The sequence below is a fragment of the Fundulus heteroclitus genome, chromosome 15 (genome assembly GCF_011125445.2).
Source record: "Fundulus heteroclitus isolate FHET01 chromosome 15, MU-UCD_Fhet_4.1, whole genome shotgun sequence".
Taxonomy (NCBI): Eukaryota; Metazoa; Chordata; class Actinopteri; order Cyprinodontiformes; family Fundulidae; genus Fundulus; species Fundulus heteroclitus.
In genome coordinates, this window is record NC_046375.1 from 27905521 (window position 1) to 28049699 (window position 144179).

Consider the following 144179-nt stretch of genomic DNA (forward strand, 5'->3'; position numbering starts at 1 on the left):
TGCTTCATGCATGTTGAGCTTGAAAAAGGAAAGACGTCCACATCTCTGTGCCAGCTATCCCAGACATCTCCCTGGCCGAGGACACAGACGGAACGCAGCGGAGCCAGTTCTCTGAGCAGAAAGGTTGAAGATGAGCAGATGGTGACTTGGAAAGCACAGCACGCCAGATCGTCACTTTGCAGGCAAGGATTCACGAGTCTTCACGAATATGGGTGAAGGAAAGAAGACTGGCCAGAGCATGGTGCTGGTCAGCGACGGCCTGAGATTGTGTTCCTGCTCCTGTGTGTCTGCAGATGGAGGCTGCAGGCTGTATGTCCAGAATGGGCTGACAGCTCATGGGAAATGAGTGGAAGACAAACAGGAAATAGGAGAGAAGATTTGTGGCAATGCACAACTTCATCATTCGTGGCCTCTGGAACACAATGAATGGCAGCGCCTTCCAAACAGAAAAGTCACCATTTATTCATGTTTCCCATCAGAGCCAAATATTAAACTGAATTAAGGCTAATAAAACCAAACAACATCTACTGTGAATAGTAAAAGATGAAGAAAAGCAGACTCTGCATTCAATATTCCTACATTTAATGAATAACTAGTAAGCCCAACAGTAACATTATATTTATCAGACGCATCCAGGCCATTTATCAGTTTAATGGCCGTATATACATGGTGAACATAAGGTCATTTCTCGGACAGACTCGCGTGATCTGGCAGCTTTGCAGCACAGAGTCAGTCGAGTCAGGAAGAAGGCCTAATTTCAGGAGTTGTGCTTACAAGCATGCACTGATTATTCATCAATAATCAGTGGATGTCTATCAAATGTCCAACACAGAGACAGGCAGAAAAGATTTAGAAAGGATCAACTGGTGACAATAAATGATCAACCTGGCCAGTCTGACTGATGATGTGCAGCACTCTCTAGTTCTGCACATCATCAGTCTGGGACTGCTCCAGACGAATCCGTTCAGGGAAAGGAGGGATATTCAGCAGAACTCTATGAGCTGATTGGGTGAAGCGGCATCTAGTGCCCGCCCACCAAAGGTTGGTTTTAGCCAATCGCAGTATCAAATTATTATGTCGTAAGCAGGCACAAACATCTTTGCCGTCCAAAGATGCATAAGCCACTTCTTGCTGTTCTTCTTTCAGAGAAGAAATCCTGGATTCTGACAAAACATGGCAGCAGCAGCTACGAGTGCGTCCTCCTGCGCTGCCATGTTCATTTTGGCAGCTTTTGCTTTCACCATAGCTGTATTTCCCTCCCTAAACCACAATACTACAATGTGATTGGCTGACCCATTCTGGCTCGGTTCTTGGACGGTTAGACGGGAAGCGGGACCAGATGGATTCTGGTGTGTTTGTGAACGCACAAACACCGCAAGATTTCAGCTTGCAGGCAAGGTTAGTATATTATAGCATCGACATATACTTTTAATTTCTTTTAAATCCTACATATTAAATTTGAAAAATGTGAAATTCTCCTAATTTGGCCGATCATAAAGAAACATTCAAGCATGTGACAACAAAGCGGACGTTCTGAAGTGCGTATTCGGTATGAGAAGTTTAACAATCCTGGGCCCCTCTGATGCCGGGTTCAGTTCATTTATACCTTGGGCCGGTTCTGATGACACTCGTTCTGAACAAATGAATAACAGTCTGAGGTGGCTGGTCATCAATCCCGTTTCCCTTTGGCATTGTGACAAAGTGCCCAAATTCTGAAGATAAGGTTGTAAACTGGTGTGGAGATAAAACGCTTTATTACAATAACACAAAAGCCAAGAGTCGGTACCAATCAGAGACCCGAGTGGTGCTGAGAGAGAAGAGCAGTCTGCACTGCGGGAGTGTAATTAGCAATAGAAAGATTTACAGAACAGTGGTAACTAGCACACTTTATTTACAAATCCTGAGAACTCCTCGTTAGAGCAAAGGCAGAATGTGTGGAGGAAAAAGTGGGCCTTTCTGGCAACAGCATGGCGCATATCAATACTGGGCCCCGTCAGCGTGGGCCATGTAGGCCAAGCACAGCCTTGAGGCAGCAGCAAGACAGGGCGCAGAGTGCACACACTGTCAGAGGTGGAGGGTGAGGAAGACAGACGCATGATGTAGGGGGTGGGGGGGGGACTGCAGAGAGAACAGGAAGACGACTTTTACTAAACACGTCATATTCATCTGTACCGTCTGCTGCACATAGCATTTCTACAACAGTTCTCTTTCAGCCGTCACCAGGACATTTCTTTCACATCTATTGGAGTACACGGTAATCTACTTCATTTGCAGATGTTCCTTTCCTTCAATCGGTCCTATAAGATATTATCAGTTTTAACCTACGTCATTCTGGCCTGGATCATGCGCCACCCGGCCTACGAAAAGGGCTTGTCCAGTTCACTTGGATCCACTTTCAATTTGTCCTAAATAATGACTGCGACCACCTAATGTTAAGGAATGTGAGTGTGAGGCCACGCAATGAGCGGAGGAGGAGGGTCTGGGCTGCACAGAGAGATTTAAAGCCACTGGATGGGCAGCTCTGAGTTCAGGAGGCCGGCGAGAAAAGCCTCGAGGGAGGGGGGTTGACAGGGTGAGGGCAAAGGTCAAAAGGGCTCCTATTGGACACACTCCCTCCCTCTGTGGAGGAGCTGTCCTGTGGAGGCAGTCTGGGATCCAATCGAGTAGTGGATTGCAGCTAAAGATGATACAAACTGACGTGATTCAGTGAAACAAGTGGAATTCCCATGCCCGGAAGACGCTCAGGCTTCAACCTTGAATCGTTTTAAATGGCAGCTTTAACACCGTTGAACATTTCAAATCACACTAATCTGTTTCAGTTCAAATCAATTTAAAGTCCATTTAAGCAGATTCCAGAGAAATGGCAGCAGTGACCTCACCTTTCTTCTGCTAGCCGGAGCTGTTGCTGAGCATTGCTGATCAGCTAGCTGAAAGACGGCTGTTACAGTATTATGTACAAAACATGCAAGTTTGTTTGTTTGTTTGGAACAGGGTTGTCAATAGATGCTCATTTGCATAAAAATCGATACCAACTAACACGTCACATTTGCCCACAGTCACACTTTTTAGACATAATGCAAACCTCTTTAGCCTACAATGAAAACAAAAGCTACTGGAGGCTAATGTGGCTAATAGTAATGCAGGTTCTGGAGGAGTCAGACAATTGGAGCAGAAAAAAAGCAGAAACCTGTAGCATCCTATCCTGCTGCTGTATTGGATGAAGGAAAATGACTACCATGAAGCCAAAGTAGAGCGAATAAGAAGCTAACCATACATGAGCATTGCTAGCGGCTAGTTTTGCCAGAAGCGTTCCCCATTGTGGTTTCAGGTCTCTTTCGGTTCACCAGCTTTGCTACCTCAGACCTATTTACCCAGTGTTGTTTCAATGCTGTTACCTTAAAGTGCTGACATGTTGATTGTGATGGTTAATGTTGATGTGCATAAGGTTTCTAACCAACTGTGAATTGATTATACATTGCTACCTCTTAATTAATCCAAACTTTTTATTTTCACTTGTTTTCTTTTCATGTTCTATTTAGTAGTGAGTAGTGTTTTCTAGTATTTTATTAAGCAGAATAATTACTGTAACAGGGAATTATCAGTTTAATAAATAAAAAATCGTAGGTGTTTGAGATTATTTTGAGTTAGAAATTGAATGGTCTGAGAGATACCGAATTAGCTTGTTGAGGTGGCGGAGTTGCGTGCAGCAAGAAAAACTGTGCGCCACAAAGAAGAGGAGAGGAGTTTACAAACCTATTGATTTTATAACCTTAATTTATCATAATAAATTGTTTTAAGATGTTTTTAGGCGAGAAAGTACACCTCCAAACTTCATCTGTGCAGTCAGTTCATCAGAATTAAGAGCCAACTTTAATTCTGCTCGAGCTTGTCTGTGATTTCTCGCTGGCTAGATCTGTTCATCGTGGCTGAAAAGTCACTATAAAAGCTTTATCCTGAGGCCGGATGAGTGGCAGGAGGACATGGAAACAGCTACTCAGTCTGCATGTGGTGTCTTTTTGCTGCCACTCACTGGACCGGAGTGGTACTGCAGTTTTCCTCACAACCTCACCAGACGATGATTGATTGTTGTAAATGGTAATGAGTTTGAAATTTTAATATAGCGATAACCCTAGTTTGGAAATGATGGTGATTTGCTAAAACGCAGCCATGGTGCACTAAAGCACCAGAGTGAACAACTGTGCATTCCATTATTAAATAATTAATAATTATGATGTTTTTATAATCAATATTAAATAAGTTAGATTATTTTAGCAGCAATAGGAATAACTGTTGCATATATTAAATAAAAGCCATTGCTTCACATTGCAGAATTTTGTGTTAAATGTTTGTGGAAACAGAGTGAGTCATATTTTTAGTCACGGTTAGCATACAGTGGGACTCTCATAGGGGCCTGTGCTTAATCTGGAGCAGAATGTCAGGAAACACAGGAGGCAGAGAGAGGCAGACTGTGACCAGAACAGAGGGAATCCTTCAGGTGCCTGCAGCCACTCTGATACTCACGCAGACACATTTCCTTTCATACGAGGTCACTGGTCATAAGACCGAGTCGACTGCAGAAGCTCCCAACCAGCGCACACAGTTCAGAGTTTACACAGAACAAAGCCTGCAAAGGAAAAGGAGGTTCTAATAGCACAGTTAGAGCTAATAAAGATTAAGCTGCTGGGTCATACTGTGTGTTAGTGTGTGACAGCCTGTCTGCATCTACAGACCAACTCATTAAAACATTGATCAGAGGACTGCTGAGGGCTTTCACTACACAACAAGAGATTTTTCAAGCACTGCCTGCCCTCCTTTTTCTCGGCTTCTGGAAATTTGATATTCACGGCGCGTCTCGCTCTTCGGCACATATCATGAGAAGTGGGAACGGCAGCTCTGCAGGCGCATTGGTTGAGCAATGCTTGCACGTATGCCTGCTCTCTTTAACGGCGCCCTCCCCTCTCCTCGGCATCTTTGCCATTTCCACTTGCTCTGTACAGCAGGGATCGCCACACAAACACGGGGCAAACTACAGCTGGGGTGTCGCTGCAACATTAACAGATCACAGCCTGTAAAACAAACCGAGGCAGGAGGGTAGACTGACCTGTGGCAAAATTAGGTTCTCATTTTGAGGCCATCTAAAAGAGATCCAGATGTTTGCGTAGGATAGCCACTGAGGTCTAGAGAGGAAGTTCACAGGTGGAAGTAACAGCACAGAGATTTCATCACCTTAATGTGGAGAACAATGTCCTGAAAGGTTCTCAAATATGTAGAACTCAAATTGAAGAATGGACCGATAAACACTTCCTGGTCAGTGCTTTTCCTTTTTTAAGGTTTCCAGAAAGCCCCCACCCCCATTTTTTTAATTAAGCCTGCCTCAGACTAAGCGGACACTGCTGTGGAATTAAAAATTGATCATAAAGACTCCAGTTACAGCTGCAGATGAAAAAGGCAGCGTGTGACACATATATGGTAGAGGGGTTTTATTCTAACACTGGACTGTGAGGAGGTGAAAGACTTCATTGAGTTCGTCATAAACACCGCAGCTTCATTGCATGCAGAAAGATCCTGTGAAGAACTAAGGGAAGAAAAAAAAAGCAGATTTGTTCAACTGCACCCATTCTGATAGGAAGTTTGGTAGAGATGCAGCAATCCTGCTTTTTCTGATCCGATACCTGTGCTGAGCATATCGGCCAATACCCGATACCGATGCGATACTACTGCTGAACATTGTTTAAAAAGAAGACGTGCTCTCCGGCGCAGTGCTTTTGGAGGTGCTTGTTTAAGTTTGTAGTGTTGAAATGACCAACTTTATGACCACCCCTTGCAATTTTCACCCTGCAGATATACCATGCTGCAGTCAGACAGACAAACAGAGTAGCAGGCTTGGCTCGGTCCGGTGCTTGCTCAATGGTGCTCTGTGTTTGCACCGGCGCTGCCAACATATAAATACAAAAAGAAATGACGGGATCAGAATGCTGGATCGGCATCAATCATCCGATATCCGATCCAGCTAATTAGTCAATATCGGAGCTGATATCAGATCTGGGTATGGGATCGGTGCAACTCTAAAATTCAGGACGATTAACAAGACCTCCTCAGAGAAATGAAGAGCAACAGCCGAGGCTCTTTGTAAAGTATCCTCACTGAAACACACTGAATGCAGCTCAACTCCACAGACGTGTTTGCACCAGCGGCATTTTTATGCATTGTTGGGTTAGCTGTGCACACGCGTGTATCATAGCCACACTTCTGGTCCTCATTAACATAAATGTTGAATGGTAGAGCGTTGCAGTTTCAAAGCTAACCTGCATCAGCAGGGATTCAGGTTTTTTGGATGTCCCTAACCCTCTCTTTCACTTTTAAGAAGGTTTTAGTCTGCTGTAAACCTCTGCAGAACTCTCCTATAGCACTAACAATGACCCTCAGGGACCACCGAGTGGGGAGCCTTCTGTTTGGCTTCCTAGGCTGCCCTCCTCTCTTCTTCTCTTTGAAGGGCAACGATGCAGGAGAAGAGCCAAGGGACCCAACACCACGTGCCAACACGGGCCTCTCTCTTCAGATGAGCATCAGAAGAAAAGGCAGCTTTAGCAAAAACCTGCTTAACAGTGGCCTCACTATGAGCAACCGCATCATACGAAAGGCTGGCGCTTTCATAAACCAAACCAAGAGAGACACACTTCCTGTTACCCATTCCCAAAAGGGCCTCTTTCTCACCATGGAGATAAACCAGGGCACGCTAACACACTAGCAACATTTGAACCAGGGCTACCTGAAACATCCAGCCTGAAGACATGTTCACTTTCAGTGTTATGATGCAATAAGATGTATTTTTGGTTTTGGGTAAAATACTGCAATTATGATAAAACACCAGGGCTGTTTCATTTTCAGATGCCTATTACAGGAAGTGCTTTTATTTTGTAAAACCAGACATCTTGATTTTTTTGTGAAACGCTTGTAGCTTGACTCTGGATGTGCTGTTTGTTTATTTTCTGCACTGACCTGAATTCAGAATGAGCCTGGACATATCTTGTGCTTTAATGCTTTCATTTTGATATTTAAATCATTCAGTTGTGGTTTATTACATTATTGTTGCCCCCACAGCCCCTCTTTTGCCCCTGTTCTGAGGTGGGTCTAAGGGCAACTCATTATGGTGCTGTCTCTTTAAATCTAAAGGAGGCACTCCTACCCCCACCCCCTTCAGCCACTTTTGGTAGTATGGTGGAGGAAAAAGCCTACAGGCCAAATGGAAAAAGTGAATTATAAATGAACAGATTTGGTGAGAAAATCCTTTTCCAACTTGTGGTTCAAAACCAAAACTAAATCAATACCCTAGGTCACTCTATAGCCTGGGATCAGCTTAGTTGTGTATTTGAACACGCCGCTGCATGATGAAGACTGCTCCATTGGCATTTGATACCTAGCACAAGAGATAACACACCCAATGTTCATAGTTCAAAACTGAACCACCAGGATTTGTTGGAACTGTAACTTTAATGCAAGGTTCCCTCCCTTTCCTTTCATCCTTTTTCAAACTGCAGAAAGACGACTCCTTAAGGAACGGATTAACCAGACACTATCTGCATGGCCACTGCAAATCCGTAGGTCTTTGTACTTTTTCTCAAGTACTTTGAAATTACTTTGTGAGGAGAATCAACAAGTGGTCCTGATTGGTCGGCAGTCAGACGAAGTGGTGCGTGTGAAAAATAGGATGATGCACAAGCTTTTTGAGCGGCCAACCTGTTTGTTAATGAGCTGACATTGCTGGGTTTAATACTCAGAACACGAGAGACATCATTGTTGCACAAAGCTTATCCAACTGCTACTAGGGCTGAACGATTTTGGAAAATAATGTAATTGCGATTTTTTTTCTAAATATTGCGATTTAATACGATTTTTTTTCCAGTTTAATTTACCATGTCTTTTTAAACATATACAAACAACAAATCAATTTGTTTCCTCGCCGTGCGGATTAGTTGCTAAACGATCTACAGCATCTAAATTCAGAAATGATTGCGTTCTGCAATTTTGACTTTTCTCTGCAATAACCACAAGCAACAAAAATTACCTCTAAATAAAGATGTTTGTAAACAAGGACTATTTAAAACAAGTAATTTTAACGTTTGTATTGATCAGAATATTATTCAAGAGAACAGCTTTTAGTTGATTTGGACATCAATCCTTGTTGAACATAAAGTGCAAAGTGCAACCAACAAGTAAGTCTATGTAATAAACTGATTGACCTGTACTTAATGCTATGTATGGTTATATAAACTCTAAAACAAGTAATACAACTAAATTATCTCACCGCTGCAACTCTCTTCCCTTCGATGTGGAGGCAAACCCACTTTAAACATTCTCGTCTGATTCACTAATTGTTACATAGCCAAAAATTGCTGACCTCTGCGATTGGGAAATTGCGTTTTTTAAAATTGCGATTATACTGAAAATGCGATTAATTGTTCAGCCCTAACTGCTACCTGCACCGCGTGTCATTGGGTCTATTGCGCTGGAACACAACAAGAGTGATGGAGGAGAGTTTTTAAGTTTTTTTTTGCAGCATAAGATAAGAAATATTGAGGTTTAGGGTTTTACAGTATGAGCAGTGCATTTAAAATGAGCAGAACACACTTGAGATGTTGCACTTGTCATCGGCAGCCGTCCCACCTGACTCCATGAGAACGGAGGCACCGGTAAGCGAGAGAAGACTGCAGCATCGCCGTCTCTGTAGTCTTCCATGTGGCACGATCATGTACCTGCAGAGGAGCTGCACGCAGCTTTACAACCATCAATCTGATTTAATGAGCCAAAGCAGCAGCAGCAAGGACAACAAGGCAGCCGCTGTATGCTCACAAACACGAGGAGCGCTCCTAAAGATGAGCTGGTGTGGGGAGAACACCACCAGCGGTTTGGAAAAAGGATTAAGTCATTTATGTCTTTTTTTCTCCTAGGTGGGACCGTAAAGCAGGATTTGTGCGACAGTGAGAGAAGATGAAAACTGGTACTTAGAGAAGGCAGCATTGTTTGCTTGTTTTTTTGGCTGGAGCATTACAAATAGGGGCTGCATAAAGAAAGAAATGGGTTGAATTTGAGATAGCATTAGCTTTAATCAATACCTCACACGGCTCAGATGTTGACATGACCTTTGATACGATTTAGCTGTGATGCTTTTGTTTTTGTCAAGTGAAAAGAGGGCAATTCAGAGGGCATTTTAATTAATTTGTGCTGTATGAAAAGGTTTCTTTTAAAAGAACCCAGAAACATGACATGAACAGTATAATACTGAAACCCTCCGGACCTTGATAGTAATGGTGGTTTTTCCATCTCTTAACCCCATTTTAAAGGCTATGGTTGGCATGAAATTCATTAGCTGAATAGCTGAGTGCCATAGGACATGTTTAAGTCTCAAAGCTGCAGGTAAAAAGCATTGATAAAAAAAAAAAAAAAACACACTAAATGTGAGATAATCCAGTGCAATGATTTCTAATGAAACTGCTCTGTGTCTAATATACCACCTCAGGCTAGATGTCTTGCAGTAATTAAAGGCTTTTCCCGGTTTCCGTCAGTAATCCATTCAGGGACAAAGCCTCCTCCTAAATTCTGCTGTGATATACACCGACGTGCATGAACGGCAGAGGGAAGACTTCAGTGGCTGTTTACCTATTAGAGCTCTCCGCTGTGGCAGCCCTGATTGTGTCTCTGAAACCAGACACCACACACCAGGAATCCTGGGGATCCTAAGTGACGCCAAACAGAGCAGCGCTACTTTACCAGATCCATATTTCTATTAGTTGTAAACTAAGTACAGGCAACACAGGTAGAAATTAGAAAAGGGTAACTGAACCCAAATAAACAACAGGTAGCAAGGTAGCAATCTGCTGGTGACTGGAATTGGCTGTTTTTCAACAGAACTAGCCAGCTAGACTGATTGTCTGATAAGGACAAGGTGGGACTAACAGGGTCAGCGTCATCAGTTAACTACGGATATGACAGAGAAAACTCCAACCGACACGCTCGTTTTTTTTTATTTGAAGTCCGTGAAACATGTCATACCATCGAGCAAACTCTCCAGTGAACACTTTTTTGCTGCTGTTGTCTAAAAATAAAAATCACAGGCTACATGGTGAACTCACGTGCATCTTCTTAATCTTCCAAGGCACCAGGCTACAAAAATCTCCGTATGCGTCTTGGTTGTTATGGTAGCAGAAAACTGCTGCTGCACTATGGGTAATTCTGCCGCTGAGAGTGACCTATCATAAAGTCCCGCCTCCCGCGCGCTGTGATTGGTCTGGTCTGTTTTGGGCCAGGCGGAATGGAGCCTTACCAGACTGACTTATGCTCTGTGTAATTCAGTCTGGCTGGCCAGGCTAGATTCTCAGCATGATCAGTCCTGATCAGTGACCAACCAATCAGAGATAAAAAAAAAATAAAAAAATAAAAGAAAAAACAACTAAATAGATTTTCTACAATCGTTCAGCAAGGCTGGAAGAAAGAAAGACTTGAGCAGGTAGGAGTTGAAAATCTAGAGTAGTCAACCTCGCTTTATCCTTTAAACCCGTCTATCATGGAACATGGAAATATTGGCAGCCTTTTGAAAATCCTAGGGTTAAATAGAGGATCATTAACCATTCATTCATTTATATATATATATATATATATATATATATATATATATATATATATATATATATATATATATATATATATATATATATATATATATATATATATATATAGATATATATATATATGTGTGTGTGTGTGTGTCCTAGCAGTGCTAATGCCTAGCATAAACTGCAAATCACAGTTTTCAAAGCCCCAGTGTGTTAGATTTTCATACTAGCGCACCATCTAGTGGTGCACTAAATTAATAACAAACGACTTGGCCGTAATAGCTACTACGGAAGCCTTGGAGTATAATAAAGTGTGACAATGTAAACATGTCCTCCATGTTTTAGCTACTGCTAATATCTAATAGCTACGTCACCGTGTGAAATAGTTTTTGGCATCGTTGTCAAGTCTGCTTGTTTTTTTTCTAAAGCCGCTTGTAAATTCCATGCGTCTCAGTTTCTGAATGTGCAGTCGCTTCTTTGGGGTCTAAAGTAAGCGACTAATAATAGCTACGCCAATATAGACATTTCTCCTGGTTATTACTTCTTTTTCTTTTCTTGCTTACTTTCTCTTGCCTCTCGCTGGGCACTCCTCCATATTGACAAAAAACGGCAAATAGCATGATCTACGGTCGTCTTTGCTTGTTTTCAACTCCTCCACCGCCAATAACGCGTCTTCATATAGAAGACAGATAGGGAAAACACATATGGACTGACAGTTTGTCGCCTTTCAGCTTCTGAAATCAGAAATAGCGAGGCAACATGGTGCCTCTAGGTGGGTACACCGACACGTATGTATTTATAAACTACTAATACTAAGCTATGATAACATTTTAATTTTTGATGTGAGGTTATTAGACTTTGCCAGAATATGTATCTCTAAAAGCAATGCTTGATTTTTGCTAATTAAAAGCCAAATTGGTTAAACACTGTGAAATTAGTGTGAAATTGTGTGTGTGAAATTAGTGAAAGCTAATGTTGCTGTTACTGCTCTCACACACAGTGTGAAGTCACCTCTGAGAAACTGGAGGGCTAGGAAAACATATTCTGAATACTTTCCCTGAAGAGAAATCGGAATCGGCCAAGAGTGTTACAGGCCGGTCAAACAACGTTTCCAAAAAATCTGGAGATAGGAAATCAAACCTAAAATTCAAAGAGTAATCAGTTTTGGAGACAATGGCCTTCTGTCTAATCTGGCCTCTCAGTCAGGATATTTTCCCGTTAATAGACTCAGTAGGAATTCCTTCACATAACATGAAGGATTATTCTAAAGAGGGAGCTAAATCCTTCCAGCTTGCTCCCCCCCCATTCAAGTCCACCGATCATACAGTTCCACTCGCTCTGTTTATACACACTTAATAAACATTTAGATGCACGAGTAAGGAACCGGAGCAGCAGGCCTCGCTCTGTCTCAAGGTCCAAAACTGATCGCCAACATCTGGACCAGGCCCGTCAGAACCGAGCGTGGAAAAATCAATGCTGGCAATCCTGAAAGGCTTGCAGACCCCTCAGCAGCAGCTCTTAGTGGGGAAGTCTGCATGAAAGTGAAGCTGCTTGGGTACAACGGTAAAAACTGCTCAGGAGTTAGACTTCCACAACAAAAGGTTTTCTTTATCTCCTCTCTCCAGGAATGTCCTTGTATGCAACAGTCTGCCACAACAGCAGGACCGGCCGGCGAACACTTACAAGGGAGGGGGAGTGAGGGTGGGAGCAGGAAGTGTGGCATCAAATTACACAGGCCTGATGGGTGGGAGTGTTCGGTGCTCAGGTCAGGGAAGGACAGGGAGCCTAAGGCCTGGGGATGTAGCCAGAGCCACATGGTGGTGGCTAAAAACAGGGGTTAGCTGTCAGCGACCTGCCACACCTGCTCAGGTATCACCCCAACGCTCACCGGTCGACTAAACTCAATACAAAGACACAAGCATGAAGGGTGTGGTCTGCTTTTCAATGAAGAAAGAATGTTTAGGGGGGAAAAAAGAGAGAGATCTGTGTCTGCTTCAATATGTTCCAGATGCTGATGATGGATTTTATTACTGAGAATAGATTCATAACAGGAACATCAACTGTGCCGGAGGAGGACGAAACCGTGAGAGCGTGGAGAAAACAAGCCACAGAGACAGCTGAAGCTATTAAAACTCAACGGAGTCGTAGCTAAATGTTCCACACAAAGGAACGTTAAGTCACTCAACAGATTCAGAGGTGTTTGAACTTGACGCAGGACGACCTACGTGAAATCTTTACCATGCTCTATAACTATGGTCGAAATGCTCCACTAGATATATTTTCATGGTATGTGTCGGTTTTTAAAGAAATCTGGCGAAAGGCTTCAGGGACTGACTGCTTAATTATTACCCTTTTTGCTCAAGATTATGTCACCTACTATAATAAGGTACACTCAGATGTCAATGGATGGATCCTGGATTTAAGGGTGAGATATTTTCTCAGTGTTCGTGTTAAGCAGGTTGGCCCTTTGTCATCAGTTTTCCACCTAGTAACAGATTTTTTTTTTTAAGCTTTCACTCCTCAACGTAATTTGATAAGTCAGGCTTGATAAGGTAAAAATCATTCTAATGGGAATGTTTTATAATAGCTTAGCTCTATTCTGTTTTGAAGAATAGAGCGGCAAAAGAGAAACAAATCCTTGTTTAACACATCCATACACCGATAGATGCAAACAGGCCCAAATTAGAACCGACACTCTAACCCACTCTGTTCTAAATCCTTTAATCCTCAATGGAGGTAAATCCTTAGTGAAGGTTGCAATGCAGTGGGTTGATTTTTTTTTCTTGGTGGGGGGGGGGGGGGGGGTCTTAAGCTTAACTCTTGTTTCTCCAACTGGGGAACTAACCAGGTTGGAAATACAGCTAACGCAACCCAGTGTCGTCTTGAGCTGTAAACAGAATAAGGAAGAAAACAAAGCGAGGCAGTGATGGGTGTTGATGCAAGGAAGTGATCTTGTTTTGATGGTGGGGGGATTAAGGTACCCAAAGTGTGCTGATAGGGATTTAATACAGAGGAGGTTATGTGTGGAACATAAGGGGGATGCCTGAATGACAAACTGCACACTGGTGCATTTTTTTTTTTTATTCTATGACATTTCTACAAATGGGTAAAATCAAGGCCTGTTATATAAAAACAAGACCATGGCGCACAAAGGACTCCCTTTTAATCAGACCATGCCAACCGTTGCTGTGGGCTCCGCGTTAATGTCCTGCCTCAACAGCTCAGCTCTGCACATCTGGATGCTGATCCAGCCTCCTGCATCCTTTTGTATCCGTGCGCTCCTGGTCGGCCTTTATTTTTATATATATAACACAACCGTGTTCAGACTGAATAAAGACACGCTGTCCGCATTCCACAGGTTGCCGTAAGCACAATCAAAGCTACCAACAAAGCCAAAGGATGGAAGTTGCTCCCGAAGAGTCCATGTGTGTGTGCCGCTGGCTGCCAGCAGAAACATGTCCTCCGCCACCCCCCAACACACCGCTATGGAGCAGGGGGGAGAAAACAAAGCAGCGCAGAGGGGAGGGGAGGGGAGGGGAGGAGGGAGCGGAGGACACCCACCGCCGCCGATGCCGCTGCTGGCAGCAACAGCGGTTCACGTCGCCACGACGTGTCAACACCCGAACTACACCTTCCTGCCGTTTTGCATTGCATTCAACACCCGCTATGTTTCCTTTAGAGGCAAAGCTGTGATAGAGCGCGCGAGGGTCCAAACAGCAGCAACAAGCTCGTTCCACGCGCGTGCGCCCCTCAAAGAAAGCGCGAGTGAGTTTTTTTTTCCTAATAAAAAAGGAAGAAAAATGACTGACTAACCTGCTGGGGTTGCTCCAAATATCCGCACCACCGGTACCTTCTTCACTGCACTCTCCCTGAAGTCAGAGTAACACACGTCCAGGCCCTTAATGGGACTTGCGAGATAATAGTCCGCGGTGACTATCCGCACGGCAAACATGACTGCCGCGTCCGTCAAAGAGAGCGGCAGAGAAGAAAGAAAAGCTTAAAAAAGAACTATTGTAGGGAGTCCATAAGATTCCGGGACCGTGTTGGCCACTCGAAGCCAGGCAAACGGGGTGCTGTCACGGCGGCAGAGCGACGAGAAAGCCCTAGTTGTGTCTCGTGAAAAAAAAAAAAAACAGCCACAAAGATCCCCGTGTCTTCCGCGCGCCCAGACTGTGGCCGCCGTAAAAGGTTCGCCTGCTGCCGCGAAGCCTAAGCGTTGTGGCCGAGGGCTGCCGCTGCCCCTGGCGCCGCTGCCCGGTCCTCTCCGGCTGGTGGCCCCATGCTGGAGTCTGCGCTGACTTCGTGGTTCTAGCTCTCGCTTGTGTTTTGAGCCAAGGAAGACGCTTCCCAAGCTTCCGGTATGTAGCGCTATCTTCCCAAATCGCGTCTCGGAGCTAATCCCTGCCAGTGCTCCTCAGTCAGACAGCCCCCCGCTTGTGCTCCCCTTTCTTCCATAACAGGCTACAGGACGTAGCTGAGAAACTAACAAAGTTGGAAACAACGCTACGGTACATCCGGTGCCTGTTCAAAATAAAGCAACATATAGGAGTCGCAAGCAGAGGATTACAGAGAACGCATTATTTGGAAGATTTATGGTCTTCAGCGCCCCCGCCTTTTAGAGGACCTGGTTTGAAAAAAATAAAATAAAAAATTCAGCAGACCTAGAAGATCTGTCAATAATATAATCGGTACAATTTATTTCTACTAGAGACCTGGAAATGAAATTATGTTACAACTTTAACGGAAGTAGCAATAACTGAAGAATTTCAAAGTTGAGTTGAAAAAGGATGTCTCCCCAAGGTGCACCACGGCACCATCTTAAAAGACTTCTTAGTTCAGTCGAGTCAGCTGAACTGAGGTTTATTCTTCGCGCCATAAAATGATCTGGTTTTATTGCAAATATGCAAACATGATTAAAATTCTACATTTACAAGGACACAGTAAGCGAAGTCGGTCCAACTCACGGTATAACCGCAGGATCTCTGATTTTGATCCAGTGATGCCTCTGTTTGCAGAGGCATCACTGGATCAAGTTTGCAGAGGACAAGGATGAGTCTGCATACTGGACAGAGGATGTCCAGCTGGCTACATTTTGCACTATAAACTGCTTGGAGGCTCAAAGTTGGAATCCAACACCAAGGAGACTGTCAGTTAGGCTTCACCCCTCAACAGCAAACTTTCTATAGCTGTCCACTTTTTGAGGTGGACAGCTATGGAAGAAATATAGTGTCATTATAATCAGACTTTTTTTTTATTTTATTTAGAAATTGAGATTACAAGTTACAAGTTCCAATAAGCAGATTGCACGTTGCCTTTGCACATGTGCAAACAAACAATCCTCGCTGTCACTGTAATATGTGTGGGGTGCATACGGCTCACAGGCTTGTTTTGAGGCTTTAAGTCTTAATATATGTGCCGTACACTGACCAGTGCACTTTGTGCCATGTTCAATTGCTCTTTTGGGTTCAACCCAAAGACGGAAAGAAGAAATGCGGTTGTAAACCTCTGTTCGCTCTTCACAATTTCCCAACAGAAAAAAAAAAGATCCAGACGGACATAAAAGATGGACTGAAATTGCAAGTTTTTTTGCTCACGTTTATTTAGTTTACTCTTCATCTTTATGTAGGAAACCGGGGAGGCTGTTAGGCTCAGGGCGGATCCCCAGATTACTTTTAGTTGCTTTTTTTTGAAGTGCTCTGTACTGATCAGCTTCAATATTCCTGCTAGTTAAAAGTATTCCCACAGCACGATTCTCCCACTATGTTTCACGGTGGGGTTTCAATTTTTTTTCAAAATGACATGCAACGTTAGTTTTTAGCCACTTACAGTGTTTTTCATCTGCATTTCTAATTTCAGCGCTCAGTTTTATAACCAAACTGTGCTTTCAATGGTATTGAATGGAATTACACAAAGGTGGACTCTGTTTTGGAATTAGGTTACCGAAGGCCGCTGGATGTTAATTAGAGCCTCAGAGTTAAAGTGCGCTGAATAAAAATGCACATCACGTTTTTCAGATTTTTATCTTTTAAAAAGAAAAAAAGAAAAAGCATATAACCCTTTTCTTCTGCTTCAGATTTGTGCACTACATTAGACGGGTTCATCATGTAAAATCTGAGCCAAATAGATCAAAATCTGTGGAAATACTTTTATATGAGAGAATTCCTGACGATAGAAGCGACTTGGGTCAGAACTAATGTTTCTGATCCTCCATCCCATATTTTTATCTTGTAATTTACATGTATGAGCCTGGATGTCTCTAAAGGCCGCCTGCCTGGCAGTGCTACCTTTCTGCCTCTTCAGATTTCCACTCAGACTAATGTGACAGCCTGGAAGTGGCAGGGAGCAGAGCGGGACGTGCTGGGCCTCCTGCGCTCTCCTCTCCACTGCAGGAGCCATCATCCTCTCCAAACAGCTGGTTCGGTCCGGTTCATCCTAGGGACATCACGTTTAATGACATCCCAGCCATGAAAAATGCCTCATCAGCATCTTCACATTGATGGAGAGGGAATCTTAGCCTGAGAGAGAGCAGGCTGACCTTGAGTGAGAGCCCGACTTTCCTAATGAGCCAATCAGCAAGCATCTGCTCAGGTTTGCCGGCAGCCAGCCTGAGGGCTTAGAGCGCATCTGAGGGACAAATTTACCATCAAACTAATCTAAAAAATATGATATATGCCACGGTTAATGCAGTGTTTGGTGGAAGCTTTTATCTAAAGTGCTTCGCAGTACACCAAGTGCAGCTGATCTCAGAGTGGATGGTCCCAGAGGGAGAAGAGCCATTTTCTGCACAGATAGGTCCTCCTCTGATTTAAAGACCATGTCACAGTGATGGTGATGCAGACGAATCCAGGATGTAAAGGGACAAAGTTCTGACTCCTTTTCATAGTTTTGTCCTGAAAGGAAAACTGAAGATCTACTGATAGGATGCAAGTTCTTCAGCATCGTTTGATGTAATGCAGGCATTCTGTATTTAAACAGTAATAACTAAATAAAAGGTGATTAGATCAATAAAACATTTGGAGAAGTTTCTTTTCTTTTGCTCTGAAACAAAAGTAACATGATACTTGTGAATTGAACTTATTGGTTGTCCTGATTCCACAGAAACTAACTAATGTACATGTACCTCTTCATCACTCTGGAACAGAGATTCACAACAGAAACAGCATTTGTAAAATGGTTCGTTTGCTGTGAAAACAGGTGCAGAACTAGCCAGAGTGTTCAGTTTGCTTCTGATGTGTGTAAAGATTCATGTTGCCACCAGTGCAGAGCTCACTCAGTGTTAACAGCAGGTGGGTGTAAATGGCTGAGAATGAGGCATGGGCCAGTCTGAGATTGGCCCTCAGGACCACCTTGAGTAGAATTATCACTCTTTCATAATTCTTTACACAATAACAAGACACGACTTTGTGTTAGGAAAATATGACACAGTCTGAAAACCTGCAAGTGCAAGGATGGACAGCAGGGGACAGGCAAATATATTTAGTCTGATGAAACAACTTTCTGATTGCTTCGAATGTCTGGAAGAAACACATTTTTGGAGTAGAAAAGCTTAGGGGTATACTCACTGTTGTTGCCAGCGGTTTAGACATTAAGGCCTGTGTATCAACTTATTTTGAGGAAACAGCAAATTGATGCTATTATACATATACACTGTAGTGCTATACATTGTATCACAGTGTCATATCTTCAGTGTAGTCCCATCTTGTGAGGGGTGTACTCCCTTTTGTGACATACTCTAAGGGTCAACACATGTCGCAGTGAGGAACCAGAGGTGACTAAAAAACGAAAAAGAAAGAAACAACACAAAAGGAGACACGAGTCTCATTGAACAGTGCCCTACAAAAGGATGCATACACTTTATATTTTCAACTTTATGCCATTATAGGACCACACATGTGTATTTTATTGTGATTTTATGAGAAAGACCAACACAAAGCAGTGCATGACAGTGATGTGGAATGAGAGTAATACAAGATATCCACATTTTTTATTTATCTTCAGCCCCTTTTGCTATGATTCCATCATGATGACCAAGAAACCCAGCAAATAGGTCAGGGAGACAATTAGAGCAGGGCTAGGTTCTAAAACAAGATCCCAGGCTTTAAACGCCCTACAGAACTCTGTTCAGCCCATCATCTGAACATGGAAAGAGGATGAACCAACTGCAGACCTACAAACACACGGACGCCCACCTAAACTGACAGACCAAGTAAGGAAAGCATTATTTATAGAAGCAGCCAAGAAGCTCTTTGGATGAACTACGGGAGTCCCCAGCTCGGATGGAGAACCTGTTGTCAGGACGACTCAGGAACGTCCAGGTGATCAACTTCGGGGACTGTCTGGTCTGTTCTGAAGGAGTCATTGCGCCTCGCTGCAGTTTTGAGATTTGCACTTCACAAATATGAGTTTTATGGAAGAGTGAGGAGAGAAAAAGCCATTATTGAACAAAAGCAATGAGAAGTCCCATCAGTAGTCACCATGTAGTCTACAGCAAGTCAAGTGTAGGGCAGGGCTAGCAAGTGTAAGAGGATGCAGATGAGACGGAAAATGTAACTTTTTGACCCACCTGCACGACCTTATGTGTGACAGAACAATAGTACTGCACGTCAGACTGAACACACCATAAAACCCGGTGGTGGTTGCATCATGCTATGGGGATGCTTTTCTTAAGCAGGGACAGGGAAGCTGATCGCAGTTGATGAAGGTGGATGGAGCTAAACTAAGGGGAATCCTGCAAGAAAACCTGCTGGAGGCTGCAAAAGACCGGGGCAAAACGGTACCTTCCAGCAGGACCCTAATCCTGAACATAGAGCCAGAACTACAATGGTTTCCATCAAAGCACATTCAAGCATTAGAATGGTGGTCTAAGTGCAGACGTGAAGCCAACTGAGGATCTATATTGTTGTAAGCTGTAAGTGTAAGGGAAAAGATGGAAAGGGGGTCCAGTCCTTAAATGGGGAAAAGGCCTGTGTCTGGTAGCTTTGGCCGCACAAGATAAGACTGAGTGGAGTGGCCTGCAACACAATAACAAAGGCTGGATTTATTGGTTCTGGCTGCACTCCTGTTTACAGAAAAACGACCTGGTGCTGATAACACACACACACACACACACACACACACACACACACACACACACACACACACACACACACACACACACACACACACACACACACACACAGACCCCCCCACACACACACACACACACAAAGCTGGCTTATCAGGTTGCTGCTGTGGAACATCTGGACCGGATGTGTGAGCTGTGGCTGGTCTACAGGTCCGTTACCATGCTGATGCATTTCCAAACCATTCATTTTTTTTGTTCGTTCTCAAAATAAAATCCTCACCAACTTAGCTTCTGTTGATTCTTTTATTACAAAGGCATGGTAAAACAAAACAACACATTTTAATCGCCCCCAGAGTGTTTTCATTGATAGATACTGCCACCTACTGGTAAATCATCCCAAATATTTACAGAGTGTGAAATAAAGCTGATATGATCTATTAAAATGTACCATCTATCATGACAGAATTGAAAAAAATTTAAACATGCAGATAAAGTCTAAATTATGTCAATTTTTAACAGTAGAAAATAATTGAGGAGCTTTAGTTCCAGTAAAGGCGTGTTTTGCATTTTTAAAGCGGACATACCTCCTGTGAGGTATGAGCGCACTAGGGACAGAGAGCAATCATCCAATGTTTCATAAACTAAAGAAATAAAAATTATTACAGAAATATATGTGTAAATAAACGAAGTTGTTTTTACATGTTAGTCTAGCGTGCAGTTACAGAACTTCTTACCAAAAGAGGTTGTAAACTAAACAGATTTGGGTTCAAAGCTTCTCCGCTGCCCCCTGGTGGTCAAAAGCATTACTTCTAAACAACAATCAATGATTATAATAGATAATAATATCTTACATTGTTACATGTTTCTTAGTCAGTTTTTATCTGTTCTAAGAGTAAAGTTTGAGTAATAAAATACGAAGAATAGTGAAACAACCACACATCTACTAATGTGGAAACAGAAGAACAAAAGGCAAAGACTTAAACTGAATGGAACAGTCTTTGTTAATGTTGTTTTATTCTGTGCATTGAGCTTCTGGGAAGTAAACCTGCGTTCCAATAGTCCCTTTTTGCATCATGACAAAGGGCGAACAGTGAGGGTGAGGCCAGTGCCTCTCTGAGGGACGATGTAGCGCTCCTCTCTGAGCAGACGCAGAAGCAGGTCTTGGGTGTCGCTGGGCCAGTGGTAGATCCTGGTGTTCTGGAGCCAGCTGGGCACATGTTTCTAACAGGAAGAGAGGGAGCAGAACAGGTCAGTACACCAAGTGATCCGTGACCTGGTCCCCTTTATCTCAGCTCTTTCACTTTTTCATCTCAATGCTCATGTGTTTAGTTTGTCTCCGTTACTTTCAGACAGTTAAGAAGAGCCAAAAACATGAAAATGCCACATGACCCAGACCAAAGACAGAAAAGACCATACATGCTGTTATCTGCTAATATTCAACATCCATTTTTTTGTTCCCTTACTTATTTGCTTTACTAAATGATGGAAGAAGAGATGGGTACTGGTCTGACTCTGTAGTCCTGACATGTCACAGAGACCGCAGAGAAAATCTGAATACTTTTGAAAGTAGAAATGGCTTATAGTCTGAGAGAATAATTCTAACAAGAGAATATGCCCAGTCAGTATCTTACCTGCAGTACAGCAGACACGACAGCCCACTGCCATGCTGATCCTACTCTGTTTTAAAAACTATTTTATAAACCTCAAAATCATCATGTTTGGAGTAAACTGTCAATTAGCTGGTTCTTTTTTTCCCTCTGAATTGCTTTGAGAGGATGTTTCGGGATACCGTTGAGGAGATGCAGGCTGAGCACAGATTAATGGTGGTTGTTTAAGCAGCAGCGTTTAAAAAGGGCGTTAAATATAATGTTGTCTGTGTTATCTCAGGTTAGATGGTGCTACAATTTTTAGAACCGTGACCATGCAGCAGCAAGGTCCCGGGTTTGAATCCTAGGCTGGGGTCTGTGCATCGGTCCTCCCTGTGCATCGGTGGGTTCTCTCTGGTGAGAACCCCTCCAACCAACTATTGAGAAAGTGAAGTGTGTTTATCGACACCATAGCGGAGGTAAAGCCAGTAAGATGGGAGTAAGTTGGAGAATGTTGTTTACCCCAGGTGCAGACTGTTTCAATGGCCTTTTTAATGCCATATATGGCAAAGGTCCAAACTGGTTGCAGCTGCAGAAGGGAGAGGATTCAGGCATTAAAGCAGCAAGAAAAGAAGCAGACGAGACTGGACGAAGAGTGGCCTTGACCAGAGGAGGGGGAGATCAAAAATGCTGGATGTGGGCAGGACTCTGTGCTGTCCACCTTCAGGGCTTAGATGATTGCAAACAGAAATACTATATAGCATTGTAAAAGATCAGTCACAATTCCTTCTGGCTCGAGACCCCAGCTACTGGTGGAAGTGAAGAAGGTCCTTGTATCGATACTATTCAACTCTTTTAATACATTTTGATTAACTTAGAATTCTGTCTCTGTGATTTATTCATGTCACTATGTGCCCTTAATTTCCAGAATAAACAAACACACAGTTAGGAGAAAAATTTCCCTAACACAACATTTAAAGGCTAAGCAGGCGTAGACTCTGGTTCAGATCCTGGCCTTTGTGGCCAAAGAGTTTGCGTGTAGTGTTCTCCCTGTACATGTAGGAGTTTTCTCTGGGTATTTGGTATACCTGGTCAATTGTTAAATCTAAATTGCTCTTAGGTGTGTATAAGATTGTTTGTCCTATTTGCTTTTCTGTTCCATGTTGAATGGGCAACCTATCCAGGATGTACCTTGGACCGTTGAAAACTATCCCCACTTGACACAAAAGATTTTTGCAGGTATCAAAAGTGGAACGGAGCTCAGGAGATGTTTAGCAGTCAGAAGACGTGATGGGAAGATTTGTTTGATTATATCTCCATTAGATTTATGTGAAAGTGTCGCAGAACCTCCAGTTTGTTACCTTAGTTGCACCAGGAAACAACACAGGAACCAGTCTGAAGTTCAGGCAGCCTTGTTGGATGTATTCGTTTTGAATCTGTGCCAGAGCAAAGGAGAGACAGTGATACAACAGAGGTATAATAAAAGGTTCACTATTGGCTAAAACACATCTACTGCTTGGTTTTTATTTGGCACATTGGGAGCATTATTGTTCAGCATGTTTTGAGCCAGCCATAAGACGCCGATGTTCACAACAAACTTTATTGTCTGGGCTCTGACAACGTGCTCAGCCAACTGACCTGGGTGTGAATGTACTTGGTGTGGAGGCCGTGCTCGTCGTCTCCGCCTCCCTCCACATCCTCCTTGTACTTGGGGCTGATGACCACAATGATGAGGACTGATTTCTGTAAAACACCACTGCTCTGTCAGCTTTTGGAAAATACGTTGTTGCCAAAATGTGGACAGGTCATCAATCAGGCTCACGTCATTCAGGTAACGATCCATCCATTTGTTGATGCCCATTCTCCGGATCGGATTGTCGAACATATCGATCTGTAGAGTTTCATGCATGGTGAGTGGGTAGAACGTGTGTGTGGATCAAACACTAACGGGAAGGTTTGGATACCTACTGCTGGTTTGAACCCCTGACCGATCAGAAATCCCACAAATTTTATCATTTCATCCGCTGTGTCCACTGAATATGTGATGAAAACATTCCCTGGAATTGAGAGGTGAGCGAAACACTTTTAAGCAGGAGAATGAGACGTTACATGATGCCACTGCTCTATCAGGATGTGACTTACTGCTCTCCTCAGGCAAGCTGATGGTCTTCCTGAACTCCCCGGTGAACGCTCCTGGGCCTGCAACAGCTGAGCAGCCCACACTGACCTCACGCATCACATCAGCAGGAGGCGGATTATTAAAACAAGGCCTGTTCTCTGGAGCATTTCTGTAGAGAGAAAAAGGACTAACTCATTCAGGACAACATGCAGAAAGTGTTATATAAACCAATGCTAAGAAAATTCAAGTCGGACTAACTGTAAATGGTGGCGTGGAGCGTAAGGACAGTGATTGTCCTGCGGATAGGGTGCGGGGTTGTAAAACGGTCCCTCCACTGGAGCGGGGCCTGCAGAGAAGGATGGCAGATCAAACATGAATGTCCTCTATAGGCAGTGTCGACTTCTGCCTCACAGGATGCTCATTTTCAGACACACAAAACTCCTCATCAGAGATGTACACATTTCTGAGAGCTGACTCACGATCTGTACAGAGTCTGGAGAGCATTATGTGCAGTAACCTTGAATTCAGTTTTGTTTTGGAGAAACTAAAGTTAGAGCAACAGGGCACTGAATTAAATACATGACAGACCATGTAGATTTGTCTCAAAGTAGGTTTTAGGGTTTCATGACACATTCTCTGATTAACATTATCAACAACCAACCTCGACCCAAAACCAGCCACACAGCTCCAATTCCCTTGAGCCCCATAGACCTCTCCATCTGCCATCTGACCACAGCTTTACTTTTACTGAGTCAGTGAGGGATTTGTACAAGTGTGGTTGTCCTTTCCGTATCTATATATCTATATGTATGAGGAGCTGCCAAAAGCTCACCCCTGTACTAAAACAAAAGTGTTGCTTTCTCATCAAAGTCAAACTTCCTCCAGAACAAGATGATTTTGGATGAGCAGAAGATGCTCATGGATGGACGGGCGGGCTGTTCTCCACCTTCTGCTCAGCCCCTCTCAGCTAATTAGTGGAGCAGCATCACCTGACTCTAATCACCTGCATGTCATTCTACCTGCACCATTGCCTATATATACCTGCCTCTCACAGCCAGTCAGAGCCGATTATCTCCTTGCCTTGTGTGAGCTGCAGTCCAGTGGTGTGTGCACCGCCTGCTCTGTCCTGTGTGTGTGGACTCTCTGCTCGCCCCTACCCTGACCAGCCAGACCGACTGACTAACCATTCTGTTACCATAACACTCAAGATGGCAACTGCAGAGGAGCGATGTTTTACTGAAATCCTTTATTATGTGCTGAATGAGTGGGATATATCTTTAAAAACTCAACAACTGGCGGCTCTAAGAGCTACAATAGAGTGTTTGTAAAAATGAGCCAACGTTACATGTCAGATTGCGCATTGTTTTGAAAATGCATTAATAGAAAACAGTTAAACAACATAAATTGTTTTTTCCTTTTGTTTATTTGGTTTGGTTGGAGTTTGCCTTTGTTTTCTGGGCTTGTCTTCACCTGCAGTGGATGGACCTCATCCTGGCATGTCACTCTCAGGTGCGCAGACAAAACAGTCCCCAGGAATTTGCACACATTTCATTGGTTCTGGGTATGGCTCAAACTAAGAGGCAGATTGAAGAGGGGTGATACTGGCCGGAGCAGATTTTTCTGTTGATATAGATTTTCAAGTAATTATTGCAAGGTGTTAAAGAAATTTTCAGTTTGTATTAGTTTATACATGTATTTTTTAGTTTGCTCTTTGTCTAGTGTAAATAGTATTGTATTTTCCCGTTTCATTCGTATTTAAGCTGTTTATTGTTTGTTGTTGGTTGTTAGTGGTTCTTTTTGGATACACTGCTGGCTACAAAATAATAATAATAAAAAAAACAAGAACCTTCTACAGATGTCACTTTGCTTTGTTTTTTTGACTCCCGTTTGGGTCCCACTTCCATGGCTGCTCGACCAGCACAGGACCGTGTTGCTTGGTAGCCTCGTGAGACCATCCTGATCTCGCGAGCTTTCAAGGTTTCACTCGCAGATCAGTCTGGCTACTCTCCGTTAAAGAAAATTTGGAGCCGTTCACCAAACGAACGTCCAATCAGCGTTGGCTTTGAGGCGGGTTGAGGTGTGACGCAACGAGAAGCGCGACAGTTCAGTCTAAACAACATGGCGGCTTCAGCCGATGAAACTAGCGTTAGCGTGGCTATCGAGCAAGTTTTATCAGAATTACAGAGTATTTCTTTGCTGAGCTAACGAGCCTTTACCTGCAGCAGCAAGAGTAGCTTGGCTTGTGGTTGTGTTTTCGTTGTCGCTCTGTTACGAGCGACGACGAATCTGATTGGTTTATTTGGCCCGTCTATCACCAACATAGGCCAATCAGCTAACCAGTATTTTCGCCCCTTCCCAAAATTACTTCAACGGAAGGTTTCCAGATGGATATGCGGAGCAAATCTATCTGGCGGAGTCAGGTAAGTTGCTTGGAGCTTGCGTTACATCTGTAGTGATTGGTTCTACCCTGTTTGCGTTGATCATGTTAGCACCCACTTTTAAACCGGGCTCTACCAGCCACCTTCTAGACTATGTTTTGTTTACGCCGTACGTCAGTCTGGCTGGCCGGGCTAGCTTGCCCTGCCCTTGCTGGATACCTCATCAGATTCTGATTCTGGTCAACCTTCATCCACCTGCACTGGCTGTCATTCATGCTGTCAGCAGCGATTCAGGCCATCTTTGACTCTTTCAAGCCGTCTTCACTCTTTTGTTGACTTATTTTGGTTCCAATAACCCCTTCAAGCGCGTCATTGTGTCTGGGCAAGTTATGGTGTTCTCTGTCTGGTGGACAAATAGATGGATGCAACATTACATTTGTCAAATTTGAGCAGCAATTGGGATATTTGTTGCTATTCTGGGTTAATGACCAGCAATTAGGTGACATATACATTTTAGTTTGAAATACACTGCTTTTTGTCAAACTTAAATATTTCACATCATCAAAGATGTTTTTATTTTTTTCCTTCTGACAGACCGAAACAAAATAACCAGAGTAACAGAGAACTAAACACAGATTTCAAATAATGTTTTTTTCCCTAATAAACACACTTCCCAAACTATCCAACCCATCCTGGTTGTGAAATTAAAAAGGCATTAACTGTGATTAGCCACATATTTTGGTTCAATTTGAAGATCCATACCCAGGGTATATTTCTGCCATCCATGCTCAGGTGAACAGAACCTGTCTAAATACATGAAGCAGGTATAAAAATCTAACAAGTGTCATCATCGGTATTTATCAGCTAGGAGCGTGTTCCAAAACTGTCTCTAAGTGGAGGTCGTTGTCTACAATGACAGGGATGTCTCCCAGTAATTACTGGCACAGCAAAATCACAGCAAGAGCACGTCAACGACCCTACCTTTGTGTAGATGTGTTGAATCTTTGCTTAATTAGTTTGTTTTTCTTGATATGGAAATTTTGAGGCTAACTTGATGACATGGATTATTATGCAAGGCACTGTATTTGTTGGCTTTTCTCAATGAAACCTACACTTGACCTACTTACTAACCAAAAATAGCGACAATTCAACATAGTGGATTGAATACACAAACAAAAAGTGTTAACGCAAAGTTTCTCAGTAAATAGGAACACAATTTCAAACATGTTTACCCTGACTGTTAGAATGGCCATCGTGTGACATATGCAGCAGTTCCACTGACCTGGCATGCATCGTGCTTGGTATTGTGGCACATTGGGCTCAGCCCAGGACGTGTTTGATTTGAGCGGGTCTGGTAGCTCCAAGGATTGTAGTTCTTCAGAATATTGACACTGGAACCTGTCTGAACAACCTGTGAGGCCCATACTGGGATTATTCCTGGGGTTCTGTGCGTAGAAAGGCTGTTGCGGTCTATGCTGGGGCATAACATGATCGCCAGGTGAAGGCTGAGTAGGAGCTCTTCCTTCATAATGGTGCAAGCCCTCGGGGAACCTCCTGAGGCCCGCCCTAACACACTTCCTTATCACAGCCATGGTTCTCAGCTTTTATGCTGCCCTCATCATGACATCCACACTGGCTACAAGAAGGGGACAAGGCCACGCTGGCAACTGTCATCCTCTCATCAGTCTCAATGGGAATGCTCCGATGAGCGCAAGGACCTGAAAGAACAAACCGACAGCGAAAAAAAGCTTTCAGGTTACAGGGAACTACTTTTTGATCGACAACAAAGATCTGCTGGCACAGTAAGACTGAAGAGGACAGTTTTGTCTACCTTTGTGAGTCTCCATTTTCTTTATACCACTGTAGGAGAGAACAGAACAGTATTTCAGGACTCTGAGAGAACGGAACGATTTAGAGAAATGAACACAACATTTTGCATGTAAGAACAGCCATGACAAGCACTGCAGTCCCAGAGTCACGATCAACATGTCGAAACTGCCGCTGCTACTGAAAATACCTATCCTATAATAATAAGCATGACTCTGAACATGAAAAACCTTTCTCAGCTGTTCTTTTACGCAGTCGTTAATCTTTGTCACTGAAAAGAGTGAAACAACAACTCTACCTGTTCAGGCTGGCTGGACTGCAACATGATCACACAGAAACTGGTACAAAGGTCAGACTTACTGAGTTGAACATAAGCCAGGTGTGTTCCAAAAAAACAAAATCTCACGAGTTTCCCGTGTGTTCGGGACTACAAAACAAGAAAAAAGAAAAGAACAGAGCCAAATAGTATCGTACTCACCTTTACTTCAGTCTCCCTATTCCACAGCTACTGCGCAGACCTGTTCGAGGCAAACAGGAAACATTCCCCCTTCCTGGTTTATGCAAAGTCTTGAAGCCTCGTGACTCGTTTATGCAAATAGCTCTGAGCAAAAATCCAGTACTGCCCATCAGGTTGCTTCTTCAGCAAAAACAGGCTCACTGCAGGCTAGTCAGGTTTAATTGTTAGTCAAAGAAATTCAACCTGATTTTTAAACTGGGAAGAACAATTTATAAGCAAGACACGAAATCCCACAATTTTGTTGTTTTATTAAGCTTTAAACAAAAAAATGCACAACATAATCTAACTGCTTTATTAAAAAAGCTCACCAGCCAGCTCACAGTTCACCCCTAATAATTGACCAGCTTTGACAGCTTTTCTTTAAAAAGAGTGATGAGTGGCACTCCTCAATACTCCTGTCAAACTAGACAGTATCGGGCTCAGAAAATATCACATCACCTTCCTGAAGTTTGCTGTCAGACTTGTTCCTCTCCTGCCACATATGCTTGCATTTTGAAAAGTACTTGTTAGGAAGTCTAAACTAAGGTGTCAAGGTCGCGTTTAAATATTTTTTGTAATAAAGGATTAACTGACCGATTAATAATGAAATACATTTTTGAGTGGACCGAAGGGGTCAGATAATTATCAGAAAGTTCAATCAGATAATAAGTGTTGGTTTGAAGTTTCATTTACAAGCATGCAGCAACCTCAGGTGATGAAATGATCTAGAAAAGGTAGTGTGAGATTAAAAGATATTACTAAATCATTGTTGCAGTATTTAAATCACAGTTGTGACGCAGGAGAGCTGTGTTGCTTATGTGTTGATATTTTCTGATATAATCAAACCAAATATGGCAAGCTAGCACCTGTGATGATCAGATTACATGCTACAGCAAGGAATGCAAAAGAAAATGATGTGGTAGTGTTTTTATTTTCAGTGGCTTCGTGTTCTTGCTGCTGAATCAAAAGGCTGATACACAATACTGTGACAAGGGTAAACGATCACCGCATAAGCCAGACTGCCATGGAACCTTTGGACTTGGTGATAATTTCCACCATATTAGCCTTGCAGCTCTCTCATACCATGTATGATGCATATGCACTAATAATACACAATCAACGGTGACTCAAATATTGCCAAAATTGACCAAGAAAATAACATAAATGAATCTCATGTTATGTATTCACATGCTTCAGTGATTTTTGGATACTGGATGCTTGAGATTGAAATTGAAAGTTACTGATGAATAATTTTCTGACCACTTGGGAGGTCTCGTGGTGCCTTGAAATTCCATATCCAGATAGTAAGTTGATCTTTTAACAAGAAAAAAGAAGCAAACCCTCATGGAGAATTAACAATATAATTCATGACACAGTATAACTTTGTGTATTCCACAGCATTGATCCTTATATACGTGCACTATTCAGAATTTATATAAATGCACTATTCAGAATGGGAATGCATCAAAAGTGACAAATGCACAAAAGCGTCACAGACTTTGGTGTTTCACAAAATCCCCTTCATTTCCTCATGTTTAGATTCATGTACAACATATTTTTCAATCCACTGGCACTGCGGTACACGGCAAGATAAGAAATTGTGTGACAGCAGCTTTAGTTTCCACATCAGGGATGTCTGGGCTTTTCTGGACTGGACATATTTTCAAACAGTTAAATTGGTCCTGTCTCCAAGCATGATGTATATATATATATATATATATATATATATATATATATATATATATATATATATATATATATATATATATATATATATATATATTTTTTTTTTTTGTGGGGTTCTTAATTCAGCTGACCTGTAGTGTGCAGCAACAGTTGAGGGAGAAGCGGCACTGCGTTATCCAATAATAAATGCAGATAGATATCTCTTTATTCGCTGCAACACTTTCTCTATTTCCTTATTGTAAGGACTTTAAAACACATAAGACCAAACTGTAGGTTTAAGATTTTAAAACCTACAGCCTTGATACTGGGAGGTGGCCCATGGCTAATGTGTAACTGAATAAAAACGCCTTTGGATGAATAGTCGTATGATTTCACAGGTATGTAATCTGGAAAACATTAACTGGCGGACTGAAACTAACAAGTTTTATCCAGCAAGGAGATGGGCAGTCTCCAGTTCCTTTTATTATGTTCAGTGACCCATGGAAGAGGCTGAATGAACTACTAAGAACACACAGGCTAATGTTAGTAGCCGCACAACAAGATGTTAATATTAGAAATTTGTTTATTATACTAACAATTGCAAACTTCAACCACACTCAAAATACAGCTAAGTTAAATGTCTTTTGTCACACACTGAGGTCTGGTTAAAGAAATTAATTTTTTTTTAGATTAATAATCAAGGCCTTCAAAAATAAAATAATCTAATGTATATATAATTGGGTACTTATGTAGACCAAGGATGGGTTATACAAAGCCGGGGAAAAAAGTACAGTACACCCCTTTGAATTTGCAGGTTTTACATATTTGACAGATGTTGCTCTTCTGACATCACCTTTATTTAAAAAATGAAGAGGTGGCATTTGTTGTTAGATTTCGTACACATTGGGTTATCTTTTAAGATTTCCAAAATCTCCCAAAGACAAGATCATGTATGCCTTAAAAAAACACTAGAATTGTCTAGTGTACTTTCTTTTGAACAATTATTTCCAATTATTCAAGAGTTCAACTTTCTCAGAGAGTGACTAAGAGCAATGGATGAAATCTCTTGTTGGTGTCATGGTGGTTGCTCAGTCCGAGGGATTGAGTCTAAGAAGGCCAACATCCGATTGAATCATGTTCTTTTCTATTCTGTCTGTTTAACACCGGTTAACACTACATTCACAGGGTTGCTGGATGGTGAAGCCCTATGATTTACAACTGAGAAAACTTTCATAGTGGTGTGGTTGAGGACAGTACTCAGCTCAAGGGCCTTCGCCTTGCAAGTCATAGCCTGAACCAGCTCTTGGCGGAAGCGACGGCTGACCATGCAGTAGAGCAGAAAGTTGGTGGTTGAGTTGAGGTTCTGTAGCATGTTAGCCAGGTCCCCGGCTACATTGATGGGAATGCTGTAGTCATCCCTGTTGAAGTTTTCATCATTGTACCTGGTCCTCAGGATGCAGTATGTGACAAAGCGAGGCAGACTAAGTATGACAAAGGCCACAGAAACAGTTCCCAGAAGGAGAATGGTTCTCTTCAGTGTACCTCTGGTGTTCCTTCCATACATGAAACGGCGTTCCTCCTTAGTAAAGAGGTTGCTGGCCCGGGACAGATGGTACCCAATGAGGTAGTTAAAGATGATGACCAACACAATGGGGATTCCCCCAGAGAGGAAGGTAGCTATCCACACGATAACGGTAGAATAGGCATGATTTCGATATCGACACTGATGTAGCGTCATGTTCTCTCCATCCACGGTTAAGTTTACAGGCGTAACAATGTTGATCCAACTCATTGGTACAGACACCAGGTGGGACAGCAGCACAATAGCTGTGCAGATCATTTTAGTAACCCAGGATTGAGAAAGAGTCTGTTTGGAAGCTGTGCTCCTGAGGACCAGGTAGCGCTCAATGGTGAACACCACCACAATCCAGGAGGAGCTGTAGAGAGAACCGTACTGCAGGAATCCAAGAATACCACACCACGGGTAATAGTGCCAGAAGGGTTGCAGGATCCAGAAGGTCAGAGTCAGGTCCAGAAGTATAACCCACACCAGGTAGAAGGTGTCCACAATGGCCAGACAGCTCAGGTAAACGACGGCAGTGTTGGACATCCCACATTTACGAAAACAGATCATGTAGAATGTGAAGAGGTTTGCTGGAAGGAAACACAAAAACAAAAAGTCCTGTGATTTGTTTCAGCTCAATAAATGTCCTTTATTGTATTGCTGTGAATTTGTTTTTCGACTGGAATTCAAAAGCAGTTCTTCTAGAGAAACCAGCTGCCTTCATGTGTTGATAGCCATATTATCTTTATTTGAGCAAATTCTTTCACATTTTTCAGGTGATCTGTTTCACGTTTTATTTTTTTTGGAAATAATAGTTATCCATCCATCCATCCATCCATCCATCCATCCATCCATTTTCTTACTCTCTTTATCCCTCATGGGGTCGCAAAGGGTGCTGGTGCCTATCTCCAGGATTTCAATGGGCAAAAGGCAGAGTAATAAAAGTTATATACCCATCCATTTAAATTTACAGTACAAGATAATGTGGAGTGCAGCATGTTATTTAAGTTGGTAATTGCTTTTTGTTTAGCTGATCATGAAAGGTGGTCCAAGCAATAGGGTTGCAGCATTGAGCAGATTGTTAAACAAATCCCATTCAGATGGGGCAAGTTAGCAAGGGGTGGAGTGCAGCTGGATTTCAGAGCTTCCAGAGCCAACCCAGACAGATGTATCCAGGACGTGGGTTACAAATCACTTCTGTTAAGGCACTCCTAAACCAGAGGGAACAAAAGAAGCATCTTGCCTGTGCCGAGGAGAAAAAGGAGTGGACTGTTGTTCAGTGGTCCAAAACAACGGGTGAAAGTAAGTGGAAGCTAGCTGGGCTCCTTAGAACTTCAGCAGAACCACAGGCATGTTGTCTACATGCTATGCAAGATTAATGCGGTAGTTCATGGAAAAGGAGCCCCAATCATATACACACTATTGAGTGCAGATACCGCACACGACTTGGACGCACTTTTCAGCTGGTTGACATTTCTGCATTAAAATCCATTCATTATGTACCCAGTAAAAAACAACATTTTGAATTTTAAGTACCTTTAAGCCATAATCACCAGAATATGGGCTACAATTTATGAAGACAAACCTGGGATACCCACGATGCAAAGCAACGGGTAGTAGATTTTCTGCACGGTAACAAACACAGAGGCGCTGGCTGCTTCCATGATTCATGTAATACCTGCAATAAAACCATTACAAATATACTTATGGCACGTAATCCTGTGGTTGAAATAGATATTAAATTCCCCGGTCAAAGTTTTAAGATTTATCAGATCTTTGAAACAGTTACTTTTATACAGCCTTTTACTAAGCCATAAACAAATACATTTAATACGGTTATTTATTAAACAGACATGTTTAGCTGGTGACTAAAACCTGCTGAAAAAATGCAACTTTCTTGTGCTAATTTCATCTACCTGTGACTAATGAGGAGGAAGCAGTGCACATTTCCATAGAAAGGGGGTTTGTTGCTCTACCAGGGAACTTGTTCACATGGCTTTGTCACACAATACCAGCAGAAAAACAACCATTAATATCTTTATCGTTGCTCTTTTTGCTTCCTCCTTACTGTTTATAGTTCCTTCCAAATCATCTGAGCTAAAGCTGGCTAATCAAACACAAAATAATATTTCTAACTTTGATCTAGAATTGTTTTAAATCAGTCAGACCTGCCGGACCGCAGACGGTGCTCCTTCAAGCTATGCAGATGCCATAAAGGGGACTTGTACACAGGTGCATTCAGGCTGATTATGGCTCCATATGGACAAGGCTTTGCTAAACAGAAGGAGGGATCTAACAGACCGAAAGACCCAGTAGGAGGGATTCATTCCCTTTATAGCTCAATGAAAGAATATGTTCCCAAATGGATCCCCAACCGATGCTGATTGCGTGAAAAGAGACAAAATGCTGGAGTCAACCATGCGTTTATGGCGCATAATCTATTTGATCATGTGCGTTTCATGTGGCTTGGTGCTGAAACATCACCCAGATACTCTCCACAGAGCGGCTGGCAAGCTAGCCATATTTTCCCCAGGATGCAGACTTGTCTGTCCATCATCCACCTGACCATTGAAACCAAAACAAAAACAGTAAAATCAGAAACTATCAAAAGCTTAGTTCAGCACCATGGACCACGGTTCACATAATCCTCAAAAGTGCCATGATGTTACATGCTGGATCAGATATGCACATTTTACAGTTTTATATTCAGGGAGAATATTAAAATATCAAATGTCTGGACTTTTCAGGATCAAAGGACCATTTAAAGATTCATGCCACCAGACGTCATGGGGTTAAATTAGTTGTGGCTTTGCAAATCTGAGCCAAAGAAAGTAGAAGCAGTCTGATCGTATAGTCCTAGAAATACTGATGAGGGCTGTGGATGACGTTAGGTCACTGTAAACAGTGACAAAACGACCACAGGAATATGCCTGCTGCTGTTGATCCAACTTTTAATTGTATCACATTAAATCACCAATTATTTCTAGTTAAGCTAATAATCAGAGCAACCAGGAGAGGGTTGGACAGGTAGAGAAAGACAGAAGCCAGTTGGAAACACACCCTTTTGCCACTCTTGCTCAGATGATTTGTTTAATGAGAGAACAACTGTCCCGTTGCTTGGGAAACTTTGACTATGGGATCAATGCTGGCACAAGGTGTAAAGAGTGCACTGATAGCCCATTAGACAAGGTCAAACAGTGCAGGACAAACAAAGGAAAGGAATCGCACTGATGCCTGGATGGGTGGCAAATAAGGGAAAATTCCCATTCTGAGGAATCAAAGGAAGCTTTTCCACAACACCTAGAGCAGAGCTTTAACAGAGAAGGCACAGAGATTCACATCAATTTCTTCTAATTTCTTTTTCCAGCAACAAAACCGACAGAAATCCTCGAGTAATAAGAAAATCTGCAATTATAACTGAGTGAAATGTTGGCCAAAGCCAAGCCATCATTTATCACCAATCTCTTCTGTGCATGGTTTTATATTAAGATAAAAAAAATAGAAATCACTTTTTTGGTTCACAAAGCTGCTGTCACTATTCCCTTTGTTTGTTGGAATATATAAAAATCATGGCCTACACATGAGAACACCGGATTTGACCTTTCACACACATTTAACGTATCCTTGGTGTGCTTCTAGATAACCGCTTATTCCACATCAATTGCGTCCTCAAGCCTCCTGAGCATGAATGGTTTTATGAGCTCTTAAGTGATATACTTAGAGGAACTCTCATCTGAATGCTTGCCATTACACCTCTCTTTAGAATAAAGGATTTTATTTTATTAATTGAAACAGATTGTAAAACCATTTTAAATTATCCATGGTAAGGTAACTTTGAAGAATGATTCCTTAGTGAAACTCTGAAGTGAGCTTGTCTTTTTAGTCAATGTTTACATGTTGGAAACCGTCTAGCAGCTTCAGTCAGGATACAGTTTTCTCTAAAATCATTGATTTTTCAAATTCATGTTTTATCACTCTCTCTCAGAGTTTAAGCAGTTTGTTAGGAAAAAAAACCTGATTTTGTTGCTGTTATTGGCTCAGTGTGGCATGTTCTTTAAACTTTGCTTCTGATTGGTTGAGCAGCACCTCGCTGTGCCCCAGACGGTTCCCAGTGTAGGTTTGCACCAGGGAGCTGACTGAGCAGACCCAGACACAATATCAAACCTAACAACAAACCCAGCTGGGTCAGTATCAAACTGGATCAGTTTGCCAGATTGGGCTGCTGTTAATTTTCATGTGCATTTTATTGTATGTTGCTTCTGGCGAGTTGTTGTGTGAAGGCAAAGAGTTATATATTTACCACTGCTGGAGGCTGGTGCCTATCTCCAGGGGCTATTTGGCGTGAGGCAGGCACAACCTGGACAGGTTGCCAGTGTCATACCTAAAGACCAATGAACCTAACAGTGATGTTTTCTGACTGTGTGGCCAGTGCTATATTGGACAGTTTAGAAAACACAAAAGGGGGCTGGGGGCCAGACATGTAGGAAGTGGCCCAGTCAATAACTGAACCCAGAATAGCTGCATAAAGGACTCGTCTCTGTATATAGGCTGTATAAGTCAGTGCTGCATCTGAAAACATCTTCTGGCTAAGGACTCTTCAGCCAAAATGGAAGTGCATCACTGGTCACCATGATAAGTGGTGTCCGAATAGTGCACTGAGTAGAGAATGAGAGTATATCATAGCTTCTTTAGCATTACAGGGTCCCTTACAGGAGCTACAGAGCTATAAGGAAACCCACAATCCTTTGAGGGACATGATCTATAAGCACAGCCCACCACACGGAAATTAACGAAAATGTCGGGAGAAGAGACCATGTAAGTAGTTACATTTTTTCATATATTATAGAATTTGTTGATCATCCATGTTGATCAGAGGCCTTTGCTCATCTCCGCCCTTGTCGACAGCAATAAGATCCGATAGATGCTGTAACAGTGTAACAGCAACATTTTACATCAAAGGAACCCATAAAATCCCCAGCTGTGATGAAATATAATGTATAAACGAATTAGCTTAAATTTAAACTGATTATTTATGCCGTATACATGATTTATTTAGCATATAATGTGCATACACCCTTTTCTGTTGAAAATAAAACCTAATTATAAAAGTAAAACAATTAAAATAGGTAATGCAAAAATAATTGCCAGTGTGTCAACTCTGTGTAAGAAGACAATAAGAAGAAATTGGACTGGTTATTGTTAGAAATAGAAAGTCTGTATGAGTTTACGTGCCTTCATATGTTTCGCTTTGTGTAATGGAGAGCTTCAGCTGTTTGTTACATTTGTCTAACTTGTGTGTTTTGTAGTTCTTTTCTGGAAGGCTGTAGGCCTGGATTTGACTTGCATCAACCATGTGTGTTTCTGTCACATAATGAAGTTAATGGCTGTCCAAAATCAGCAGAGTAGTTCAAAGCTCCTTTCATACCCACGATAGAGTTCTGACTGTTGACCTCATGAAAGGTCACGGAAGAGGCGCTAGGAGCTATAATTAGATGTTTTCAGATGCAGCCCAGGGGTTTACATGCTACAGCTTGGGAAGTCACAGGTATTGACATCATAGCTTTGTAAGCTTCTGATGAGTTGAAAGAAGCCACACCTGTGGATGTGTTATAGTGCAACACCTCAAACACTCTGCTTACCTGTGTGATATCACACAAAGGTCTAAATACAATTAAAAATTCAAAAATATTTGATTAATCCTAAAGGGAAATTAAATGCTGGTGTAACTCATGTTACAGAGGTTTCTTCAATGAGTATTGTAGATGGTGATGGGTGCAGGTAGGAAGGTTCTCCTGTACCGGTCTGTCTTACAGCGGTTCTGGAGAAGCCTCTGACTGAAGACGCTCTGTTTTAATTCAGTTGCTCTGATGCTGCTACCCCAACAGATGATGGCAGAGCACATCACACTCTGCACAACAGACTTCTAGAAGATCTGCACTACTTCCTCAGGAAGTAGTCTGCTCTGTCCCTTCTTGTAAACAGCTTCATAGTTGTGTCTCCAGTCCAGTTTGTTGTCCAGGTGAACACCAAGATATTTATTCTCCTCCTATTCCTGTTTCTCCTGAAATTTACAACCATCTCCTTTGTTTTATCCACATTCAGAATGAGATGATTGTTTCCACACCATGCCACAAAGCGGTCCACCAGCTCCCTGTACTCAGCTTTCTGTCCATCTATGATGCATCCAACGACTGCAAAATCATCTGAGTATTTCTGCAGATGACAGGAGTCTGTCTTGTATTGGAAGTCTGAGGTGTAAAGAGTGAAAAGGAATGGTGAAAGTACAGTACAATCTCACAAACCCAGTCAGGATATTAGGAAGATATTTGTGGACCTTTACAGGTCTGTTTCTCCTTGAAAACAATTTCTGAAGTTGGCACACTCTTCTGCTCAAACAGTTACATGCAAGAATAGCCAGCATGGGAACAGTACCCCTGAATGGAAGGAAGGACTGCGAGATGAAAGGCTTTCTGTGTGAAATGTGTTTATCAACCTCAGAACAAAAGCAACAGACTTTGTGAAGGTGTTGGCTAATGCTGGTAAAAATGTCATAATCAATAAAATGTGTCCTGTACCAAGATGGGCTGAAAGGCCTTAATCCGAGAGGAAGACGCCATTATTGTAAAAGTAACAAAAAAAGACAGATTAGAGTTCACAAACGCAGTCAGGGACGTTCATTTTTGGAGACATGTCCTGTGGTCTGATGAATCTAAAATAAAAGTGATAGGGCCACCAGGATCATTGTTACATTTAGAGCAAAAACGGGGGAGCCTGAGTCTAGTACCCATCCCAACTGTGAAGTACAAGGGTGGTGATATCATGTTGTGGGGGAGTTTTGCTGCAGATGGGACTAGTGCACCTCATAGCTTAGATGGGAGCAGGGGCAAATATTGAATCAACTACTGCAGACTGGGAGCCAGAAAGTTAAAGCTTGGGCACATATGGGTTTTTCACATGGGCAATGGCTTTAAGCACATCAACAAATTAGTTACATAGTGGTTTAAGAGGATTTGGTGACAGACCTGGAAAGAAGTGTGTAAGAAGGTCAAACCTGACCCAGTTCTGTCAGGAGGAATGGGCCAAATCTCCACCAAACCAATATGAGAAGCATGTGAAAGGACAGCCAACATGTTTGACCAGAGTCAAAGTTTCAAAGGCAATTGTATACTGAAAATTACGGAAACTTCTGAATTTGAAGATTCGCTAAAAACCTTTCTCCGTCTCTGTTCTGGCATTTAAATAATAGAAATTATGGTGGTCATTCTAACTGAACTAAAACACAAAAAGTTTGATTTCTGATTTCATATCAAACGGCGAGGAAAACATCCCTCCACGTTCTTTTTCAGTGAAGGTAAACGGCTGGTTCCCGCTGTAATCCCAGCCCACCAATCGTCCAGTCATAAATGAGTCCCACAAAGAGTGTAAAATGTTTATTGGTCTTTTCCCGAATTCCAAACGCCAAAAAATCACTGAATTAACAAAACATGAAATGTTAAAAAATGGAAATGTCAGATACAAAGGAGCGAGGTTAGCCACACTTAAAAACCCTTCAGCTGTACAAATGAAAAACGAGGAGAATCCAGCGATGGTCAAAACCGCGTGTGATGAGACCAGGTGGTCTCTGGGCTGAATCCCACCTGCTTCCGCATACAGACGTCTTCACGCGGTACCTGAATCGGTCCCTCGAGCTTTTCCGACTAAAGAATTGTTACAGAACTGAACTGTTTCAGGATAGAAAAGACGAAGGAACTCAGTAGGTGAACTGGTTCTGGATCAGCTGCAGTAATGGGTGGAGGCTGTACATGAGAGAAGCTGAGGAGCCATGGGCCTCTTCTTGAACCAGCTCTTTCCCAGCTGCACCAAAAGAATAACAAACGCTTGCGGGGAAACAAAATACTCAAATGAGTGAGAAGAACAGGTGTGAATTTTTCTCTGCTTGTCTTTGATTCACACGCGCGGTCTAAGCGGAGAAAAAGAAGCAGCGTGACCGTGCTGCGAGGAAGCTTTTGGGGAAGGGCGGGAACGAAACGGATCTCTTTAAGGAGTGCATCGAGCTCGCTTAAAGAAGCTCGTACAAAACAACCGAAAAAAAAAAAAATTCAAAATAGGGATGAAGCCATGTTCCAAGAGCATTTTTTTTTCCAAGCAGAAAAAAAGACGAAAAAAATATATAGTGAGGCGTCCGCTTTGATCTTAAAAAATAACACTGGATCTTCTGTCTGACCCATGCACTGTTTGGTGCCAGCTCAGCTGCTTGCCATTCCTCTCTCTGGTATTCTCATATTTTTTTTTTTTTGTGCAGGAGAAAATAAAATCTGGAACAGAGAAAGACAAACTAAAACAAGATTTTCTTATTTACACAGAATACAGGTTATTTGAGCGCTCCCCACCAACCCCCAGTCTGTGAGCTTTCACCTGCAGAGTTCAGACACCTGGTAGGTCAGAGGTCAGAGAGTCAGGGTTTTTCTTTAGGAAGGTGGATCTGAAATGCTCGTGATGAGCTGAGGAAGCTGAACAGATCCCTAAAACAAAAAAAGCCTGGCTGCTCCACAGTTCTTTTTCTTCTTTAAATACAGCCCTTCTGGGGCCAGTTCTGCCCCAGCCCGAGTCAACCCGAGCCCTGGAGGGTCGCAGGGTTGGGGAGAGAGGGGGTGGTTTTTGGAGCGGGCCGGTGTTTAGAGATTATCCCCAGGCTGGTACTGAGGCTCGGTCGCTGTGAAGTAGTCCTCCAAGAAGGCCTGCAGGTACTCGAAGGTGGGCCTCTCCTCCGCGTCCTTCTTCCAGCACTGCAGCATCAGCTCGTGCAGCGAGATGGGGCAGTCCTGGGGGGACGGCATCCTGTAGCCCCGCTCCACCTGCTCCAGAACCTCGCGGTTGTTCATGCCTGGGAAACAAAACAGGAGGAGAGCAGGAGGTGAATAAGGGCACCCACAGGCTCCTGAACAGATCCATAGCAGTCCCTTTAAGGCTGTCCGGCATGACTGTTATCATGTCTCCAGGGTGATCTGAATGTGTGTATAAATACCCAGTGAGGAGTAAAATACACCCCCACACGGCCACGCATTTAAACCTTCAAATTAGGTGTTTAGAGAAGCAGTGTTGGAAGAAAAAAGGAGGAAATGTGAATCTGTGGTGTCGCAGAAATCAAAACTAAAGAGAAAACTGGAGGCTTTTGTTTTTAACGGACTACTGTAATACAGTGACTTGTCTAGGCATATCTATTTAACATTTCCATTCTGTTATTATGACACACCTAAAGACTTCAGTGTATTTTACTGGGATTTTAGGTGGTAGATCAACATGGGCAATGGCTTTAAGCACATCAACAAATTAGTTACATAGTAGTTTACGAGGATTTGGTGACAGACCTGGAAAGAAGTTTGTAAGGACAGCCAACATGTTTGACCAGAGTCAAAGTTTCAAAGGCAATTGTATACTGAAAAGTACAGAAACTTCTGAATTTGAAGATTCGATAAAAACCTGACGCATGTCTTTCAACAATTTTGTCAAATAAAAGTCTGAAAACGTCTTTTTTCAGCCTCCCAGAGTTCAAATCTGTTGAAGCCAAAAAAGCTGAGGCTCTGTCACACATTCATGTCTTTTTAAGGCAGTAATAGGCTTTTTAACATTCCCAAAGCACAATGCCGCCCCCACCATGTTTGACAGTGTGGATGATTTGGTCAGGTTGATGTTCATTTTTGTCTCAGCCTGGTACCTGCTTTGGTCTAGTGGCACACTGCAAACTAAGTTTCTTGTGACTAGTTTTTCCAATGATGGCTTTGTTCTTGACACTCTTCTATAAAGTCCAGATTTGTGCATTGTCTGACTACTAGTTGTCCTGTTGCTATAGTTTCCCATCTGAGCAGTGGATCTCTGTAGCTCACCCAGAGCAGTAGGGCTTTTCCAGAGGTTCAAATGTTTCCTAACCTAATTCTGCCTTAAACTAATGAGGACAATTGGTTGAATTGGATGTTATGAAGAGGTTTTAGTGTAAAAGGGGCTGAGTACAAATGCACACCCAATTTTTGAAATCCTACTTGTAAAAACCTTCAACAACCAAGTATTATTTTCCTTCAACTTCACTATTACCCCCTAGTTTGTGTTGACCTCTCATATAAAATACGGTAGTTGTAATGTGACAAGATGTGGAAAAAAATTCAAGGCAAGGTAATTGTGTGAAAAGAACTGACTGTATCCGTTTTTGCATCCTGGTTTAGTATGCCGATGAAATATTTTAAATGCACAGACAACTTTTTAGAACAAAAATAGTTGTGTTGTTGCTATGGTTACCTGTTCAGGTTACCAGCTCTGAGTTCTGATTAGCAGAAATACCTTAAATTCAGTGAAGATTCACAGCAAGTCCCACCAAGGAGCAACACAACATACCCAAAGACTCTAGTCTGTTTTCGTAACAAAAACAGTTCCCTTAGAGATCCAGGAATGGAGCTACATCCGAGTTGCGCTTGTTCTAGCTGTAAAATAGCCCGTGCGGTCAGCTAATTGTTGTAGGGCTCACTACCATTAGCATACTAGCCGCTAACTATGTATAGCTCTCCGTTTTATGTGTTCTGACTCAGGGGTTCTTCTTGTTGTCCTTCTGACTGGAAACTCAAAGGGATCAACCCATTGCTCTGCGCTCATAGATGGAGTCCCTGGAGAATTGGACCTTAAAGGACGAGCAGGTTTCCAGGGAATGATGCCTGCTGTGTCTGGATGTTTTAGCCCGGATCATCAGAGCCTTTTAATGAGCCAGTAGCTGAGGAGCTGCTTGTGTTAACCCGCCTCACCTCTGCCTGAAGGCACAGTCAGTCCAACAACATTATCTGGCCAAACATGAGGCCCACCCTCGCGGAGACGTCTTCCTCTCTCTGTTTCTTTTGGAAATGAAGCTGTGGCACGGGCCGCAGGCAGCAATTAACTGTTATCGCCCTGTCTTCCTCAGGCAGTGAGACAAAGGTTATCCAAGTTGGAAAGGAGCTTTTATTCCCATAAACAGCAGGGAGGGGCGGATGGAGGAGTGTGTGCTTTAGTAACAGCTCTGCGCTCCGTACAGCACAGGCTTTCTCCTTATCAGGCTACTTAGTCAACACGGATCAGTGAAGGCGGCGTGCTGAGCCGAACCCTCTCACCTGGGTAAGGCACGCGGCCCTTGGTGACCAGCTCCGTCAACAAGATGCCGAACGACCACACGTCTGACTTGATGGTGAACCTGCCGTACAGCGCAGCCTCTGGGGCCGTCCACTTGATGGGAAACTTTGCTCCTAAAAAAATGAGAGCAGCAGATTATATACAGAGTAGTAAACACCAAAAGCAAAGTCTCTTGTTTTCAGACAGAATCATCTGAACCTCACACAAACCGACGTACGCTAGGATAAGCAGTTTTAGAAAGACCATTTAACCTAACAGTCATCATTTTAGACTGGGACGAAGCTGGAGTACCTGGAGAGAACCTGCAGTTACATAGAGATAACATACAAACTCCAAGCCCTCCAAGAAAGACCCCAGGCCAGAAATGAAACCCAAGACCGTCTTGTTACAAGGCAACAGTGCTACCAACTGTACCACCGTACATCCCACCAAAATGTACAGACAGAGCAAAAATGGAAAGAGAAATGGGAAAACCTTTCAGCCTCCTGCAGGGGTCAGACAAATTTCCAACCAATAAATTCAGATATCAGTTTTGAAATAGCTATTTTTAAGGTCAGAAATTGTTTTCAAATACTGAAATGAGAATTATAATATTTTTCCCTAATACTCAATTTTCCTTGGTCTTTTCCAGACTTGCAAAACGATAAAATCAAATTCCAGACATTCAACACTGCGTGGGACATTTGCTCCTGATGTACAGTGCTGCTAGAAGTATCCCAAAGTCTCACAGCTGTACTTGTAGTAAAAGGTGATTCTATGAGCCGTTGACGTTAGAAGGATGACCACAAATGCATGCCACACTTTTCAGATTTTTACTTATAAAACCACTTAAAAAGCCATGTATTGTTTTTCATCTACTAAACTAATGCACCACTTTGTGTTTCTCTATCACCAAAAACACAGAAACTCTGTAAAACTCTATGAACCGAAGCAATGGTGGAAATAAAAGTGGGCCAAATGTCCTCGGCGGTGATGACACAGACTGATGTCATCAGTCTGTGTCATCACACTAGCTGGTGCATCATGTGCTGCAGTCAGTCAATGGCAGATTTTCCATTTGGGCCTTTTCTCTGTTTGCCAAACTATGAAGATATGGAATCCGCTGTGTTTTTGCACACTTGACATCCGACTGAAACGGATTGACTTTCATATTTTCTACATTTCCGACCCTCCCATGATCGCAGACAATCACGTCAGGCTGAACGCCAGCTTGCAGCATCTGTCAGCTGCAGAGGAGGCCTGAGTGTTCAGGATGAAGAACACGTGTGCTGCAAAATGATTTCATTTGTTTAAGGTTCTGCTGGGAAAGCAGCCAACTAAGCAGCAGGGACAGGACTGTTTCTATTTTGCACCGCTTGTTTCAGATCCTTCTGTTATGACCGCTGAAACTGCTGCGACTTCTGCTCGTAGCAACACTGTTTGTTTTGCTTCATGTCTCTCCGTGTTCAGAGGAAAGACGCTTGGAACCAAGGTTCTCTGATCTTCATATTTCCTTTAGGTGAATGTGGGGCTGCTCTGTGTCCAGGTAGCCAAGCCCAGTTTGATTCCCAGTGACAAAAGCTACAGCTTAGTTCCTTACTTTGGAAAACGGTTCATCCTAAAAGACTCAAATAATATCTAAAACTCCATGATCACCAGTCAGCAGGGAAAACGCCTTTCAAAATCTGTTTTTAAGGTGAGGGGATGTTCTGTTTCTGTGTAACAGTGAGCAAATATTGACATCTGACGACCGAATTTCTGACTTATTTTGATGCTGACGTGCTGCACCATTTATCTCTCGGAAAAGATTTGCTCCTCGTGATCGAACGCACACAGGCAGCATTGCAGTGTGTTAAAGTGGGAGAAGGGCGGGAAGCCCCACCTTGCCGAGCCGTGTACTCGTTGTCCTCGATTAGCCGCGCCAGGCCGAAGTCGGCGATCTTGCACACCAGGTTGTCCCCTACCAGGATGTTGGCGGAGCGGAGGTCTCTGTGGATGTAGTTCATCCTCTCGATGTAGGCCATGCCTGCCGCCACCTGAAGAACAGAAAAAAAAATTGATGGGAAAGTTGAGAGGAAGAAAAAAAGTGTGGTAGAAAAAGATGCATAAGCAACAGGGATAGCAGCAGCACTGAGAGGATTGTGAAGCAAAGCCCACTGAAGAATTTGGTGAGATGTCTAAGGTGTGGACTGCAGCTTTAAGAAGCTCCACATAGAGCTATCCAGGACATGGGATGCAACTTTCTACAGGAAAGACTGCATGGGTCATTTTATTATCATACATTAAAGACAAACAAGTATCCTTGTGATCTACTCTTCGAATTGATCAAGGCAGAGTAGTCTTTTTACCCGGGGAGGACCCCAGCAGAGACTTTGTAAAAATATTTAGCCAGAAAATAATCAGGAAAATCCCTGGGCCATTTTAACACATGAATATGCTGCCATGTAAATGGTTCAGTTTAGGGTTGTTGTCCTGCTGCTAGCTGAATCTGAGCCCTGGTCTCAAGTCTTCTGCAGCCTCTAAGCGGATTTCCCCATCAACCCAATAACTCTGACCTGCTTCCCCGCCCCTGCTTAAGAGAAACGTCCCCACACGCTGTCACCAACATCCTTCACTGTGGGGGACGTTCGGAGTAACATTTATTTTGGTTTTCCATCACACAAAGCCTTTTACATGTAGGCCATTAACCATTAAACAGCCATAACAGGACTGCTTGTGGATTTGTGTTAGCAAAGGCTTTCTTCTTGCTGGTGTTCCATTAAGGTCAAATGTGAAGAGTGCACACCACATAGCGCTCGTGTCACCCAATAGTCCCACGTGAGCAGTACACCTCAGCAGCTCCTCCAGAGATACCAGGGGCCTTTGGTTGCTTAATCAGAGCCCTATGAGATCTTAATGATGCCGCTCTTTCTCACTTTTTTACCCTAACAGACCTTTGAGGCCTCCCCGGAACAGCTGCATTTACACTGACACAGAGCTGGACTCTGGTCTTTGAGAACTTTTTCTTCCACTTTACAATAATGCGTTGCTTTGTGTTTGTCTGTACAAAGCACATTAATGTTTGTGGATAAAGCCTGACAAAATGGGGAGAGGAATATTTTTGCAGTCATGACAGAAGGACACGGTACCCACCTGCGCTGCCATGTCCACCAGGTTTGGCAGCTTCAGCGCTCGTCCCTCTCCGTCCTTCAAGAAGTCCAGCAGGCTCCCTGCAGCACACAGAACCACACGGGGGCTGTTAGACGACACACACCGAGCTGAAGAAGCCATCGGTGTCCTCTTCCCTGTAACCCTTACACAAACCTGCTATTCAGCCTCCACAATCCACATGTAACTATCTGACAAGTGACTGAGTCTCTTGGGTTTGGACTGTCTGTCTGCTTCAGCTCATCAGAAGCAGTGACAGCTCCGAGGTAGCACCACGACTGGCTGCTCCACAAAGACTTCATTCAGAAAGCTGCACAGCGCTTTAGCTGCCTTTTAAAAGACCCTATGTAACATTGTGGTCTGCAGAAATGGACGCTCATCAGACACGGCGACGCACATCAAAGTGTTCCTCTGCTGAGTCATGCACGTCCAACGGCTCTTTCTGAAAATGACAGTGTGGATCCCTCGCTTTGATGGATTTAATAATCTGTCTGTTTCAGCAGACCACAGCACAGCCGAGGAATGAGAACTACTCAGACCAAATGACAGTGACTTCACACAGCCTGCAAGGGTTCACCGTTTTTATTGTTCTACACAGCCGGTCTGGGGAAAGGTTGAGCCTTTATTTGGTCCACAGAGGACGATTCACAGGAACACATGAGTCTTTTCTCTGTGTGTTCCAGCACTAATGATAAAGGCTAAAGTGGCTTCTGTGCATTTATTATTAAGGGAGATTGCTTAACAGTTCTATTTATGACAAACTGTATATGTGAAAAGGAGGTAAGTGAACCGGCTTGGGACTTATACAGTCTACATTGTGCCAACTAAGAAGTAAAGGTGATAACATCTACTGCACCTGCACATTGTTACATCGCACAATGTAGTCTATTAAGACTTAGAATGCCTGAAGTTGCAACAAATGGCAGCTGCTTTTTCAAAAACATGAGCATTTTTTAACAGGCGCAGCTGCAAAATTGGACATCTCCACGACAACAAAACACGGAGGCGCCCTGACGTGTGCAGACGTACCTTTGCTCATGTACTCCGTGACGATGTAGATGGGCTCCTCCGACACCACGGCGTACAGCTGCACCAGCTTGTCGTGGCGGAGCTTCTTCATGATCTGAGCCTCCTCCAGGAACGACTCGGGGGACATGGTGCCAGGCTTCAGCGTCTTCACCGCCACCTTAGTGGTGCCGTTCCACGTTCCTGGTCACACGCACACAGACGGCGGCATGAGCGCACGCCGCCATTCAGACGGCACCGTTACAGTCACACTGGACAGGCCTGCTGGGAGGCACGCATGCACGAAGAGGGTGGGGGGGGGTGGGGGGGGGGGTGGTGGTGGTTGGGGCTCTTTGTTTGGAATGACAATGAGGGAGACATGCAATGCAGAATGAGCAACACCAGGAAGTGGAGCTTTACTCCAAGCTGGTCAACAGGGTTCCTACATGTTTACTGTGTCAGGCTTTTCTAGACACAATTCTCTAAATCTCAGTCAGGTTTCCAAGTGCCGGTGTTTAATGTGTGTTGGTATGTTTTGAAAAGCTTCAAAATTGTGCGCATGTCCCCTTTTATCATCTGCGTCACAGTCGTGGATGAGAAAAATACCTCTGTGTAACCCTTTCTGTCAATAACATGCACAAGCTCATGTGAAAATGTCTCTTTTCACTTAAAAAGAGTTACGTTTAATTCCTCTCCACATTTTGGGATCGTGTAGGAACCCTGGGGTAACAGAAGACCTAGCAGGCCTCTGGGAACCACCATGCACCAGCGTGGGGACAGCTGATCCCCGCGTTGGTGGGGGTAGAATGGTGAAAAGGGTTAGCTTGATATTCTGTAAACACATCTGTGCCTCATAGAGCTAATGCGGTGAGGGGTTTCTCCACTGATCTCACTCCGTGAGTCAAAGCATGCAGTTAGGAGTGGGGGTGTTAGTGTGGCATCAACTAGCTATTTGTGGTTTTCTCATCTTAGAGGGATTCATTTAGTAACTGAGGTCTTTATCACAGTATGCTCCTGTTAGCGGAGCAGCCGTGTGAAGATCTCCCGCTGATGGAACAGGCTGGGTGTCTTCTGGCCTGAGCTGACCGTCTCTCCTGCTGGAAGGGTTGACATATTTAAACAATTACAGGGCCTTTGCAAAAGTATTCAGACCCCTTAAACTTCTTCACATTTTGACTCATTACAACCACAAACCAACCGTTTATTTCATTTATCTATGACCGAATGGTTTGGTGGTGCTCACGTCATTTGTGCACCACAGAAACCATGGGAGCTGGTGTTTGGAACGTGACAACATGTGAAAAAGCTGAGGAGGCATGGATCATTTGCCAGGTACCGGTTGCATCACTGTAAGGCCACATTTGCGGACGGCTTAAAGCCTCCGTCTGTTTTATCGGAGTAGGTTCCTGAGCAACAGTTTCAATTTTTGCATTTTCTTACCGTAAAACACTTCAGCAAAACATCCTGTGCCCAGCTTTACTTCCATCTGAAGGGCGTCTCTGCTGATCTCCCAGGCATCGTGACTCAAGCCCACAGTGTCGGGGATGTAGTTCATGCACACGCCCGTTAAATTAAAGCACAAACCATCCGCACTCTCTACAGGGGGAGGGAGGGAAGGCACACAGGGTTAACTACAGGGGAGAGGAGCATGCACTGAGGCTCGCATGGAGGGGGGCCATCTTTGTTGGGAAAGCAGAGTCTCCTGACACAGGAAAGGCTTAGCCTGGGGGAACTCCTGGCTAATAATTTTGCTACGTGATTTTCTCGGCTTCTCGCATTTCCCCTCTGAACCAGGACAGGAGCATCTGTTCGTATGCGAGGGTGGGTCTGGTGTCTCTGCCCCGTGTCTGTGGCCCCCCATCCATGCGGCCTCGACCGCCAGAGGCGACCGTATCCGTACCCATCCAGACCTCCCCAAACTGCCCGTTGCCAAGGCGCTTGATGAGCTGCAGCGACTCCCGCGGGATCTCCCACACGTCTTTGGTTTTCACCGACAGGTCGGCGAGGCGGGGCATCCCTTTGTGGCAGGGAACCACCAAGCGACAGCAGAGACCCGCAGCTCGGTCTGCAGCACGCCCGCACAGCGACACGCAAGCAGGAGCAGAGGGAGACATGTGCAGAGAGTTAGCAACGTGTCCTGCTGGGCAGAGAGGATGCAAGACAGGGACATTAAAGAGGAGGGGGAGAAAAAAACAGCAAGAGTGAAAAATAAAAAGCCTTTTGTTCAGGTCCCCAGGGAACGTGGACAAAATCCAGGTCAGAGAGTCAAAGAGAAGAATTTCTTTCACACTTCAACAGGAGCAGAAGGCGGGGAGGAGCTGAGGCAACACGATCTTACAGTGCACGTAAAACAGTATCTGCACCCTGGAGGATTTTGTTTTTTCAGTTTGCTTTTTTTGTCACCTAAATGTTTCGGATCATGAAAGTAATTTTAATATCAGATCAATATGACCTGCTTTATTATATGAAAAAGCTGCTTTCTAATGGAAATTTTACTTACTAAGAAAAGAAAAGCTATCCAAGCCAGCCTGGCTATATGCGAAAAAGTAATCAGCCCATAAATTCAATAAGAGGTCGCATCAGTCCAGGCAGCAACAACTGTCACTAAGCGATCCCTGGCTATGAGTCTTTTACATCACAACCAGAATAGTCCTTATTCAGCCACATTGGATGGTTAAAGGCCAGACTTTGACTAGGCCATTTTCATTATGTTTTTTTGTCTAGCCATCCAGAGTTAGACCTGCTGGTGTGCTTTGGGTCACCTAATTCACCAAAAATGTTTCTGATATTAAAATCTAGTTGATGACCTGAAACATCTAGGCGTGACAAAATGCAAAAGCGAAAGCTGGCAAACACTTTTAACGACGACGCAAGTGCAATCTGAAAATTCTTGGCTAGAAAAATCCTTGTGTTCGCTACAGGAGCAACATTCTGCGTGTTTCTCACTCATACTGGCTAATGGCTCTCTGTCTCATGTGCATTACTGGCACTGCCTGTCATTTACGTGAAGAGAACATTACGTCCTGGCCTAGCTGCTGTGCAGCTGTAGCTTAGTTCAGTCAAACATGAAGCATTAACAGCCAGGACTGTTTCCATTTCATGGAGCTGATGACAACACGCTACCTGGGTCATGCAATCAGACAGCTGCTTTTCCTCTGCACAACAGCTCATGTTTGCACACGATTGATTAAAGCAGTGGATTACAGCAGCGTTACCGCTTGTACCTTCATGGTGATATCTAGAGAGGAGAACGAACCCCTCCCCCCTGACAATAGGGCCCTCAGGTGTTTGCACGCCGCAGTAAAGACACAATAAAGGCCTGCGGATCGTTTGTGGGAGGATTAAGCCTGCAGCCTGGCCATCAGAACTCACCTGGGCCCATCCAGCTCCGATTAAACATCAATGTAGCCCTGTGCTCACTTTGATCATAAATCTGTCAATGCAATGTAGCTCTGAGCTTGAACTCTTCTGCAAATGACGCTTCAATTACTTCTGGCTGAACATCGATCAGAATCCTGTAAATGAAAATGTAATAAAAACCAACAGGCCGGCCGTTTGAGGTCATTTTGATGGCTTTTCTGATTCACGTGTCTTTGGTATTAACTTCAGCAGTGACATCACAGCCAGCCTTGTATTTATTTAAACAAAAAAAAAAGTGTTTTTTGATATGAGGACTATGGTGTTCTGCCCAGGGTGGGACAGCTGGTTGGAAGGGGGTGGTGCTAGAACCACCACTGCTGCCATGCATCCACAACAGAGGATCCTCTCCACACCTTTCTATCACCCTTAATGTGTTTCCTGGAAACCATTCTTATGTCTATATGCTATCGTCATCTTTCACATACTAAAAATCATTAGCCAGTCACAATGATGCACAAAAGGGGGACGAATCAATACCTTGGCATCCCATCACTACTGTGGACAGTGTTGCTGCAGTGTTTTGGAGAGCTTGACAAGCTAAGGGTTTTCTGCCTCGTTGTACCCAACTTTTCTTCCATCAGCTGTGAAAGGCAGGGCTTCAGCTTCACAGAGCTGCTGTAGGTGACGGTCCTGGGTTCTGAGCCTAACTCACCGGGGATGTTTGCAATAAGTCGACGTTACGCCTAATCATTTAGTGTTTAAAACCATGAGCCTTTGGTGTTATTTGCTTTTGTTTCATAAGCAGAGCTGCATTGTGCTTCCATGTTCTAAAGAACACGTATGTTGCTGCTTCAGCGGATTGAAAGAACGGTGTGCGTGTGAAAGCCAGCAAACAGCAAGATGCCAAGATAGCAGAAGCCCTGAAAAGAGTTGAGGTTATATGCACGTCTGTTGTCGGACCCACACGTCATCTAGGGTGTCGATAAAGTGCAGGACGACGGTTAGTGCGCCATGACACAAGCAGAGAATCCATGGTGTTGACTTTATGGATCGATATGCCAATGTGCCAACTAGAGCGTGTCAGAAAAACCCCCCTTCTCCCTGTGGGGGGGAGCAAGAGGACGGGAGGGGTTCTAGTAAACAAGGCATACAATCATATCGGTCGTCATCGTAACTCCACTGGGATGCACAAATAAGAACAGACCTGAGAGAAAGGTTAGAGGAGCGTGACGCATCAGTGAAGGCTACAGCAGGAGCGGTCAGATCGTTTGGATCTAATGGTCCATCTCTGAGCAGCTTGAAGCCCACATGTGGATGGGCTCACAGAGAATCAAACTGAATCAGACTCTCACTGGAGAACTGCTCTGCTCTGTTCCTATATCTGCACCTAATATTTAAGAGTCTCTGCTCAATGCATTTGGGATCAGTTCACAGAACTGGGAGCCAGAGAGGACTTTGAAGTGTTGGTTTGTGCCTGTTCAGCATTAAAGCAGTACATTAGGCTTTTCTGGAACGACCCACCCACATTTATGGGCATCCCCAGAAAAAATGTGTTTGCAATTCTGAAAACAAGATTCCTCTTTTACTGGGGCAGCATAATCTTTTGCTGAGAAAAAATATATAGAAAAACAAAACATTTAATTTGAGTTTCAACAAAATCACCAGTTGGGTGATTTAAAAGAACTGTAACGGTTTCATTTCTTTGTATTTCTATCCTAAGCCCTTTGGAAACTTGTCAGACAGCATCATGAACTGTAAACCATACGGTCAAATTGACCCAGAGATGGTTCACCACACACCAAATCAACTGTCTTCCATGGTCATCTCTGTCCCACAAGCCGAGATCCTATATAGCCCCTGGGAGGTGAGCTGAAGACAAGACAGCAACAGAGAGGACCCAGGACTCTGCAGCATCTGAAGAGACTAATGGTAAAACATCAATACCATGTGCTGTCCTGTTGGCAGAAGAGGGTTCCAATAATAGGGTAACAAGGGATTTGATCAAAAAACACAATTCTTAATATCTCATAACTCCCCCACCTGATAAAATGAACTTAAAGATTGACATTTTTCATCTAGCTGTGTATTGATATTAAATGCATATCCAGTAAAAGGGAATGTAGACAGAGTAGACGGCTCCAAGCATTGCAACTGTATGCCTCCTGGAGAGAACACATGAATGAAGCAAACATAAGCAGAAGCAAACCAGCCACTGAGGAAACGATGGAAGGTATCCTGTTGGAATCGTCTCCCATCAAAGGTTTTGCAGAATCCTCATACAGAACTGCTGTGTGAGGTTACAATTAGCAGCAGGCCTAATTTTCCCTGAACTCCAGGTTTTAGGTATCGGTGTTTTACAGCTTAAGTCCTAAAACCATCCTGAAGCCACAGTAGACCGAACCTGTCCCCGTTAAACAGTAAACCTGGATGAAAAGCTCCACTGTTTTACCTGAGTAGTGCTGGACCAGCTGCTGCAGCGTGTCAAACTGAGCCCTGGTGGTGATGTAATAGCCCCCGCTGTCCAGCTTGCGAATCTTATAGTGCTTGACGTGGTCTCCTTTCACATCATCCCAGTCCCGTATGGACAGGGAGAAGGCCCCTGGGGGGGACAGACAACGGGTTAGGGGCAGGAGAGGCTCTCCCGCCCACAGGGACAGTTCAGACCAGTGACCAGGTAACCCCAGGGTGGTTGCAGGCGTTTGTGTGTCTGTGCTTTATTTACCCTTGGTGGTTTCGCTCTCTCGGATCAGATAGGTGCCCCGAGGATTGCCGGTGGACAGCAGCTGTCTCTCTGCATCCTTTCGGCCCAGCTTACCGAAGTACCAGCTGTGATAACGGCAAGAAACTTGTCAGCTCAGACAGCTCAACTGCACTTTAACGTCACTGAGGCATCTGAGAAGGTCACGGTGCGAAGGAAGCAGAAATCCCTCCAAGCTAGCTGACACTTGTACTGACTGAGCAAACATCCTTTACCGAGCAGAACGTTTATCCAGCCTAAAACTATACAATATCTGTAGGAAAACTAGGTCAGTCAGTCATATCAAAGAAATACTAAAAACACTCAAACATCAAAGCTGTACATGGATTAAAACCATAAAAATTAATAGAATAAGTTAAAATAGAGTGTAAAGCCATAAGTAATAAAGTCATAATTGGTTTTCTAAAAAAGGAGGGGGCACCTAAATTCAAGAGCAAGTGACAATAAATATCACAATTGCCATGTTATTTAAATTATTTCCAGAAATGTTTTCTAAAATGCAAGAAAAACAAGCAGCGTGTTAAAGGAGCACTAAGTAACTCTCGAGCGGAGCTCCCCCTACAGGACCTTTTGAAAATAGCAGTCATAACCACTGGCTTCCTTATGCCCTGTAGCGCACAGCCACAAAGCTCTCAGAGCAGCTTGCAGACGAAATGTCTGAAGAAATGGGTAGTACTGTACATTATGATGATCACCTGTGAGCAGTGTGCCGTAAAGCTGGTCATTTTACCACGAGAACAGAGCTATAAGAATGACACCAGGTTTTGGCACACAAGGTTGCTACTATGGTTTTCTGGCCAGAGACAGCATGGGGAGATGACAGAGCTCTCAATTATCTCATAAGCACCTAGATCACCATCATAGAGACTTAGAGGATATGGTAAAAATGTTACTTAGTGCTGCTTTAAATGGTTTGAATAATTGTATTTATTTAGCATCGTCATTAATCACTTGCTTCTAGCTTCCTCCTTTATAAGCCAAGACTCCCTAAACATCTTGACTGTCTGCACAAAGTGAAGAGATGCTCTGTAGACCTGCTTCCACTTCCATGTGGCCTCGCTGCTTCCTCCATCTCTGGTATTTAGCAGATTTCATTTTACCGAGCACTTTTCCCCACAGATTTTCCTCCTAAACGCTGTAGCTTCTCCTCTGGCCTAAAGGATACATTTTAATTAAAGATGTACAATTCAGGCCTTTCCTGCTTTCTTCCAGTATGATTAAGAATTTGACTGATTCGGTTGTTTTTTTGACAAGAGAAAATGTGCAGAAGGTTCGTGGACAAACTTGTTCTGTAAAAACACGTTGTGTTACCTTAGATTGGATGAAATAAATCTCGCTTTATTAACTGATTGATAAGTTGGGCGGTCTGAGTGGGCTCACAGGGCAATCTGTCCAAACTGACTCACACTGAAACTAATACCTTCCTAAGATCTGTCAGCTTTCTCTCAAAATACCAGTTCCATCCTTTCTGGAGTCCCATTAAAGAGCAGCTACAGATGGATGAGTGACTTCTCCTCCAGGAAAGCTGGCTTTTTGCATCCGCCTGTCTCTTCTTCTGCTTCAGGACGCATTGCACCTGAATTACCCCCCATACAGACACAGCACTTACTCTTCAGCTTGGATGGAGTCCACAGGGGCCACGTAATTACTGGGAATGTAGCCGCTGCCGCCGGTGGTCAGTGAGCGGGCGTCCCACCAGTCCCCTTCACTGGAAAAGAGAAAGGAGAGAGCAGAGACCAACATCAACGCTCGTTCAGCAGGACGGTCCAGGGGTCAGCAGCAGAGCTCTGCTGTGGGTCCACTGCAGAATGAAGTCAGAGACAGGGTGATCATCATAGTCCACCACACTACAACAACTAACTCCTTGTTATTGGTCTATTTATGATGCTTAAATAAAGCCAGAATAGGTTTTATATGATCAAACTTCAGTCATGTCTGTCTTTGGACTCCAGCTCTGCATTTTAAAAGACTACAAGCACCTGATATTCCTCTCCCACTCCCTCTCACACTGCAAAAACGGATCTAAAAACAAGTAAAATGTTCTCAAAGTTAGTCTATTCGTCCTTGATTTGAGCCAGTAAATAAGATCATCTGCCAATGGAATGAGTATCTTTACCCCTAAAAGAAGATAATTAGACATCCTGCACTTGAAATAAGATGATGGCGATGAATTGTGCCTATTTTGGAAAAATCTCGTTCCATTGGCAAATAGTCTTATTTATCTGCTCAAGTCAAGGACAAATACACTCATTTCACAAAAATGTTACTTATTTCTAGTTCTGTTTTTGCAGTGCACAACCCTGAGCAGGAAATATTCTTGGAATCGCACTGTGCAGTTCTCTCAGACAGGATTATCCTTCTACATTTCCTGCACAGTTCATGCTCCTCTGTTGCATTACCTTTTCCTGCTGGTTGAGCACTTAAGGCTTTATTGAAGATGTGACACTGCCTACAGGTTTGCTCCTGTTTCTCTGGAAGCCTTATGTTCAAGTTGCTTCCGGCTTCTAAAGGAAACTAGCAGGCATATGCGCAGACAAGGGTGTGTCTGTCTCCCACGTGGAGGCATGATGCTCAGATGCATTCTCAGTGAGTCAGAGCAACTGGTTAGAAGTAGGCGGTAGACTCTGACTCTGCTCTAGCTTTCCAGAATAACAGGCATGTGCTTTCGTGTGTCTGGCTCAGATTTTAGAGCGCTACTTCCCTGTGCTGCTCGTCTGAATCCCCGTCAGACAGGTTTTCATATCAGTCGCGTTGCTCAGAACTTCCTCCACCTCTGAAGAGCGAGAACAATCTGTAAAAATGTGCGCTCTCTCTGTGCCAGCTAGGCCAGGGTCATTGACCTTAAGCTCTGCTCTTGTCTCTGGAATAGTTGTTCCCCCGATAGCTGGCAGGAATTCTTGTGCAAACATAAAAGAGCTGAAGCAAGAGAAAGAGAGAACTCCTTTAGTCCCTTTCCCAGAATCGTCTTTGAACTTTCCCACATGTTGCTATATATTTCAGACATTTACGCTCCCGGTCAATGAGATCGATCAGGTCTCATTTGATCAGAGTGCCTTCTTCCACCTGCTTGCTGCGTCTGTGGATTTAAACACATCCTACTGTGGCGTTTCAACTACACCGTAAGGAGAGGCTGGGCGCCTACATGTGCCAGAGCAGCTTTGCTCTGCTAAACGGATATCTGGAGACGGTCTCCTCATTGGTTGCATCTGGCATCAGAATATGAACCTGTGTTTCTCATGTTTACGACATTATTATTAAGAGGTTTATTATTTTGATCATGGGCGTGTGATTGTGAACACGTGTGTGTGTGTGTGTGTGTGTGTGTGGTACAGCGCCTTGCAGAAGTACCTCCCCTTTGGCTGTTGTGTTACATTCCAACCTGTAATTGAAATGTTTTTTAATCTTATTGGATGGAATACATCTGCACAAGGTGAAGTGAGACGATAAAAAAACAACATATAAATCAAAGAATAAAAAAAATAATACTGAAAATACATGTATCCATCTCCTTTGCCGTGACATTTCTGATGCCACCAATCACCTTTGAAAGCCCCATTTTTAGTGAAATGAAGTCCACCTGTGCAATCTATGTGTCACATGACCTGTCAGTAGAAACACCTTTTGTGAAAGGCCTCAGAGGCTTCAGCCGCACTACATGGCATCACACCATGAAGACCAGGGAGCTCTCCTAACAACTCAGGGACAACGTTGCCTGATGACTTGCACCATCAGATCCATCACCTTCAAACAGAAAGCTCCTGGTAGCACAACAGACCTGCCAGGAGAAGGTCACCCACCAGAAGTCACAGTGATGTTAGCTGAAGCCACGGTGGGCTTCGCCTGGGGACATCCCAGGCACAAACAGGCAGGCCTCCTTTGTGTGGGATCCCTCAGGAGTGGAGGGAAAGATGGAGGCCAGTCCTACACACTATGATGAAAACATTTCAGATTTTTCCACTCAACATTCCAGAGTTCCCAGTCCTTCATTCTCAAATATAAAGTACTGAAGTTCAGTATGAAGCTATGGCAGATACATCCACAGTGGACATGATCCAGAATTATTTTGTCCTTTAATTTTGATCATCTCTGGGTTTAATGTCGTATTTCAAGTCTCTTCAGTTCATTTTTCTCTGCTCATTGTGGTTTTTAGGGCATTGCCATATCAGTCCATTTATTTGTGTCTAGTTTTTTTTGTGCTATTATTATGTCTTGTGTTCTTCCTCTCATGTTAGTTTAAGGCCTTTTGGCTGCAGTTTCTAAGTCTGATTAAGCTCATCTGGTTCATTCTCCACTCTTTCCTCAGGAGTTTAGCTCCTGGCTTTTCATTCCTCCTTGCAGGATCCTTCTGTTACATTCACACCGGTTCCATGGCCTGTTCTCTTCATGTCAGTATTTTAACAATGAAACAGCTCTGACCAGCCTGCCTCTGGGTCTTGCTGAAAACCAGAAATGACAGGACAGGCTTTAATGAATGAAAGAGACCAGTAAGGAAATAAAGGTTTAAAGACAAAAAGGAAGGGCCAAAGTACAAACAAAATGGAGTCAGTCTATAGGGAAGAAGGGAAGGACAGAAAGAAGGAAGGGTGCAAAGAAAGAAAGGGAGGAAAGAAGGAAGGACATAAGAAGGATGGAGGAAGGTAGGTCAGAGGGAAGTTGATAGTGAAGGAAGGATAGAAGCAAGAAAGGACTCAGACAGAAGGAAGAAGAAGTTCTTTATACTTTTCCTAACCCTATCTAGACCATGGAAATAAGTGAAATCCTCCAGACTGTCTGCACGCTGAGGGTGGAAGATATTTAGAGCTAGAGGACGTGTTTCTGCACTCTACAGTCTGTACTGATGGAGCCCAGCGGTGTGGGGGTGGCGCCTGCTCTGGTCCCCTTAAACCACCTCTGCAATGCCACAGAAAGAGAAAACAACAACAGGAGTAAACAATGAGCCTCCTGCTGCCTCCTTCCCTGCGGGGACTGCAGATGAGAGCGTAATTAAACAGAGGACCGTTGACCGAGACGAGCCATTCACAGTGCCGCTGTGTTTATTCATAGCGCTCAGGCGGAGCGGCGCAGCTCCGGCTGAATGTCAAACAGCAGAGACGTGTGGCGCTGCATGGCTCACCAGCCACTTTGTGAAAGAACGCACAGGCCAAGCTGAATGCAGCGGTACAGAAACGTGCAGGGATGCAGGTCTGCTTCCTAAATGACGCTGACACGTAACACGACAGCACAACTCTGTGACTCTGCGTCTTCCTCAGAGAACGTGTGGTCCCTTTCTGTCAGCTCTGACCGCCTGGAGCAGCCAGCTCTGCTTTTTTTTGGTTGTTCTTACCACTGCTCTCCAGCAGGGGGCAGTGCCAGCGGCTGGAAGAGGCCAAGTCCTCGTTGGAGGCTGGCAGGAAGCACAGTGGAGAGCGAGAAATGGAGCAAAGATGCAGCTCCGTCCGGCTCCTGCTGAGGAGGAGGAGGAGGAATGGCAACGAGGAGGAGGAGGAAGAGCGTGCCTTCCTGCTTCGGCTGGGGGCCAGCAGGGACTGAGGCGTGTGCAGGAATGCAAAAGTCGGCGGCTGGGACAGGATGCTAAGAGGGTGTGGTGACCTGGCAGGGCTAGAGGCCGAGGTGATGAAGCAGTCAAGGAGAAAGTGTGAACCCTTCAGCAGATGCTGTAAATGGCTGCTGGATTGGCATGTATTATTCAGCGTGTGGCAGCTTGGTACATGCTGACAGTGCCATAAAACCCCTTCTACAGCAGGACAGTATTAGTTATCATACTACATACAACACTGGTGCTGGTCTTGGTCCACTCAGCTTTGCTTTCTACACTACCTTGCACAGGTATGCATTCCTCTGGAACCCTTTCACATCTTTTTTCATGACAAACACAAACTTCAAGGGATTTCCTGTGAGTTTAGGAGACAGTCCATCAATCAGCAGTCCATAACTGTACTGCTGAAGGAAAATGATGAGTTATTTTTGACCAAGTCTGAACAGCATGCTGCTCATCTATATTCAGGATGTGTCTGTACCGGCTTTGCACATTTAAAGACTGGCATTTTATTTTTGCCCATAACACTTTTTAAAATAGCTCAACCTCACTCAGATTGGATGGAGAGGTAGAGAGGAGGATGGAGAGGTAGGAAGGAGGATGGAGAGGTAGAGAGGAGGATGGAGAGGTAGGGATGAGGATGGAGAGGTAGAGAGGAGGATGGAGGAGGATGGAGAGGTAGGAGGTTTAGTTGTCACTGCTCTAATGGAAGGTGAACCTCAGCACCTGAATCAGGTTTTTGTCCTTTTTTCCTTACATAAGATAAGATAAGATAAGATAGTCTTTATTGATCTCACAATGGAGAAATTCACTCGTCACATCGGCTCATACAAGAAGGTGCAGAGTAGGGAAGGTGCATTCAATTATATACAGTGAGTCTTCATATATACAATGGATCAGAAAGAATACCAAAAAAATACAAAAAAAAGGAAATAGGAATGGGCATATGATGTCTCATTTACATTCTTAGTGGTCTATATATATATATATAAACATATCTATATACTTAAATATATACATATATCTATGCGCCTACTTACATACGCACCTACGCGTATGTACGTGCATATACATTGTATACATTTGTACATACATACATACATACATACATACATGTGGGCTGACTTATGTTCAGGTGATGATAGCAGCAGAAGTCACTACATCAGGATTATTGCACGGGTTGTAGGACAGTGTATTAAATAGATTATTGCACATTGGTTATTGCACGTTAATTATTACAGTTATGGTCACAGTTATAGTGCAGCATTGTAAAATCTTGTAGCAGCAGGAATAAATGACCTACGGTAGCGCTCCTTTTTACACACAGGGTGTCTAAGTCTGGCACTAAAGGAGCTGCTCAGCTCCTCTACAGTCTGGTGCAGCGGGTGGAAGGTGTTGTCCATGACACATTGTCATGACATCCTCTCCATCCATCTTCCTAATGACTCTGACCACCTTCCCTGTCTCTTCAGAAGGAAAGCACCCCCACAGGGAAACATGGATATTGTATCCAGGGTAATGAGCAGAGGTTACTTTCTGCCACACATAGCAGTTTCTGTGTCCTCTACATGACCTTTTGGTTTTTTTTGCCATAAAGTCCTGATTTGCAGAGTGCATGACTAGTCTAATGTTTCCACCCATCTGTGTAGAGTTGTCCTGTCAACAGATTCTCCCACCTGACCCGTTGGGTTTCTGAAGAACCTCCAGAGTGTCCCAACTTATATATATAAGTTTGGTTTTCACCGACAGGTCGGCGAGGCGGGGCATCCCTTTGTGGCAGGGAACCACCAAGCGACAGCAGAGTTCATGGAAAACTATATATATATATATATATATATATATATATAGCATAAGTGTCCCAACTTATGCTATATATATAGCTCTAAATTCTGTATATATATATATATATATATATATATATATATATATATATTTTTTTTTTTTTTTTTTTTTTTTTTTTTCCCCCCACAGTGTTTTTACAGTAAATGCAGCAGAGGCTTGCAGCTTCACTGTTGCAGTGCTCTAACCGTACAGCCACACAGAGAGGAGTTCCCCTGCCTCCTCAAATGCCACTGCACCGCTGCAGTGAGCTCAACAAGCAGAGAGGCAGCTGTGGAGCACGCGCACACACACACACACACACACACACACACACACACACACACACACACACGCTCTGCCTCAGCCTGCTGGATTGAAACGCATCCCTGGACTAAAACCAGGACGGGGAAAGAAAAGGCCGATGACAGCACATCTAGTGTGAAACACACACACAGACACGGCAGGTTTGCACTTCTGCCGTCAGGGAGGGAGACGAGCCAACATCCCTTTGGGTGTAACTGGGCACTTCCTGCTCAAGTTCAGATGGAAGTCTGAGGCACCACACACCACACTCGTCCTTGCTGGCTGGAGACCCTGCTCCACCCTCTGTAAACCCAAAATAAACTTGGCTTACTCCATGCGCCCATAAAGCGTGGTGCAGCCTGTCATTTCAGCTTCGTCAAAATCGCCAATGAATCGAGAGACGCTGAAGCTGGCTCTGCTTTGGCTTCAAGCCTTTCTTGTGTACTCCTGGAATTAACAACCTATGTTGGAGATTTGTACCAAATTTAATAAGCTCCGAATTTGTCCAAGCTCTGCAAAACCACCAGATAAAAAAATTAATAAATAAATCCATTTGGGGTCCTTTGCATGTGTGACTGCCTCTGAATGTGGCGGTGAAGCAAACATTGTTTTCCTGGTTGGACCATTTCGGCTGGCATTACAGTAAAATGTGACATTTATAGTTTTACAGCTCCATAAACAACAGCAGACTTATTCTGGTCTCAGTCCTGTCCCAGAGTATGAAACCAAAACCCGGCCCCTTTAACCTGGGCTCAGCCGTGAAGGACGCCGGCTCCCCTCCCAGCAGCTTCCAGCGACTCCTTCCACCCAGAGATAACGGGCAGAACTGCATCCATCCTGCGTGCACGCGGCGTGATAAGCAGCTCCAGGGACTTACGTGCTGTTAAGGACTTGAAACCTTTCTCCTTTCCTGAAGCTGAGGTCATCCTCCGTCCGTGCTTCATAGTCATAAAGTGCCACAAAGAGCGTGACTCCTGCAGGAGGGACAGCAGAAGAGGAGGAAAAAAAACTGAGTCAGCTCTTACAAGATTAGCAAGAGAAAATGAAGCTTAAGATGGTTCGCTAAAGTGGAGGAAGCTGCCGTTTACCCAGAGTAAACATGTTCTACCAAACAAAACCCCAGCAAGGAGAAGAGCTCTGCCTTATTCATAAATCACACAAATGTAACCATTTGCTTTGGCAGAATCAGTTGTGATGAACCTGCATTTTCTTCACTCTTCTCAGATGTTGCCACCTATGGCAGCACCACAGTCGCTACAGTCTGCACCAGGTCTGGGAACCAGGGGTAAAGGCCAAATACATTACTGGAAATATTAAAGTCCGAGCAGTCCTTTGGGATCGCATCATGGCACAAACTGACACTGCAACGATGACAGCAAGGCGATATAATATGCAGCTGTGGTATAAACAGTCATGGTCTTAGTAAATAGACTGTTGTGCCTCTAGACATACATCTTGTCCATATTAAGGCTTCATATACAGTTAGAACATGGCTTTACCTATTCAGGCGGTACAATTTTAGCTCAGGTTCAGTGGAGGCCAAAACAAAGCTAAGCAGCAATTTACATTTTCTTTCATACCTTTGAAGTTTTGGTCTTTGGACTGCCATGGATTTAGGGCTGGGTGAAATTATCCAAAAATAAAATCTTGATATTTTTAGGCTGAATGCCAATATACGATATTTATCTCGATATGTTTTCATAAAGTAATGATAAAAAGCTGCTCTGAATCAAAGCTTCATCCCAAATGTCTCACAGGCACATTTTATACACAAACAGCTGTAGATAAATATGAGAAACAGCAGAAAAATAACCTACTGGAATACATAAAAGCATAAAAACTCAATACAGACCATCTCGATATGAACAATATAGTTTCATCTTATATCTCCTTTAAAAAAATCCCAATATATTTAAAATCTCGATGTATTGCCCAGCCCTAGATGGATTAGAGCAAGGTCTGTCGTATCAATACCTCGCTTCAAGAAGTGAAAACTCCAGTAGAAACTAAAGCAGCACTGTATGAAGCAAATTATATAGGTAGACTTGATGCTTTTTGGATCATCCCACAAAGACTTCTCCTCTTTCTCTCTGACGTTTTATTAATCCTAAACACGATTTCTCTCACTGGAAAAGTACAAATAAGAGCATTAGCTCTTAAATCATTCACCCCCCCCCCCCCCGCTGTAAGAGCTTGCTTTATGAAATGTGCATATTGAGCTGTGACTCATAGTGGTCTCAGGCTTTAGCTGAATCTATACAGATACAAAGAAAACAGAACTCAGTATTTCATGTCCAACAGGGTAACTTTCAAAGAATTATCGGCTGAAAACTTAGCATAGAGTGGATGATCCCGATGAATGAATCGTTGCTAATTTCTTTCCCTCATATCTTAAAGACATGACTTTTAGATATTAATAGACAGTTCTTGTCAGTCTTCTGTTGGTTTTCTCTCTTTTCCTTTCCAGACACGGCACAGTCAGCTTTCATGGTCAGGGAGGATAACGATGGGACGGGATAAAAGGTAAAGGTTAGATAAAGACAACGGGAGGTGAAAGAAAGAGCTCACCACTGTTCACTAGGAAGCTGCTGTGCATTTTCAGGTTTCCCTGTGGCTTTAGCTCTGGCCGTGACTCTAGCTGCATGGGGCTGAAATGATGCACAGGTGCAGAGGGTAGCCCCCTGCAGCCATTTACAGTAAGGAGCTGTGTCTTTTGCAGTTGAACGGCCAGGAAATCTTTGAATGCCTTCATGTGGAGACTGCCTGTTTAGAGATCCTTGCTAAAATGACAGTTTTAAGTTAACTGGAGCGCTTTTGTTTCTGAATAAATGTTTCTCAGTCCCTGTCTTTGCCAGAGCTGCTGCTTGTCTGGAAAAACCCTCCCCCAGCTGAACTGAAGTGAATCTAGCCGTGCAGGGCAGATACTGACGTTTTTATCGAACTGTCCAGTGGCGGACGCTGGGATGTGAGCAGCGTCGCTCCGATCACACAGGCACAAAAGACCTGAAAACCTTTTCAGTCACGCCAGCATTATGTCAGCCTCGCTAAAACAGAGCAGGAAGGCTCCCTCCAAGGTCCCTAACAGCAGAGATTGTGGGCAGAGAGACGACTGCAGCAGTCACAGCCATAGAAAAATGACAAATGGAACTGCAGCAGTCTGACGTAAACTCTGCATAGTAAGACTTTATGTAAGGAGGTTATGTGGGGCTAATGGGACTACGCATGTGACGTTTTACGTTATGAAGCGGGATGATGGAAAGCCTTTGGGTGTGGAACAGCAGCCTTCAAATGTTCCATTAGAGCGGCAGAGGTCAGTGTAAGGTTGAAAGCCCATCTATCGATTGGATTCTGTGTTGGCTGCTGGAATGCCAATCGATACGTTACATAACGTCTTGGTGCTGGCTCTGTACTCCAGTCTGGGAAATGACATCAGCAGATCCGCTGATCATCAATAACATGGCTGATCCAAACAGTGTGGATCCCATTGAAGGGCAACTGAGGTGACTCAGGTGGGGCAGCTGCTTTCTAACAGGCTAAAACCAAGCAACCGTTTATGTCCAAATCTCTGCCACCAGGACCCAATAAAAAAACAACAACTTTCAACTCCTGACACTCCGTGGATTTGGATTACAGCGCAGAAAATCCCCACTTTGAGTCGGAGGTGTCGTGTTAAGTTAAGTTAAATAGAAATGCTGAGTTCCACTGCAGAGCAGCTCGGCTCAGTCAAACATAAAAGATTTCCTCAGTGAGAATATTCTCAACCTAAACACTGAGCTCAGAGCACAAAGACTCGCGCTAATGCCAGCCGGATGTGCCTGCAGGGGCTGGTCTGGGGTCGGGGCGAGAGCTGGAGCAGTGGGATCAGGGGGGGGGGGGGATGCCATGAGAGGCAACTGTGCAGAGAATCCAGTCTGGTCTGTGTTAGCGGTGAGCATCATGTCCTCACGCAGACCTGAAGCACTGCACTGGGTAGGAATGACACCTCAAGAGCTCACGGTATAATGTCTCCAGGGGTACCCTTAAAAAGAAAATGTTGCATATTTATTAATATTTAAATTTCCTTTATAAAAGGAATATTTTTTCATTTATAAAAGGAATGTTTTTCATTTATTCATGCGACCTTAAGAGCATCTTAGTGTGGTTTTTGCATAAGCTTGCCCAGGAAAAGAAAAAAAAAGGTGGGATCCAAATGTTCCGACAAAATTAGGCAAACATCAGTTTATTTTTAATGTGAACCAAAAGAACAGCAACTAAGGACCGTGCTCACAGTTCTTTATAATGATCGTTAACAGCATCGGTGACGGTGAGCTGAACAGCCGATACCTGTTGCTGCTGGGATTCCATGTCAGCTGAACCTGCAGAGTTTTGTGGGCCAAATATTTACAAATCACAACTTTTTTCAGGTATGCAGTGTGTGAAATTGTGTTAGAGGGGTGACTCTGATTTTGCTGGTTAAAATGCAGATATTGCTGAGGGATTTCCACCCCTCAAAAGTGAAAGCGAGATTGTATTGGGTGCTACAGCTCCTGGTCCCATCTGTGTGACCCACACATCCCTGGCTGCAGCAGGAGAGCTGCGCAGAGAGCAGCTGACAGGCCCATCAACAAAACTGACAATATTTAAAATAAGAGATTCCATTTATGAAGCACAAGGGTGAGTTATTCAACTGCATTGACCTGCTCCAGGCTGAATTATTAATGCGTCATATCAACACAATGATGAAACATGCTAGCGGTAGCTTAGCATCCCAACAAACCGCTCCCCATGACAAACATCGGCAGCAAGAGCAGACATTAGTTCGCAGAAGACTTTAGATGTTTGTAGCGAAGAATAAAGAAGCGATAAAGCTCTGAGTGTTTCAGGGAACATCATCAGAATATTATAGTAGCTCCCCTTTGGCATTTTGTCTTATCTGCTTCTCTCCTTTTATCCCTCTTCTAACTTCCTGCTTCAGTGTCCATTTAACATGAAATAGTCCCAGCATAAATTCTAATACGGCTTATTGCATATATAAATCAAGAGGAGCACTATGATGAAAGCAGTAAGGCTCCACTTGTGAAAGTAAACTCTGTTGGGCTCTGTAGGGCTTATTGCCAGATTGGCAGACAGGATACACACACACAAAAAAGAATATTATAGTAGCTTAGTAGCTATAGTAGCTTCTTTCCTTTTTTTTTTGGTTGTTCCTTTTCTTTTCCCACCATATATGTTCTTTTCCTTCCTTTCTTTTCCCCTTTTTATTATGTTTTTTTCTTTTCTCGCCTTTTAATCTTCTTTTTGAAAAATTTACAAAGCAGGTTTGTAAATTGAGTTTTCACATGTTAGAACAGCATATTATTGCAGTCCTGCAGAACCTCCTTGATACAAAATACCCGTTGCTGTCTGTCATCGGGGAGCGAGCGAAGAGAGACGTGATAACATTGCTAATTTTAGCCATGTAATACTAACGGACTGCACACATTTCATTGTTAATCAGACCCAGACTTGTTATTAGCACCTTCCAAGTCTGAAGGAACTTAGATCAGGTAAAAAAATGTCCTGATTGGGAACCCTTAACACTTTACTGTGTTGGCACGTGGATGGATTAAACTTCAGAGTCAGAAGGTTGCTCTTTTTGATCTTGGCAAGTCTTTCAGAGTCTCAGAAAACGAGCAAGTTCAATTAACAGACTGAATTTTGAGTGATGCCCATCTTTCAAACGGCTGTCCTGAGTCAGACTCCCAGTCGATGCAATCTTGTCTTAATCTTCATAGCTTGCTTTTTGTTACCCGCCATGAACTGAGTTAGCTCTCAAAAAGTCATTCATCTGCAGGTGTTTCTCTTCAGTTCTTTTTCTCCACCGGGCCTACATCTAGGGTAGGTTTAAGTTCGTTTTGCAGTAGCTCGGTCCGTCTCAGGTTGACTCATGAAGTTAGTAAAACCTGAGTCACATTAGTGCATCATGGGTGACATGTAGGCTATGTTAGCATTTAACACAATTCAAGCTGTACTCTGTTAAGAGCAAAAACTCCACATCTGAGGCAGCACTTGTTTACGTGTTATGTCCCACTTAGGTTTGGAGGCTCACTGCTGCAGAACTCACTTTGACTTTAACAAAGAAATTCAGCTTTGCAGCAAATAAATTCTACATGTCCTGAGACATGTGATAAGGAGATCTAAAACCTTTGGTTTTTGATTCTTTCTGATGGTGTACTTTTAGTCAGCCTCAGGATTTCTACAACAAACTTAACCCCCCCCCACATCATTCTACAAATCCTAGCCAGAAACAACGATGCATTGCCCTGTAAAATGGATTCAAATCCCTCAGACATCAATGTACATTTGGGGGATTATATATAACAGACCACCAAAATGTAGCGCGGGGTTGTGTAGTGGAAGGAAGTGATACACATAAAAAAACCCTGAAACTGCGTTTGTCCCACTTGAGTCGATACTTTGTAGAACCACCTTTGTTGCAGTTACATCTGCAAGGCGTCTGGTTTATGTCTCCACCAGCTTTGCACATCTAGAGTCATCTGAAGGAAACTGCTTGCTCTCAGTTAAATTCAGGGGTATCGGAGAAATGGGGGCTGGATACAAAATGCCTGCCCCACTTTTAAGATTTTTGTTTGTAAAAGTAAATGTTAAACCCCCTTCACTATATGCACTAACCTGTGTTGGTCTACAGCATAAAATACAAAAAAAGCTTGTAGCTGTAAAGCAAAGTGAAATAATATAAAGGTTTAAGTGGTATGAATGCATTTGGAAGGTGCAGCAGGTATCCTTACCGGTCCCACCCCTCCGCAGGGTGCCAGTGTGAGCGGAAGTGTTGACCCCCCCAAAGACGGTCACCCCCTGTCCGACCGGGGCGTGGAAGTTGTTGTAGTTGGGAATGGCGGTGACCCCGAAGCTGGGATAGTGCTGCGGCGTGGGGTCGGCCCCATAGCGGTACCCGGCTCCCTGGGAGATGCTGGCGTCGCGCTCGTCTGTGAGTTTGGTTGCCTCCTTATCCTTGCATTGCACACAGCCCATTATCTAAAATCTGTTCACAACAAACACACAGAGACAGAAGGTTAGGGCAGCCGGCTGCTGTCCCACACTGAATATCAGCAGAAGCAAAACACAACCACTGCGAAGCCAGGAGTGTGTGTTTACGGCTTAAAGCACCTCCAACCAGAAAGTGACAGGAGGGGGGGGGGGGGACGTCTTCCACTGCTTTCCTTTGTTTCACTCTTCACAGGTGGCGCTGTAAGTCTGGGCTCGGCTTCAGCGCCAGAAACAGCAACAGGTAGCGCAGCCAACAGGCTCCTTTAAAGGTCCCACCTATGAGTCATTACGGATCCACCAGAGACACATTAGGAAACGACGAGTCAGTAGCGGCTTACATGCCAGTGTGCTCCCTAAGGACCCGCTCACATCTAATTGTGTGCTTGGAAAATGAAAACAGCTGCAGGAATGATAGATTAAAGCGTTTTATTTTCCCCGTGTTCTCACCCCGTTGTCTCGCTCATCTGCCTGCAGTGAGCGGCAGTAAATTTAAACACTCATTACCCGCTGTGCAGACAGATATAATGAAGCAGACGTGTGGGCTCCCCTCTAACGCTGTTCGCAGTAAACAAGCGGAGGACTGTTGGAAGAAACTCCCGTTTACCACAAATATCACGGCTATTCGCCATTAAGCGGCGATAACGTCACATGGCAACCCCCTGAGAGGCTGGTGATGCCATCCACGTGGTGCACCACATCGGTCTCCAGGCCAAATACCACTCAGAGTTCAAGCACGCCAGATTAAAGCCCTCCTTGCGTCCATAAGCGTCTTTATTCTGCCAAAACCCTCCTTGTAGTAATTATTATGACATTTACGCTTAACTATTTATGAGTTACAGTCACTAGTCATATTTTTCCCACCTTCCCTCATAAAAACAGGAATAAACCTATTCAGATTGAATAGGGGGCACCAAGGAAGACAGGATTGCATGGATATAATCTGGACAAGGAAAGGTGTGTTTGATTCATTGAGGCTGCAAGAGAGGGAGAGAGAGCAAGACTTTCAGCAGATAATAGAAAGGCAGAACTAGATTCTTGACCTTTTAACTTCTGTGAAGGGACATGCTGGAGGTGGAACTGTTGGCGGCCTTTAGGAAAACTCAAGAATTCAGGTGAACCTTTGTATATTATGGGCGGCAAAAATATGTTTTTAATGCGGTGTCTTACATTAAGATTCTTAAAGAAAGATTGGAATCTGCCAAAATTGCTACTGAAAAGTCAAAACCTCAAGAAAGAAGAAATCAGAAATTGTTAATAAAACTAATCAGAACCAGATTTGACCTTGTTACCCTTTTCTACAGCCACACAACTCAGTTCAACGGTGGTTGTAATGTAGGATGAGCGATCAGAGACCATATATGCCCGTTCTGACTCTGCTCCATGGTAGTACCAGTTTAATCAGGGTTAGAGCTTTAGCCCTGCACTGGCGGAGCCGCTCTGACAACGTGATTCCATGCTGATCTACAGGTGCCGTCCTCTGCAGACGATCAGAGCCAGGCATGCATACAAGCGCTCGGCTGGTGGAGAGATCCTGCTTCTTAATTTGCGTGTTGTTGCAGTAGCGAAAGATTACCAACTTTTGAACAGAAAGTTCATTTTTCATGTTTATGTGCAACAGATTTCTTTTCCTTTTTTTTAGCTTTCAAGTGCGGGAATTTAGGATTTGTTTAACAATGAAAGGCCTGAAATGTCAGCGTGGGTCAATCACCAGTGCCCTAATAGCACTTATAGAAGGACATGCAGAATGCGTCTCATGCAGAGCAGATGCAATCAGGAGGAGTGCAGGCTGAGCTCAGTGCTCTCTGTAATCATTTTGGTTTGATCTGTGTCAAAGGCGTGAAACAAGCAGGCAGAGAGAGCAGCTAAGGCTCACGCTTGCAGTCAGGGTGCTGTGGCACACACCGAGATATCTCTGTCAATGGCCTCCATAATCATCTGTGACAGGATGAGGGGAAGGAAGGGGGGACGCAGGGGCAACAACAGCAGCAATGCTACGCTCAGTCCAGGACTGCAGAGCATCTCTAATCGCGTCTCCTCTCAGCAGAAGCCCGCAACTGCAGAGAAAACAAACTGCTCAGCGCTCAGACCATTTATACAAGCCTTAACCGGCAGAGACAGACCGGATCGGCTTTTAATAGAAGGGGAACTAATGCATTGATTCTTCTGAACGGATGCAAAGGGGGCTCTGCTGCTGTTTTGAGATGTTAACCTGAGCGGGAATGGATCACGTTTAAGGAGAACTGGAAAAGCATTAAAGCAGATCTCACGACTAAGGCGTTCCTAAGACATATGTGCACGTTCTAAAGTGTGCAGAGTATCTTTTCCCACTGCAAAGACTGTGTGGGTGCTGTGATGCCACCAAGAGTGACAGCCTGTAATGGTTACCAGACGATCACATGGAGCGTTCCTATGCTGCTCAGCTTAAAATCTCATGCAGGCCGGCCAGACCACTTGGCAATAACATGTTAGTTTTACACTGTAGGAAAATGACCCAATATGATGTCGCCTCAGTTAGATCATTCTGAATCAATTTGCTTTAAGAAAGCTAATTAATGTGCGATGTCTCACACAGGCCGTGTCAGACATCGCACATTACAAATGAAATGCCATTTGGCTCCAGCAGGGGGCTTCCTGAGCAGCTTCTGTGCTTTTTGTCCCTATTCTCCAAAAATAATTGAAGTCTGTGCAGATGTAAGCCCTAAACACAGATGTGCAGAGCCACCAGTCCTGTCTGGTGGCCGGCCGACCACAAACAGAAACACTGGATCTTTTTCTGAACTGTGGATACGCCAAAACACCAGTGTCTATAACGGTTTGTACCATTATTGTGACTATTTGTGGGTCAGCTTTACTCCAGAACTAGATTTAGGTTCTGTTTTACATGGAAAAGGAAAAAAAGCAGAGAACTAAGATACTTTTAGACTATTTGATGCTACTTGTGTGTCTCTGTGTCCTTATATATCTGTGAGTGATATTAAACGGCAATGTATGCCATTTAGTCAATTTTCCTTGGAATGCACAGTTTTAGAAAACAAAGGCGCAAACATTTTAAATTATCACGATAGGTGTGGTATGGTATAAGATTGCGCTTTTTAGTTTCTGAGCGACTATTGACCGGTGTGGGCGGATAAAGTAAAAAAAACAGCAACAAAGAATTCCAGATGCCTGCTAATGTCTCTGTGCATACATATAACCGAGGGACTGACAATATGCAGCTGCAAAGCATCAAAAAGCAACGGTAAAAGCAACCCAGGGAGATGACCAATCACACAAAAGGCTCTTGAACAGGTCACAGAGTGTGATGAGCAGGGAACGATGAGAGGTTGCACACATCTAGTCCTTCATCTGATGGAGTGCGGGGGAGCTTTGTGCAGAATAATTTAACAAACAACAACATAATCCTAAAGAAACACTACACACACTCATTTAGTTTCCAGGTTTCTCTGCTGCTGCTGCTATTGATACGTGTTAAACCAGTCAGATTACTACAGCGGCACTGAAAGGAATCTCCAAAGCAGGTCATAAACCTGGATAGGAGGACTTCTTCCTCCAAGGCTTCTGCAGGTCCAATAAGGGCCGAGGTAATCGCCGGCTTCTCTCTCTCAACCAAAGCCTCTTTCATCTCTTTGCTCCCCACTTCCTGCCCTTGCTGCTGATTAATTATTCCTCCCTTTCACAGAGAGCCGGCACCTGCTTGCTGGAGGGGCTGTTCAGCTGCACACCCCCCTCAGCTTTCTCCTCTCATCCCACGGGGCCGTAGGGAGCCACTCTCGAGGCCAGCTTATCACCACCTACCTGTCAGCATACTACCAACGTTTTGGGTCAGTGCGAATGATTCTTCTCCTAAGAATAAAACCGAAAGGGCACCTAAAGCATCTTGAAGGATTCAGAGCCCACCTGACACCTCCTCCCATCCTTTCTCAACATGAAGTCAATCAACACTAAGCATAAATCCATTAACACAGCAGCATATGGCCAGAGTTGGAGCCACATCTCCAGTTAGTTACGGCAAAAGGCAGCTCCTATAACACTAGGGGGACTGAACTGATTAGGTTCTTTAATTAGAGGCAAAAACCCGAAGCATCTAACGGACTAAAAGGTTGATTAAGACTTACTGAGCGAGTCAAAAATAAAGTGCTGCCCACCTGAGCTTCATATGATCTAAAACAGAGGGATTAAGATGACTGCTGAGGGGTCTGATCAGAGCCCCCCCCCCCCCCCCCCCCCCCCCCCCCCCACCCCCATGGCCATGTGCCCAGATGAATTATTCATAGTGTGGTTTTGCTGACCTGAAGGTATGCTGTGGCGTCTCAGGGGAAGCTGCTGTGGGATCTTTAAGTGTGGGTGGGATTCAGTAAAAGTAGGAGAGGGGGGGCTGAAGGAGGGGAGAGGGTATAAACGACTGAGAAAAGGTTTGTTCGCTGGGCCCAAGAAAACCAAGAACTTCCAGACTATTACATGAACTGAGATGTTATTTTTTATCAAAGTCATAAAAATGTTGGAGCTGAAAAAAGAACCCAAGTTATTGTTTCCTTTGGTTAAAGGCGCAGGAGACCCTTTATCTAAATGGTTTACTCTGGAAAACAAAAAAACAATTTTTTTTTTTGCCTTGTCCAGAAAAACGAGGCAAATAAGATCCACAATAAGCCTGTTATTAAATCCTCATTTTACTCTTCTCTTTCCAATCTATCTTTAATGGGGCAATAGTCAACTCATTGGGGGGAAAGAAAGGAGACCACAGGCGCTGCTATTGATGCGGACAAAGATTTGCTGTGTTTGACCATTAACAGAACAACCAATCAGAAAACAACCACCGTAAAGATGATCCAACATGGAAGTCTAAAGCCTTGTCTGTTGTTCACTGCCCAATCTACAAGCTACACCACCGTAGCATCTCCAGACCTTCTGTGTTACATTAACGCACAGTCTACTGTGTATATAGCTCTAGATTCTGTATATATATATATTTTGTCTGCACCATCAACACCAAGTCAAATTCCTTTTAAGTACAAACCTACTTGGCAATAAACTTCATTCTGATTCTGATCTAAGGAGATCTGCTGAATGAGGGTGGCCTTGGAACACGTTTTTAAGGGCTACACCTGTTCTTTAACCCGACTGCTGACTGTTTCCAGTGATGCTGCGGATGACATCATCTGCATGACATCATCTGCAGCTGCATCAGCTGACCCGTTCTTACATTAGAAACCTTTAGGGTAAAACGGATAAAAATGGTGGTGTACATTCATTTACCTCTAGCTAGCTGCTAAATAAAGTCCTGCTGTTAATGAATTATTGAGCCAACTTGACAATGCCGACCTTTGAGCAACCAGAGAGAATGCAGGACACTGCGATGACAGCTGGGTGACGCCTCCCACTAGCGGTCTAAAAGCCAAGAAACGAAGCATCCAGCGCTGCAGGTTCCTGTGTCTGCAGTGTCCTTGTTTGGCCTGCTCACCCAGCATGGCTGCGGACAACCCAACCAAAGCCGCCGTTGCTCACTGGACTGTCAAACGGGCCGCGCATCAAGCATTAATTATTCTCTTCACACCGTCTGCGTGCTGTGTCCTTCATCACAGGATGAACAGCAGCAGAGGAGGAGGAGAAAGACTGCGGAGTAAATGAAGACACAAGTAATACAGGAATGAAGAGAGCAGGGGGTCGTTGGCTGGAACAGTCAATGTTTCAGCATGGGTTCAGATTCCGATTTGTTTTTGTTGGGCAGTGGAAACTGTGGAAACAATGCTAAGTACACACCAATTAGGCATAAAATTATGATTATGCTGAATGGCATCTGCAGCTATAATAGCCCTGACTGGTCGGCTCCGCTAGCTGTGCTATCTGGAACCCAGATGTTAGCCAGGGATCCTTTAGGACTTGTAAGTAGTGATGTGATGCCTTCAAGGATCAAGATTGTCTGTTATATTCTCCAAATACATCATTGTATTAAAGGTGCATAGCCACGTTATTTGACTTTTTTTAATTTATATGTCAGTAGCTCACTCTGGTCGCATACAAAGTTTTTATGAAAAATGATCATGTCCTGCTAGCGTATTAGTTGTTATCTTGGTGTTTTCTGCTTTGTTTTTGCTCAATTGGTTAGTAAATAAAGCCTTTCGTGTTAATTTTTAATGGCAGAGGAAGTACAACACTGCACATGCGCAGCAGGGGATAAAATAAGGAAGCAGCTAACAGCTATTAGCATCTCCCAGCGAAACAATGAAGAATGGTCCAAGAGCCAGTGAAAAATAAACAAAAAACGCCGAGCTGTCGCTTTACTGCGAGGCTTTGGCCAGGCATTATTTAATACTGTTGTATTAATTAAGCAAACAGGTATTATGATAGTTCTGCATTACTGCCAGTAGATGGCGCCAGATCTGTTTATATTTCAGGTCATCCCGCTCAGTGCTGGTTCTATTTTTATCCACAAAAAGGACCATCAAAACATTATCAGGATGGAGGCTTGGTGTACATAACTTTATTTTATCATGATCAAACGTTTTTTTGGTCTTTTTTTATAAGCATATAACGCAGCTATACACCTTTAAGATTAGTGGTGTTGATAGGGAAAATCAGCACGCTAAACACGTTGTTGTGCTCCACAAACCATTTCTGAACCAATTTAGTTTTTTGGTAGGATATCAACCTTCATCAAAGGGGCTGCAGCCTCAGGTCCTAATGCTGCCCTAGTTCCTGCTTCTACATCATCAGGTGTGCCAGCAAGATGTTCACCAGCTGCCTGTTTAATCACACCCATTACCAGCTGCTATGATGAAAAGATATTCATTATCCACTACACCTGTAGGCAGTCATAATGTTGTGCCTGATCAATGCACCAAACCTCTGCAGAAGGAGTGCCACACCGCGCTCTTTGTAAGCCCGTTCCTAAAGAGTTTCCTTGTGTTGTGACAGCAGAAGAAGATTCTCCTTGACTCCTGTCAGACTGACTCCATCTGAGGGTGACCCCGGTTCAGCCAGGGTCTGCTCCACTCAGCAGGGGTGACTGGGGCCACCTGGCACATAGCGAGTGAAACGCTGCGGTCACAACAGCTCGGCGGCCACTAGGAGTCAGCCTTAGATGCTCCATCATTAAAAGAAACTGTCAGTTCTCCACTACACCACCCCCAAAAACGGCAGCATTCTGCTTCGGCCTGCGAAAACAGAGGATGTAAAGGAGTCAAGTTTGGTTGTTATGGATCTTTGTTTTTAAGATGCTACCCATGTTGTATTGCACAGCATGTCCTTTTTGGTCAAGATTACAGATTTCGAGCTGCCAAAGCTGGAACAACTCTTCTTGCCTTTCTGTTCAACTGTAAATCTGCTGAAAGGAAGCCAAGAGGCTGAGCTCAGATCACAGCAAACAGCCCTAAACCATCTCTCCTCCAGACTTTCTCTCCCATCCCTTTGGCAGCTCTTTGCACATTGTGCAAAGGGCTCTGGCTTCCAGCTCCTGCCAGTCAAAACAACACAAGGTGGAGTCAGCCATGACACCATTGTGTCAGGGTGGCTCAGTTTCAAAAACAGCAGTGGCGGGGTGAAGAGTTCCAACACGGACAATGGAAAAGAGAAATCCTCCAAGGTGGAGACTGGGAAAACGTCTGAGAACAGAGTTAGATGCAACGCAAGCTTGAGCATGCAAAGGTTTTAACAAGGGCCAAAGCACGATGACTCTGGGCCGAAAATAGCTCTCCCTGTGAGCCTTTGAAAGGACGCTGAACAGCTCAAGTCTTCCATTACCTTAAACATACAGGTGGAGCCAACAGGTAAAATAATAGTGTTCTGAATCTGGTTAAATCAACTCATAAAGTCCCTTTATTTTATTACTAAACATAAAACACCTCCCCCCCAAAAAAGGACTTTAACACTAAGAGCTGAAGGGCTGTACAGTGCCTTGCAAAAGTATTCACCCCCTTGACATTTTTCATTTATTTAGAATTAAAATAGATTTTCACTAATTCATCTACAGAACATGCCAACAACTTTAAACTAGGATTATTTGATTTAGCGTGAAGCAAACAGCAAATAAGACAAAATAACAGAAAATGTCTAACATACATAACTGTTCACCCCCCTTTACAAGTGGAATTAGTAAAGCTGCTCCAGCTCCCTCATGGTTTTCTTTGTCAACAGCAACCTTCAAGATTAATCACAGATTTTCAATTGGACTGAGGTCAGGACTTTGACTGGGCCATTCCAACACATTCACATGTTTCCCCTTAAACCACTTGAGTGTAGTTTTAGCAATGTGCTTCAGGACATTGTCCTACTGGACGGTGAACCTCCGTCCTGGTCTCAAATCAAAGGCAGACTGAAACCGGTTCTGCTCCGAACATTCCTGTGTTTAGCACGGTCTTTCCCTCAAATCGGACTAGTTTCCCAATCCCTGCTGCTGAAAAACATCCCCGCAGCATGCTGCTGCCACCATGTTGCACTGCCGGGATAGTGTTCTTGGGGTGATGTGATAGGGTGGGTTTGCACCACACCTAGCGTTTTCCTTGGCGGCTGAAAAGTTAGATTTTAGTCTCAACTGACCAAAACACCTTCCTGTAAACATTTGGGGAGCTGCCCATGTGCCTTTTGGCAAACTTAAAAAGAGCCTTCTTATTTTTAACACCAAGTAATGGCTTTTGCTGGCCACCCCTCCATAACACTCAGTTCCATGGAGCGTATGGCTTGTTATGGTTCTATGAACAAATAGCTCCCTCAGGGAGCTGCAGAAGTCATTCGGTCTGTGAGTTCTGGTGGGTGACCCTCTCCTGGCAGGTTTGTAGTGGTACCAGGTGCTTTCTACTTGAAGGTGATTTGATGGTGCTCTGGGGGTACATCAAAGATTTTGATATTTTGTACAACCCAGCCCTGACTTGTACTTCTTAGCAACTTTATCCCTGAGTTGTTTGTTTGCTCCTTGGTCTTCATGGTGTGATGTCTCTAGCTTAGTGCTGCTGCAGCCTCTGGGGCCTTTCACAGCAGGTGTTGTTAGACCGACAGGTCATGTGACACTTAGATTGCACAGGTGGACTTCATTTCACTTATTATGGAGCTTCTGAAGGTAACTGGTGGCACCAGTACTTCTTAGGTTTCATCACAAATGGGGTGGGCACATATGCACATGCCTATTTTCAGTTTCATTTTTTTAGGCAATTTTCTTTATATCTTTTTCTTTTCACTTTATCAACTTTGGCTATTTTTGTGTGGATCCATCCCACAATCCAATAAGATAAGTTTTCTAATCCAATAAGATTACAAAACTTTTAAATCACAGATTGGAATGTGACATAAGAGGTTAAAAGCCAAGGGAAGTGAAGACTTTAGCAAGGCACTTTACTATGTGAACAGGAAGAGAACTCCTGAATGACTTCATGAGACTCTATTAAGCTGTTACATCAGACTTGTCTTTTATAACCACAACCAATATTCTTTATTTTAAATGCATCAACATCAGTTTATTATTGTGGCAAGAAGAACCAATTCCACTTGATTCCAACATTGTGTGGAGATGATAAGCAGTGTTAATAGAAATGGATTAGTCTCATATTCATGAACTGTCATGAACTGGCAGGAGGATAGGCAGATTAAGATTTGTTTTGACATTAAATAAAACATGTATATTTAAATGTAGGAATTGTGAGAATATTCACCTGGAGGTGATAATTCATGTAATCACAAAATAGATTTTTCTATTAATCACACTGGTATTTTTTGTAAAAAGAAACATAGAAAACAGATAACTGTAATTTACTACAGCTGAAGAGGGACATTTTATGAGGAAACTAAATGTCCAGATTATCCTCTAAGCTAATTAAAGTTTCTCTAGGCTTCTAAGAAACAAACTCCCCACTAAATTGAGAGTTTTTCTTTCTTATTCATGCTTCATTCGAAGGAAACAGGAAGCTGTGGAGGGTAGAGTAAGGCAATAATCAGACCTCGGTCACAGCAGAAGTCCCATTGCACAACTACCTCAGAGTACTTTGTGACAAATAAACAAATTTGACCAGCCTTTGATGTTGAGAGGGGATGGTAACCCTGTCACACTGAACGACCACAGACCTCATAACCACATCCCTTATTAGGATTCTTTCACAAAGGCAGAGTTTGTCTGAGGCGGTCAATAACTGCACGGCGACATGTGCCTGAACTTCTGCACCCAAACCTTCTCGTATATACGTAGGTGTCTGACAAAGCTAGAACAGATCTGCAGAGTGACAGGCTTGAACAGCTGAGGTGTTCAGTCCGTTTCTACCTCCGGGCCGTTTCCCCTCTTTGATGCGGTTGGTTTGTGAACATGTCGACGCAGCAGTCGCACTAAAACAATCGTAGCGAGAGCGCTTGGAGGAGGTGGCCTCTGACACAGCTACCAAGCAAGACATCTTCTCAGGACCATTTGGTATACGGCTCATTTAATGTCGCATGAAATAGTCAGAGAAATTTGCATTATGGGTTATAGAAATTGCTCTTCAGAGACAAATCAATCTATTTAATCAATAAACATGTTATTGATGAGACTGTTTTGCGTTTAAACCCTTCCGCACACGTTCTGTGTGTTCTTCTCATGGGCTGCTAAGATGTCCATGTGGCCTGCGTGTGCTCTGCGTGCTTCTCCGTCACTGGAGCTAAAAGTGTGAAATCTGTGCAGGAGGCTTTGCAAGCCTTCATTAAATGGCCTTAAAGGAGTGAGCCAGCGGCCCAGAAACGGCGCGAGCTGCTTGATGCGAGCCCTGCAGACGTGTGCTGACAGCTGACCTTCTGTTCTTCTGTTAATAATGCAGCTGTGTCCAAGACCTGACCTGGCAGCCCCCGCACTCCTGCGCTCCCCTGGGCGCCGGATGAATCAACACCAACACAAAACGGCTTCCTCCTCTCTCTTCATGGCAGCAAAAATGCAGCCAATTATCTTTCGATTACACTCGACTGCTTTTGTCAGAAGGAGATGGGAACGTAAGCCGTGAGAACACTTTGGGTTATGCTGTAAGACTGTCAATGATAGGGCAACTCAGTGAAAACGACAGATACAACATGATATCTGCAATAAACTAGTCATTTCTGTTTCTGCCAAAGCAGCAAATGTGTATTTATTCTCACCCAACATATCTATGGTGACTGTTTTTATTTCAATCACAGTCACTACAGTCAGTTCTCATGCTCACTGTCATTTATGAGGTGCCTGTTAAAAAAACAACAACCTTAAAGGTGATGGTGAAAATGCCAGACTCAAGACTTCAAACGGTCGTCTTCAGGCTCATCTTATAAGTACTCTTCATTTTCAGCTTCATATTTACCAGCACCAATCATTTGCTGATTCAAAGTGAGGGGAAACAGATAGGTTAAACATCTGTTGATCAGATTTGCTGGAAAGGGGACTGCCAGACGCAGTGTTTTAACATTTGAAAATGCCAAAACAGGCTTTCAGTTCAAAGCTGTTTACTTTACTTTAAGTCAGTGTGGACAGAATGAACCTTTTACTGGCTTTTGAAGTAAAAGCAGCACCATGCATGGAACAGATATCAGTAAACCAACAGCTATGCAAAGATGTTAACCTCATTTTTTCCAAGTCTGACTCAAGTCTGAAGCCTTATTTTTGCAACTCAACTCACCGTCTCTGCTGCAATGATCCAAAACTGCATGTAAGCTGTGATCTGATCAAGGATTATTTACAGTCTCTCTGATGCTAATGTCTATTTGCACATGATTTAGCTTCTCAGGGAGTGTTTGTTAGGACAATGAAGCAAATGACACAGTTTTGTTTTTACATCATTCTGTGAATCAGCTGCTGTTTTTTTTCTTATTTTCTAACTAGAACATTTCATATTTATTTGAATATGCCCTATTATCTATTAATAGTTGCACATTATTTTCCCCTTCTGATAAGTATCTCTTCTGTTATACATCTTAACTTTATATTTAGCATTATGTTTAGCATTTTCTGTATTCACTAATCTTGTATGGCAGTCTGGTGTCTTCTGTCCTCTTGTTTTTGCCACTGTCACATGCAAATTTCCCCTTTGTGGGACAATAAATGTTCTATTCTATTCCATTCTATTTTACCTTTCAAAATCATCACCCCTATTAGGATAACGCTGTCTTTAATCAACAAATAATGACAATATGTGTTAACCAGCTAATATCAGCTTGTTAGAGAGGCGCCATGCCTAAATAGAACTCACATTGTACTTTTAAAATATACATAAGATAAGCTTGACAAGCCACTCTGCCTTTATTGGCCAGTAACTTTATGTTCCAAGCTCTACTGACTTCTCCAGGAGAAAACAAATGAATCCACATTATAGCTGTAAGTAACTAGTCTGTTTAATGTGCAGCCTTGTGTGAAATAAGCTAGGTGGAAGAGTTGGCGGCATGGTGCAAATTCCCAAAGAAAGAAATGAAATTGTGGCCAACTCTTTCTGAACATATTACTGAGATTAACGAGAGAGGCGTCTGTGCAGTGTGAAAGACAAGTGGCAGCACCGAGCCTGCTTAGTGCTGCTATTCCATTCACTTTAATGAAAAACAAAAGGGAAGCCGGCATGCCAAGAAGACATCCTCTTGTGACCGTCTCCTGAGGCTGCTGCGATGCTGAAAGCATGCTCCACAGGAAGCAGAGCAAATAAAGCATTGTTACAGCACGCTGCTGCAGCTTCCTTCACCAGTCCCGTAGATTCAGCGCAGAGAAACCACAACAAGACGTGTCAGAGATGAAGGTTATTCTAAAGTACAATGAGCAAAGAAAATAAGCAGACTCCAAGCAGACTGGTCTCCAAACTTAATACGTTTGCATTCAGCCCCCCTGAGTTAATACTGTAGAACGAGCTATTGGTATAGCTGCAACTCTGGTGGGGTACATCTCTACTCCCCTAACGCAGCTAGAGATCTTAGGACTTTGACAAGGCCGTCTTCAAACATGACTGAGTTGATTCCTTCTATTCCACCACAGCGCTGGCTCCAGCTTTAAGGTCGTCCTGAGACAAAGTGAACCTCCATTCCAGTTCTAAGTCGTTTGCAGCCTCTAACAAATGTCCTTGTATCTAACTAACCCCATGAACTATTTATTTATTAAAAAAGGGACAGTATACCATCACCCCTCACCTATTGACTAACTGATGAGTTGGACATGCACTTTACTTTGCTACCTCTAAATAAATACAACCAAATGCCTTTAGAAGTCACCTAATCAGATTCTTTTTTATAACCATGTGTTCTTCTTGTTACTTTGTTTTTTTCCATTAGCTAAAATACTAATTAAATATGTAGAAAGCTTTAGCAAGGTACTGAGCCATGTGTGAGATGCTCTGACCAGTAATCTTGTGGTTTGTGTGTAGAACAGCCCAGATTTTGACAAGTGCTCTTATTACAAGGTAAAGACACTAGTCTGCCTCTGGGAGACTCGTCTATAGCAGCACTAATGTCAGACAAATAATACATTCCTGACCTAATTCTTTTTAAATGTGCAATAGAAACAAAGACACTAAAACTGAAAGCTTTCAGAAGTGTACATAAGATTAGTAGATTTCACCTTGTGGGCGAGGCATCTTCCTGTAAATGTGCAAATGCAAAGAAACTACAAAGCTGTGCTCTACAACCTGACAGCCCTGTCAGCACCGTCACTTACCCGCCGACCTGCAGGATGTGGTTAAAAGCACTGCTGAAGGCACCTCAGAAGCTAAGTTTCCATTCAGCCCCTGACAACAGTTACTGCACTGAGCCGTCCTGTCACATGACCGCCAGCATTCTTACCTGAAATCTATTATTCGTTCTATGAATAGACTGAGGTGGCTTTTTTTGGGACTGGCCAGCCCGGTGATGCACACTGAATTCACTAACTTCAGTTCTGTTTAACTTCTTTATTTCCAAACACAACAGCAACTATCATGTCAAGGACCTTTACAGAGAAAATGATGAAAGGGGCTTTGTCACGTAGTGCGACTTTGTGAATTTCCGTGCCAGTAGCTCACTCTGGTTGCATACAAGGGTTTTCAGATTAAATGTTCACATGTTTGCTTGTTATGTTTTATTTCTGTGTTTAACTGTCATGATTTGGGTTTTGTTATGGTTTGTTTGTTTTTTTGATTCTCTCTCCTATCTTTAGTATTAGCTCTGGTTTTTATTATTTGCTTGTTTAGTCTTAGTTTGCTTTTTCTAGCTTAGGTTTGGTCTTTATGGTTATTTTTGTTTCTGGATTAGTCTAGTTTAAGTTTCTGTTTTGGTTTAGTGATTCTCTTCATTTAACCATTTCTGTCATAGGTTTAGTTTCTGTTTTTAGGTTGGGTTTGTCTTGATTTATCCTGAAACTGTTTTAGTTTATGTGCTTTTCACCTGTCAGTCAACCAGTTTCACATCACAGTAAACATCCTGTCTGTTTGCCTGTCACGCCCCTTCACCAGTCACCATCCAATCAGCTTCAGTTTAATTCTAGCCATTTTCTTCTTCCTGACCCAATTAGCCTTTGGAGTTCTGAGCCAGCCTGACCCCCGATTGTCCTGTTTTAAATTCTGTCTGATCTGATTTCTTTTTGGTTAATAAATTTCTTTTAAATATCATCTGCTTGTCCGGCCTGAATACTGGGTTTTTCTGTCCCCGTTCGTGACATTTAACACTTTGTTTTGGCTCTATTTGTTAGTAAAGAGACAATTTTGTGTATATTTACCCTAACAAGTCCACATGAGCAGAAGTACGATATTACGCATGTTCATAATGAGTAAACAAAGAGAAGCAACGGAGCCGAGCGAGTCAGCAAAATCCAGCGCAGGTGTGGAAAGAAAGATGTTATGTAACCCTGGCCGTGTGGATGGCGTTGGTCTTCCACCACGCCAAGCTGTCACTTTACTGCGAGGCACTGCAGGACGGTCTGCTGCAGGGTTATTCAACTAAATGGCTTCAGGGGCCACAGTTACTGCAAGCTAACGGCTGCTGAGTTCCTCTACTGTTCTCCAATTTGCATTGTTTGTGGTTATTTTAGCTTTTAACCTTTTGTTCTCTGTAATTTTATTTCTTCGTAAGAGGTACACATGGCCTGGCGTTCTGTTAACTGTGACATCAACCAGGGGAGATTCCTGGATCAAGGTGTACTTCTGTGCTTTTGTGTCTCTGCTCTGTCTTCTCTAATCCTCAGTCGGTCGAGGCAGATGACCGTTCACACTGAGCCTGGTTCTGATGGAGTTTTTTCCTCCTTGTTAAATGGGAGTTTTTCTTTCCACTGTCACTTCAGGCATGCTCAGTACGAGGGATTACTGCAAAGCCATGGACAATGCAGACAACTGTCCACTGTGACTCTACACTCTTTCATAAGGTTTACCAATCTGTATGATTTGATTGAATTTGACTTTGTAAAGTCTCTAGAGATGACGTGTTGTGAATTGGCGCTATATAAATAAAATTGAACTGAACTGAACAGCTCAGGGGCTGGACATTCAACAAGTATGTAAAAAGAAAAAATAAGGTCATTATGTTACAAAAAAAGTATTAAAATTACCTTACATTTACCTTTTAAATTGTTTTATTTTACTGCATCAAACTGTAAAATGTAATTAGCAGAATCCAAATGTGTAATTCACAGAAAGATGTCACATGTTGAAATTGCTTTCATCTTTTATGTAAAACTGAAAAAGAAACATGAAAAAATATGTATCAGGTTTGTACACCTTACATGTTGTCATTCAACACACACAGATTAAAAGGAAAATGCATGAATCTCAAGTCATTTCAGCCAAAACATGTGGCAGTTTCACTTATTCCTATTCCGTTCAGATGGAAGCTTATAAATACTGGACTAACTAACTTGGTTGAAATGGCATTGCAAAATGTGTCATAACCATATTACTAGTTATGTCAATGATTAAATAGTGTCCCCTATCAGTCCCATATCCCTGATATAAAGGTTTTTATATAAAGGTCGCAACTTTAACGGTTTGAAACAGCTCGCTCTTGTTTCAAACTCTTCTCAAGAACTTCAACTTTTGAAGATTTAGAGGGTTATATCAACAAAAAAGTTAAAGTTGTTAAAAGATGTTGCTAGCTTGGCTGGTTTTGATTTACTTGGCATTACTTGGCATTATGTTCCAAAGTTGAACCAAAGTAATGACATTAACGAACTGTGGTCTGATTCCAAATGCTATTGAGAAGAAGCAGTAGTTAAAATGGGTGACATGCCTTTTGTTTTAGGTCGCTTCTGGAGGTCAGTTCTTTGTGCTTCATAGACACAGCTCCTCTGCTCTCCAGATGGCACCGCAGGGTCTGTTTGCGGGTTTTAGCTGTTGGTACAATGGGCCACACCATTGTACAAAGCATAAATGCATCATTTTACTTAGATGACTGGCAGATTTCCTTTAGTTTTTGGAGGGAGGGAAATCTACACTTTCCCAGATCGGGGGACTGATTTCCACCTATGCCTTAGAACAAAAGGAAGCGAACATAAGGCAGCCAAGAACCCAGAACAAGGTGGCTAAAAAGTGACGGCATCTGGAATGTAGAGATTTGGCTAATGTGCATAAAAAATCACCACCTCGGATTAAAGTGTCAGAAAAATCTCTGGCTAGAATTTGAGATCACAAAGTTCCATTTTACAAGGTAATTCATCCAGTTAGGAGGAGGGAGTCAGATGGCTGCTGTTCCAGTGCAGGAGCTTGATGAGCTAACAAAAAGCCCCTATGGAGGGATTTCATAGTGATCTGTGGCGAGCCTAGTCTGCCTGTAATGTACCACAGTGTGCAATGACTGGCAGTCAAAGCAGTGATATTGTGGATGCATTCAGGTTAGACACTGTCATTTCTCCTTTGGTTCTGACCGGCATTTTGCCTCTTCTTCAAACAACTTTGTCAAAACATTGCTTTACACGGGGAAGCCATGTGTGGATTATGCACTTTTGCCAGCCTAGTATGTCCATATTTTACTTTGAGGGGCAATAAAGTGATGTAGCCGCACCACTCAAACTCTATAACTCCATCTACATGTAGTTTTTTTTTACCCAGATTTACAGTTATTGAGGCTTGTGACCAATGAACTGATGTCGTTTTCTGAGGCAGTTCTGCATTTACAAGGATTAAAAAAACCCAGTAAGCCTTTCAAGTTGGCTGAAACTTTTTTAACTCTACGATTCAGTCATATCACTTTTAAAAAGCTCACTAACATTTCTTTTAACTTTAACTGTAACAGAGCTTTAATCATCTACGTCTTCGATGCAAGAGAAAAAAAAAACAATTCAAATGAATATACTAGAGTTTAAATCCTTATGCTCCAACGCACAAATAAAAACCACCACAACCCCTGCGCATCCTTTGCAGATTTCTAAGAAACAAGGAGCTGCTGTGTATGTCATGTTAATGCTCCTTTGGGAAACATCCATCAGGTTTTATTCATCCAATATCTCTACTCCACAGTGGAAATGCTCAGAGAAAGACAAAACATTCACTGTATATGGAAGTTGAGGGAAATCAAGTTCTGGGTCTCTGGGTTCAAATGCAGTTTGGTGGATATTACTGTTTAAATCTCCAGAAGGTATTGTGGTGGAAACATGCTATTTACTATTATTTTTAGGAGATAAGCTGCAAACTGTCACTCCACTTTGCAACCTACTACACTGTTGTGCTTCTTACAATTAAAGGCAAGCGTAAAATCTTTGATTGGTGCTAGTAGTAATAGTGTCTATTGTATCTACCTTTTCTAGCTAATTCAACAAAACATGAAGAATATTGACACCTTGTATGGCAACGGCCAGCTAAAAGCTTGGTCCACAACTGAGGACTTGATGTTTGCAGTCACAGGTTAACCACCTGAGAAAAAGTATCAACATAAGACACATTCCTGGTATAAAGTGTAGAAAGGAGGGCTAGCTGTGACTGACAGCATGTGAGACGCTCATCACTGACCTAAAGCTCTGATCTGTCTCTCCTAGCTCGTTGCTAGGTTACCACGTTCCCCAGCACAGTGCTGTAAGCGCGCTTTGTGTCCCCATGCAGCCAGACCCAAGCTGCCAGAGCTCCGGGCTGTAAAGATTCAAGGGCCCTTAGAGAATTAAGAACAAGCTACAGACATAAAGACAGTGAAATATCCATTATATACATGGTAAAGGGACATCAGTTCTAAACCTAATCCCATATAAAAAAATATAATATAAAATAAAATAAAACTCTTTACTGGTTCAAGACAATTCAATGAAATCATGTTTATATAGTGTCAAATCACAACTTAAGTCACCTTAAAGGGCATTATATAAAGGAACAGGTCTATTTCAGTCACAACAATCATGTTAAAAATGTAATCCAATGACAAAGAGTCTAAATTGACGCAATCAAACTCCAATACCTAACATTCAGCCCATTAGTAAAAACGATTACAGACTGCATCAACTCCTCACTTCAATGCAAACTCCCACCCTGAGAAAGCATGGGGTGACAGTGGAGATGAACAACTTCCCATTAACAGCATCACATGACTGGCAGTGTAGAGGACAGGAAAGACACATGTGGTGCTCAGAGATTTTGGAACTAGTCACCCTTTTATTTACACTATTCCAGGCATAGCCACCTTATTTCTGCAGGTGTCGCTCTCGGATTGATTCTGAGTGCAACTTCTGGTGAGATAGTGGCAGTTACAGAACAGAGGTAGGATGCTTGGACAGGTCAGAACATGACCACACGTTGCACTGTAAAATATCGCATCTATAAAATGAGGATGCCCAACTTGTGTGTGTGTGTGTGTGTGTTAAACGTGCACTCAATGTGAAACAGGATTGCTCGTGCAGTTTATTTTCCAACTGTTATGAAAAGAAGAGGAATCAAGGCGAATATGGCTGAAGAAATTACAAGTGACCACTGAAACCCTTGTATGTTCGCTTTACTGTTAGTTAATCTTTTCTGAAAAAGATTCAAAGCCATTGTACAGCTAAAAAAATTCGTTTTAGCTGTACAAGGGCTGGAGCATGGAGTCAGCTCTTGTTGGTGACAGCTTGAGAGCTCATTAATATTATTATCGTGTGGCAGCATCATGAAGTGGTAAAAGCTTTCTCTGTGGCTTTTGGACAATGTCTCAGACCTAAAACCAAGCAAAACATGGACACAACAACTTTATATGGACTTTCTGCAGTAAAGTAAACCCATTTGAAAGACCAAGAACATAGTTTTATATTAATAGCAACATAGAGTGACAACCTGCCACTCCTGGATTATTACTTGTGTATTTATATATCAGGGATTTTTTTTGCCTTTATTGAAGAGGAGTACATTTGGTGTAATGAAATGAAAACAACCTCAAAAACAGTGTTACAAGATGCTAAGGTGGGTATAAACTCCCCTGTGTGTGCTAAAAGCAGCCTCCACTGACCAGAAAGGTTACTAAAAATGTGCTCTTAGTTTCCGCCAGCTCCCCCACTGGGATGATGCTTTGTGCCTTTGTCATAGTTTCAGCTAGAAAACGATGGTTTATTTGTTTCCTGTGCTCAAGTGGAGCAACATAAAGTAACCGCAGACTATCACTATTGCTATATTTCTAAATACAGCAGAGGCACCTCTAATTATGACCGACGTGGGCCTGAGAAAGGTGGGCCTGATCTAATTTGTCTCCTGCTGCTTACTCTTTGTTTGCACAGAACAGCACCATGGGTGGGCGCCTTTTAAGTCAGTCAATAAATTATTGTAAACTGTAACGGCACGATGTGGGATCCAGCCAGGGAGAAAACTCAACTTCGAGGGGCTACATATGGAATATCTTTGTATCGGACTCCATCATGCAACTGAATCAAAAGCTTTAGTTCTAAATAAAATCCATTTTAAAATGCATTAGTTGTTATTTATTTAATAAAAAGACATTTTAGAAGAAAAACAAGACAATGGACAAACAGAGCTGTGTGACATTGATTAAAGAGATAAGTTCTTGGTAATCAGGTCATGTTTGCTTCCTCCTATGAGCCAGAGATAAATCTAGCGTGTCAGTAGGGTGGCTCAGTGAAAACGTGTCACTTCAAAACAAAAATCACTAAAACAGATTTGGCAAGATTTCTGCTTTAAAATATTTTATTTTAACAATGTCATGGCGTTTGCTCTATATAGTGAATAAAAAAACGACGGTTGAATATTTTAATTTTTAAAACTAAAAATTCCATCCATCCATCCATTATCTTGGAGTTGATCACAATTATCCACCTGCTTTTTGAAAACCCCCCACCTGTTCTCAGTGGGGTTCCAACTTTAGAGTCTGGAGTCCAAGATCTCAATATTCTGATGTTTAAAGGACTTAATCATCTTCTACTTGCCACACGATGCTCCATCATGGTGGAATAGTCCTACTTAAACTAAAGTGCAGCTTATTTCTCAGGTGGAGACGCTCTTGGTGCTCGCTGGAGACTCAACAACATTCTGAATTATTTTTCACTACAGCTGAACCTCTGATGCTGAAGTCCTGGTTTGTCCAGGAAATTGTTCTTGTAGTTGCAGAAGGTTTCTGCATTTACAGCCATTGCAAACACAATAAAAGAGTGATTTCAGCTGGACTGTAGCCGTGCTTTTATGAACGTGTTTCTCGGCAAATCTTGAAGTGTCGCTTTAGAAAAGGTGTCTGGAAATGGCATAATCTCAAATAATTTCGCAAAAACGTTTTTACCCTCGCTTGAGGTGGTTTTTGGCTTTTTCAAAAAAGTTATTGCGCAAAGCGGGAGATGGAAACACATTTCCAGAATAAGATTTGACGTAGCGAACATTTATCCCACATGACTGATGTCGGTATCTTCCCGGATATTCCCGTAATGCGCATAGATTTGCATTTCTTTCTCTACATCTCTGGACAGCATCACCAGCACTAGTTGACATGACAGAACAATTACAACGTGCCTGAAAGCGACACATTCTCATTACGTGTGGTAATGGTTACTTTACAATCTCTGCTTCCTGATTTTTTACAGCCATTAGTGACAAAATGACGCTTTGCGTAGCCTGGTTCATTTGCTCCAAACCAGCGGATGGAAACACGCCTAAGTAGCATTTTCATTTATTCATGAGTGAAATGCATGAGTTATAACTGTCAAGGCATCAGAATGCAAATGTCTGACATTCTTCTAATTTTTGTTTGTAAGAAATGTTGAAAACTATGTATCATTTTTATTGATTGATTTACTGTGGTCTATCACACAACCTTAATAAAATACATTCCATTTTGTAGTTGTATTGACATATTGTGTGAAGGTTTAAGGGGTATGAACACTGGCTGTAGCCTAGTTTCTTTCCTCCGTGCATTGCGGAGGATGGTTGTGCTGTTGTCCCAGTGTTGCTGTTTCTCACTTCTGGTTTGCTTTTGGGATTTAGCTTGTTGAATACAGCAGGATTTTTCCTGCTGCTGCAGCATTCTTAAAATAAACAAGAAAACGATTGTTATTTGTCACTTCCAGCCTAAGTCTTGTCAACATAGCTCCTTGGGAGCAACATGCACGGAAATGTGAGACATCTCAATGCTCTTGTGCAATGTTCTTATTGTATTCTGAAATGTAATAAGAACACGTTTGTGATTATCACCAAGTAATAAATCATGGTTTAAAATCCATCCTGAAATCTATAAGTTGTACTGTAATTAGTCTGTAAATAAAATGTGTCTAAAGGGGTAAAAATACTTTTGCAGGGCTGAATAGACATTGTATCTGAATCTAGGACTAAATAACAGGGGTGAAGTAGATGGAGTCCAGCTTTTGTTGGTAGACAGCCTGGGCTCTCCGTCTTCTCCACCCTTCATGAGTCTCTCCCAGCAGTCAAAACACTGCAGCTACCTAAAGCAGCATTAATTCCTGCTGGGACGCTCATTAATCCGCTGCTTTAGTCCCTTGGGACTGGAGGACGGCATATGGCTGCAGCCCCACCCCGATCATAATTAAACCCACAGTACTGCTAAACCTCCAAAATGTAGGGGGCTGATGGAAATTGTGGTCGATTACTGACAGGCCCCATGGCTCTGCTGCTGGTGCTTATCTGCGGTGAACCACTCTGCAGCCCAGTGCTGGTTAACTGGTAAATAACACTTAATGACAAAGCAGAGAATGAACAGAGACAGCTTGGACCAAACTATGTGTTGGATTTAGATATCTGAAGCTCTGTGGGAGGACCTCTGAAGCCTCTAAGATGTCACAGATGCCACACAAGTGTCCTCAGAGGGATTGATGATTGCCTTGGAGGGAAAGATTAGGCTAATTTGCAAAGTTCCTTTGTTGGCCCCTCTTTCCACCAGTTTCTATAATCCCCACTCCCCCCACCACCATCACCACCACTAACACCACCAAGTGTGAAGAAAACAAGGTGCACCCAGAGCTTCTAGCAGCTCCTTCAACGTCAAACCTGTCAGAGTGTAAACCAACAGATCAGAACCTCCTCAGGAAGAAGCCAGAGCAGCTGCTGCTGAGGCTGCAAAACTCCACACCCTTCTTTATCTAAACTGGCCATCGAAATACCTCCTCTGAAGACCTTGGGTGTTATGGTGGCTGTGTCCGCTAAATGCATGAGCTCAGAGCTCACCTACAGCCAAAAGCTCAGGAATGAGTGCAAGATTTAGAAGCACCGTTACAGACATCTGTCCTACCTCGTTGCTTCTATAGGGACCGTCAGAGTAAGCAGCAGACATCGAGTGCATTGACTGAACCGATCGTAGCTGCGTGAGCTTCTCGACACAAGCACAAATCAATGCATTGTGTCAGTGTGAAAAGCATCAGCAATGATCTTAGTTCAGAACTTCAAGCTAGTTCTCATCCAGGAAAGGTTGTAAGGGTAGATATATTTTAGCAATATAGAGTTTCTAATGGTAGGTGCCATAGACTATTCATAGATGGAAAATATCTGATGTGGAAGTCAACTTGGGTGTAATGGTACACATAAATCTCTGTTCTTTATGTATCCTGGTTCTACAGTCAAGGCTTGGTACAATTTCTGCATGCTTCAAACTATAGAAATAAATAAAAATAAAACTTACTTTGGGCTGCAGAAAATATTTTTTCTAACTTTACAAATTATTTTTATTGTATTATGTTCTAAAACTTAAAAACGTGTAAAGTATAGAAATGGCCAGACTTTTCTAATGAATAAGGTAGCATCAGCAGCCATAGCCAGTAGGCTACGTGGAGATATAGACTACAGAACAATATAACCACGAAAAAATTGAAATCAATTTGGAATTTTGATATTTCAACAGCCTACTGTCCCAGCTGTACCTGAATGCAGCCTGAATGCTCCATCATCAAAGGAGATTTCTGGACTGGTACTTTATAAATATATATATATATATATAGAGAGAGAGAGTTTGGGCTGACTGGGTACTATAGGTATCCAGTCAGATAGCTGGACTTGGAGCGGATTTTTCACCAGTACCAGTGATGTTTAGAGTCATGTTAAAGTTGCTTCAGGTCAGTAATTAAGTTAAATGCAGATTGAGCCACACATCTTTTTCCCTTTGAAAGATATGTACTCTGACATAAAGTTCTGCTTCGACCCACCTCTCTCCACTGCTGCTTCTGGAAAGAAGGATAGAGTTAAGTGATAGCTGGGCGTTGGGTCAGTCCTGATGTGCCGTCACTTTTTTAAGTTGACCTAGAGAACGCATCATTCTGCACTTAGGTGTGCACATAAATATTCTGCGTGGGGGTTCAGGTATAAAACAACGGCATATTGGTTCAGTAAACGTGCGTACGGAACGGCTATACCTAGTAGTCAGTCACCCCACAGACTGACTCCAACGCCTGTTTGGTTAGTTTTGGGAGAAAGGCAGCAACAGCCATTTCCTTGTTTTCACAAATAAGGATTTCTTGAATCAAAGACTGTGCAGTTTCAGACTTCCTTATGCCAATTAAGAAGCATTGAAATGACTCGTGCGTTTCACAAACAGGGAAAAGTGTTAATTAACTGTTAAAAGAATCTCTATTCAGTGAAGAATTAATAATCCAGGTTTGACCATTATAAATATTTCAGACATTAACTCCTCAAATGGAGTCTAGATTGCCTTCAAATTGTGAATTAGGCCTTTGGTGCAGATTCTAAAACAGAGAAGTCAGGACCAACGATAGTGTCCTTAGTCACTAATGGTTAGCTAGTTCCAGTCTTCTCACAGCGCTTACAAACCATCTGGTGCTGCCATACAAACGAGATTTCAGGGCAGAAGGAGAACCCCTTTTCTCTTTGAAAAGAACATAGCAGCAGGACTTCGATTTAAAAGTTGCATCTGAACAAACAGATGAGATTGACGATGAGAATTAGACCCAGGATATCAGTAGAAGCACCTCAAACAGGGTGATGACATGGGCCTGCTGGGAGTCCACCATGAACTCCTCTGTATACCAGGGAAGTCCCACATGAGGTCATTGATGTGAAACGTCCAAACTGCAGCAAACCTACAACAGAACGCAGGGGAAATCTAAGGGAAACAGAGGGAGTTGTTTCTTTTGTTACCATAACTGCAACCAGATGATCATGTGTCGGCTGCTATTCTAGTAGGTTGACAGGAAAGAAGACTAATGACACATGAATAAAATAAAGACTTCCCCCGCTTTACAGCGAGACGCAGAAAAAAAGCGCAAGAAAGGAAGCGTTTAGCGTCTCCTGCGCCCGTCTTCAGCGTGTGCTGAAGGGAAGGCGGGTTGAGGAGGGGGTAAAACAGGATGAGGTTAGGGTACGGCACCATCTGCACAGCAGGATCTCTGTCAGTCACACAGCCACATGATCCTCAGGCCTCCAGTGACAGCCTGTACGTCACACACCAACACTGCTGCACGCGGAGTGAACTTTAGGCAGTCTCTGTCAGACGGCAGAGGCCAACAGGCTGCAGCAGACCACACGCTCCATAAACATGCCAGTCTGCAGCAAACCTCCGGGCAGGATGGCCTTCCTCTGTTACCGTCATTACCTGGGTCCGTTTCACTTAGCCAATGGTCGGGACTAAAATAGGATCAAACCTCCTTTTCTGTCAGTGTGCAGGCTAACATCAGCTGGAGCCTGTGGTCCTTTCCAGCCTTTCCTCTGCCGTCTTTAACAGACACATTCAGGGATGAAGCCTGGATGAACCATCGTTCCCATCGCTCTGGGAAGTTCTGCTGTAACTGAGTCAGGTTCATGGGCCTTGCTCTGACATGCCATCACATTTATGCCTGCTTAAACAGGGGAACATGCCACCTTCAGCCATCTGGACATTATATCCAAGGATGAACCTGACTTGAAATACATCCACAAGTTTGCCTCTACTTGACTCAGATGTTGTGTGTGTATATAAATAAATAAATAATAAAAAAAACCACAAACAGGACATCATCACCTAGCCTTTCCAAATATGTGAAAAGCCACAGTGATTCTAAAGAGATCTTTCCAAAAAGAAAAAAAAAGCAGTGAGTGGAAACCGTCAGACACCAGTCGTCAGTGGTGAACAGAAAACAAGGCTTCAGCTATGAGCAGTTTCATCTATTTACTAATGTTTATTTTGTTGTTGTTTTGATTTTTGCTGTTTTCCAACTCCTTCTAGTCATTTTTGTGGAATTATGTGTGCGTATTATTCCGCGGTATATTTATGACAGGAGAAATACTGTGCAGACATGGTGCTGTCCCTTTAAGCCTGCTTGTACTGATGATCTTTTTTAAACATGACACTTTAGGAGTTTTTAAGGCTCCTACAAAGTCGGATCTCAGCATTTCCAGGTCTGGATAAATAAATTAGGAGCACCAACAAAAATATCTGTTTATCCAGACTTCAAACATCCATCTCTCAGCCCCTCCTTTCTCATGAATGTCATCCTCTCCTTCCCTTCTCCTTTGTGTCCTTCCTTCCTCGTGTGCGTCCTACCTCCCTTCATCATGTTCTTCTTTCTTGTCTTCCTGGTTTCCTTCCTTTTCTACACCCTTTCTTCCTTGTGTCATTACTTCCTTCCCTCTGCCTTTCATTTCACCTCGCGCCCTTCCTTTTAATCTTCCTTATTTCCTTCCTTCACTCCTCCCTTCTACCTTGCCTTTATCATTTCTTGTTTTTCTTCCTTTCATTTCTCGTGTCCTTTTTCCCTCTATCTCCTCATCTCCATCCTTCCTCCCTCTCTTATTCCTCACCTTTTTTCCCCTTCCTCCCTGGTTTGTTGTTTTTCTTCCTCCAATTATTTCCTTTCCCCCCATTTGTCTGTCTTTCTGTCTTTTCTGTGAAACACAGTGATGTGTGACAGGAGCTATATTAATAAACTGCTCTACTTCATTCTCCCCACAGCGATCCTACAGTCAGACTGCTGCCTAGTGTACGGTGGCAGGCGTGATGAGTCTAGTGAAACAGGAACGCATCAGCGGATAGATCTCTTCGCTCGCTGCAGAGGGGAAAGCCAAAAGGCCTTTTTCTGTGACAGAGTAATGGAGCAAAGTTTAACAAGGTTCATTAGCGGCGCTCCCTCTGCATCTTGGTACCACGAGCCAAACTGGGTTACCACAACTGTGACGTGTGGGCCTGAAGCTGCACAGCCCCGCGTGGCAGCCAGCTCACATCCAGCATAAGCAGAGGCCGAGTAGGTGCTGATTCCAGCCAGAATCACCAGAGGACAGCTACGTCCACCGTCTCTGCTGATTTATTTCTACATGTGGCAGAAACTCTCAGAGACACTGAGAAGTGTCTGACTGTACAAGATGATCGGAATCTGTGACTCATCTGCTGTTTCACACCAGGCTTCCCACGGCGCAGCCCCCACACACACACACACACACACACACACACACACTCTTCCTCACACCCTCCAACAAGGGTTCCCGCAGAAGGGCTGCGTCTGATGTGCCAACGGTGCAAAGCCTCGCAAGGCTTCTTCTGACGCCTGCCGCGCTGAGGACTTTGACACGTCTTCCCTCGCTTGGCATCGCCGGCCGCCACTCTGCCGGGCCTCCAGAAAGAGGCTGAGTCACACCCCGGGCTGCAGCGGCGCTCTGCAACAAGCCCACGCTGCCGCGCACCGAGGCGCACAGACGCTACGCAGGAAACGGGAGCACACTGGTGCGGCGATGACTGAGCCCGCATAATAAATTCACCGCCTGTGATGGGAGAGTACAGAGCTAACCCGTTTCCTGGTGCTTATCCCCAGCCAGCCACTGATCGGTTCTGTCCTGGTTCCTCTTTTCCATGATTGTTTTCCTTCAGATGAGCCTGCAGGCCATTTCACCGCTTCACCGTGTCGTTGCTTGATACCCGACGGTCATCAGGTTGCCAAAGGTGTCTTCAACAAGACAATCTGTATTGAGTATTGGCTTGTCCAGAGGTCATGATCTGTCATAAATGATTTGTGAGATTTGAGCTTGTGCTGTTAGACTGTATAGTTTATGAAAACATTTAACTGCCCAGAGACATAAACTACTAGATAACAGTCAGGTTCACGGGTCTGAAGGGTCCAGAGGGGATGCAGGATGAAACGGTGATGTGTGGGTAACAGAACGGGAGTATGAACAGACCCGCAGGTGCTAAAGCGGGATCCACAGTGTTTGAGGAGAACTCTGTTAACAAAGAGCCTTCGGGGAACATGTTGGTTTGTCTTTTTAGGATTGATGATGTTGTCAGAGATGTGTTCTGGTGTTTACCCTCTTTTCTCTTCCTCTGACTTCTTAAAATAACCATGTGTCTACGCACACTAAGGACTGCTATGACTGAGAGGATTTCCTCTTTCATGATTCCAAGGAACCAGCCTCTCTCTGTTATCTTTTAAAGGGAACCTCTAAAGGAACAGTTCCGTTTTTTCTGAAGTGGGGGTGACTGTGTGAAGGGCCATCGCTGCTGAGGGCCCAACAAGGAATGTGACTTTGGTTCCCCTTTGCTCTCGATGAAGACAATTAAAATACAAACATATAAAATGGGAAATCAAAATAAAAGCCTTTTTGTAAAAGTGTTTGCACGACGAGGAAGATCTGGTTGGATTGGTGTAATGAAGCATGGCGTTGATCTGAGTGCTCTCTCTGTGTTTTTATAAACAGCGCTCTGTAGCGCCGCCCTGGAGGTAAATGTCTGGACAGGTTGTGTGCAGGAGGTGTGAGGTCTGCAGAGATGTTAGCTGCCTCTATACCTGATCCTGGATCTGTACACGTCCTGGATGGATGGAGGTGATCCTCTCTGCAGACCTAAATGTTCATTGACTGCACGCTATATCTCCAAAAATATGTTGCGTAACAAACACTGAAAAGGATTTTTATCAGCTGCCGGTAACTGCGAGTATTGCAGCAGGAAATATACAGCCGACATATTTTTGTTTGTTTGTTTTTACTCTGGTTATCTGTGTCTGATATTAAAATTAGCTTGATTATGTGAAGAATCTAAGTTTGACCAAAAAAAAGCACAAATTGAAGAAATCTGTGCGGGGTGAAAGCTTATTTTTACGTCACTGAGGAGGTCAGTCGTCCTTCTGCACTGCAAAAACAGAACTAGAAATAAGTAAAATGTTCTTAAAATTAGTGTATTTGTTCTTGACTTGAGCAGGTAAATAAGACTATTTGCCAATAGAATAAGATTTTTGCACTCAAAATAGGAAAAATTCATCTCCATCATCTTATTTCAAATGCAGGATGTCTAATAACCCTATTTTAGGGGTTAAAATACTCATTCCATTGGCAGATAATCTTATTTACCTGCTCAAATCAAGGATAAATACACTAACTTTAAGAACTTTTCACTTATTTTTAGATCCATTTTTGCAGTGTGCAGGACTGTTGCTGAATCAGCGTCTAAGGAGAGGTATATCTGCACACAGCAACAGCTCTCAGTCCAGAAACGCTCACAGTGAAATCACACCAATCCAGCATTAATCTCAATAATCTTTGAATTCTTTTCAACAATCATGCTTTACCTCACAGTAACTCTCAGGAGAGTGTTACAGGTTGACCTGCCTGCTGCACTGCAGCAGTAAAAATGGAGCTTCAGGTCACACACAATGCAACGCCTGAGCTTTCAGCTGGTTGCATCTGCTGACCTGTGAGTCAGACCTGACCCAGCAAATGCCACTTTAACAGGAAGCACAAACCTCCTGTACCGTTTGGCTTTTGTCCTCGGTCCCCACTAATGGACTACAGGTATGGAGCCTCGGGTTGCCCCGCGGCAAACCATCTCTGACCCGTATTCTTTCAAAGAGGCGGAAACTCTCCAGAAGGAGCGGCGTTACCATCTGCTGCTGCAGCAATCAGGCCATATTTCAACACATGCATGTGAACAGAGACGCCTGGGTAGATGGATCTTCTGTAAGTGAGCTCGGCGTGGTGTGAAGAGTCGTACCTCTGGTTTACGCGCCGTATCAGGATCTTTATTTCCTCCACATTGCTTTGTGCGCTGCCGAAAAAAACACAGGCCCTGTGGGATACAGAGGAGCTCAATTATTCATCGCTGCATTTAATAAAATATGGAAGACAAAAAAAAAATCATCGGCATGTGCCAGCAACAGTCGCTCGCGCTTCTTTGTGAAAATGGAACATGCTAATTTCTTTTCCCAGAATGCTTTGGGACGGCACCATGGGACCACGGGCCTGTCAGAGCTACTGGTTTAACCTTGTATCACTATTTTGGTGGATTATACGCCGTATCCAGGTTACCCACTGATGGGAGAGAGACGGGGGTTGATGAAGACAGATTAGAGCAGCTGGGATGAATAATTCCATCCACAGGGGAGAGGGAAAAAAACCTCGCTGACACGGAAACATGTCAGCACCAATGTGACTGCTGTGGTTCATTATAAACCATGCACACGTTGCCAGCTTCAATCAAAGCGCAGCAAAGCATGGCCAGCAGGTGGCGATCATTAACCCATGCCCTGCATCCAGACCTGTGGCCATCTGGTGTAAAGGCTGCACATCGTCAGATTTTAGGGCCTAAAAGTCTTTAAATAAAACATAAATAAATCTCATATCGCTTCTCTATTGGTTTATAAAGCAGATAAAAAACCAGGTAATTTTAGTCACGTTACTAAGAACAGTAGGATAAGGATTTTCAATGCTGTCGTAGGATGCCAGTTTGGTAAAGGTGAACTGAAAAGTCTTTTGAAGCCAACATCGTTTAAAAATAAAAGCCTTATCTGATATAAAAGACGCAAATCACAAGACAATTGCACTCACTAGATTCAAACTAAAACACCCCGCCGAATCCGCTGAGCGCAAATATCCAACCACGGCTACAAGTAAACAGCTGGAAACTTACAGCCTTCTTGGTTATTCTGTGGTGTTGTAGCTCCTCCGCCCACCAAAATAAGCCCAAATCAACAGTTATTGACCACAATGCTAAAAACAAGTGATATTCCAGCTATGTCAGTATTTGCAGATTTGATTACAGTTCACCTTTGAGTGTTCAACTTACTGCTCCTCAGCAGATAAATCACCGTGCAGATCTTCACTTAGCCTCTAACTGCAGCCTTCGCCAACTCTACTTTTATCTCTGAGGCCCATTCTATCCGACCTCATGGTGCAATGTTGCCAAAACTAAATTTTAGTCTTCAGAATTGCAGTTTTTGTCACAAAGCTTTCCCAGTTTCCCACAGTGGTGAGCTGCAGACAGACCGGTGTAAACCCCTCTGTGGGATGCCTGTCTGTTAAGTTTGCACGCTCCTCACCGAATAAACAGCAGATAAATCTCCACTTCAGGAGGTGAGGGTTTAGCTATCAGACTGTTTACCCTGGGTGCCTGTTGTGTTATGCATCGATGGCTGATTTTGGAGGAAACGTACGGAAGATCACGCTACAGAAAATAGTTCTGAACGGCAGCCTCTGATCTGCCGTCTTCTTGGGCTCTTCATTGGATGTAGGGGGAGGGGCTGTATGCCACCTTAACAGTTTGGTTGTATTCTGTGATTTAAGATTACATGTTGAGGTCTGGACTGATTGTTTCTTTGTTTGAAGCCATTCTCCTGGGTTTGTTTCATTGCTCCATTGAACGGCTCCATTCGGGCTAAACCTTTACCAGCCTTACATCTGGCTCTGGAAACGTTGGTAGATGGAGGACTTCATGACTAAAAAGTGCAGTGCTCCTATCTCTCCTCAACAAGCCCAAACCATCGCTGTGCTCAGGAGCTGGTATGAGGTACGACTGCTTCCATAAAACGGCCCATCTGGTTGGCTTCAGCCATGGAGCATCGAGTTATGACCCGACACCTCCACCCTGGCCTCGTCTGTCTGAAGGACGTTCCAGAAGCCTTTTGCTTCATTCAGACAAAACAATTGCAGACCGAGATCATGCTGCTACATGTTAATGTTTTACATGGCACTACAGCCTAAGATGTAGCTCTTGTCTTCTTTTATTTCTAGTTTCTCTGACAATTGTTTGGTCCCACTCTGACTGTGATGTGACTCTCCTATGACATCCACTTCTAGGAAGATGTGAGATGTGGGGAAATGTTCTTCCACAATCTTCTGAATGATCATGAAACTGCAACTCCACCAAAGAGAAGTGGCAATGACATTCACACTGTGTTCAGTAGGAGTCAAACGTTTGCTATACAATTTGTACTACAGAACCATAGAAGCATAACGTGTAGGGATGCACCCATATGAAAATTTGGGCCGCTAGCGATCTTAATATTAGAGTTAGAAAATATGCTTACTGAATTTTTAATGTGGGTCTAGACTTACGCACTGCTTTTCGTATGTCTTCTTTCGACTCCGGGAAAACCGACCACACTGCTGACACTGCATCTCCGCTTCATTTAAAACCCCCACAATCCTGGCTGTGATGCATCACTGTCACAAAAACTGCATGACGAACCCTCCCCCTCCTGAAACACAGGCACCAAGGGTAACTAGATGGAAATAAACTGTTGGTAACATCGGCCCGATAAGTTCAGAAAACGACCAACCCCGACCAACACCGATGTTAATGGCGATATATCGCGCATCCCTAATTACTTATGTAGATTCCTCTATGAAGCTATAACTTTTAAAGACAAAAAAGAAGTCATGGAAATGTGTTAATTCCAAAAAAGGAGGAGTCGGTTCTTTGCAAACTAGGAGGAACAATGGTGGAGGGCACATGCCCTCGGCCCTTTCATCAACTCCTGCCGCTGAATGAGAGCTTTGTAAGTTTTAGATCTGTGGGGAAACAAAGTCCCAAAAAAAATCTGCACAAATAAACCATAAAGGAAATTTATGATCTGCACACATGGCAACTTTTGTTCAGTAGATAAGTGCAGTTTTCAGCTGCTGCCAGCTGACTGACTGACAGCAGAGTGGGCACAGTGGAGACATTGTGTGGCAGTATGGGGCCGGGGCTAACTGCACAGCCTGCCTCCCAGCTGACCTTTATTTACAAAAGATGCGCTGTCACTGCTGCCAAATATGCTCAAAGTCATTAGCCACTGATTTAACTTTAAAGCTCAGCCTCGCTAATCTAATTTAATCTGCCTCTGTAGATTCACCGATTGCCGGAGCGGGGCATTAATGGAGCCCAGATTACCAGCGGGCTTTGGTGGAGTGCAGCAGCAGACACCTGCACTGAAAGCTGCTGCAGCTGCTTCTGGCCTGTGTTTGCAAGGGTCCTCTGCACAAGCTCTTCCTGTTGTCGGGCTGAATGAGGCACCAAATCGATCGCGGCGGAGTACAGCTGGGGAACTCAGAGAGCGCAGAAACACAAAAATAACGAGGACAACAGGATGAGGCGGTGAGAATCTGCTTTGACGGGTTTCCTCTACAGCCTGTGGCGGCGTGCTCTCATCAGACGCATGTGGACAGCACAGCACCGAACGACCAGCGCAACTCATCACAACCAGCTGACAGGGTCACGTTGTGTTGGAAAATCATACGCGCTTTAAAAAAAAAAAAAAAACTGAAAAGTGTGGCGTACGTATAAATTCAGGCCCCTTTAAGACCGACCCAATGCAAACGATCGCCTTCAGACGTCCGCAGGTTGGCAAATCTAAACTAACCACGTTTAACTCAACCTGAGTCTGAATGCAGCTGTTCTCTTTCTGGGCCTCAGAGGTTCTTTACACAACAGTAGAGCACAGACAGCATCATGAAGACCAAGGGACCCAGCAGACAGGTCAGGGAGGAAGCTGTGGTCCTATTAAAAGCAGGGTTAGGTCTCACGCGCTGAACGTCTCCCAGAGCTCTGTTCAATCCGTCATCTGAACATGGAGAGAACCGGCGGACCTACCAACACGTGGAGGTCCACCTACTCTGAAGGGCTGAGCATGGATTAGACTGCCTTAGAAGAGTCTATGTGTGGTGGAGAACTAGCACCAGCACCCTGAGCTGTAAAACAGGGTAGAGGCAGCATCATGCTGAGGGGATGCCTCTGGTCACCAGGGATGCTGGGGTTAGCTAACTACAGGTTAGAGGCAGCAAAAGATGTAGAGGTGGAGGTTCGACTTCCTGCAGGGTGCAGATTAATGTATTAAATCAGATTAGGGGCCATAAAAAAGAACATCTAAACGTTTTATTAAAAAAAGAAGGAAAAGAAAACCACCATCTATTTCCTCCCACTTGTCAGTCACACACTCTGTGTTGTTCTATCTCCAGAAATCCTGTTAAAACATACTGTCGTCTGTGTCTTCCCCTTCTAAAAGGGGAAGAAAGTCAAAGAAAGTTGAATTTAGGCCATGGAAAGAAACATATGCGACTCTGTATCGGAAGCTTTTTAGCTTTAATGATAGAAAGCTGAAAGGGGAGCGAGGATTCAAGTCTTCATTAGCATCAGAAAAGAATGGGCGCCGTTTATGTGCTTCACGCCTGTCTTGGTCTGAGCTGGTCCGGACCCACATGGAGAGGGGCTACCGGCATGGACTCCTTTCAGAGGCAGCCCCCTCTGGTTAAACATAAAGGCAGAGCGGCAGCGGGGGTGAAGCTCATTCAGCCTCAGAGCCGTCACACGGCCGTCCACGGCACAACAAGCTGCCTCACTGGGCCCCGCCGCACTGAGCCCCGCCTCACTGGGCCCCGCCTCACTGGGCCCGCCTCACTGGGCCCCGCCTCACTGGGCCCCGCCTCACTGGGCCCCGCCTCACTGGGCCCCGCCTCACTGGGCCCCGCCGCAGCGCCTCACACAGATGAGTGGGCTGCTCAAGTGGCTGAACTCAGCAGGACCCGGAGAAAGGCGGCCAGATTCTAGGTGTTAGGGGGCCAAATGGTGGGAGGAACAGCGGCCCCCCCGTCCACAGCTCTGGGCATCAAGGACTCCAGGACCACAATCAGAGCTCTGTCTCTCCTGCTCCTGACAACAGACTATTGGTCCACATCAGAAAATAAAAGGGCCTCGATCAGATGTTGAAAGTGTGCCATGCCAACAACAATCGGTGTACCGTACCGTAACAACGTTCAGCCAAAAACGCCTTTATCTGAGCGACTACAAACTATACCAGTTCTAATAGTTCATCAGGGTGGGGGTAGTGCAAAGGTTGCTTCTGAAACGGGACATGTGGGCTAGAAAACAGAGAAACTGTGTCCACTGTCAATCGTTCTCAGTACTGGGGCATTCTCTTCTCCATGTGTCGCTCGGTTTCTTCTGCGGACATGTGGGGGTGTCCGCAGCTGTGTGCAGGGTTCCTTTAACCATTCCCATTCAGCGTGTGGGAGGTCCAAAGTCTCTGACATGGAGCCGTGTGACCGTTCCTGAGAGATGTTAGTCATTTTCATTCCAGGAGACAGAAAAGCGCTTCGCTGTCAAATGATGAGCCGGAACCTATTTGCTGTACTTCCTGTAATCTGGCGGATCACTGACTCACATCTGACTGACACACTTAGAGATCCACGCTGACCAAGCACTGATGCAATAATTTCTTCATGATTTGGGATTTTGGCTGAATCTGTTTAAGTGGAAGAAAATGCCGCTTTTATTTTTTTGTAACCTAAAACTTTTAAGATGACAACATTTCTGTACACGGCCCGAGTTTCCATGCAGAGACCCGCCTGCCTGATGAGAACAGCTGGGACACGACTGATGGGCTTCTGACTGCTTTAACCCTACTTCATCTCGGAGAAACTGTGGGAGGTCGAGGCTCCTGGTTCACATTGAAATTTTAATGTAGAGGAAAACAAACTGTCCTCGGTCTGACAGCCGGTACAGCTGCCTCCTTTCTCTATTCACGCTCTTTCTCATCCTTACTTCCTGTGAAGGTCTTTTAAGCAGCTCAGGAAACGGAGAAACAAGCAGGAAATCTTGCTGTGGATCGCGTGGATTTCACCATCTCTGTGTTTAGCCAGAAAACATGCAATTCTCACTTTTTTGTCTCGCGCATAAGAAGAAAAAAGAAAAGCCCAGCTATCTGAGCTCTTGTGAGAGTTCTGGCTGAGCCGGAGAAAACGCTGCTGGGATTGGATCCCAAGGCTGCAGGATGGTTGGTGACGGACCTGTCCAACGACATGGCAGCCTCCTACTTGTGCTTTTCTCAGGGTTATTCTCTGCGGGGCGAGTAGGACCCTCCTCCAGTCCAATAACAGCTACGTGTGAAAGGCTTCCGTGTTTGACACTTACACTGTAGACTGTGCACTGGATCAGTCATGTTAGCATAATCAGCTGCTGTATGTCTTTTCCTAAAACTCACATGCAGTGTAAAGCTATTACATGCTCCCGTGAGCCCCGGCAGCTGTGATTGACTGACACATGGCCACTTCCTGTGGGCTGCCAGCTCAGTGAAACACAGACCAGCGGTGGCTGCTGCCGAGCGGATTAAAATGAACAATTACCCCCCCAACCCCAGTCTGTTTCAACACTACAGTGGGAAGGATTTGCAAGTCGATTAAGAGACATCCTGGCTCAGGATCAGGAGCTCAGAGGCAGCTGGATGCAGAAGCGTTTGTTCAAGTCCCAGAAATGTCAGCATCTTGGGTTATGTAAGCTGCCTGCATCATCGGTGGCAGGTTTTTATGAGATAATCAGATGTTTATAGCTCGCACAAACATGAGCTACCTAAGGCGTTATGGAACAACAACCACTGGTGGCCTTTCCATAACCTGAGATATAACTTTATCTCTCACACACACACAAACACACACACACACACACACACACACACACACACACACACACACACACACACATATATATATATATATATAGCCGGACGATAATTCAATAAAGATATATATCGATCGATAGACGTATGGTTCAATATAAAAAACAGGGGTCAATAAAAAGTTCAATAAAAGAGCAGTGCATTCTTTACCTGACTCCGCCAGATAGATTTGCTTCGCATATCCATCTGGAAACCTTCCGTTGAAGTAATTTTGGGAAGGGGCGAAAATACTGGTCAGCTGATTGGCCTATGTTGGTGATAGACGGGCCAAATAAACCAATCAGATTCGTCGTCGCTCGTAACAGAGCGACGACGAAAACACAACCACAAGCCAAGCTACTCTTGCTGCTGCAGGTAAAGGCTCGTTAGCTCAGCAAAGAAATACTCTGTAATTCCGATAAAACTTGCTCGATAGCCGCGCTAACGCTAGTTTCATCGGCTGAAGCCGCCATGTTGTTTAGCCTGAACTGACGCGCTTCTCGTTGCGTCACACCTCAACCCGCCTCAAAGCCAACGCTGATTGGACGTTCGTTTGGTGAACGGCTCCAAATTTTCTTTAACGGAGAGTATCCAGACTGATCTGCGAGTGAAACCTTGAAAGCTCGCGAGATCAGGATGGTCTCACGAGGCTAGTGCATTCTAGCCTATCATGTAGGTTAGTACTACAGTCACTACTAGCATCCTCCCAACCAATCACAAACCCAGGAAAACCCCATCAGCCTTCAGAGAGTTCAGAGAGCACGTGTTCTTTTTTTTCTTTTTTTTTTTTTAACACTTACAGTTTTGGTAAAAAGTTGGTTGAATAAAGGGTTGTGTTTGAATCCATTTATTTAAAAATAGGTCATTAAGCAACAGCATTAAATGGCCAGGGCTGCACTTAAAATGTATATTTAGATTTTCTTTTGATAATTATCGATGTCAATCAATATGATTTTTATTTTATCGATATGCTTTTTTTCTATATCGTCCAGCCATATACATATATATATATATATATATATATATATATATATATATATATATATATATATATATATATATATATATATATATATATATATATTATAAGGGCTGGGTAATTGATTTTTATAGATTAATTTCGAATCTGCAATTCTTAATAATTCTTAAAAGTAAAGTTTTTGAAAAATCCAGATTTTCTTTTTTGGACAATGCTCTCTCTTGGGCTTCCATTAAACTTTGCATTTCATCAGTGCCGAAAGGGGAAATTGTCTTGGTAACAGCAAAAAGGTCCAGCCAACAGTTCAGTTTCAATAATACTGAGCCTGGTACAAAATCAAAATAATAAAAACAGCTAGCTGTTCAGGCAAAGAAACATTTTAAATTAAAACCTAAGGCTGCCCCGTTATCGTTAGCTCCCCTGTAAACCGAGAAGATATATATAGTTATATAAATTTGTACAAACAAAACTGATGTGGTTCCTCATGATGAGCTCTCCTAGCTCAGCTCAGGCCTTAGTAACATAATAATATAAGTTTAGGATAATGTGTCGTTAAAATGCTCTACAAAGGAAACAGTTTTACCCTAAGATGAGGCATTTAATTCATGTATTTACTCATTTTTCTAGGTTGATTTGAAGCTGTACAAGTGAAGTGAGGTCTCCTTTTAGATGTGCAATAGCAGCAAACATCTGTTATCTTTTCATTGTTTCCTATGGTGGGGCCTGCCATTTGATTTTGGCACGTGTCAAAGCTTATTGGTCGCACTTTGAATTCAGGTTGTATTTTATTTTATTTCACCATTTAGGCACGGGAACAGAACTCCCTGTGAAATCCCTGCTGGGTCCCAGCGGTAAATCTTCTGACCAAACAGAAGCAGCTCCGTTCCACGCCGGTGTGTTAAAATCCACACTTCCTCTGATGTCAGGACTGCCCCGAGTATGAGAGCCTCTTGAGACATAAACGAGTGTGGATCCTGTCTCCCAGGATCTTTGGCTGTGGAATCAAGGGAACACTTTCTAGTCAGCCAGGGAGGACGGCTCCAAAGGGCTCAGTAAACTTCTGCATGCAAGCAAACAATTAGAGAACAAAAGTCCTTGCAGTCGCTAAGCAATTATAGAAATGTTACTTTCCTGTCTTTTCTGTTTAATTAGCTAGTTTTACTTTGAATAGCCGTGTTCATCCGTCTACCTGGACCCATCAGGGCCGCCACTATGAGCTATGATTTCCTTAGTGGGCATCTTAAATCAGCATGAGCAATGCGGCTGCAGAGGCTGCAGTCAGACGGAGAGCAAAGCGGAACACTGCAGTGGAGGCTGGCTGAAGCACAGCCGAGTCGGAGGAAGCCGTTTGCAGCCTGCCTCTGCTGAAGCCACAGCTCATATCTGGGAAAACAGCCCGTCCAGGCGTCGTTTAGACAGACTGCAGCCGTAGTCGCTGCCACCGGTGGAAAAAACTCACAGCGGATTAATTATGGATGAAATCTCTCTGAGCTGTAGACGTGCACGCAGACGCTGCTGTTGTTGTTTTCCCCCTCAAAACCCAAACACTGTCATCCGTCCGCCTCCCACCAGGATAAACCTGTCATTAATAAGTAATGCGGCGCAGCCAGATGTGCTCCGTAGCCCACCTGTTTGAGCTAACGGCAACGAGCGCCGCGCCATGCCGCGAGGAGTGGAGAGCCCACAGCAATCCACCCGTGAACTGACCCAAAGCGACAGAGCCTAGCGGTTAAACTGTCCTCCGCTCCTTCCACAGATTAACTTAAACACACTCCCACGGCGACCTCCTGGCTTTTTCATCTGGTTAAATGGAATATAGTTTCTAATAGGACTCAGAAGCCGTGACTGCGTGGAACGCTTGACGTGTTTAGGCCACTGCTTTGAGAGGAGACGTCTGCTTAATCCTGGAGGACAGCGGTTCTAGCCGTGATCAGCTATTACCTCCAGTTACTGGTTCCAAACACCTTCAGCAGGACTCACTGGCCTTCTTTGAGGCTTGTGGGCCAGTGGAACAATCTGGCAGCCACCTGTGGGTCAGACCGCTCAAACTCGACCCACTTATGACCAGCTATGTTTACGTGGACAAAAGTCATCAGAATAAAGGCCCAATCGGTAGATTGTGATTGGATTAAGCTCAATCTGAATGAAACTGTAATCTGAATGAGAGTGGTGGTTTATGGTGACTGATAATGGGATCAGCATGCATGTGATCGCTGGTCAGGATCAAGTTATTCTGAATGTGGACACTGACCTGAGTGTGCATGTGTGCCCAACGTAAACGTGACGTATTTCTGCTTTGAGTGGTGGAAATGTTTCGGGGAGCAAAACTGTCTGGGCTCCCGATATAACCTTTCTATTAGAAATATTAAAAGAGCTCAAATTGTTGTTTATTCAGTAACGTTTCAAGAGTAATTAGAACCTTTGAAGAAAAAACAACTCGTACACTACCGCATTTATTTTGCTAATATTTGTTGTTCCACAAAGACAGAAGGTCTTCTGTCTTTGTGGAACAACAGGTTTATCCTGGTGTCATTCGTCATTTGTTTTTAGGAATATTTGATGACTGTGCATGTCAGAGTGATTCTGTTCTGAATAAAGCACATAAACATACATCATCATTGGATGAATTGATTTTGCGCCCATATAAAAATTATATGGGCGCATATTATTTTCTGGTGTTTAATCCAAATACATTTCAATTCGATCGTGAAATTTTGTGCATATAAACAAAGCTACTTATGTCACTCCTGGGCTCAGAAGTTTGCATACACATGGCTCCAAGTGTCATTTTAAATTTATTTGGGATGATTTCCAGAGTCAATTCTGGGACATCACTTTACTTTTGTCATTCGTAAAGGAAAGAATTTGAGGTTCAATGTTTCCCCCCCCCGATGGCACCCCCCCTCCCTAAAGGTCAAGCTGCTCTCCATTCCTCCACAGCACCAGGTCACAGCAGAAGTCCCTTAGTGTTGCCTTTGATGCAGATCAGGTCTCTGCTTTGCTCCTTTCAAAGACAACCCTCACCTTTCTAAAAGCACAGAGCAGATTAGCTTATAGGGCTAGTTTTATGCTAGAAAGGCAGAGCGGGTATAAAGATATGGGGGGGGGTCTCATTTTACTTTGACCCTTGCAGTGGAATGTCAGCCAAAGTGTATTTATTTCAAGCAAAGGAACGTGTACCACAAAATTGCCGAGCAGCTGTAATTACAGTTTATATGCTAAGATGGGGCTTTCACCTGCAGTTCAACCACCTAATTACAGCTTTATCCCGTTGGTTTGAATCAGACGCTGAGAAGAAACAGCCATGTGCTGCAGCTAATTAGCACCAGGGACCTGTTGGATGAGGAAAGTTAGCACAGAGTCAGAATTTATTGCTTTAATAAAGAACTGCCTCAGTTTCCTGATAAGTAGCCGGATTAAGACCACCACAACCTACCCCCCCCCCAACACACACACACACACCACCGCAGCTCATGTTGCTCTTTCACTAGAATGACTGGAATTAAAGGCTAGATTTAAATATAGCTGAAGCCAGGGGTAAAAATATACTCTATTGTAAGACCCGTAACCTTTTGCTCTCACTGTCTGACATCTTTTCCAGTTTTAGGTCGGGTAGGATTCCCAACGTTAGCTCAAAATACATAAATCCTGCTTTTAAGACATTCTTCATATTCAGCTCCTCTCTAAGATGAATTTAAGCAATGCGGGACCATTATGGCCCTCCGGCCGTTACTCCAAAAGCATCGTAGAAAAGACAGATTACAGTTCGTTTGTGCACTCAGGTGCAAATAAAACGTCTTTTCCCGTAGTCTGATGAAACTAAGGCTATAGAGTTTGCCCATTGTTACATTTGGAAGGAAAAGGGAGACGCTCACAAGCCTGAGAAGAGCATCCCAGCTGTAAGGTACGGGGGTGGCAGCATCATGATGCGTGGAGGTGCGCTACACAAAGCCGACGGCGTGAGGAGGAGAGAACGCTCTGTGGAAATATTGATTCTATAGAAAAAGAATCCCCTGCAGATTCTTTCAGCGACCAGCAGCTGCCCATTAACTTTCCATCTGCTCTTCATTTTCCCAATCAGCAGCACCGCAGCAGAGCAGCAGCGATCGCAGATTGGCAGCAAAGCTCCGTCCCCAACATGCGGCTGAAGCGTGTCTCAGTCACCTAGCATTAGCACTCCTCCGCCTCAGCAGCGCCGCAAACTTTCAGGCCAGGAGTGGAATTAAAAGGCCTCTGATCCATCTATTCAGCAGCGGAGGCTTTAAATATAGAACAAGGCGCTCCGGTGCACTGCTGAACTCCTGAATCCGTGCTAAACGGCCTTAAGAGCCAAATGGAATTGGAGCGATTAAGCCGAGGGAGATTAAAAATGGAAGAAATGTCGGGCAGGATACGAGAGGAAGCGCTGCTCGCCTGTGCACCAGATGCAACCCAGCAACTGTGATTCCTTTCAGAGCGAACCCAAGCCACAACCGAGAGCCATGCGCATTCAGAGCACGCAGCAATCAGGCAAAGAGCCGCGCTGTGGCAGGTGGAAGTGTACGGGCTGACGATAAGGGAGCGCGTCGCTTGATGCCATCAGGCAAACAGGATGCGGGTTAGCCCTCCAACAAAGACAAAAGAAATGAGAAAGAGCTGCACATGGACGTCTACTGATGTCTCCCTGAATACTGAACTTAAAAACACCCACTGGCACGACACAAGTCATTTTTTATTATTATTTTTTTTTACTAACTGAAACTCTAACTTGTGCTTTTAAACAAGCTGCCAACTGTGCAGCTGTGAGACGGGCCCGGTGAAGGGATGATCCGGTGATGGGTACCTCTGTGACAGCTCGCATTCATGCCCGGCTCCCCGCTCACTCTTCTGCAACAATAATCGTGCTGCAGCCTGGGAGAGGAGCACAGCTCAGCAGGACAAGGCCTCGCAGAGACAGAGACAGAGACGGAGAGAGAGAGAGACAGAGAGACAGACACAGAGAGACAGAGACAGAGACGGAGACAGAAACAGAGACAGAGAGACAGAGACGGAGACGGAGACAGAGACGGAGACAGACAGAGAGACAGAGACAGACAGAGAGACAGAGACAGAGACAGAGAGAGAGACAGAGACAGAGAGAGAGACAGAGACAGAGACAGAGACAGAGAGACAGAGACGGAGACGGAGACAGAGACGGAGACAGACAGAGAGACAGAGACAGACAGAGAGACAGAGACAGAGACAGAGAGAGAGACAGAGACAGAGAGAGAGACAGAGACAGAGACAGAGACAGAGCGAGGGGAGGAGCACGCTCTCCTCTGGCCACCGTAAGCGCGACACAAAGAGCGCCGTTGTTGTGCTCTCCTTCTGACCCCGGAGGGTTAGGCGTGACGTCGAGCAGCACAGAGCAGCAGCTGACCGGACCCCCGGTTGCGGACGTACGGGTCGGGTCCCCGCCTCCACGGCCTGGCAGGTCTACAGGACGACATCACCTCCTGGCCGCTCGTTAGGAGAACAACTTTTCATCTTCAGAGCCCGCATTAGAAGCAGTGGTCAATGAAGGCCGTCTTTGATGTGGAGGTGGCTTATTTGTGAGGGGAGGCTGGACGTGATGCTCTCCAGCTGCAAGCCTCAGCCTGGGACATATAAGGCTTCCAGACGAACTCTGAGAGGAGTCGCTTGGCCTATAACTCTGCTACCGATGGTTCTGCTGACTCCATTAAGTCCAGATTTTATTGCATTTTTCCAAAGCTTCAGCGTCTTCTACGTCTTTGAAAATGCATCTATGAAAAGTTTTATTATTTTATTTTCAAGCACAATAAAGCTCAGTTTGCTAAGGCGGTGAAGAAGAAGAAGAAGAAGAAGAAGAAGAAGAAGGGTTTGTGTCCCAAGAGTCCCGTGTTAACAGGGTCCAGTCAAATCCACGCAGGCATTGAACTCAGCATCTATACCAGGACGTGAAAACTGATGTTCAGAGAGGCGCTCCATCCAATCTGACCGAGCTGGAACTACCGCGCACAGAACGGGGAACGTGTGTGTTTAAAGACGGCAGAGACCAGCATCAGAGGACCTCCAGCTGGACGTGCAACACAAGGTGGATCTCTGAAGGACTGACTCAGGGAGCTGTATTTAAATTCACCTCACATTTCTCGGGGTTGTATTTGTGAAACTTCTTTTATTTTTTTTAAATACCCTGCATGATTTTACTTCCCCCCGTAGAGCTTTATGAGTTGGTCTGTCACATACAATCCCAGTGAAATAATAATAATAATTGAATAATAATAATTTAACTTTATTGATCTCACAATGGAGAAATTCACTTCTGCTTTTAACCCATCCCATTGGGGAGCAGTGGGCTGCCATGTCCGTGGGGTAAGGGTCTTGCTCAGGGACCCAGAGTGCAGGCTGTGGGGATGGAACCGGGTACTTGCATCCTTCTCTGAGTGCAAGCACACTGCTCTAACCACTAGGCCACCACTCCTCGGTTCAGATACACGGAAGTTTGGGGATGTGATGTGAGAACATGAGGATAGTAAATGTTAATCTGGAATTCCTACAAACACGTTAACTTACTTCCATTACAAATATATATTTGTATCAATAAGGAAAAGAGTCCTTTGTAGTTGAAGGACTCCTGCTGACACGGTGAGCACTGTGCTGCACTCTGATCAATCACTGAACAAGAAGCTTTACTCTTAAGTAGCTGATTATTGGCTTTCTAAAGGCCTTGTGATGCACAGCCTGACTTATACTGCTGCTGAGACCTTTAACCAGAGGAGCTGATAGGTAATACAAGTGTAGTAATGGTGTAATAACTGATCTGAGTAGAAATCCTACTTTAAAGTTCCAGATATACTTTTCTTTCTAGGGAACTCATGGGTTACATAACACGGAGCAGAACTCTTCACATATATGAATCCCTCATGTCGTCAGTATTTACTGGCCAGTTGGTCAATTTGGTCCCACCCGCTTGACATCATCAGAATCTTACATTTCTGTTGGTCTGACCCACGCTTCAGGAAGACTACGGTCCACTGAAGGGATTCTGTGGCACAATCTGGTCCCGGGCAGGGCACAGACCTGGTCTGGACCTGTCTGGACCTGTGAAACCATGGCGGTTCTGTGTGTCAGCTGCTGGTTTGTGTTCACTTAGTGGAAAAGCGGTCTGGAAACATGGATGAACACAGCTCATTATCCTTGAAGTGGGTTCTGTTATATTTTGTGATCATGAGGCTCAGCCCATCTCAGTTGGGCATTTTTAGCATTCCACTCATCGCTGGTATGGCGTTCTTCAGATGGCTCCACAGCTAATTAAAGAGGAGGAGCAGCTCCCTGTTGCTCAGGGAGTGGAGGATGGCAGAGACGGTTTGGAAGAGGAAGCTGACCGCTGACCAAAAACAAAACAACATGGCTGCTCTTACTTATTATCTAGGCTTTTCATTTTAGCAGATGATGATCTCCAGATCTCCAGTGTAAGAGGATCTTCACCCCGTGTTCAGCACAAGTCCATTCCTTTGTTATTAGCTTGGAATACAACCTACAACCTGCAGCACATGTGTTTCTCCTCCAGTATCCGTCAACGCTGGAACCGACACATCAGAGCTTAAAGAAAATTGGCGGTCGGTATCGGCCAGGAAAAGCCTGATCAGTGCATGTCCGCTGACATGGCCAGGATTTTCTTTTATGCAAGATGCAACATCATAATAGCTGAATGGTTAATGCTGCCATGCCACGGGCATGACATGATCAACGTGCGTGGCTTTGAAACAGGAGACTACCATCCTTCTGCTTTCCAAGACTACTCCTTCCTACACACAGCCCTGGGGCCCGCTGACAGATCCTTCTGCAGATAAATCCACTGCGCTGACACTCGCTGCACCTGCAGCACCTGAACTCAGCACGCCTTACCACGCACAACACGGCTGTAAACCACAAACTCCGAGCGCTGAGAGGAGCCAGTAAGCTTCAAGAGATCCAGAGCTGGTCAGGTCTCATCAGCTGAAGCAATAGATGGGGGAGGGGGGGCAGCCAGCACTGCTTTAGAAAGGAACTAGAAGGGATGAGAATAATTAACCGCAGTTAGAAACTACAGACAACCTGCTGCATGATGAAAACTTTAGGAAGATCATCATGGTTTCACCTTTAGGACTTTACCAGCAGTAAATATCAACGTCAATGAAAATCACTGCAGTTATTACTTTCTAAAATACAACCAAACCAAAACGGAGAGGTGCCAAAAACCCAGTTTTGAGTGAGAGCCGTGCTGCTGGCTGCAAAGTGAACACAGCAGCTCACCAACGCCAGCCCTCCCACTCTGACTCTGAAGCACGGGGGCGGAGGGGCCATGGTTTGGAGCAACAGCGCTAAGGCAACTAGAAGGTTTCCAGCGCTACAGTTGAGGCAATCCGTCAACCGGAAGAACGCGGCCAGAACTGGGTCTTTCCACGTGTGGGTCAGGCGTGGGCCGGGGAAAAATACGGCAGCTTCAACCCCACAGATGCATCTGAACATGATTTAACCTTTTTTTCTTTTTAAACAGAAAAAAGAAACTTTCATTTTTCAGCTGCTGGTTGAACAGGAACATAAAAAAGTGATTATTTATTTATAGCAATGTTATATTTAGGATTTCTTTACTATACTGGTTTTGATACAGAGCTCAGCCAAAATCTAAAACGAGCCCCTGCTACAGTATGAGAACTTTACTGCTTTATATAGCAGAGAACAAGTATAGCGCGCTGGTTTTAGCCCCACACAGCTCCTGTCAGGTGAAGTGACCTTTCCTGATGGCAGAGCGTTCAGCACAGAAACACGTGGGGGAGGGGCAGCTCTATGTTACTTGAAGACACATTGCCCATCGCCTTTTGAGACGCAGACCAGTCTCTGGCGCCTGATAAACCACACGGCCGTCTGAAACCCAAGAGAACAGAAACCACCTAAAGTGCCGGCAGAACAATGCCGCTCTCACTGTGTTTTAAAGACATCGGCCATATTGGATTTTGAGGTAGGCGTTGGTGGGCGACGGCTGTCTCTCCATCTTGGAATTCCTGCTCATTTTTATTTGTTTTGTTTTACAACTCGGAAATAAGCATAGCATTGCTGCCTTTCTGTTTGATGGGACAGAACCCAACAGATGGACAAAGTGCTGAGCCCCGTGGTGGTGCTGTTCCAAAGTATGACGGTGTGGTGGTACACTGCCCACCCCACCAGCCACTGTAGGTTGTAGTAGCATCAGTTTAGCATTTCATCGCCTTATGCACAGCCAGCCAGGCAGACGCTCTTCCTGACCTTCTATCACACTTTTATTTGTATCTGCCAGTATTTACTACTAATTGTTCTGTTTTTCAAAAAAATAAAAAATGTAAACCTTATTCCTAATATAATTACACAATAAAAAGGAAATGTTGTTAAACTCAAAATGTTAAATGTATTGTTATTGGTCTATGCACATTAGATCATTAGTAACATTAAAAATCAAACAATAAACCAAAACATATCACCAGGTGTTTACTTAAGTCTTTACTACAACAGTAGAATAAAATGCTGAAATTATGGCTTTTCGTTTCAGTGTGCCACCCCAAGAGTTTAATTAGCCCCATCTGCCCCCCCCCCCCCCCCCTATTAAAAACATTCTGCTGGGTTCAGGTAGGTGGCACCTGTTCTAAAGCCGTAATATAGCACCATACTGATGGAGAACATGCCTCTGTGAATGCAGGAACATCACCACAGCTCAAACAGGTCTAAGCGAGATCTCCAGATGCTTCCCACACCACCAACAAACCAGACCTGCACAGTATCAGCAACACCTTCTATGGCGGTCTGCAATTAAACAGCGTGTCTTTCTTTGGCCAATCAGTGGCCCGTCCCTGTGATTTAGGTTTGGCACCTGGGTCAGAAACACCTGCGGAGGTGACACACATGGAAACGTCCACGGGGATGGGTTGTTCCCGACAGGTCGGTCCATCACGCATGGCGTGGGAACAGTCCTTTGGGGGACGAGATTCCGCACATATGGATGTCGCGATGCACGACACGCAAACCTGCACTGCGCCGACCGCTTTTAGCGCGGAACCAAGGCTGCAGCGGAACCACGGTCCCCCCATGCCCCCCCCCCCCTCCCTCTGGAGCACCGCAGGGAAACCCAGCGGCCGAACCATCTGACTCCCAGAGGCATCAGTATGTTGATGGCATGATGGGGGGATAAGAGGATGAAGATGCGTCAGTGTTTCTGGGAGCAGAGAGCCCCCCACACCAGGCTCAGCGTGATGGGGAACACCTCCTGTGGCCAAGGAGCAGCCAGCAGCCTCAGTAGCTTCACCTCCTCCCATGGAGTCCAGGGGGAGGTGGAGCTGCTGGAACATCACGCTCCTAACAGGACTACGCCTGGGCTGCACGGCCGGCGGACGACGTGAAGCCCGGCGGAGCTAGCTAACGCGGGCTACGTGCCTTCATGTTCCACGAAACGTCAACAGAAGGGATCCCGTCTGCATGGGGAAACGAATCTCAGCCATTGACTGCGCTCTGGAGACAGGGCAGCGCTGCTGGATGATGTGGGGGAGAACCAGAGCAGGGCGTCACTTACCGACACTAGTGGCCCGCAGCGCCGTATTCCATCGCCTTGGAACGAAGAAAGCAGTGGGCAATAAAGGCTGGGCGGCTGCCGTGGCCCCGGTCTTCTGTCCCTCCGCTGCTGCGCTGCGCTCCGCTCCGCTCCGTGTGATGATGATGACGATGATGGCGTTAGATCCGCAGGGCCACAATGAGACTGACGGTGCCTTCACGAGCTGTCGGAAATCTCACGACAGACATCAATCGGTGGATAAATGTAGGCCCCAGAAATCTTTTAAGGAAAAAAACAGAAAAGAATCGTGTTCTAAAATGTTAGTAAGTGTATGAAAAATGCCCCAAAAACTTGTTTGCAATATTTGTATATTAAGCAAACTAATTCAAACTGTAGTTAAATGTCAAATTTATATGTGTCCCCTACAGCTAGAGGGATGCTAGTAAAAATACCAGTCTAAGCATGTTTGCAAAGACCGACAAATAATCCAGTTAACCCACTAACTTCGTCTGCTTGGATCTTTACCCCCACGCTCTCACTCGTAGCTGAAAAAAACGAGCCGAAGAGAACTACACATCAGAGCTGTGACGTGTGAGTGACAGCGGGCGTGTCCAATCATCGCTCAGACACTGGTTCAGCGGATACAAAGCTTTCTCTCTACCACAGAGTCAGGCCAGATGACTTTATTCATGTTCCAGAGCAAAAATAGTAATCCGCAGTGAAACACTTTGTTGAAGCGGGCGAGTTTGTTGTGGTACTTGACATATTTTAAAAACTCTGAATTTGTTTTGGGTGCAGTTTAGCGAGATGTTGTCTTTACTACTAAAATGATAAACAGCTGTGTGGACCGCGGTGGGTTTTAACGTTTGGACGCCCCCCTCTGGCTATTCTCGGTGCTGCATTCCTGCTTTTATCCAGCCAGTGAAAATCCCAGTCTAAAATCTCCTACAGCCTTGAACGAGTTTTGTTCCAGGATTGCCCGGTAAATTTAGTTTAGTCCGTCTTCCCATCACCTCGGTCCGGTTTTCCTGTTCCTGTTGAAGAAAAGCATTAGGCTTACACCGCACAACCTATCCGTATAGGTCAGGGGTCGTCCATTACAATTCAAAGAGACATTTTTCCACTACTCTGACTTAATGGTAAAATGTCTACATCTGTAAAAATCTATACAAACCTTAAAAAAGATGTAGCTCAACAAGTTTAACTACTTACCTTAAAGAATTTGTTCGTAATCATAGTTTAATTAAACACAATAATTTTTTTCTTCTATAGGTTTAGGAACAAAGAGAAACATCAAGCCTTACAAGAGAAGCGATACATTTCCTGTAATGGAATATTTCAAAATTGTGAAAAACCTAGGAATTAATGATGCCGTTTGTGGTTTAATGACAAAGGATGTGACTGAAGAAAAATAAAATGCATTCAAAGCACCACCAGTGTCATTCTATTGTAGAAATTCTATGCAGATAATCAATAAATACATATCAAAAAACTGCTAAAATTCTTATCACCCTTTTATATTAAAACAGTTTTGTTCCATTTCTCTTGGCAATTCGTTTTAATGCTTCAGAGCCTCCATAGAGGCTCATCAGAGCTAAACTGAAGATCCCTATTGTAGGTGGAAAAATGTTATCAAAACTGGCTGGCATCTGTGTTGTAGTCCATATTTGTTGAAATTGTAACTAATTAGATGACTTCTCAACAAAACTGGATGCACACAGTCTGATCTTGTAAAGATAAACTAGTAATGACTAGTATTAAACTAGTATTAATGGTGGATGGATGGATATTACTGTGGGTTTTAACATTTGGGCGCCATCTACTGCCCACATTTGTTATGGTTGAGTTTTGGTTTGGCTTTGTTTTTCTGTTATTTTCATTTTTTCATCTCTTTTGGGTTAGGTTTGACTTTATTTATTGTTAGTTTTCAGTCATCAGTTATTTTCTGTCAATTTTCACTTCACCTCCTCAGCAGTCAGTCACACCTGATAATCATTTACCAGTCAATTAGCCAGACCCTGGTTCCACCTGTGAAGTGCTCTATTTAAACCTCCCTCTGCCTTCAGTTCAGCACTGGGCCGTCATCATTCCACACCTCTCCATGCCAGTCCCCGGTTTGCCTTGGAAGCTTTGTTTTGCGGCTGTTGTTAAGGTTAGTCCTGCCAGTCACTCTAAAGACTGTTCGTTCACTGTTTGTTCCTGGAGAGGTTCTGCTCTGTGTCCTGGTGTCTCCTGGTGTCTCCAGAGAACTGCTAACTGGACTAGCCATCCTGGAAAGGCTCTGCTCTGTGCCCTGGTGTCTCTCAAGTTCTGCTAACCTGACTAGCCGCCCTGGAGAAGCTCAGCTCTGTGCCCTGGTGTCTCTCAAGTTCTGCTAACCTGACTAGCCGCCCTGGAGAAGCTCAGCTCTGTGCCACAGTGTCTCCAGAGAACTGCTAACCTGACTAGCCACCCTGGAGAAGCTCAGCTCTGTGCCCTGGTGTCTCTCAAGTTCTGCTAACCTGACTAGCCACCCTGGAGAAGCTCAGCTCTGTGCCCTGGTGTCTCTCAAGTTCTGCTAACCTGACTAGCCGCCCTGGAGAAGCTCAGCTCTGTGCCACAGTGTCTCCAGAGAACTGCTAACCTGACTAGCCACCCTGGAGAAGCTCAGCTCTGTGCCACAGTGTCTCCAGAGATCTGCTAACCGAGTGTGGTCTCTCTCCGGGCCGTCAGCTCCTGCCATCACCTACATCCCTGACCTTCTGCAGCCCTGAACCTCCGGTCTTCATCATCCGCCATCCAGCACACTTCCTTTAAATAAAAACTCTTAAACTTTAGTCCCGTGTGCGCTTCCTGAGTTCTTCGGTAAACAAATCATGACAACATTCAGCACAGCATTTTTCTGCTTAACATTCAGGCTATATCGATCTACCATTTGTTTGTCATTACTAGCTCTGTCTTTTAGGGAAAGGGGAAAAATGGTGGAATAGGCCTGGGATGTGCTTTTCTTAAAACCTAGCCCTCCACAGCTTTCGTTATTGAAACAAATCTGCATATCCAGACCATAACCAGGTCGATTGACATCAGATAGAGCCCCCTTAACACAGCTTTCAGTTACAGCAACGGGCAGGGTTATACAACTCCTTTAGTAAATCCATTTCCAGTCGGTTGTGTTTCAGATTTGGTAAAAGTACATACGAAACTTGAAAGCTGTGATCAGAAGGCATCTCCAGAGACCAAAGAAAACATAAAACCCACTCTACAGGAAATGAAAGAGGAAGGGACAACAAGATTCAGCATTTATTACAAAGCTGTGAGAAATCACCCGTGGAGTCATGGACAGAAAAGATGCATTTGTATCTGTAACATTTAACAGTTTTCATTTTTAAAATAGTCTTTGTGGATGCTATTTATATAAGATGCTTTACATGCAACTGTTATTTGTTCAACAGAATGGAGCAGCACCTGCATCACTGCAGATTCAGCCCCAATCAGTCTGTCCATCTCTCGTTCTACCCTACCATCACTGGTGAACAAGTCAAGACACTTGGACTCCTCCGCTAGAGCTTGACCCCAACTCCAAGGGACCAATCCACCTTTTTTGGTTGAAATAGGCCATTTTAACTTTTCAGCTCAAAACTTGACTGAAACAATGTAACAAAGTCTCAACAGCCAGGAACAAGGATGAGCAGGAAAACCAGGGCGTATATAAACTGTGGAGGGAGAGTAGAGACTGAGAACAGATGAGTGATTACAGATGATCGGCTGCTGTGGGGAGCTGCAAACAAATAACTGAAGGAATTGAAAGACAAAAAAATGGCGATACAGCTACAGGAATTCTGAAAAGCAAGGAATTAGAAATACAAAACTAACACAAAACCATCCACATAATGAGAAGAAAAAGCGGAGAGCAGGATGGATGACAGGACGAGCAACTAGAATGTGTCGATAGTAATAAAAAAGGGTTTAGCTGTGAAAGAATAGCTTGCTTTCTTGGTACAAACTTTGTACGAATGCAAACATCACATGCAGAAATTTATACAATAATCTATCTCTGGACAAAGTACATTCCAGCAAAAAAAATAAAAAAAAGATAGTAGCTTGTTGTAAGAATAGTGTGGAAAAGCCTTGAAATACCTCCCGTTTATATATCGAGACCAAAGACTCATGATGGTCTTCCCTGAAGAATACTGAAGCAGGAGAAATTGTGTTGCATTTAATACACATCATACCTGAAGCAGAACAGAAAAGCAAACAGCAAAGAGAGAAAAAAAGCACAGCCATCTCTGGCATTCCACAAAAGGAGCTAGGATACAGTGTCTTAGGATATTATTCTAAACCCTTAAACATTTTTATGTAAAACCACAAACTTGAATGTATTTTAATGTTATTTAATCAAAGCTCAACAAAGCGTGGTACATAAAGTGCAATGAAAAGGATACATGGTTTTAAACATCTGAATTGTCTGTCCTACACAGCAATATACATAGTCTCTGTAGTGAAACACAGGGGTAGCAGCATTATGATATGAAGAGGCTTGGCTTCTGCAGGGACCTGGGAGCCTGTCAGAGATAATGAAAAGATAGATGGACCAGAATACGGCAGTACGATGCTGGACAAAACTTGTCTGATTTTGGTAAAGACTGGGTGTAGGTTCACCCCTCAGCAGGCCAATGACCCTACACAGCCAGAGCTGTATTGGCATGGATTAGAGCAAAGCATATTCATGTATTACAATGGCCCAGTCAAAGTCCATACGTAACTCCATTTTAGAATCTGTGGCAACACCTTCCATCCAATTTGGCTGAACCTGAACGTTTCAGCAATGAAGCATGAGCACAAATGTCAGTGAACATGTGCAAAGACTTTGTTGTATAAAGTACTGAAATCTCAGAGTCAAGTATAGGTACCTCTCCATGTACAAGACATTTCAGTATCTGAAATGTCTTGTCCTTAAGTATGAAAATGACTGTAAAAATAGATGTACTCAAGTAATGTAATGAAAAGTATAAGTAAAAAGTAAAACAAGGCAAATGCAGTTTTAATGACATTTTTTGTATTTTGGTAAACCTTTATGGTCAAATTCATTTAAAATAATATACACAACCAAGTGCAGGAGAAATTTAGACCAAGTTTTAAACAGAAAATGCAACCTTTTTGGAAGCTTTCAGTTTTCCTTCTACAAGTAAGGTCAGTGCTATACACTTTAAAATTGTAAACAACCAAGTGCAGGCAAAGGAGGTGTATACTAGGAACATGGTTAAGTGATAAACCAGGCTTAGTTAACCTACAGGAAGTGGTAGAGCTGCTAAAAGATACACCTGCAGGCAGCTTTGCTAGGGCCCGGGACAACACAGTCTTTTTGCCCCCCCCCCCCCCAACACCTGCCGCCACCACACACACACACACGCACACACACACACACACACACACACACACACACACACACACACACACACACACGCACGCACGCACGCACGCACACACGCACCAAAAAAAGTCAACTTAACTGTATACTTCATGCCTGGAAATCTCTGTATTTTATATCGGATATTTTCAACCCATCTATTGAATTTAGTGCACTAGTTCATCCTTTCTTTATAAAAGAACAGCAAGCACTGCAGCCAAAATATGGCTTTTTTTTTAACCTGCTGTATATTAGCCAGTCCCTAACAAATTTTCCCTTCCATTGCAGTAGAATATGTTAGATACTTTAGGAATTCTCTGCCCCCTGAATCTCTGAGAAAGGCTTCCTTATTGCCACTAAACACACAACATTCATTCGATCAGAATCAGTCAGTTTTGTTGGCCATAACGCGGGATTATTGATATTAACGGTGTGGTCCATCTCTGAGCCAGTATGCTCAGACTATCTGATCAGGCAGTAAGCCCCTCCACCTGCACTGTCTCTGTTATCACTAGGGATGGCTCTCTCTGTCTCCTCCTTAAACACACGCTGCATCCCCCCAGTTTTGCCCCCCCCCCCCCCCCCTCTGTCCTGGGCCTGGGACAATTGACCCGTTTGTCCCCCTTCATCAAATCAAAATTGGTGTCAAACGTTTGTGCTACGTTTATGCTGGTTTGTGCAGCAAAAGTTTTCGTTTGTTGATTGACACCAATTTCATTTGATTTGAAGAAGGGGGGGGGGGGGGGGGGGGGGGCTGGTTGACCTTTGATTACCTCTGAAAAAAACATTTGTTTATATCTTTAAAATGATAGCGGCACAAACGAAAATTTTTGCTGCACAAACCAACACAAACGTAGCACAAATGTTTGGCACCAATTTTGTCTGATTTGAATAGGGTGGGGGGGCCAACTTCACTCAGGTGTAGGTGGGGTCAAAACACTTCCTGCGTGCGTCTCTCTCTCTCTCTCTCTCTCTCTCTCTCTCTCTCTCTTTTGTAAACATTGAAAATGTATCGGAGTAAAAGTATGCAATTAAGTTCGAAGTGATATAGTGAAGTAAAAGTGAAAATTAACAAAAAAAAAATGTATACTTGAGGAAAGTATAAAGTACTCCAAAATATACTTAAGTACAGTAGTGAAGTATTTTTACTTCCTTACTATACAACACTGTGCAAAGCTGGTAGAGACATGCCTTTTTCAATTTACTCAGCAGAATAAATCACGATAAATGTGTGACAACATTGAACAGAGGAATACTCTCCTCTGTGAAAGGCCTGTATTGAATGAACAATGCCCTGCTTTTTGCCATGGCTCCCCAGCGCTGAAAGCCCCCTGCCGGTCGCCTTTGCTTACTACACCTACTGAAACTCAAGAATTGACAATCAAGAATCTTTTATTGTCACCGCATGTTACTGCGGTGAAATATTTTTCTGGGACATAGGGAACATACAATAAACAACATGCAATAAATAAACAATGGGTACAGGTAATACCACCGCAAACAATGTATACAGCCTTTTTAAAAAAAGAGATTAAAGCATGCAAAACAAAACTGCCTTTAGGGTCTGCGAGGGATCACACTGAGTTCCGAAAGTCAGTCCTATTTAAATATAAAACTCTGCAATGTAACATTCCTGATAATTAATGTGCAATATTACTAAAATATTGCATTAGACTGTGCAATGAAACATTAATGTGCAATAAACTTAAACCTTAATAATTAAATTAGTTATTAATATGTAGTAAACTTTTCACAGCCACTGTACGGTGTATATGACAGAGTAACTTTGCCTCTGAACACATTTCAGTCCATCACATTGACAGAGTCCAGCAGTGGGGGCAGTGTTCTGCCTTGGCTACCTCTCTGCATCAGACCCTCTGGTCACTTCCTTGTCAGCTGCTGTGCGATGTCTGTATCTCAGATGGTCAGTGATGACAGACATATTTACCCTTTGCCAGCTTCCCACAGCTCATAAGCTAAAGCGGATCCTTATTGGCAACAGAAGGACCACCTCCTATCGATTACTTGCCAACATAAGCAGCCCTTACCTCATGCCAAGTACTGTCTACTGAGAACTCTGTGGGAGTCTGGGAATTACAGTATGCTGCAAATCTATTCATACCTCTTGACCTATTTCACATTTTACTAGGATTATATGTGATGGATCGACAAAAAGTAGTGCATAACTACGAACTCAAAGGAAAGTGATACAGCTCATCCCCAAATCATTCATACACCCTCTAGATTTGGAATAAATCTTTTAACTTGTCCAACAACAAAAAGGTTTTTGTGTGACTTACATTATTGGTAAAAAAAAAAAAACATGCCTGGAAATGTGCATACCCACTGCAAAATGTGAGGATGTGTGGAAAAAAATTAAGGTTCTATCTACACCATTCCAAATAGCCCATGTTGTTCTAATGGATCCTAATTACCCCGATTAAATAAGGACAGGCGTTTCATCAACCCAACAAGTGAAAAGCAGTGGCGCTCTGCAGCTGGTTTGCAAGTCATGGATAAAATAAAATACTCTAATTTCTATGTGCTCTTAACTCAAGAAAGGGCTGCAGGGACACATCTATATGTCTTTAAGATCCAATGGCCACAGTTCAAAGGATTTACGATACACTGTGAAAAATCTCAGAGTAAGTACTAGGAAGTTAAAATTAACACCTGGACTGGCAAGGCGGATGATACAAGAGGTGATGAAGAATCAAATGCCCTTTTCCATGGTGACACTTCGATTCAGTTTGGTGGGTTGACTTGATTTAGTTCTACATTGGTGGTTTAAGCCAGGTTTATGCTTGACCCACCCACGAGGTCCGCGCAGCCATGTAGACATCTTTATGATTCGGTCCAAAAAGATCAATGTGATCAACAATTTGTTAACAAAATCGTTGACAGAAATCGCCGTCACTCATGGAAGAAAGGAAAAGGCTAAAATATTGGAATCAACTGTATTTTCTACTTCTATGTGTAGGAGTGTGTAGTACGCTTGGGGTAGGAGCGCAACACTCTAGTCTAGGAGGATAGTGCTACTTGGGAGGGAAAGCTGCATGGAGCAGAAAGTGCTTCAGAGGTGTCTGCACATCTCATTTCTGCGCAGAATGTATGTGCATCAAGCATATAGCAACTTTTACAACTGAGTACTGCGCCAATGTGGGCGTGGTCAACACACCAAGACGGCTGGCACCCAGCTTTCAATACGTAACAATTTTCATCAGCTGCCAAGAACCTCTGCACTGGACCACAGTATTGATTTAGGGGCTTTGATCTTCGTCCAGCAGCTGGTGTGGCATTTGTGTGTGCTTTCAGTAGCTGTTGTGTACATTGTGTTAAATGATTGGATGTCACAGCAATACAACCCTTCTGTGTAATTGCTGACCAGTTTTTGGTAGGTTCCCACAAGTTGTCAGGTGCACAGATCAGTGTAGTGGTTTTTGTGGTGTTTTTCCTCTGTTCGCTAGCACGATGTGTCAGGCAGGCGGCAGCCACAGGCGATCCTCATTAGCTTCTTCAAGCAGAGCTCAAAAGGGATGACGAGTGAGAAATAAGGTGTCAAGGGCGGTTGGTTTTGATGATAAACACTGGATGAACGTGGAGGGCGGTGATGTGGCACAACTGGGCTGTGAGTGGTACCAGTGGTGGGCACAAAAAACCCCTGAATGAAATAAAAACAGCATGGGAATATATCATCATTTGATATAATAAGTAAGCCACAGAGCCAAACAACAACTTGCAGCTCTGGAACTGCAGGTTTCAGAACCCTGATCTAGCAGATGAAAACCGTGATCCTGTCTCCATACGGCTGAAGCTAAAGGTGAATCACCTTAATTTTGAAATCATTGTTAAAGAAAAAATGTAATGGTAAAAAATGAAATTGGTCCAAGGGACCAATCAGTTAGGGATTCTCAGAAACGGGTTTAGTATAATGTCTTCAGTGCAGGGGCCAGAACAGTGGCACTGCCCCTCATTGGTCCCTGTCTAGAACCGCCCTTGAGTTGTTAGATAGACGTCAGAAGGAAATGACATGTCAGGAAGGGAGATTGGAGAAACAGATGTGGGTGTGAATGAGGAAGAAAATGGAAAAGATGGAATATGGTATGCTCAAAAAGCTAGGCGTAAACATAAAAAAATCAAAAAAGCAAACAGAATCTTTCGTTTCTGATGATGCTGTGGACCGCAGCAAGGGGAGGCAGATGTAGCAGCACAGTTTAAAATAGTCTTGAAGATGGTCAAACAAGGTGTGTCGTTTGGTGAATGGAACCTGATTACGATTATGAAGGACATAAACACGCTTGTTGGGAAAGTAAAAATTGTGAAAGTGACAAGAGACCAGTCTTTATTGATCATTTCCAATGACACCTAGCGAAAAGAAGGGACGCTCAGTTTAAACAAAATCCTGGGTGAGAATATGAAGGGCAGAATTCTACATAACTACATACTGTATGTATGCAGTGTTATCTCAGGTATTACACCGGAAGATATTAAAAGTAACATTGTGGGAGGAAAATAGCTGAAACTATGTGCTTAAAAGTAACCAGAAAGGGAAAAAGAGTTGATAGTATTTTTTCATGCTAAGGTTTGAAGAGAGAACCCTACAAGTGTATTTTGGTTATATGATTTTGGATGTTGGCCCATTTATTCATCCACCTATTCTATGTTGCAAATGTCAAAAGTGTGGACATGTCCTGGCAGTTTGTAATGGGAAGCAGAAGCGTGGGAGATGTGCGGGAGATCATGAGTATGCCAAATGTACAGAAGGAACCCCCATGAAATGTAACTGTGGAGGTGAGTTTATTGAGGCTGTGTAGCTAGCAGAAGAGATGGAAGTGTTGAGAGCTAAAAATCAAGTCTAAAGTTAAGACATGTGTAGAAGCAGCTTAGAAAGTGCCAATTCAGACAATGGTACAACCAAAGAAAATAAAGAGGCCCCTGCTCTGTCTGCCAGGGGTGTAACAAGATCAAAGATAATACCCAACTTATGAGGAAAGAGAACTTTTGTTCTTTTTATGGTAGAGGTTATGAATTACATTGCAAAAAGAATTTTTTTAGAAATCTGTCCACAATTACAATCATGCTGTGATTTACCTTCCTCTTCATGTTAGTTATTTTACAGCGGAATGAGAGTTGTCTCATCAGTAATGGTCAAGAACAAACAGAAAATATGTTGGGTTGGTTGATAAACTTTGCATTCAAGAAACCTGGCTTAAGTCTTAGATTTTATAATCCATGGAAATATAGCCATTAGGAATGACAGGACAGACATCCAAGGTGAGGTAGTTGCAACCTTTGTGCAAGATGGTCTGAGATACAAGGTGAACAGGATCATGAGTCAATAGTTGTTTCAATATGGACCGGAAAATATATTTTCCTAACCCCTGGTAAGAGGTTGAGCATTCAAGATCTAGAATCAGAGGAAGGTGTAATGATCTAGACAGAAGACCAACATATTCAGCCATAAACACAGAAGTAGGATTTAAACAGTTTAAAGGCTTGAGGTCCTGGAAGCCAAACTCAGGCTTAACTATCAGGGGGCTTGGCATGAGGCAGGAGTCAAGGGGCAGAACAGGGTTGTTGTCCAGAAGGCAGAGAAATCCAACAAGGGCTAGGAAAGAGAAAATCCGTGAAACAAAGACGTGGTCAAGAGCTTGGCCAGGTAACGTGAAGTGCTGGATACTGCTTGCTTGTTGTTGACTTATCTGGCCCCGTCTGCCTGCCACAGGCTGACTTATAACTGCTTGAGAACAGCTGAGAGACACGCTGCTGATTGCACTGCAGTGCAGCAGGCAGCAGCTGGGGTTGCTCACAGGGAGAACAGAGCAGGCAGACAGGCCAGAATCATAACAGAAAGATTCAGGGTAAGGGAGTATGGTGTGGAGATTTTAACTCGCATAATATATTATGGGGAAGTCTGAGTACAGATGGAAATGGATTGATCTAAGAAGATTTTCTTGATTCAAATATGCTAGTTTGTATTGATGATGGTCGAGCTACTAGATATGATTCTATCAGACACAATAAAAGTGCTTTAGATTTACCATTGGTGTCAAGTTAGGTGGCAGGAATTACATCAGGGGAGGTGCTAAAGGACTCACCTTTGGGTAGTGATCACTATCACAACAGTTGGAATTGAAGCAGTTAAAGAAAAAGGAAGTATGGACATCGAGATGGAGCCTACATAGAGCTCATTGGGAATTATTTAAAGTTTTAGTTGACAGCCAGGGTGATAAAATTGATGATGGGGTTTATCGACCACAGACCTATTTAATATTGGAATCATGGATATTATGATCCATACAGCTAAGGCTTAAATTCCCAAGACAGGGGGAAGAGGAAATGAACGGTCTGTTCCATGATAGTATGAACAATATAGTGTTCATAGAAATAAGGCATTTAAGCAGGCAATTAGGACTCATACACGTGAGCCTGTACCTGTATTCAGTATAAACAGGAACAGGCTGTTGTTAGGACTGTTAAAGCTGCTAAAAAGACCTGCTGGGGCAGTATGTCAATGGTATTGGGAGAGAGACTAAGCTGTCTGAAGGGTTGAGAGTTACTAAGAAAATGAATTGCATAAAAAAACAGGCCATTGGCTGATTTACAAGAATATGGGTAGACAGCTGTTGGTGATAAAGAAAAAGCTCAATTATTGTTGGAAACCTTTTGTAAAGTATGCAGCTCAGATATTCTATCTGAAGATGTAAAAAGTTTTAGAGCGAATACTTTAGCTGATAATCCAGGAGTCACTGTTAGAAAATTCTGCCATTCACTCAGTACGAGTTGGAAAAAGTTATCACTAATTTAAATCAATCAACTCCAGGCAAGGATGACATTTGTTACACAATGCTTGGACATTAAAGTGACAGTTTCCTTGAAATGGTGCTGAGTCTTCTCAGTTTGGTGCTGGGAAAGATTCCTGATGAATGACAACAACAGTTATAGTCCCAGGATAGAAACCAGGCAAAAGTGCTACTGATCCTTTAAATTATAGACCCATTGAACTTACCTCACAGTTAGGAAAGACAATTGAGAAAATTGTCTATTCTGTCCTCTTCAAAGTTCAATTGTTTTTTCCTCTTCAAAGGAAAAAAAAATGGTGGTGGCTGTCTTTAATGACATTGAGAAAACGTTAACAATGTGATGAAGCTTGGCCGGTCAGGACTAGGGAGCTGTGAATAGAGCATTGCTGGGAATTTATTACCAGACTCATATCAGGTCTTCCCCTGATTATGGATGAATAGCGTATATGAAAGCAAAACCCCCGGCACCCTTTTTCCTAGCCAGTCAATAAAACCGTTAAACTGTTTCTCTGCCTCCGTGTTTGTTGTCCCATTCAGAGTCATGATGGAAAAAACAAACATGACACAAGTATTTTAACTATTTATCTTTGGTGATGTGTTCTAAACACTGGAGGTTAAAAGGCCTCCTTCCCTACTACCCCATCTTTACCTTCCTCCCCTTGTCAGAGTCAAATCGGGACTCTGGCTGCGCCACTCCAAAACGACCGTTGATACTGCTTCCAGCCATAAGAAATATGTTGGTTAGATTTAAAAATTACTTTAAATATAAACCTACCAGGCATATAACTAATTTAGGGATTACTTGTTACTGAAAGATTGATATATTACTGGCCTAAGATGCCTTTGGATCTCCAGAAAGTGCTGAAGAGTGTGATTGAGACTTTTTACTCATTCATCTCATCACTGGTAACGGATGGATGGATGGGAAAGAATATGGTGTGGTCAGGTAAATTGAATCATGTTTGATCCTGAGACCAATCTTTTGGTTTTTTAATTAAAGCGTCCAGCAACCAGTATTCTATGCTGAACCAATCTTTTTTTGTTTTTGATTCCTTCAGAATTATTAAAGAATTGTTTTAGTTTTGCCTGTGCAGACTCTTGGTCGTCTGGGTCAACAGGCTTAGATCAAAGGCAACCTGACTTTGGCTCAGTTTTCCTGAGTATGTATGACACCTGTCTAGGAGTCTGTCAATTCTGGAGGCATGCAGTAGAAAAACTGAATAAGACACACTCTTAGAACACCTTTATTGCATAAAGTTGGTAAAAACATACAATATCAACAACATCATCTGAAAATGAACGTGAATGTTCTTTGTTGCATGCATTAGACATGAAACATGTTTTTTCACATATCAGGTATTTATTGTTGAGCTGCCAGAGAGGAGGTGACACCCTCTATCCACTAGGGAGTGTTTCCTCAAAGACACGTCTTTCCGTGGGTTATCCCTGTAAACATGGAGGTGCTTCACGCCTTCCTTTGCCTGCCTTTAACCAGGCCTTTGTGAGGCGGTAGAGATGCACCGTAACAACAGCAGCTGAACTGGCATTTAAGTCCGCAAATGTAGCAGCAAACCACGCTCCAAAACAAGATAATGAGGCAAAACACAGAAAATGAGCTCTGGCTGATAAGTTCCTACAGGTGCTGGATGTTTTTGAAGATTAGAACTCCCAGCAAGCCTGAAAAAGCCCTTCCCAACAGTCTGGGAAAGCAGATTCTTCACACAGCCGGCTTTGTTCACAGTGTAACCACCATGATTAGTGAGGAAGGTGCTGATAACAAACCACCAACAGCAAACTGGGAGAAAAATACTGAGGAAAATTCCACTGTGTCCTTTCAGTTTAGCAACACAAGCTTCAGACAACATGATGCAACGAAAAAAAAAAAATCAGGGTTGGACAAATATGTTCTTATCAGCCATAGTAGAAATCGAACAGTGTGATTTAACTAAAGTACGGTTGTATCTGCAGCTCTTCTCATCTCACCAGAACCTGTTTGCCTTATTATCGGTTTGGGTTTAGCAGGATCCAGATCAGGGGTGTCCAAAGTGCAACCAAAGGGCTCTTTGGGGTCTCTGTGGCCCACAACAGCAATCAGGAAGGATTCACCAGCACAGGTGTTTGAAGCCAAAGGAGGCTTTTTTTTTAAATTAGGGTAAAATGATTACCAGGAAATGTTCTTATATTTTCTTCCTTTTCTTTCAATGGAATATTTTAGGCACAAAGCATTTTGTCTTCAATAACCATGCTTTTATTATCCTCTTTAATTTTCATACAAAATAGGACCACATCCAATGACTTTTACTCAAAAACAGACTTTGAGGCCCTGAATAGCTGCTTTTAATGAATTATTTTAACTTGGGCAGATAAAGCAGTCATTTTCAAAGAAAGAATTAACTAAATCCTGTTCTTGTTGCTGTGAATAGTCAGTTTCCATTTATTTCTTTTCTTAATTCAGCTCAGATGAATTTCTAACTGGATGTCTTTCTTTTATTATTGAAATACTCAAAAGTTTAAAGTTTTAAGTTTTGGATCTGCAATGGTTTACAATAGTGAATGTACATCACTTTCCCACTAAAAAGTGACTGCTTTATTTTTTTTATCAAAATATTGTATGCTAAGTACATTTTTGAGCTGCTGAAAAAAACTAATACAATTTCTTAATGTTTCAAAAATGATAAGATTTCCTTTCATCCCATGAGTAATTGTATATTCCAATTTTGGCCCAAGTGGCTAAAAAGTTTGGACACCTGTGATCAAGATCATGAGAGTTCTTGTGAAGGAGACTCAACTGACACACAAAGCATTATCCGAACAATACTGTTAGACATGAACCGTTTCCTCACACCAGGACAGAGTTGTGAGGTGAAACTATGTCGGCTTTGCCTTTTCAGTTTGCACTGTGGTCCCAAAAGGCCTAAAAACACAAAACAATGCCACAGGAGGGTTCTTATCTGCCCCTTTTATAGCCATGTGGCTTCAGACATCACCAACTTGCCACGAGACAATTCTCCACCTACTTGAGGATATTTGTTGTACATACACGGATAAATTAGACTTTTAGAGTGTAAAAAAATTTAACAAAAATAATGGCACCCCTGTAAAGATTTGGTAACAGGTTGAATTATCTTTTAAAGCAGCCGAGCAATCTCTCTCACACACAGAAATGTTGAAAAATACAGCGCTTATAAACCCCATGTTGAGGAATAATTTTTTTCAACCAAATCATCAGCAACACAATTATCGGCTTCCCTAACAATCCCTTTAAAGCAAAACCATGGTCATTATTTATACTTCATTACGTTTTACGTTGACCAGACATTCCAGGAACTTCTTAGCAATCAATGACTTTCAGTTTTCCTGGGGGATAAATATGATGTCACACAAAGGCCAATTTCCAGGAGGCTGGACCAGGACCCAGATTCATTTAGCCACAACACACAGGAAGCATGATGGTCAAAAGGTGTAAAAATCTAAACCTCTCACTACTGGAGAACTGCAGCCAAGAGTGGCATCTTGAACACAATAGATCTCAGTGGCAACCACTGCACTCGTTTGGGAAAGGTGCTTGAAAAGAAAAACAACAAAAAAAGTCCTATCCTACCATCACAACTGAAAACATGTGGGGTGTGCGGGGACTTTCACTAGAGCTGTATGCTTTGAGATTAAGATTGAATTTTTTGTACCAACACCTTTAGTGGGTTGAGTGCGAAACAAAAGATGAAGCCAAGAAAGAGATGGACATTTCAGATGTTGAGTATGGTGAAGGCTCTGAGATGCTGTGGGCCTGTTTGTCATCTAAAACTGTGGCACCCAACCCTAGTCCTCAAGTACCCCTGCCCAGGCATGTTTTAGGCCTTTCCTTGCTGCCACACACCTGAATTAAAGGTGAGGGTGATTAGGAGACTGCTGCAGACCTTGGTTGCATGCAGAGGAGGTCATGCAACCATTTAAATCAGGTGGGAAGCAGAGACACGTCTGAGACATACAGGACAGGTGTACTGGGGAACCAGGGTGGGGAACCACTGATCTAAAGGCACTGAGAAATGTGTTAGAGTACACGGCATCATGAACCCCATGGTTTTAAATAAAACTTTTGTCGCCTCTACCATTAGAGACCAAGGGCTGTCCTGGTAAAACAACACAGTACAAAATATTGGTAGCCGGAGTGGTAACAATTGGGCCGCAGGAGAGATTGTAGAAACAATTTCCTAAGATTAATCCCCCCTCCCCCCAATGAATGAATGAACATCATAAAATTAAAGGTTCCATTTTTCTACATCTTTCATTGTGAGAATAAGCTACTGCAATAGACACATTTGTATTCTAGGACTTTAGACATCTTCACCAGAGTGCCACATTCTAACATATACAATAAAGATAACACACTGGAACAAGAGTAAAGGCTGCATAAAAAAACAGTCATACAAGAATGATCAAGGAAGAGGAAAAATACTTTCACACAAACCGATTTTTTTTAAAGAGTTTTAGAGTTTGGGTAGCTTGTAAAGACCCATAAACACAAAGTCTAACTGAGGCTTCCACTGGAGGCAAAGACGTATGTCTTAAAAAAAAACGTGAATGGAACAATACTGAATGCCGCATGAAATGCATCAGCTGGTGCTGGGGTGCTAGTCAGTCCTGGGGGTTTCCACGGGAACGGTCCTGGGATCAAAGATGCCCGCCTTCACACAGTCCTCTGCATCACTAAAAAAATAGAAGGAAACAAAACACAAATCTTTCAGATCTTTCTGAAAATAGGGTTAAAACTTTAATACTTTAGTCTAAACTCCAAACCCATTTTTCCAAAACTCTGTGTGATTGCTGGTTCATTGTGACTTTTATTGTTTATTGTTTTATTTTTATTGTTCTTGTTCATTTCAATGTCCTTGAGTGTTCTGAAAGGTGCTTTTAAATAAAATTTATTATTTTATTTTTTTACTGTGCCTTTTATTTTTTCATAATGGGAAATCAAATTGGGGCAAATACAGTTACCCTGCATAAATAATCATAACTTGAACTTTTCCACACTATGTCAAAATCAAACATTTCAACACACTTTTTTTTGGGATGGGATTTTGTGAAAAAGTCCATCTCACCCTCTTAATTCTCAGGTGATGTTTTTAACAGAGCTCTCTCAGTGTTTGGTTTTTATAACCCGCCCTGCTTTAAACGTCTCCACAACTTCTCCCTGACCCGTTGCTGTGCTCCTTGGTCTTCAAAACGCTGTTTTTTCACTAATTTTCACTAATAAGCCTCTGAGGCCTTCACAGAACAGCTGAATGCTTAACACAGTAGTGGGGAACACATATGAGTGCATGGCACAGTTTCTGATTTTTATGTATGAAAAATGTTGAAAACCATGTGTCACTTTGCTTCTACTTCACAAATATGTGTCAATCCATCACATAAAACCCCAATGGATTACTTCCATTTGGGAGCTGTGGCTGTTGGGGTCCTGTTGCCATGAGATGGAGAGCCACTTTCTGTTTATAATGACAAAGCCGTTAACGTAAAAATCACTTGTTTGTCATCTACACCCGGCCTCGTTTCTCTTGTAGACAAACCGAACCATTTAGCTGGACCAGATAGACATGCAGGGGGAAATATGACTGGTGTAAAATATTGTTGTTTTATAAAGTCACGCACTGACAACAATAATGTGAGGTTATTGTGGTTTTAAACACCTATCTGTGTAGAGCTTCCGATGGTAAAAGAAATGCTTTTAAAGAGGTAAACGGATCTCTCTCTGAGACAGGAATTTTACGGTATTTTGTGAATATTTAGCTGTTGTCGTTCCCTTTAGATCAACTAAGTGAATTGGGGCACAACAATGCAAAAACAATGGAAATCCATACATTTGGTACATTTCATCTGGATGAAAAGCTATAGCCGTTTGTTCTGATTTTTTTTCTCATCAACTTAATACATAAACTTCATTTACTGACAGTATATTAATTTAACCTCTGTTAAACATTCATGCCGCTCTTTTTAAGGGCTCCGAGATAGTTTGCCCATAAACCAATTGTTACATCAATTTTGGACCCATAAATAAACTATTTGAGTCCATGCTCCCTACCATTGCACATTTGTTGATTTCTTTCACAAGTTAAGTATTTTGATGAAATATGGATGGATTTTTAAAAATAATTTCTGAAGACTTTACATCTTACGTACATCTTATATGCACTTTCATTCAGTCTATTGTGGTTGTCGCTGTACAGACCAGCTGACTCCTGTTCAATACCAGAGATCAATCCCAGATCAAAGTATTCAGTTCAATTAAATTTTATTATTTAGCGCCAATTCACAACACATATTATCTCAAGGCACGTTACAAAGCCAAATTCAATCAAATAATATAGATTGGTCCAAAAGTTTCCTATCTAAGGAAACCCTTGATTGCATCAAGTCTTGACAAGCAGCATTCACTCCTGAAAGAGCGTAGAGCCACAGGGCAGTAGTCTGCATGATGGCTTTGCAGCAATCCCTCATGAGCATGCATAAAGCGACAGTGGAGAGGAAAACTCCCCTTTAACAGGGAGGAAAAACCTCCAGCAGAACCAGAACCAGGCTCATTGTGTCATCTGGTTCAACCGACTGGGGGTTAGAGAAGACAAACTAAAATAGCTCAATCTTGTCTCTGCAGTATACTATGATGACACTCCAATGAAGGACAATCTTTGAATTGTTTGTCAGTGCTGATACTAAATGTCTCCAGGCAGGCCAAATGCAGCTTGCTCAGTGAGAAGTGTCTTGTTGCAGACAGTTCATTCATCATTCATTTTTGAAAACGTCAGGTATGGAATGATTGAAAACTGCCAAGACATGCAACAGCAAAAGGGCGAAAGGAGCAGCGCCCCTTCCTCTGTCTAGAAGCATGTCAAGGGGACTCAGTGAAGACTTTCCCCAGTTTTGTCAGCGTGTGGCAGCCCATAACTCTAACTCTACTCCCCCTGAATAGAAGAGTAAAATCTGAGGTCAAACCTGAGGCTCTCTCCCTCAATGTCCTCGATCGTGTCAGGCAGAGGCTTGTTGGCCGTCTCAGGAAGTAGCAGGGTCAATCCAGCTCCCAGGAGCGGACACAGGCCAGAGAGAATCATGGGAGCATGAGGATTGATGTTTCTCAAAAGGTACATCATGGGAGCCAGAACACCTCCGATTCGCGCACACATGGATCCTATACCGATCCCGTTTTGCCTGTGGAAGAGAGTAGTGAGAGGTCAGATAGTTCAGTTATACAAACTTTTAAGGAGGGATCTGGAATAGCGTCTCGGTCATCTACCTTTTTTCCATCAATAGAAAGGGGCTGGATGGAAGGGTGAGGCGAGACAGTGACAGTACATGGTACGGGTGGAACGGTACACATAAATCACGGTATCTTGGTTTTAAAGTCACGGTTCAGTATGTTTTCAGAACAAATATTTTTCCTTTACCTTTTTTATTAGCAGCAAACACACTACTTTTCAAACTTGTGAAAATAGCTTGATTTTTGAATTTTCTTATGTTTTAGAACATGAAAAGAGTGGCGAGTAGTGAACTGACTGGAAATTTGCTTTGATTTAGGGTTATTCAGGGATAACCAGTGCCTGGATAAGGTATACAGCAATAAAAATAAAGGATAATGGTCAGGATTGCTATTAAGGGATGTTTGAATGAGGCTGTTCTGATATTTGAGAGTAAGAAGTCGTTACATCACTTTGGACTTGTTGTGATATTTAGGCATTCCAGTGTATGACTAGTCCCTGAATGCACCTTTAAGGTTCAGCTGCTGGGACAGCCCTTCTCTTTAGAGGGAATCCTGCCAACATGTCTGCTGCTATGCAGGGTTTTAGGCTGGTTGAATGCTTCTACAAGCAGCAGGATTTGGACCTTGGGTAGTTTTTCTCCAGAGTTTGCCTTCCACTACAGGTTGTTTCAGGTGAGTGATTAAATTAAGTGTTAAAACCTGATGACAAAACCTTTGGGTCGGTTCTTCTTTTCTTTATCATCACTATAGATGAATAAGAAACCTTAACTTTCCGTGTATAGCGGATTTTAGTGCTAGCATGAATCCGCAGTTTTGTTTTGGTGTCGCGTACACCGGCAGCAGACCGTAGCTTTGTGCCGTTTGTTCTGCACTTAAACATTCTGCATGTGTCCAGGAATATAACAGCAACAGACAGTGCTGCACCAAGAATGTCCGGTACGTATTCATGTGCTGCTACAGTCCTAGTATGTGGGTACATTAGTGCTTCTAGTCTGGACAGCTGAAATATTTCCTTACCAAGGAAATCGTAATGTGAATACAAAGTAATAAGATCCACGTGCACGCATCATGAGCCCTCCACAACTGTGCATTGCAGCTGATATGAGGTGTTTTTGTACTGTTACCTTTGAATATGCTGATGTCTGAATACATCATCACTTCTGAAACTTTATATCTCATGTATTTCCCGATACTATTAAGAGGGACATTTTTCTGTTGCGCTTCCAAAACCTTCATTTTTAGAAGTGTAAATCAGAAAATGTTTGGTTTGACTATGTGACCAAAATAAACCCTTCAAGATGCCAAAAAGTTTTTTTTTTTGTTTCATGTTTTCCCAAGAAGCTACCATTAAGTAATGGCTGACTGTACTGGATCAAATGTCCAGTTCTCTTACATCACACTAGCAGCTGGCTGCATTTCACTGCGAATCTTAAACGGGATTTCAGAAACTTTTTTACTCTGGAACACACAGAAATGCACCTCAGGACAACACTCACCTGATCACAGTTGGAAATACTTCAGCTGAGTAGACATAAATGATCGACAGAGACGCCGTGATCCCAAACTTCCCCACCATGGCCAGCACTGTTCTGACAATGGGCAAGTCTGAAGAAAAGGTGATGAGATGTTAAAAAATACCTTGAAATTGACTTTTTCTGAGTAAACAGAAGGTCTGTTGGCACAGAGTGTACGTACCGTTGGGGATGCAGGTAGTTAGAAGGCAGGCAGTCCCTCCCACTACCAGAAAAGCCAGCTGAGAGAACTTGCGTGAGCGGTTGAGGGTGAACAGTGTGATGGTGCGTGCAGGCATCTCCACCAGGCCAAAGATCATCTGGGTTAAGAAGATGTTCATTCCAAAGTCGGAAATGTTGAGGGACAGGCCGTAGTAAACGAGGACGTTGACGAACCTGCAACATGAAGGACGGGATAAGAGTTTGCCTTGGGTGACTTTTCTGGGACCACCAAACAAAAAGGCACACATCCCAAATCTGGGTAATCATTCTGGCTAGAAACTGCTACAAAATGACCATACAACCCTCACTAAAGCTTCTGACAAATACAAATATTTTAGCTCTGTTTCACATGCTTCTGTTGTCTGATGAAAAGCAATTCCAACATTGCAGAAGGTTTCATTCAGGCGAACACCTGGAGTCTTCTGTTGTCCATCTTCAAACTACTTGCATATCTTCAGTTGGTCCTAGACGTTTTTCTTAGACATAACTAACCAATGTCAAAAAGTTTTCTTCTTCCTGTTCATACAGGGAATTCACCCCCCCCCCCTGCTGCCAGTAAGGGCTGCACTGGTGGCAGCACAGTTGAGCAGCACATTACTCAGGAGGTGGACGTGGGGCTCGCTGGACACTTGGACTTTCTAGAGCCTTCTTTATTCCCTTGCCCTGACATTTTTTGCTGATTTGGCAAAATGTTTGCAGCTGCAATATTCTCAAGAGCGTTATTTCACGTGACAACGTTTTGGTGCTAGGTGTTCATAAATGCATACTTTTTCTTGTGATTTCATTAAGACTATTTATACCCCCCTCTGCCCAGATGTGACAAGTCAAGTAAAGGTCATCATTTTGTGAGAAGGCAATGTTCTCACAAAAATGTTTATTAGTGTTGTTAAAAGTCAACATATTTATTTAGTAAAGCTTAATTATTGTGGTTAATTATTACAATCTAATAACGTGAATATTTGCTGTAAAACCAACGCTTCAAACCAACAATTGTGTTTTGGCATTGACCATGCATGGCATTTTAAAGGTGTCATTCCTTATATGACCACAAGATGGTGCCATACAGGGAAATTAGAAAACTCCACACATAAGAACTTTCAAAGGCTTTTGACAAGGTTCTTTGGCTTTAATTCAATTAAATTAAATTCAATTTCAATTCAGTTTTATTTATATAGCACCAATTCATGAAACATGTCATCTCAAAGCACTTTACAAAGTCAAATTCAATCATATTATACAGATTGGGTCAGATTATACAGATTGGTCAAAAATTTCCTACATAAGGGAACCAGTTTATTGCATCAAAGTCCCGACAAGCAGCATTCACTCCTGGAGAAGCGTAGAGCCACAGGGAGAGTCGTCTGCATTGTCCATGGCTTTGCAACAATCCCTCATACTGAGCATGCATGAAGTGACAGTAGGAAGAAAAACTCCCCATTAACGGGAAGGAAAACCTCCAGCAGAACCGGGCTCAGTATGAACGGTCATCTGCCTCGACCGCTTTAATAAGGTGACGTTTATTCAGCTGGTGGATTAGTTAATTTGTTGCTTCATTCTCCTTCGTGAAGGGGAAAAACTTTGACTGCAGATCAAATTATTGAGTATTTTAAGCATCTACTGTTCTTAAATTTTCATCATTCAGAGCAAAGAGGAGCCCAAGTCAAATTCCTTGTTGTATGGAGCATCAAACATGGCCATTAAAACTGGTTCTGATTAAAAAAAAAGTCACACTACAAAGAATTTCCCCATACCATAGCTTACTCTTTTTTTAATTAATGAGACTGCTGCAGTTCTGAAGATTAGCTGATTAATAGCATTATTCAAAAGTTCAACTAAGGGTACTATGTGGTGTAACAATAGCAAACCAAAATCACTTATGACTAACTAACATTTTTGAACCAATTTGCCATCTGTAAAAGCACTCATAGGTAACTAAGAATGTTCAGATCACATGGGAGGTCTAAAATTGGAGCTACTTCTTTAGTGTAAACGCAAACATGACTTGGACTGGTTTTTCTGGACAGATAGGGTTTCATTCAAGCAGCTACGTTTCCAAAAGCAGATTTTCTTGCTACTTTTATTTTAGGAAACGCATTCTGCGAACTGATGATGGAGAATTGAATTAAAATATAACTCAACAGAAATTGGCGTATATTTGGTGTAGACCCAAATATAACCTATTTTTTTCTGATTAAATGGTAAATGGCTTGTACTTGTATAGTGCTTTATCAAGTCAGAAGACCCCAAAACTTACACTCATTCACGCACACATTCACACCCTGACGGTGGTGAGCTATGTTAGTAGCTGCAGCTGCCCTGGAGGAGACGGACAGAAGTCAGGCCACATACAAATATGAATTTGGCAGTCAACAGAACAAGAATCCACCACCATCCCTTGCACAAGTGTTTGTGTTTTTTTGCAGCCACAGGTCACACAGCGGCTGTAAGTGCTGCAGAAAGCCTCCTGGTTTGAAACCTGTCAGGGTTTCATGTAGAACTCGGTCAGGTTTTATGTAGAATGTATCGTGTACTGAACAGCTGAGAACTGGCCTTTTAACGTAGCAAAAATGAAAGGGATGTTTCACGGTTAAGTCCCAAGGCACAGGAGAGCTTAGGTCACTCAAATGGCCAATCTTTTAGACCATTTTATTTATTTATTTATATATTTTTTTCTTTAGCAGGGATTAGTCAGAATTTAGCTTAAAAGCTTCAGTTTGTGTCTTTGGTCAGCAAATGTGCCCTTGTGTTGGCTCAGCCTGGAATATGTATGATAATAAATCTGTTATGAACTCAACTCAGGCAAATGTGAAGGCATTGTCTGAATAATGGTCAAAGGAAAGGGTCTGTTAAGTCACAGAATTATCTGGTGACCCTTCATTTCCTGTTTGCTCCTTGGCTGAGTGTTTCATACAGGCTCCGTATTTACTTCAGCACAGAGTTAAAGGGACAGACCGAGTTAAAGCGGGACATGAAATGTGATGTCCGCAGCTAGCTGGATGCCAGGTGGGAGCAGGGGAGAAGTTTTGTCCAGTTGTGAACATGTAGGAAGTTGACAGCAACAAGCTTCAGCTCATTGGGTCCTAATAACCGTGATCGCCTGGGAAGCTGGTGGCCCCTGCAGCCTTGTGAAAACAGGTTTGGCAGGTTGAGACTGTCAGTGTAGCTTCTGTTGCTTTCTATTTACATTATTACAAGTACTGAGAATTACAAGCAAACCCTGATTATCTGAAATGCCCAACATTGTTTTGTTTTCAGTAAGCTGCAAGAGAGCGTCACACAAGCTCTACTGCAGTTTAAACTGTCTTCTCAGAAATGACACTGGCTGAATAGCTGTACACTGACAGTCAACGTCTATAAAAGTGATATAATATTTTACAAAATTGACCTCTATCTAGATTTCAGTTGGTGGCCATGTTTGAATTATATGTGGGGCAGTGGTTGAAAGAACTGGATTGCGTGGAATTGGATTTGAAACAGACCAGCTTCACCACGAGCAATTTTATCACCAAAAGCATCCACGTTTTCCATCACACTGTTTTAACAACTTAAAGTTCTTTTTCATGAGATGCGCTCAGGGCATCTCTGATTAATTCAGCGCTCCCTAGTCCCCCAACTTTAGCTACACACAGGTTGTCAGTTTACAAGTAAAACAGATTATGAATAGACCAGATATACTCCACCCACTCCGGGAAGGTGATGGGTGTAACCTCCACCCATCTCTCTCCTCGAGGTTTTAAAGCTACAGCTGTAAAGCAACAATGCCTGCAGGCTGATCACCTGAGCAGGTGGCTCAGCTAGTTAACGGCTAGTTGATTATTTCACCGAACACAAAAGAAAAATGACCTAAATCATTGTTTTTTGGTGGATCAAGATCAAATGCTGTACTAAACTCCAGAGGGCTAAAGATCACAGAGCATGCAAGAAACCTTATTGTTGTGTCGGAGTCAGATCTAGATTTGAATAACTGCTGCTTCTAGTTCAGCTTAAGAACATCGCTAGAATAAAGGCTTTCCTGTCAGCGCAGGACACAGAAACACGGATAATGAATCTAGTGGATACGGCTTAACCTGCAGCCAGAGAACAACACCAGGAAGGTGAATCAACTCACAGCACTTCCTAAATCACTGCCCTGGATCCCTGTTTGCAGAGGAATAGCTAAAGGTACTAAAGTACTAAAGTATCTTGCTTGTCAAACATGATCCATGTAGATCCCTCAGGTCTTCATAGATCTACTTCTTCAGGGATCCCAGGACCAGAACTAAACAAGGTGAGGCAGCATCTTGTTTCTATGCGTCTCAGCTCTGGAACCAACCCTCTGAAAACCTGACATCTAGATGATGCTGCTTCCCTTATATTAGGACTGACTAATAGACTTTTTCCTGGTAGAAGCATGAGACCCAAGACTAGATTAGGATTCAAAATTAAACTTCTGTCTAAAGTCTGACTGAAATTTACATTACACATCAGTATTTAATCATAATCATTTATGCAAAGCTTTTATAGGTTGTTATTTTCTTCTCATCTTCCTCTGGATGTCTTGTTAAGCACTTTGAAAGTATCAGCCTAATATTCTGGACAGTAAACTTGGGAATACTATATTCAACACACATTTATAGTATACTTTTGCTTCAGTCTCCAAATAAGAAATGTGTTGCATAGATAACATAATGTAATTCAGCATTAATATAGAACTCCAGTCTGTTTATATTACATGTGCAGCTGTCAGAAGTATTGCTGCTTTCCATTTTTAAACAAAAGGAATTATTGTTTGTTAAATACCTCAAAGCTGTTATTTTAACTAAGTGACTGTTTTTTTATTCTGCATGATCTATCATTAACTAAGACATGCTTCAACGAGTGTTGAAAGTATTTTGGAGTCAGATTTCAGTTTGTATTGAGCAGAGGCGTGTGTGTGTGGGTGTGTGTGATGGGGGTGGGTGTGTTACTCCACCCGCTGTTGCAAACAGATCTGCATTTGTATCAAGTTCAAACCACAGATTTCAATTTGTTTTGTTGGGATTTGATGTGGCGGACCAACACTAAGTAGTGCAGAAATATCAAGTAAAAGAGAAATGATGCACGGCTTCCCAGTTCAGCCACAAAAATATTATTGAGTATTTTAAGCATCTATTGTTCTTAAATTTGCATCATTCAGAGCAAAGAGGAGCCCAAGTCAAATTCCTTGTTGTATGTGGGGTGTGCATTACTCTGGAGCAGCTGGAAAAACCCACAGCTCGGGTGGAAGAATCTGTTGACAGGACAACGTTTGGCCATGTACTCCACAAAGTGTCATCAAGAAAGCCAATTAAACCAAAATAAATCTCCCTGGCATACATGCAAAACATAATATGGAGCAAGTTCTGCATGTGAACCTGTCCTGTGACAGAGGTTCAGTTATGTCACAAAGAAGAATGGGTACAAACTTCAGCCTGTAGATGTGTGAAGCTGGTTCCACAAAGGATTAGCTACAGGGGAGCTGAACCCGTCGCACAAATCACTGTTCACATTTATGTTTAGAAAATGATTTTCTTTCAATATGAAAGTTATGCCCTAGTTTGGTTTTTTAGTTATGAAAAAGTGTGATAAAAAGAAACCCATGAGGGCGATAAAACCATGCAACCTTTCCATGAAATGCAATTTGAACTCTAAGAACTAAACAGATTACAGGAGTGATACCGAAAATAAGAACTTTCTCTTTGTGCTTACCTCGGCCTCTACTACTTCAAAATTGAAAGCATGTCCAACACTCTGATTTGTTTGCAAATGTCCTTTTGCACTAAAACAGTTGCTTTTCCCTCAGCAGACCAGAACCTGACAGAGTTTGGGAAAAGCAAGTGGACGGGAGACGCTTCCAGACTGGGAGGAATGTTGGAAGGCCGCAAAACTCCGGGAGCTCCGCCCTCGCAATTTATACAGGAGCAGGAAAACATCTGCTGTTTGGGTTTGAAATGGTAAAACAAAGAAGAGATTGGAAAATGAGTTCAAATCCAATTTTTTTTTTATCTAGAACTGATTATTCGCTCCTCTCTGTCCTACTGTATCATAATATGATCACTGGAAGACGGAGTCAAGTTGGTTTGCTCCAAAAACCCCGCCTGCAAAAATCAAGAATGTGCATCTGACTCTGAGAAGTTGTACAGTAAGCAGAAAAACATCCTCATTGTGGCGGGACGTTCCGGTCCTCTGCATCTACTGAATGCATGTAACGGGGAAAAACTAAAAGCAGTAGGCCAGGAATGCTGATTTTTACCGCCACAGCGAAATGTGTACTAGTCCAAGGAAGAAACTATTTAATCAGACTAAGATCACCCAGCAAAAGAACATTCAAATCCACAGTTTGGAAAACATTTAATAAGTTCTCCCCAAACAATATTGCATGAATTTAATCATGCAGATGACAATTATTACTCACACTCGGCACCCTGGGGCTCCAAGCAACCAAGGTTGCAAAACTGTGTGGTATTCAGTGAATGGAGGGTTTGTTAATGTAGTACAGAGTACAGAGGCAGGGTGGAGATCTTGGAAGCCAAGGCAGAAAATATGTGACCCAGTTAGATAGAAATAACTCTTGTAGCATTCATGGCAAACATGCTAGCTGGGAGTTTTTGGAAGCGTATTGAAGAAGCAGACAGTCATAGGAGTCAGTTAAGCCATCTGTCCATTTCTTTTCCAAACCTGCTTATTCCTGCAGTATCTAGGGAGGTGGTTGGTGCTTAAATCTCCACTAGGCGGGGGACACAGGTTGTCGGTTCGTCACAGGGCAACACACACACACACACACACACATCCTTGTTTAACGTACAAAATGAGGACTGTGCCCTGACTTCCGTAGACTTCCATTCATTGTCAACCCTTTGTATGACCTAACCCTAACCTAGTGCTAACCCTTACCACTATATACCTAAACCTAACCGCTAGCCCAGAAAAACAGTGAGGACCAGAAAAATCAAAGTCCTCACTTTACCAATAAAATTATAAAAAAAGTGTCCTAGCTCAGTTGCAAGTAGAAGAACACACACACACACACACACACACACACACACACACACACACACACACACACACACACACACACACACACACACACACACACACACACACACACACACACACACACACATTGATTTAGGATGGCCAATTTACCTGACATGGTTTTGGATCGTGGGTGTGCTACCCACTGGTCACTGTGCAACCAGAAAGGAAAGAACTGATTAAAAAGACCAAATTTCCTCCTTCAGGTAAGGCCCCTCACACATCTAACTCTGTTCTTACGATTGTTAGAGATATTATTTCAACCCATTCCAGGCCAGAGTGTCTATAAAGCACTCAGTGAGACTTTCAGTAAGAAGGGACTCCGTTCCTGCTGCCACAGACAGGCGGCTGAATGGTAATGGTTATGTTCGACGTACTCATTCTTTTTTTTATTCCTAAAGTAGGTTTGTAGATTGTTAAAAAAAAACCCTTTATTAACTAAAATAACTTTAGTTGGCCCCTTGGAGAGTGCAGAATGCTTTGTTCAGTGGGTAACATGCAACCGACTCATTTGGGTTTCCTGTTCTCTTTGGAATTGCTGTTGGATCGCCACATCAAAGGAAAGAGTCCCCGCTGCATCAGTCCTTCTTAAATAACAGAACCACTTGAGTGGGTCATACCACCGTCTGATTGAAAGGGGAGGGGAATTTATTCATTGTTTCTTCTTCTTTGGGCAGATAGCCCTTACCCAAATATGTCTGTTTTTTAAATAGATTACTAATTAGCACGATTTGGATCAGTGTTTGTTTGCCACTGAAGTCTTTGCTATTTTCTGTTCTTGGTACTTCCCCTGTTTTGTCCACAGTGGTCTGATCTGCCACGCTAAGTTTCTCTCTTGTCTCGTTTGTGAGGTCAGTTGGCGCTTGAGTGGCTTGTTTTACTACCTGAGCAGAAGTCTGTTATGTTGACCTCGGTTTTTGGCCCAACTCATCATTTTGAAAAACTTCTTTGACATCGTTTTGTAAATTAGGAAATCTTTTTGAGAACTTCTTGAGTCTCTCTGGCCGGTCCCTAACAAGTTTACCCACCTTGGCAGAGTTTCTACTTTTTTTCACCATTTTACAAAAAGAAAACAGAAACAGGAAGCTTCCTTCACTCGTGGTTGGTGGATGGCTGAAGGTGTTTCTTTTCAAACAGTTGTGCTTACTCTTTTGAAATCGTCTCGAAAACAG

The 144179-nt window shown here is 43.3% G+C and overlaps 5 protein-coding genes across 10 annotated transcripts in view; all 5 read right to left on the reverse strand.

Annotated features, from left to right (window-relative positions):
* Nucleotides 1–15086, reverse strand: part of rev3l (REV3 like, DNA directed polymerase zeta catalytic subunit) — a 73500-nt gene extending 58414 nt beyond the window's left edge. For both annotated transcript variants that reach the window (XM_021324387.2, XM_012878243.3), the window contains exon 1: nucleotides 14424–15086. In XM_021324387.2, the coding sequence (XP_021180062.2) occupies nucleotides 14424–14562 (139 nt within the window). In that variant the 5' untranslated portion in view covers nucleotides 14563–15086. The remainder of the gene's footprint in view (nucleotides 1–14423) is intronic.
* Nucleotides 15087–19963: 4877 nt separating this feature from the next.
* traf3ip2a (TRAF3 interacting protein 2a) lies at nucleotides 19964–28140 on the reverse strand. Its single transcript, XM_012878269.3, has 10 exons — nucleotides 28063–28140; nucleotides 27589–27617; nucleotides 27040–27475; nucleotides 23638–23725; nucleotides 23403–23548; nucleotides 23229–23317; nucleotides 23083–23151; nucleotides 22899–23003; nucleotides 22622–22696; nucleotides 19964–20895 (listed from the first exon to the last, which is right to left on the reverse strand). The coding sequence occupies exons 3-10, from the start codon at nucleotides 27347–27349 to the stop codon at nucleotides 20746–20748; spliced, it is 1032 nt and encodes a 343-aa protein (XP_012733723.2). The 5' UTR covers nucleotides 27350–27475; nucleotides 27589–27617; nucleotides 28063–28140; the 3' UTR covers nucleotides 19964–20745.
* A 1722-nt stretch (nucleotides 28141–29862) lies between these two features.
* Nucleotides 29863–35460, reverse strand: LOC105937100 (probable G-protein coupled receptor 139). The gene is made up of 3 exons (XM_036147114.1): nucleotides 33478–35460; nucleotides 32895–32987; nucleotides 29863–31899 (listed from the first exon to the last, which is right to left on the reverse strand). Exons 2-3 carry the CDS (start codon nucleotides 32971–32973, stop codon nucleotides 30890–30892), a joined length of 1089 nt encoding a protein of 362 aa, XP_036003007.1. The 5' UTR covers nucleotides 32974–32987; nucleotides 33478–35460; the 3' UTR covers nucleotides 29863–30889.
* Nucleotides 35461–38724: 3264 nt separating this feature from the next.
* On the reverse strand, nucleotides 38725–115329 carry fynb (FYN proto-oncogene, Src family tyrosine kinase b). Of its 4 annotated transcripts, XM_012878255.3 has the most exons (14): nucleotides 114829–115329; nucleotides 96598–96672; nucleotides 67134–67387; nucleotides 61244–61340; nucleotides 54316–54414; nucleotides 52671–52774; nucleotides 52398–52547; nucleotides 48489–48653; nucleotides 48029–48184; nucleotides 46613–46792; nucleotides 45569–45645; nucleotides 44319–44472; nucleotides 42439–42570; nucleotides 38725–40193 (listed from the first exon to the last, which is right to left on the reverse strand). In XM_012878255.3, exons 3-14 carry the CDS (start codon nucleotides 67375–67377, stop codon nucleotides 39985–39987), a joined length of 1767 nt encoding a protein of 588 aa, XP_012733709.2. In that variant the 5' UTR covers nucleotides 67378–67387; nucleotides 96598–96672; nucleotides 114829–115329; the 3' UTR covers nucleotides 38725–39984. The 4 variants fall into 4 exon arrangements, with proteins under 4 accessions (XP_012733709.2, XP_012733711.2, XP_012733710.2 ...); XM_012878257.3 differs by lacking the exon at nucleotides 48489–48653; XM_012878256.3 differs by lacking the exon at nucleotides 48029–48184.
* A 13802-nt stretch (nucleotides 115330–129131) lies between these two features.
* si:dkey-119m7.4 (uncharacterized protein LOC560629 homolog) overlaps nucleotides 129132–144179 on the reverse strand; it is a 24887-nt gene continuing 9839 nt past the window's right edge. For both annotated transcript variants that reach the window (XM_036147115.1, XM_012878268.3), the window contains 4 exons: nucleotides 135938–136149; nucleotides 135739–135847; nucleotides 133981–134193; nucleotides 129132–131700 (listed from right to left, as the gene is read on the reverse strand). In XM_036147115.1, the coding sequence (XP_036003008.1) occupies nucleotides 131625–131700; nucleotides 133981–134193; nucleotides 135739–135847; nucleotides 135938–136149 (610 nt within the window). In that variant the 3' untranslated portion in view covers nucleotides 129132–131624. The remainder of the gene's footprint in view (nucleotides 131701–133980; nucleotides 134194–135738; nucleotides 135848–135937; nucleotides 136150–144179) is intronic.

Coding starts and splice junctions, on each gene's coding strand:
- traf3ip2a (XM_012878269.3), bottom strand. CDS start 27,349: ATGGCTGTGATAAGGAAGTGTGTTAGGGCGGGCCTCAGGAGGTTCCCC. Junction 23,549..23,637: donor GCTCCACGCCACCATTTACA/GTTAGTCCGACT, acceptor TTCTCTCTACAG/AAATGCTCCAGAGAACAGGC. Junction 23,152..23,228: donor GTCAGGGGTTCAAACCAGCA/GTAGGTATCCAA, acceptor GAAACTCTACAG/ATCGATATGTTCGACAATCC.
- LOC105937100 (XM_036147114.1), bottom strand. CDS start 32,973: ATGGAAGCAGCCAGCGCCTCTGTGTTTGTTACCGTGCAGAAAATCTAC. Junction 31,900..32,894: donor TTGCATCGTGGGTATCCCAG/GTTTGTCTTCAT, acceptor GTTTCCTTCCAG/CAAACCTCTTCACATTCTAC.
- fynb (XM_012878255.3), bottom strand. CDS start 67,377: ATGGGCTGTGTGCAATGCAAGGATAAGGAGGCAACCAAACTCACAGAC. Junction 61,341..67,133: donor CCTGCGGAGGGGTGGGACCG/GTAAGGATACCT, acceptor TCCCTCCTGCAG/GAGTCACGCTCTTTGTGGCA. Junction 48,185..48,488: donor GTTTGGGGAGGTCTGGATGG/GTACGGATACGG, acceptor CTCCCCCTGTAG/AGAGTGCGGATGGTTTGTGC.